General features: G+C 39.6%; 7 protein-coding genes across 13 annotated transcripts; 1 reads left to right on the top strand and 6 right to left on the bottom strand.

Moving 5' to 3' along the window:
* Positions 1 to 11,300: 11,300 nt before the first annotated feature.
* LOC117477598 (lymphocyte antigen 6 complex locus protein G6d-like) lies at positions 11,301 to 13,262 on the bottom strand. Its single transcript, XM_034124308.1, has 3 exons — positions 13,101 to 13,262; positions 12,238 to 12,348; positions 11,301 to 11,642 (listed from the first exon to the last, which is right to left on the bottom strand). The coding sequence occupies exons 1-3, from the start codon at positions 13,150 to 13,152 to the stop codon at positions 11,422 to 11,424; spliced, it is 384 nt and encodes a 127-aa protein (XP_033980199.1). The 5' UTR covers positions 13,153 to 13,262; the 3' UTR covers positions 11,301 to 11,421.
* A 14,761-nt stretch (positions 13,263 to 28,023) lies between these two features.
* Positions 28,024 to 30,085, bottom strand: LOC117477600 (sperm acrosome membrane-associated protein 4-like). The gene is made up of 3 exons (XM_034124310.1): positions 29,880 to 30,085; positions 29,026 to 29,136; positions 28,024 to 28,427 (listed from the first exon to the last, which is right to left on the bottom strand). Exons 1-3 carry the CDS (start codon positions 29,929 to 29,931, stop codon positions 28,210 to 28,212), a joined length of 381 nt encoding a protein of 126 aa, XP_033980201.1. The 5' UTR covers positions 29,932 to 30,085; the 3' UTR covers positions 28,024 to 28,209.
* Positions 30,086 to 41,210: 11,125 nt separating this feature from the next.
* spaca4l (sperm acrosome associated 4 like) lies at positions 41,211 to 51,372 on the bottom strand. Its single transcript, XM_034124307.1, has 3 exons — positions 51,234 to 51,372; positions 43,448 to 43,558; positions 41,211 to 42,461 (listed from the first exon to the last, which is right to left on the bottom strand). Exons 1-3 carry the CDS (start codon positions 51,283 to 51,285, stop codon positions 42,226 to 42,228), a joined length of 399 nt encoding a protein of 132 aa, XP_033980198.1. The 5' UTR covers positions 51,286 to 51,372; the 3' UTR covers positions 41,211 to 42,225.
* Positions 51,373 to 56,490: 5,118 nt separating this feature from the next.
* On the bottom strand, positions 56,491 to 69,364 carry csnk2b (casein kinase 2, beta polypeptide). Its single transcript, XM_034124305.1, has 7 exons — positions 69,222 to 69,364; positions 68,586 to 68,667; positions 66,688 to 66,790; positions 61,238 to 61,353; positions 60,614 to 60,689; positions 60,243 to 60,432; positions 56,491 to 58,876 (listed from the first exon to the last, which is right to left on the bottom strand). Exons 2-7 carry the CDS (start codon positions 68,655 to 68,657, stop codon positions 58,786 to 58,788), a joined length of 648 nt encoding a protein of 215 aa, XP_033980196.1. The 5' UTR covers positions 68,658 to 68,667; positions 69,222 to 69,364; the 3' UTR covers positions 56,491 to 58,785.
* A 1,750-nt stretch (positions 69,365 to 71,114) lies between these two features.
* prrc2a (proline-rich coiled-coil 2A) lies at positions 71,115 to 88,138 on the bottom strand. Of its 5 annotated transcripts, none has more exons than XM_034124302.1 (17): positions 88,021 to 88,132; positions 84,908 to 84,964; positions 83,702 to 83,853; positions 82,407 to 82,587; positions 82,181 to 82,277; positions 81,987 to 82,068; positions 81,747 to 81,890; positions 81,212 to 81,453; positions 80,912 to 81,000; positions 80,638 to 80,771; positions 80,224 to 80,326; positions 79,911 to 80,100; positions 78,442 to 78,970; positions 78,042 to 78,298; positions 77,466 to 77,862; positions 77,074 to 77,296; positions 71,115 to 76,955 (listed from the first exon to the last, which is right to left on the bottom strand). In XM_034124302.1, the coding sequence occupies exons 3-17, from the start codon at positions 83,814 to 83,816 to the stop codon at positions 73,811 to 73,813; spliced, it is 5,928 nt and encodes a 1,975-aa protein (XP_033980193.1). In that variant the 5' UTR covers positions 83,817 to 83,853; positions 84,908 to 84,964; positions 88,021 to 88,132; the 3' UTR covers positions 71,115 to 73,810. The 5 variants fall into 5 exon arrangements, with proteins under 5 accessions (XP_033980193.1, XP_033980195.1, XP_033980194.1 ...); XM_034124304.1 differs by having other exon boundaries at positions 84,908 to 84,959; XM_034124303.1 differs by lacking the exon at positions 88,021 to 88,132 and adding an exon at positions 87,819 to 87,988 and having other exon boundaries at positions 84,908 to 84,959.
* A 1,203-nt stretch (positions 88,139 to 89,341) lies between these two features.
* neu1 (neuraminidase 1) lies at positions 89,342 to 94,908 on the bottom strand. Of its 2 annotated transcripts, none has more exons than XM_034125116.1 (7): positions 94,648 to 94,908; positions 93,431 to 93,620; positions 92,810 to 93,072; positions 91,936 to 92,118; positions 91,044 to 91,263; positions 90,537 to 90,781; positions 89,342 to 90,452 (listed from the first exon to the last, which is right to left on the bottom strand). In XM_034125116.1, exons 1-6 carry the CDS (start codon positions 94,735 to 94,737, stop codon positions 90,561 to 90,563), a joined length of 1,167 nt encoding a protein of 388 aa, XP_033981007.1. In that variant the 5' UTR covers positions 94,738 to 94,908; the 3' UTR covers positions 89,342 to 90,452; positions 90,537 to 90,560. The 2 variants fall into 2 exon arrangements, with proteins under 2 accessions (XP_033981007.1, XP_033981006.1); XM_034125115.1 differs by having other exon boundaries at positions 90,545 to 90,781; positions 94,648 to 94,907.
* Positions 94,909 to 96,317: 1,409 nt separating this feature from the next.
* On the top strand, positions 96,318 to 105,416 carry LOC117478366 (transmembrane protein 268). 2 transcript variants are annotated; one of them, XM_034125379.1, is made up of 9 exons: positions 96,318 to 96,563; positions 100,900 to 101,028; positions 101,559 to 101,653; positions 101,771 to 101,878; positions 102,270 to 102,422; positions 102,657 to 102,767; positions 103,297 to 103,386; positions 103,635 to 103,841; positions 104,495 to 105,416. In XM_034125379.1, exons 2-9 carry the CDS (start codon positions 100,908 to 100,910, stop codon positions 104,660 to 104,662), a joined length of 1,053 nt encoding a protein of 350 aa, XP_033981270.1. In that variant the 5' UTR covers positions 96,318 to 96,563; positions 100,900 to 100,907; the 3' UTR covers positions 104,663 to 105,416. The 2 variants fall into 2 exon arrangements, with proteins under 2 accessions (XP_033981270.1, XP_033981269.1); XM_034125378.1 differs by having other exon boundaries at positions 96,321 to 96,563; positions 103,623 to 103,841.
* The last annotated feature ends 472 nt before the right edge of the window (positions 105,417 to 105,888 follow it).

The raw sequence follows: 105,888 nt of genomic DNA, 5'->3' as shown, positions 1-105,888 counted from the left end.
CATAATGTGTGAGGCATTAAACACATCTAACAAGTAACATGTAATGTAATGTGATGAAGTACACAATGATCATATAGAATTATAGATGTACTTACCTCCATATTTCACAAGTGCCCTCTGGTGGCTCTGCAAATGAGCCATCAGACCAGGGTATGACCCGGTCCTTTCACAAAATGTACACTGGAAGGTGTCCGGGTCCAATTTGTTGAGCTCTGGGCGTGCTCCATCATGGAGTGTTGTGTTGTTTGTCTATAGGTGAATAAAATAGAATACAATTTCAGTGACTTTAATATTGGAAATAGTTAACTCCTTAAACAAGCAGCAATGGACTGGCCTGTATAATCCTATGGGACAAAGCTGGTCATACTTCCTCACTTTCAGAAGGTAACCCTTTAACTGCCAGCGCCACCATTTGGTAGAGCACATTTTGTGTCTTGATATCTTGTTGAAAAAAAAAAAAGTTTAACTCCATCTGATTCAGCCAGCTCTACCCTTTTGGTTGACATGTTATGCACAAAACAACCTCTAGATGTCACTGTGGTTCGAACAGAAAGCCCTTCAGCTAGTTTAAATCTTTATATATACAGTCTATGGTTTAAATGTCAGGCCTACAGCATGGCCACAAACCCCATCTAAAAACAGAGGCCTGATTGCATCCACCTGGGTTACTTGGCTCTACCCAATAACTATATATCATTTAACTTTAAACCACACTTAAAATAATAATATAATTATACATATGTGCATGTCAGTATAGCAGCTAATACATATATGCTAACTGAACGTCGAGCATGTCAAGCTAAGAGCTAAGAGCTAAGATATATATATATATATATATATATGTATTCCATTCCTTTACATTTAATATTTAAAATACAAATTAGCAAAATAAACACAATTACACTGCGCTAAACAGCCACATCGACAAACAAACGAGAACCTAAATAAATAGTATGTAATTATATCTAAAACCACAATACGTTAATTACCTGTACTCGGTGCGCCATATTGTTTGTCTGTTCTCTGTAAACCTCATGGGTGTTTCTCAATCGCGAGTAAAGCTGCTTCAGAGCCACTATTTCAAGCATACTACGTCATTGAGTGCCGCCGAAGTACTGTTCCAATCTCCAGCATACTTGGAAATCTACCGAGCCCGGCGTACTCCATTTGGAGAAATATCGAGGCTGCACATGAGTAGACTCCGTGGTCTTAAAATCCCCACAATGCTTTGCGCACGGACCAATTTCCAAAATCTGTGGCGGAAAATGTAAGGCGGGGCCTCTCATATGACGCACACCTGCACACTTGCTAGCGTGTTCCACACTTCGTTTTCCGAATGTCAGGAAGTATTCTTGACTCGCTTCTGAAGCAAGATGCTCGGCAGACATGTGCTACCAAGCAAGCGTACTCGCGATTGAGAAACACCCCATGTCTCCTTAAATATCCTTGCGTCAGCGTCAGTGTCGTCAATTCGCTTTTAATCTGCCATGTACGGTAATGTCTCTCAGCCACCGTAGTGTCGTGTCAGGTGGGCGTGTCGTGTAGGGGGCGTATCGTGTAGTGTCATGTACTGGCCGCGGCCGCAGCTAGACCCTTCTCGTAGGAAGTGCTGTACGCACTTCCCTCGCCGGTACGCAATGTTTTGTGAATCGGAAAATGTCGGAACATTTCTGCACCTATTTTTTTGCTTTGTACTACGTAAGCAACCTTCCCACGTGAATCCTACGCAAGGCGTTATAAATGAGGCCCCTGGCATCTTAAATAGAGCGACAGGTTTAGGAGAATGTGTGTACAATGCTTTTGTCACGTTTTCCCCTTCAATTCTGAGAAACAAGTCGTTTTCTATGAGTTTTGGATGGGCCGAAGACATGACATTACCCACAATCCTCTGTAGCAACCATAGACTGTATAAAACAATTAAATAATACATTATTCCGAGTGTGCTTGCTTTTCTCTTTGAAAGTCATCACATAACGGCATTGTAATACACGTTTCGGCTGCATTAGATATGACATATCTGCCGTAGTTAACTCTATTTATAGAGCCCTGATGACAAGACTTCTAGACAAACAGGAACTGCAGCCAAAATTGAAAACTTGATGTGGATCTTAAATATATAAGCAATTAAACAACATCTTACATTTCTTTTCACACAATACGTGTCCTTGCAGTATCAACACTAATTCGGCTGACTTTTATATTTGATCCAATTGGTAGATATGCTGTATTTACGCCATAACGGTGCACAGCTGATAGAAAGGGACACCTACTAGTTAAAGCACGTTATTGCATTTTATAATTTTATTATTAGATATTAATAGGATCCCTATAAAGTATATTCTTTACTCGTCGTTATTCTCTACTAATAGTTAATTAAAGACTGTATATAATGACTATTTTGCACATCCCATTCAAGATTTCAAGATTTTCTAAGGTTTATTGACATATCATATTATACACAACTACGGTGTAGTTATGCAATGAATGAAAAACTTGGGTCGCAGGTTCCTCAACAGTGCATTACAAGACATCTATCAATATGTGTGTACCTTCACCATTACATTGTCATATTCTGCACATTTCTTATACTATCTACATACATCTTATAAGAGTATAATACATATGTATAATATCAGTTAAAATAAGTGCTTAAACATAGTTAACATGGCAGGAAAGCAATATATTAGACGTTAAATACTTTGTCAGGCTTAATATTTATCTGTAGATACAAATTTCACTGTGTGTGCTGTGTGCTCTGCATGTGTGACCATCAGAGGGTTTCATCCCTCCATATTCATCTTCTATACCCCCAAAGCTTTTTTCTTATTCAAAAGAAGACCTTAATCTAAAGTATTCTTTAATGTTTAAATAAAGCCTTATTAGTTTGTCTGTTTTGCACATCCTCCTATTAATATCTAATAATACAATTATAAAATGCAATAACGTGCTTTAACCAGTAGGTGTCCCTTTCTATCAGCTGTGCACCGTTATGGCTAAATACAGCCTATCTACCAATTGGATCAAATATAAAAGTCAGCCGAATTAGTGTTGATACTGCAAGGAGACGTATTGTGTGAAAAGAAATGTAAGATGTTGTTTAATTGCTTATATATTTAAGATCCACGTCAAGTTTTCAGTTTTGGCGGCAGTTCCTGTTTGTCTAGAAGTCTTGTCATCAGGGCAGAGTTAACTACGGCAGATATGTCATATTTAATGCAGCCGAAACGTGTATTACAATGCCGTTATGTGATGACTTTCAAAAAGAAAAGCAAGCACACTCGGAATAATGTATTATTTAATTTTTTTATACAGTCTATGGTTGCTACAGAGGATTGTGGGTAATGTAATGTCTTCGGCCATCCAAAACTCATAGAAAACGACTTCTTTCTCAGAATTGAAGGGGAAAACGTGACAAAAGCATTGTACATACACTAAAACCTATCAATGTCGTTTAATTAACAAGGATAATATGGTGTTTTTGAGTTGATGAGTAGTGGAGATATCACTGTCAAATCAATCGACAGTAAGGGGAATACTTACTTCCGGGTGTACAATTCTCCGTTATCCAATGGGAATGGACGCTCACATTGCCTTTAACAGCCTCCGACACAAACGAATGCCGTGCTTCCCTAAGCGTCAAATACCGACGCCGATGGGAATACATTGCAATCAGTTGAAAGCTCTTTGCGTCCGTTTATGAAGCTGAAGGAGCCTCGGCGCGTCACAACTGGACGCCACGGGACCCTGACCAAGCGTCGCTTCTGGACGCTTAGGGAGTGAGAGTGTGTTGGTTTGGTTGGTTAGTAAAGGCCGCTACACACCCACCTGACACCAAAGAACGCGTGCCGAAGGCGTCCCGACTTTTCCCGACTTTTACGTCAGCTACGTCGCCTGCGTCGGCTACCCCGCCCGCCTACGAACACACCGCAAATACTTCAGTCGATGAGTGGCAATAACTGTCCTTACCAGCAGGCAGCGGTAGTGTGAACAGCCAATCAGAGTGATTGCTTGTCCCGACTTTCTCTGACCTCCCACGGCCGATTCAACATTCAAGGCGTCGGAAGGTGTGAAAAGGTGCCGTAAAGAGACGACGGTGCGGGACACACAAACCTGAGTAGGGCGCCGCGAATGCCCGACTGCCTCTGACGGCCTCTGACGGCCTCTGACTCCCAAAATCGGGCTGGTGTGTCCGGGCCTTAAGAGGGACGAGTTGCGTCCGTGTAAATGTATCATTGTTTGTTGACTGCCAGAACTAGCTCGCAGGCTTCGCCCCACATAATCAGGTTGTGGTGTATTGGTATTTAGTCAGTGCACTTGACGGTGTCCTTGCCTTTGAAAGACTTGAAAGTCAAGTGGTTGAACAGGAGTAACTAGATCACATGTAGACTGTAGCTGGTCTGTGTTCACAACATTTCCCAGATACGCCATACAAATAAGCCAATAGTGCAAGCAAACCTAGTGTTTCTGTAACCTTAATTAATGAAGTATTTTCTATTGTGCATCTATTAGTTGCATACAATTAAAATAAACTACTCTGGGATCAAAATAACTGTAGCTTGTTAAATTCCCCAAGGTTGGTTAAATCAGCAAACCTGCCCTAAACATTTTTTTACCATATATTAAAAAAAACAGGATTGGCCCTCTATCATTTTTGAACTACAACCAAGCAAATTATCTCTTTATATTTGGGGCGCTCTGAAGTCTGTGCAAAGATAGAAAAGGTTTAACCTTCAAAAAAATGTGACTGCTGCACAAACATCTTGTTGCCAGAAGGGGGGGATATTACTCTGACTAGAAATTGGCATGTGGAGGTCTTCAGGCCGGGACTACTTCATAAAGTAATAAAAGTATTAACCAAATTTTAAGTTGAGCAGATAAAATCTGAACCTCAAATGTGAAAAAACGATGTAAAATAAGAAATAGCTGACTTTCTATTGGTTTAACAATATCAAAAATGTCCCAAATTGGGATCAATAAAGTACCATCTTATCTTATCCTATTTCAAATATAGTTTTTTTGTGTCTTCATGCGTTAAGCCATTTTGCCACGCACATGTGAAGACCCAATATTTATGTCATTTTTACACCATGTCATTGCATTGAATGTTTTGCAAAGTTTATCTCTGTTATGAAGCAACTTTAGGCCCTAAAATGTGATTCACTGGAGAAAAAATAATTCCTATAGTTTGGAAATGTTCCGCCTATTGTCCTGCTCAAACCAAACATTTTTTTATAAAGAGTAAAACTCTAAAATTACCAAATTATACTTTTGTGACATGGTGAATTCAAACTTTCGAATAGAAGAGTCTCTTTCCCACTTGGGCTTTTCAATAAAGATAGTCTTTATTTTTTTTTTTTGACAAATATTTTTATTGGTATTTCGTTTTTTCAGCATAAGACATTGCACAAGTATATATCCCACAAAGAAAAATCAAAAACATAATAATACAAGAAAATACAAGAAAGAAAGAAAAAAAAAGAAAAAAAAGATATACACATATATACGCGTAAGTGGACATGTGGTAAATATTGTAATTTAAACATTGCAAGTTACAAAGCCGGCAGACAAGTAGCCACATCACATCCAACCATTATAGAGGACATGGTCAATTAGGAGGTACATTTATTTCCAAAAACTCCAAGAATTCCCCCCATATTTGATGGAACGCTTCAGGCTTTCCCTTTATGGCAAATGTCAATTTTTCTAAGGCTAAACAAAGATTGATCGAGGGGTTTTCTGGGTTTTTCCAAAAGACAGCTATCGTGTGTTTAGCTTGGAGAAGAGAAAAAACTACTAGTCTTTTCTTAGTGATATTAAGTCTGGGAGTTAGAGGGAAAACCCCAAGAATACAGAGTTTTGGGCATTCTGGTAATGTGGCGGAAATTATTTTTGACAATGTGCCCAGAACATCTTTCCAAAATGATTTAATATTTGGGCAGTCCCATAAGCAGTGGAACAATGTTCCCTTATCATTATCACACTTTACACATTGATCTGGAATATTTGCATCAAAATGGTGTAGTAGGGATGGAGTTATATAGGTACGCATAATCCATTTGTACTGTAGGAGTCTAAACCGCGTGTTAATAGTTTGAACCTGGGCTTTGTGGCATATCTGCCCCCATTCCTCAATTGTTACCTCTGCATTCAAATCAGTAGACCAAGCAAGTCTTTTATTCTCTGAGGACTCTTCTGATTCAGTTTTGCAAAGGTCATAGATCAAAGACACCTGTCCATGACCAGAGGAGTGATGTACTATAATTGTTTCCAGCTTTGACAGAGGTGGACATAATAGTGAGTGATTTTGTGCCTTAGATATATAACTCCTTAGCTGCAGATACTTAAAGAAATGTGTTGAGGGAATATGATATTTATTTCTTAGCATCTCAAAGGTCATCAGTTTGTTGTCATCATATAGATCACTGATCTTATTGATGCCTCTGTTGGCCCACATTTTAAACCCTGAGTCATATGTTCCTGGTATAAATCTTCTGTTACCCCATACAGGAGTAAAAGAGGATATCTGTGACTTTAAACCTAAGTGGCTTTGTACTTTGAACCAGACATCAACTGTGTTCCTGACAAAAGGGTTTTTTGTATTCTTTTTAAGCTGTTTTGGAGAGTCAGAGAACAAATACAAATTCAGTGGTAGTGGAGTTGTTGTATAACGTTCAATTTCAACCCATGGTATGGGGGTTCCGTCCAAGAACCAACACATTGCTGCTCTTATTTGGGCTGCCCAGTAATACCAGGACAGATTGGGTACCTGGAGTCCTCCTCTCTCATAAGGTAGATATAAAAGGGATAGCCGTAACCTTGGTCTCTGATTGTTCCAGATAAAATTTGTAAAGATTTTCTTCATTTTGGGAAAGAATGAGGATGGTGGGTGCAATGGCAGGGATTGAAATAGATACAAAAATGTAGGTAGGACATTCATCTTGATAATATAGATTCGTCCGATTAGGGATAGAGGGAGTGATGTCCACCTGTCAATAGAATCTGTCACAGAAGCTATTATGGGGTCATAGTTTGTTGGAACAAGGTCTTCTATTTCAGGTGTAATCTGTATTCCTAAATATTTAAAGCCTTCCAGGGAATTTTGGAAATCTGTTTGAAGAGGTGGATTAAGTCTTTCAGATTCTTTAAGTAGAAGAATGTTAGATTTCGAACTATTCACCTTATACCCTGAGAACGTAACAAAATCCTTTATCAGTTTATTGAGCGCTGGCAATGACACTGATAAATTTTTTATAAATATAACAATATCATCAGCGTAAAGGGCCAGGCGATTTTCAATGCCCCCAACTGTTATTCCTGTGATATGAGAATGAGTTCTAACCGCGATAGCCAGGGGCTCAATTGCCAGTACAAATAGTAATGGAGATAGAGGGCACCCCTGACGTGTACCTCTCGATAGTGCAAATGGTGCAGACACTATGCTATTGGTTAATACTTCTGCATTTGGGGTGCTATACAAAATTTGTATCCATCTACAAAAACCCTCCCCGAACCCAAATCTGGATAATATTTCGAATAGATACGGCCATTCCACCCTGTCAAAAGCCTTTTCAGCATCCAGGGACAGAATGGCCGTATCTGGAGCCCCCCTCTCTGTATGTAAAATATTGATCAGCCTCCTAATATTATGGAAGGCCTGTCTGCCCTTGACAAAGCCATTCTGATCCAGGCCCACCAGTGTAGGCAGGTGATTTTGAAGTCTTAAAGCCAGTGCTTTAGCGATCAATTTTGTATCTGAGTTAAGCAATGATATAGGCCTATAAGAGCCACATCTGGAGGGGTCTTTACCTGGTTTTAGGATAACTGTTATTAATGCACCCTGTAAGGTTGGGGGAAGACAACCCTTTTCGAATATCTCCTCGACCATATTCAGGAGCGGTGGCAGCAGTTTGTTTTTAAAGGCTTTATAGATGTCTATGGGGATCCCATCAGGGCCAGCTGCCTTTCCACCCTTCATGTTAGTCATCGCCTCAGACAATTCTAATAGTTGTATTGGTTTATCTAAATTAGCTTTTCGTTCCTCAGACAAACATGGAAAGTGTATCCCGTCCAAAAAAACTGACTGAGTCTTTGGGTCGCCAGGGGGCTCAGACTTGTATAGGTGATTATAAAATGTTTAAATGATTCGTTAATTTCTTTAGGATCCGATGTAATATTTCCAGCATTGTTTTGAATTTCGTTTATGGCTCTTTCGCCATGTAATGTCTTAATTCGCCAGGCTAGTAATTTGCCTGCTTTCTCCCCTTGGTCGTAAAATGACTGTTTGAGTCTGTTGATACTTGCCAAGGCTTTATTGGACGATAGTTCATTGTAGTGGGCTCTTTGTAATGTCAATTTGCTTTGTAGATCAGGTGTGTCGTTAAGGGCTATGTCCCTTTCTAGTTGTTTTATTTCTCTTTCTAAATCAGACATTTGACGACGGAATTTGTTCGATTTAGAGCTTGTGTAGCTAATTATCTGACCTCTAATGTACGCCTTAAATGCCTCCCACCTGACAGAGGGAGAGGTCTGTGTAGTGTTTATTTGGAAGTACATATCTATGTGAGAATCCAGGAAGCTTACAAAACTTGGGTCATGCAGCCACTTTGTATCAAAACGCCATCTCGGTGGACCCTTAAATGGCTTTACTGCAATGTAGTCCAAGGTTAATGGGGCATGATCCGAGATTACTATGCTGCCGTAGGTACAATTCTTAACATTTGGCATTAGGTTTTTGGAGATTAAGAAATAATCAAGGCGTGAGTAAGTATGGTACGTGGAAGAGTAGCATGAAAATTCCTTCTTGTCAGGGTTTAGGACTCTCCATATGTCACATAGACTCATATCCGTCATGAACTGTGAGATCACCCTCCTTGTCTGTATGTGGGAGGCATCTATGCCTGAAGATCGGTCTACAAGAGGGTTGAGGGTGCAATTAAAATCTCCACCCATTATAATGTTGCCTCTAAGTGAAGAGATATTTAGAAAAAGATTATTGTAAAAAAGTTGGTCGTCAATATTTGGCCCATAAACATTTATTAAATGAAGTTGTTCACCCAATAAGGTACCTTGTATTATTATATATCTACCCCCTATGTCCGCATTGATGTCCGTCACTTGAAAAGGGACCGATTTATGAATGAGTATTGCCACTCCCCTTGAGTGTGACGAAAATGACGCAGTTATGACCTGACCCTGCCATCGTCTTCTTAAACGCAAAATCTCAGTGGATGTTAGGTGGGTCTCTTGCAGGTATACTACCTTGGATTGCAACATTTTAATTCTAGTCATTACTTGTTTTATCTTAGATAATCCCCCTAGCCCTCTAACATTCCATGATGATATTTTAAAAAGATTATCAAGTGTCATTAAACCATCTCTCCAAAATGATCAAAAGGGACCTCATTGTAAATATTGAAACAGCAACTACTCGTCTGCCAGACCACATTGTCACATCAAGGATCACATATAAACAAACGTAAAAATACAAAAATACACCATAAGAAAGCATGAACCCTCCGTCTCCCCAAACGAGACGTGAAACACTCTCACCAACGGCCTTAACGAAACGCGCCGTCCTCCTCACCTCTTCCATGTAAGAGCTCCTAGGCTATTTAACCGATCCTTTAAGAGGAGCAGTTAAACCAATAACTAACCACTGCAAGAACCCCTCATCTTCGACCAATATATATTCGAGGGATGAGAGAGACCAAAAGCAACAACAAATCCGAAATATTGCAAAACATTAAGACAAATTAAACATCCATTCAGTATTTTTAACACACCCTAAACATGAAATGTGGTGCATTCAACACTGTTTTAAATCACTACCACATATCGAGATAACGGAGATAAGCTTAAAATGTAGTTGGGCGTTACAATGCATGAATGAGCGGTAGTAAGCCTGAACAGAGATATGAATGCAGATTAACCTTCAAACGACGTAATGTGGATCGTATCATTTCCAAGTGAAAATTAGCGTCCAATAGTATTAGCTTTTTATCTTAATTCCAGCAGAGCATCCGGACAAACTAGGGACATAGCGGAGTGTCAAACCTAGTGAAATTACAGTGCGTTCTTCGTCAGTAACGCCAGGATATATCCATAGGCTTGAAGCGTTGAAGTCGGTACAAGGCATAGTTCAAGTTGTACAGTCAGTATAGGAACAAAAAAAAAAAAAAAAAAATGCTCCGCTGGATGATCCAAATATGTAAACTTACCACAGCCGTTGTCTGTATCCTTTCCATCTCGAAGAAAATGACTCAACCTCTTCAGGGGTATTGAACACACGTCTTTTCCCGTTGTGCAGCGTGTACATCCTCGCGGGGAAAATGAGGCCGAATTGTATTCCCCGGGTACGGAGCTGTTGCTTCACTTCGCCATACTTCATACGCCGCTTCGTCACCTCCGCTGAGAAGTCGGGGAAAAACATGATATGGCGAGTCCCGTATATCACCTTTCCCTTGGCTCGTGCCGCCTGCATCACCCTTACTTTATCCCTAAAGTTTAAAAACTTTAAGATGAGAGGTCTCGGGATAAGAGGGGAGTTGGGCTTCGGTCTGCCACCCGGGATTCTGTGAGCTCGCTCGATTACCAACGGTGTTGGGAAGTTTTCGGGACCGAGTACTTCTGGTATCCATTTCTCCAAAAACGATTCCACATCTCTACCTTCAGCGTTTTCTGGGAGACCAATAACACGTAGATTTGACCTCCTATCGCGATTCTCAAGATCGTCTACTTTCTCGGTGAGTGCTGTAATCACCTTCTCCATCCCGTTCACTGTGTTATCAAGCACTGTCACGTTATCCTCTGTCTCACCAATGCGATCCTCGGCCTGTGTTAATCTTCCCGAGTAGGAGTTGAGATCCGTTTTAATTTCCGAGATTGCAGCCAGAATCTCATCATTACGGGTGGTAACGTCTGCTCTTAGGGAGTGGATTGCTTCTAATATTTTGCCGTTAGATTCAGCTTGGGCTGAGCTAGCTATGAGGCTCGCGCTGGCTCCATCGGCATTGGCATTAGCCGTGTCCATCTTTAGCTTAGCTTGCCTGGTTGTTGGAGTCCTTCGTGTTCTGGAACAATTTGGCTTCAGCTTTGGTGTTTTTTTTGGCATATCAGATTGCCATTGTTTTATGTCTCAAACTGTGGGTTTTTATGAATATTTAACTGGTCAGTATAGGTAAAAGGATGGAATTGATCGGAGAGTCGGGGCTCGTCACCTGTTCAGCCGTCCGCCATTACCGGAACTCAAGATAGTCTTTATTTAATTATGAGGACACCAGTAAAAAGAAAATGGCATGATGATGCTTTTTTAATGAAGTTTAATGGGTTTGAAAATTATCTTTGAATATATAGTACAAAGGAGTGGATACATTAATGTTAATAATAGGATAATAAGAAGAAACAGGTCATGTAAAACTACAACTACCACAAGCCCCACAGAGAGGACAGCACGGCGGCACAGAGGGCTGCAGTCACAGACAGCTGGACAGACGCAGCTCCGTTACACAGGTTAGTTGCGCAACACGCCAAGCTGCTGGTGTATGCTGCTCCCAGGATGCTGCCGGACACCGTCTTCCCACACAGATCCAAGTCCACACAGCCGCGGAAGTGTAGGGTCAACAGTCTTCCTGTGGCATTGAACTCTGGGAGAAATGGAAACCAGAAGACGATGACAGCAATCAAATCTACTTGTTAAAGGGGCAAAATACACGTTTTGTGCTCTCTTATGAAGTAAAGGTTGATTGCACACTGTAATAATGTCACTATTTGCGTTCAAGCCTCACTTTCACAAAAAATATGGCTTAATTTGCGCTGCATTATGTGGTGTACAAAATGTGATCGTGTCCAGCTCTTTTGAACTGAAAGTAGCAAGCACTCTATCCAAAAGTCCCATTCATTCTTGGAGCAGACACAAATCAATGCATGGATACATGATGAAAACTTCTTGGCAGAGGGGTTATAGCTTTTAATATTGTTCATGCTATTCATTTTTGGAAATGTTTACATTAACTCTACATTACTTCTGTTGTCCTTGAGCTATTGTTGTAAGCATCTAAAGTTCCATGGCAAATCCAAAAATTAAGAAAATGTGATAAAATCCAAAAGCCTTTTAAACTATTTTGTCATGTAGCAGTCAATATTTTGATGCTAAGTTATTATGTTTAGTTTTATTATTACATGTTATAGTTACATTCCAACCCTTGTTAATTCACAGTATATTCAGAGTGTTTTCCTTACGTGCTTCCCCACGAAAGCAGCCCTCAGTCCCATTATTGCATACAGTGTCGCTTCCAAACAGACATGTCCCAAAAATACCAACAGGGCACTGACGGCAGGTCAGGCATTGTGCTGTTCAATGAAAAGAAGAAGACGGCATGTGAAATCAGATACAGTAACTCGCTCAACAACATATCCTCAACATTTCTTATCTACACAGAGGTCAACTGTTCATGTGCTAGATTATAGTTCCTCAACCAGCACTGCATTGAACAAAGCTAGTTTGTTTAATATGTATAAAATCAAAAGTGTAAAAATACAATCCGTACTGCAGGAGTCTTCAAAGGTGCATGCTAGCTGTTTTGGTCATACGATTAAGTACCAACAGACCTGAAATGTGTTGATCCTTTTGGTATTCAAAATACAAATAACTGTGTGAGGATTCTGGTGTCAGTAATAATATGCTTTAAAACTGCTTTTAATTTCTATGCTGTGTTTGAGGGGGAACAAATAAAGCTTTATGTATCCTTGTTTATTGCCACAACATCTTGAACAGGGACTCTTATAAAACATAATCAGGAGTACTCTGCTAGATCTGTGGCAATTAGTGCTGGACCAGACACTTATACCCGACTGACTGAATATAATTGAGCTGCAGTGCAGTGAAATCCCCTGAGACCTAATCATAAAAAGGCCTTACAAGCAACAGTTAAAGCTATTTATTTAGACTATAGTTATCATTCAATTACAATGTACGGTTAACAAAGACAAGAAAATCACACTTAGTTGGTACAGTCAGTCAACGTTCAGTTTAAAATACATTTTTCAACTAGATAAAGGAATAAAGGCAGCAGTCATAACACCTGTAGTTATTCTCAACTAACCTGCGGCGATGATGGCACTCAGCACAATCCCTGCTGTCCAAACGCTCTTCATACTTGAGGTTGAAAAGAAGAACAAATTCCTTTTTAAAGAATGAAGCTAACGATCTTAACACCTGTGTTAGTCAAGTGAGTTACATAAAGGTAATGAGAAGATTTCGTTAAGACTCACTGAAGAGATTATGTGCAAGAATGTGGTTTATCTTGTTTTGTGTTCCTGCTGCGTGATAAGGAAGTTATTTTCATTACAAAAAAATTATTTCCTGTCAGGGAATAATTCTGTATACATGTTTACCTTTTGCCCTCTGACGCAGATGCCCAACCTTGGGCAGCCGCTATGTCCCTTAAGGAGGGGCTGCCCAAGCATTTTGTTGTTGTTGCCAGTTTATGATCGGGCAACTCTCTGTCAGAGATAGTTATTGTTGTGGGACACCTGGAACACATCCTTCTCGGGGTGCAGATGACCCCGAGCCATAAGCGACAACAAATGTGATTCAGTGTCCTCAGCTGTTTAGTCCATCTATTGAAGAATGTTGATTATTACACTCGGAACTAGTTAAAACCTGGAACAACAGGAGGGTTCATCAGAATTGATTGTGGCATCTCAACCATGTGGTCAACTCGTGGCCCGTGACATGTCTTGTGAATTCTCCGGCCAAAGCTCCAAATAAACCGTCAGTGTTTGCCATCAAAGCTCCAGCCCCCCCGTGTCTCTCTGAGTCCTGACTCCAATTGCTTCAGAAGTTTCCCCCACACTTCCGACATCGAATGCACAACATTTTTATTAAATTACAACTTTGAACCATAGAGACGACAACAATGGTAGCATCACAAAAAGAGTGTGTCCAAAGTTAATCAAGTTTGTCGATTATAGCTATTAGTTCATGAGTGCATACAGAGAAAACACCCAGTCATGAATAGGATCTCTTTTGTTTCCTAAAGGTTCTTTGTACCCCAAACGGTAATTAGGTCGCCCGAAGCAGCAGTGAGAGGGAGTAGGATTGATGTGGCTCCTGGTGATGGTGTATCCTGCAGTCAGGAAGGATTGGAGGGAGGACACGTAGATCAGAGGGTGATAGACTAGTGACATTTCTGAAGATAGGCTCTTCAGAGAGTCTGAGGAGCATTTTTGGACAAAAGATCTCAACTACAGTATATTATGTATTAGCACTGTAAGCAGGCAAGCAAACAAGACACATGAAGTGTATTAACCTACGTTTTGAAGGTCTAGATTTGATTGATATCTAAATGTTGTCCAGGTCACATCGGCCCAAAAATAATTTACACTGCAAATATGCAGAATCGAAAATGTGATTGTCGGCAAAAGGCTTTAAGCCTTTTAAAATGAACTCTGTTGATTTTTGGAAAATGTGTTTACATCAACTCTACAATGATTTATTTTGTTTTGAACTATTGATTGTATTAAAAGAGTCTATCAGACTTTGCACAATCGCTGTTAAAAACTGTAGTTGTTTAACCTTTTTATGTGATTTCAATCCAATCTCTGTGAAAATGTTGTAAACATCAACAGTTCCATGGCAAGTGGAAAAATTAAGAAAATGTGATAACCAATTGAAAAAATGAGCCGTGTTGCAGTTATGATTTTGCTGCTTTATGATGTTTTATTTTATGACGTGCTGTAGTTACATTTGAACCTTGTGTATTCAAAGTATATTAAGAGTGTTTTCCATAGGTTTTTGCATTTGCACCACATTGGAGGTCCTTTCCAGAGAGACAGGTCCCAGATATGCCAACAGGGCACTGACGGCAGGTCAGGCATTGTGCTGTTCAATGAAAAGAAGAAGATGACATGTGCTAATCAAATACACAGAACAGTAACTCGCTCAACAACATAGTTTTATGTTTCTTTCCTTTACAGATAAGAGAACAGTTCCTGCACCAGCACTGCATTGAACAAAGCTGGTTTGTTTAATTTGTGAGAAAAACAAAGTGTTAAATTACAGTCTGTGCTGCAGGCACTTCCTGGATTCTTTAGAGTTGATGGTAGTTGGATTACATTTCAAGATTCAAAGGTGTTATTGTCATATGCACAAAGCTACAGTGTATAAATGGCAATGACATTCTTCTGACCTTAGCTCCTCCAACAATGCAACATATCTAATAAAATACAAAATAAAAAGTTTTGCAAAAAGTCTATATACATGTCAATAGAATATAGGATTTATAAAAGAACAGAATAGGAAATTAAATAATGTGAATAAAGACAAAATTAAATACGGTTTATTGCGGTTTATGGTTCTTAAGTTTGAGTTTTTTCAGGTCTGAATATTAATGATCTAATTGAAAAGATTAATCATTCTTTGACTATTCTGGGGCCAGTTTTAAAATGCTAAATTTGACATCCAAAGTTCTTGACAGATCCATAATTGACCAATTATTTAATTTCTGCTTTTAATTACTAGCTAAGGCTTGCATTGTTGAATTTTAGACAAGTAAATAAACAAACATTGATTTATTCTTCTTTAGATGTTTCTGCTCCTAATTCTTATAAAACAAAAGCAGGAATACTCTGCTAGATCTGTGGTAATTAGTGCTGGACCAGACACTTGTACCACACTGAATCTAATTAAGTTGCAATCAAGTGAAACCACCTGGGACTTAGTCAGGAAGGGCCATTAAAAAAAGTGTTTTTCTTAGTTTGTCTCAAGTAATGAGAAACAGTACAAGCTATTTATTTATACTATAGTTATCATTTAATTACTATCTTAGATTCCATGCTTTCCAAACGCTCTTCATACCTTGAGGTTTAAAAGAAGAACAAATTCCTTTTTAAAGAATGAACCTAATGGTCTTAATACCTGTGTTAGTCAAGTGAGTTTAGATAAAGGTAATGAAAATATTTCATTAAGACTTACTGAAGAGGATATGTGCAAGAATGTTGTTCATCTTATTTTGTGTTCCTGCTGCGTGACAAATAAGTTATTTTTCAAAAAAACTCATACAATCACAGCTTGGAGGAAACATTTTATTACAGTACAACGTTGAACCATGAATGGATATGGCTCCGTATTAGCGGTTTTTGCAGGCCCTGGTGATGGTGTATCCCACAGTCAGGAGGGATAGGAGGGGGGGTCAAGTAGATCAGAGGGTGATCGACCAGTGGGATAGGGTATGCTTAGTTGAATGAACCCGGTTCCAAAGATATATCTAGAGTTTTTGTGCATGAAGATATAGAGATATAGCTTTGTCACAACGGTGCGGTAATGCGACTGCAATGCCAGTCCTGCTGCTCAGATATTCTCGACTCGAGATCAAGAACCAGAGATATTTGATACTTTGGGGTAAGGACTCATTCTCTACTCACAGTGGACAGTCCATTGGTTTCCTGCTAGTAACCATGGCCTCATATTTGGAGGTGCTGGCCCTCATCCTAACTGCTTCACACTCGGCTATTAACCGTACGAAGGAGAGATGAAGGTCGCAGACCGATCGCAATCAGAACCACTTAATTTGGAAAAGGCAGCGATGCAATCCTTAGCCCACCAAACCACAGCATTGCTCCCCCACGACTACACCTTGAATTCACAGACAGGATTGGTGACAATAAGCAGTTCTTTATGGAGGCTAACCCTCACCAGAAACGAGTCCTACTTACTTCCTAGGACTCGGACACAGCTCTCACTTTGGGCGTACAAAGATTGGATGGCCTGAGAAGTGACCCCCTCACCCCATACTCCTGCAGCACCTCACACTAGGGACCGGGAACCTGGTCACACGCCTTCTTCAAATCTACGAAACACATTTAGACCGGAGGAGCATACTCCCTGGCCCCCTTCAGGATCCTTGCAAGAGTGAAAAGCTGCTCCATGGTTCCACGACCAGGCCGTATTGTTCCTCATCAATCTGAGGTTCAACTATCGACCGGACCCTCCTTCCCGGCACCTAAGAGTAAACCTTCCCAGGGAGGCTGATTAGTGCGATGCCTCCCTCATTGGCACACACCCTCTGACCTCCTTTCTGAACAGGGGAACAACTTTGGTGCCGACCGAAAGTCTCTCTTTCAAGGCTTCTCTGAACTCCACCCACATCCGCTGCTTTCACTCTGCAACGTACCTGAAACTGACTCCGAGGTAGTTATTTTCGACATTTATATTAACGAACTGAAATTATGAAAGAAAATGACAAGGTAGTACAACATATTTGTACCTTTAACATTCATTCAATAAAAACACTGACGGGTAATTCTGTTTTTTATTTCCTAATTTTCAAAATAATATATGTTTACAGGTTGCTGCTGAAGCTTTTGTTTAGTCAGAAAACTCACATGTTTGGCGCTCGGGCCTCATCACTCCACAGATTTACATAGAACATTGAGTGATGATTAAATAACTTTTCCCAGAGCCTACAGGTGGATGCTGGGATGGAGGCTCAGGTGGTGGTGGGGCAGCAACGTGGAAGCAAGCAGCAGCAGCAACATTGGTGATACAGCAGCAGGCAGATCTGGCAGCTTAAATAGAGCTCCAGGTTTAGGAGAGTTTGGTTGGTTGTAAGATGGACTGGGCGTGTCACATGTAAATGTATCATTGGTCCTTGAGTTGACTGATTGAACTAGCTCGCAGGCTTCGCCCCATTATAGTCAGACAACTCACATGTTTATTTGATATGTTTATTAGAAACAGCATTTCATTTGAGTTTGGCGTCTAGGCTCGGGCCTCATCACTCCACAGATTTACATAGAACATTGAGTGATGATTAAATAACTAGTAGAGGGCCTGGCAAAGCTGCCACGTGGCTATTCCCCCTAAGCACCGCAGCTTTGAAGGGAATATACTACCTAGTGACTGAGACTGCTTAGACTGTTTTAGGTCGATATATAATCTAATGCAATGTGTACATTTTGATCTTCCAAAGTTAAAGGGGACCTATCATGCAAAATGCACTTTTGTACGTCTTTTATACATGAATATGTGTCCCCGGTGTTCCAGGGAACTCACCAAGTGTCAGAAAACACAACCCTCTCTATTTTCCTCCATACCCAAATCTCTAAAAAAGGGGCTGCAACGGATCTGATAAAAACTGATCCAGATTTGAACACTGTCCTGACGTCAGGACGGTGGCACTACGGCTATTGGGCCAACTCCACCAATCAGGAGGAGACAGCCACGGACATTGCCGTTCGAAAGCACTGGAGACGCTGTAGTACATATGCCAGGCCTGTAGGTGGTGCTGTTCTCACTGAATCTGCCCTTGCCAAAACAGAGCTAAAAAATGTCAAATTGAGCAAAATGAGGCATGGCTAAAATGCATGATCTGTTTGGTATTTTGAAAGAAAAAAAGTATAAATATGCCTTATATAGGTATGGTCCTACACTATATTATTCAAATATAGCATGATAGGTCCACTTTAAGTCAGTAAAGGTGAGATCATGATGAGGATTAAAGGAGAGAGTTCTTGTTGTATATTCAAAACCAGAGAAACCCATAGAAGGCTGTACCAAAACTGTGTCCGACATTTGTCAATGTATAATGAAAAACACCCTTGCCTTAACTTAGACACCAACTGTACTGATGAAATAGTAAGAGGCTGTCTTTACATTACATGTCACTTGTTAGACGCTTTTATCCAAAGCGACTTACATACTCAATACTGTGGGCAATCCCCACAGGAGCAATTTGGGGTGAAGTGTCTTGCCAAGGGACACAACGACATGCTGACTGCAGTGGGGTTTGAACCTGTTCCGAACACCAACGCACAATCCACTGCACCACACGCCTCCACTTTACCCTTGCCTGGAGGACGTGCCTTCCAAGGCCTAAGGAGCAGTTGAATTCCTGCATTGCTTTATACTTTGCACTTGAAGATTGCGGGAAAGTGGAAGTAGCAGCAGCAGCATTAGCGAGGCAGAGGAAGGCAGATCTGGGGCCTCATTTATAAAGGGATATACGCTAAAAAAATGGCGTACGCCAGTTTCTACGCAATGTTTGCGATTTATAAAATACTAACTTGATGGGAAAATGTGCGGTCCTCCACGCAAACTCTAACCCATGCGTAGGCTACGCACTAAGCACAACAACGGGAGAGACGAGAAACTGCGACACCGTTGGCAGAAGGAAGAATGGAGAGAAATATGTGGAAATAATGCCATAAATAAAATGTTACCTCTCATTTATCAAATATGAAGAATTCATTTTCAAACATTGATTAAAGCCAATCTTAAAATGATTAAACAAACGCCTGTTTGCGACTCCTCAGTGCACAAAAAAACATAACTTGGAGAAATAAATAAATACGGATATGTTATTTAAAACCACCTCGAATATGTTGTGTTAATGTTATGAAATGTTTTCTCATAAATGATGCGGTAAGCAGGAGGACAGAATTACGTCTAAACTGACGCCGTTTTGCATTCATATAGGTTGTAGATACGAGCATGGTTTTATATCCTATCACGTTTAATCGTGTTTTATGCCGTTTGCCAAGACTTGATAAGTCGCTCGTAAAACACAGGAGGTATGGAAACTAAGAACACCATTATGTGGTAAATTGTACAGCTAATATAACACAACACATTAGTTGTATTTCCTTTAACTGGTGGATTATGGATATATAGTTGCTGATCGAAAGCTGGAACACAAACCACCAAATACAAAAAAATAATTCAGATCCAGTCGTCATGACTCCACTCCGGAGGGATTCCCCGATCATTTCTTAGAGTTTCTCATCAAGGGGGTGTCTCCTGTCCCCGGTACAAACACACTGCCTGAGGAAGGTTATATGTATTTTTTTTGTCATTAACCTTTTTCGGACCACTTATTTATCTATTTTGGTGACGATCCGACCTCCATGCTGCTACTCTGGTTCAAACTGCATCCACCAGACATTATGATTTATCTCGACCTTCCCAAAATAACCCAAATCTGACACGGTGTGAGATGTCTTTTTTAGCTGTTCTGTCGTCATTTCCTGCGATCTTCTTCATGCAGTCAGTCAAAATGAATGAATGAATGGGCGTTTCTTTGACTATTTATAGGCAAATATGGGCGTTACGTGAAGCCCGCAAAAGCTGCGCCGCATTTCGAGTCGATTGTGATTTATAAAGGGAAACAGGCGTAGGAAGCAATATGGTCTAGCTGCGGCCGCGGCCAGTACACGACACTACACGACACGCCCACTACACGACACGCCCACCTGACACGACACTACGGTGGCTGAGAGACATTACCGTACATGGCAGATTAAAAGCGAATTGACGACACTTATTATTATTATTGAGATCGTACATGGCAGATTAAAAACGAATTGCAAATGTTATTGTAGCATTTTAAGCAACTATTAGGCAAATAAATTAATAACCTAGTCTATCCGTTTGAGACACAACAGTATAACTTTCAACCCAAATCATTTTGTCAACAAACGGTGGTTTAGTAAACTTTTTTTTAATATATAAAATAGGTATTAATGAGATAATCTATTGATTATGTTTGTCTAACTGCTACACATGTATTTTATACATAAATGTAGATATTTGTGAACATCTAAATATAGTTGTTAAAGGTTTTAAGATATACATAATCACATCATGGGGTCATTAAGGAACAAATTAGGAGGGCCAGTCAGGCCACTAATGAGCTCAATCATTCACATGTATTATTACTTTATAAATTAAAAGTACTAGGGGTCTATTACAAAACCTTTGAAGGAATCGCATCAATTAAAATAAATGTATGATGAGTATGAGTATGATCAAATTAACATAATGTCAAGATATAGCCAATAGACAATCAACATGCTTTGAATATAAAGGAAGAAGAACAATAAACAGATGAACATTTAGGTTTTATGTGTAAATTGTGAACAAACCATCTTAATACATCTGGCAGTCTAAGACAGCAAACTAAGCTTCTTTAACTGCTGCTAGAACACAGTTTTACCATGGGGTATTTCTAACAAGACCAAAAAGATATACAAGGCTTCCAAAACAGAAGAAACCAACTCAATACAGTATTTTAATTTCCTTCAAAACGACAAAAGCACTAATAAAAACCAAATAACAATAACATAAAGGAAAAGTAATTGAAGTGGTTGCCTGTTGTAAATACCTTGGTATCTGGCTTGATGATTGTCTCTTCTCTTGCGTTCGGTCATACCCCCCTTCCCATACTATTATCGGTCAAAATTGGCCGGTGTGTTTTGCAGTGATATTTCTGGAACCCCTTATCCCATTTTGATGGTTGACATCTCATTTGAACAGTCAAAGCCAGAATGACAGCAGGGGTGAATTTCATTTTATAATTTTGCAATAAGTCAAAGATATGTTTACTGTATATTATAAAAATGCTTGTCATGTAGGCATACTGGAGATGGGAAGGCTTTAGTCAGTGTTGTAGCTGAGATTCTTACCGTTCCAATGATGTATTAATAATAACTTGGATTTATATAGCGCCTTTCATGAGACCCAAGGTCGCTTTAAAAAGAACAGGAGTAGAAACAAACATAACAAAAGGCAGTCAGACGAACAGTTAGACAGACAAAACAAATAGATTTGGGGCCAAAGACCTTGGCAGACTTGAGGGCCCTTTTGAAGGCGTCAAGCGTGGGGATGTTGCAGATCTCCGCAGGGAGAGCGTTCCAGAGAGTGGGGGCTGCCATACTGAAGGCTCTGTCCCCGAAGGATCGCAGGTTGGTGCGGGGGGCCAGAGTCTGAAGACCGCAGGTTCCGGGGTAGGGCATGTGGGAATTGTATTGATTTGATACAAGCAAGCCAGTGTTTCATTGTGTACTTTCAACTACAGTATATGGTCCGGCAAGTTCAGCATTCACTGCATTCACTGTGATGAATATACAATAAGACACTGATACCGTTTTCCTCAATGAACATTTATTGAACAGAACATCATGTGAAAAATGTTCCTTTTTAGTTGTAGGCTACAAAAACAACATGTTGTGGTTTTGCGCTTTGACATCAAAATGTTGGGGGCTGTGGAAATATTGTGCCATGTTGCTGCAGCAGCCGGAGCCATCACTGGAGCGGCCGTCTGGGCCATCACTGGAGCGGTCGTCGGGGCCATCACTGGAGGAGTCGTTGTGGTTGCTGGGGCCGCCGCCAACGTAGTTGGATGTTCAGTGCAGCAGTTTTTAAAGTGACTAATAAACATCTCCTTTCTCCCAATGATTCTTGGGCAAAAGCCACAGTGATAATGGCTGCTGGCCACACATTTGAGATGGCATTTATAAACATTATAACCTAAAAAGAGACAGAAAGTGTTTAGAGGATTCTAGAAACAAACCAACATGAATTTCTTGTAAATATGCAATTTGAAACAAGGTGTTTGTGCGAGAGCAATAAATAATCATGTCACCAACAATAATATTTTTGCCTATAAACTGAATTTTTGCAGATTGAATGTGTGATTATGCTTATATTGTGCCTACCCCAAATAAGGATACTTTTCCAGCATTATTAACACTTCATAACCTGACTATAAATCTAATTTTTAATGTTCAATATATAATTCAAAATGAATTTACACCAAGGATGTCCTGGGGCACAGAAATAACACATGTATCCATAATGTGTGAGGCATTAAACACATCTAACAAGTAACATGTAATGTAATGTGATGAAGTATACAATGATCATATAGAATTATAGATGTACTTACCTCCATATTTCACAAGTGCCCTCTGGTGGCTCTGCAAATGAGCCATCAGACCAGGGTATGACCCGGTCCTTTCACAAAATGTACACTGGAAGGTGTCCGGGTCCAATTTGTTGAGCTCTGGGCGTGCTCCATCATGGAGTGTTGTGTTGTTTGTCTATAGGTGAATAAAATAGAATACAATTTCAGTGACTTTAATATTGGAAATAGTTAACTCCTTAAACAAGCAGCAATGGACTGGCCTGTATAATCCTATGGGACAAAGCTGGTCATACTTCCTCACTTTCAGAAGGTAACCCTTTAACTGCCAGCGCCACCATTTGGTAGAGCACATTTTGTGTCTTGATATCTTGTTGAAAAAAAAAAAAGTTTAACTCCATCTGATTCAGCCAGCTCTACCCTTTTGGTTGACATGTTATGCACAAAACAACCTCTAGATGTCACTGTGGTTCGAACAGAAAGCCCTTCAGCTAGTTTAAATCTTTATATATACAGTCTATGGTTTAAATGTCAGGCCTACAGCATGGCCACAAACCCCATCTAAAAACAGAGGCCTGATTGCATCCACCTGGGTTACTTGGCTCTACCCAATAACTATATATCATTTAACTTTAAACCACACTTAAAATAATAATATAATTATACATATGTGCATGTCAGTATAGCAGCTAATACATATATGCTAACTGAACGTCGAGCATGTCAAGCTAAGAGCTAAGAGCTAAGATATATATATATATATATATGTATTCCATTCCTTTACATTTAATATTTAAAATACAAATTAGCAAAATAAACACAATTACACTGCGCTAAACAGCCACATCGACAAACAAACGAGAACCTAAATAAATAGTATGTAATTATATCTAAAACCACAATACGTTAATTACCTGTACTCGGTGCGCCATATTGTTTGTCTGTTCTCTGTAAACCTCATGGATGTTTCTCAATCGCGAGTAAAGCTGCTTCAGAGCCACTATTTCAAGCATACTACATCATCGAGTGCCGCCGAAGTACTGTTCCAATCTCCAGCATACTTGGAAATCTACCGAGCCCGGCGTACTCCGTTTGGAGAAATATCGAGGCTGCACATGAGTAGACTCCGCGGTCTTAAAATCCCCACAATGCTTTGCGCACGGACCAATTTCCAAAATCTGTGGCGGAAAATGTAAGGCGGGGCCTCTCATATGACGCACACCTGCACACTTGCTAGCGTGTTCCACACTTCGTTTTCCGAATGTCAGGAAGTATTCTTGACTCGCTTCTGAAGCAAGATGCTCGGCAGACATGTGCTACCAAGCAAGCGTACTCGCGATTGAGAAACACCCCATGTCTCCTTAAATATCCTTGCGTCAGCGTCAGTGTCGTCAATTCGCTTTTAATCTGCCATGTACGGTAATGTCTCTCAGCCACCGTAGTGTCGTGTCAGGTGGGCGTGTCGTGTAGGGGGCGTATCGTGTAGTGTCGTGTACTGGCTGCGGCCGCAGCTAGACCCTTCTCGTAGGAAGTGCTGTACGCACTTCCCTCGCCGGTACGCAATGTTTTGTGAATCGGAAAATGTCGGAACATTTCTGTACCTATTTTTTTGCTTTGTACTACGTAAGCAACCTTCCCACGTGAATCCTACGCAAGGCGTTATAAATGAGGCCCCTGGCATCTTAAATAGAGCGACAGGTTTAGGAGAATGTGTGTACAATGCTTTTGTCATGTTTTCCCCTTCAATTCTGAGAAACAAGTCGTTTTCTATGAGTTTTGGATGGCCGAAGACATGACATTACCCACAATCCTCTGTAGCAACCATAGACTGTATAAAACAATTAAATAATACATTATTCCGAGTGTGCTTGCTTTTCTCTTTGAAAGTCATCACATAACGGCATTGTAATACACGTTTCGGCTGCATTAGATATGACATATCTGCCGTAGTTAACTCTATTTATAGAGCTCTGATGACAAGACTTCTAGACAAACAGGAACTGCAGCCAAAATTGAAAACTTGATGTGGATCTTAAATATATAAGCAATTAAACAACATCTTACATTTCTTTTCACACAATACGTCTCCTTGCAGTATCAACACTAATTCGGCTGACTTTTATATTTGATCCAATTGGTAGATATGCTGTATTTACGCCATAACGGTGCACAGCTGATAGAAAGGGACACCTACTAGTTAAAGCACGTTATTGCATTTTATAATTTTATTATTAGATATTAATAGGATCCCTATAAAGTATATTCTTTACTCGTCGTTATTCTCTACTAATAGTTAATTAAAGACTGTATATAATGACTATTTTGCACATCCCATTCAAGATTTCAAGATTTTCTAAGGTTTATTGACATTAAAGACTGTATATAATGACTATTTTGCACATCCCTTTCAAGATTTCAAGATTTTCTAAGGTTTATTGACATATCATATTATACACAACTACGGTGTAGTTATGCAATGAATGAAAAACTTGGGTCGCAGGTTCCTCAACAGTGCATTACAAGACATCTATCAATATGTGTGTACCTTCACCATTACATTGTCATATTCTGCACATTTCTTATACTATCTACATACATCTTATAAGAGTATAATACATATGTATAATATCAGTTAAAATAAGTGCTTAAACATAGTTAACATGGCAGGAAAGCAATATATTAGACGTTAAGTACTTTGTCAGGCTTAATATTTATCTGTAGATACAAATTTCACTGTGTGTGCTGTGTGCTCTGCATGTGTGACCATCAGAGGGTTTCATCCCTCCATATTCATCTTCTATACCCCCAAAGCTTTTTTCTTATTCAAAAGAAGACCTTAACCTAAAGTATTCTTTAATGTTTAAATAAAGCCTTATTAGTTTGTCTGTTTTGCACATCCTCCTATTAATATCTAATAATACAATTATAAAATGCAATAACGTGCTTTAACCAGGAGGTGTCCCTTTCTATCAGCTGTGCACCGTTATGGCGTAAATACAGCCTATCTACCAATTGGATCAAATATAAAAGTCAGCCGAATTAGTGTTGATACTGCAAGGAGACGTATTGTGTGAAAAGAAATGTAAGATGTTGTTTAATTGCTTATATATTTAAGATCCACGTCAAGTTTTCAGTTTTGGCGGCAGTTCCTGTTTGTCTAGAAGTCTTGTCATCAGGGCAGAGTTAACTACGGCAGATATGTCATATTTAATGCAGCCGAAACGTGTATTACAATGCCGTTATGTGATGACTTTCAAAGAGAAAAGCAAGCACACTCGGAATAATGTATTATTTAATTTTTGTATACAGTCTATGGTTGCTACAGAGGATTGTGGGTAATGTAATGTCTTCGGCCATCCAAAACTCATAGAAAACGACTTCTTTCTCAGAATTGAAGGGGAAAACGTGACAAAAGCATTGTACATACACTAAAACCTATCAATGTCGTTTAATTAACAAGGATAATATGGTGTTTTTGAGTTGATGAGTAGTGGAGATATCACTGTCAAATCAATCGACAGTAAGGGGAATACTTACTTCCGGGTGTACAATTCTCCGTTATCCAACGGGAATGGACGCTCACATTGCCTTTAATAGCCTCCGACACAAACGAATGCCGTGCTTCCCTAAGCGTCAAATACTGACGCCGATGGGAATACATTGCAATCAGTTGAAAGCTCTTTGCGTCCGTTTATGAAGCTGAAGGAGCCTCGGCGCGTCACAACTGGACGCCACGGGACCCTGACCAAGCGTCGCTTCTGGACGCTTAGGGAGTGAGAGTGTGTTGGTTTGGTTGGTTAGTAAAGGCCGCTACACACCCACCTGACACCAAAGAACGCGTACCGAAGGCGTCCCGACTTTTCCCGACTTTTACGTCAGCTACGTCGCCTGCGTCGGCTACCCCGTCCGCCTACGAACACACCGCAAATACTTCAGTCGATGAGTGGCAATAACTGTCCTTACCAGCAGGCAGCGGTAGTGTGAACAGCCAATCAGAGTGATTGCTTGTCCCGACTTTCTCTGACCTCCCACGGCCGATTCAACATTCAAGGCGTCGGGAGGTGTGAAAAGGTGCCGTAAAGAGACGACGGTGCGGGACACACAAACCTGAGTAGGGCGCCGCGAATGCCCGACTGCCTCTGACGGCCTCTGACGGCCTCTGACTCCCAAAATCGGGCTGGTGTGTCCGGGCCTTAAGAGGGACGAGGTGCGTCTGTGTAAATGTATCATTGTTTGTTGACTGCCAGAACTAGCTCGCAGGCTTTGCCCCACATAATCAGGTTGTGGTGTATTGGTATTTAGTCAGTGCACTTGACGGTGTCCTTGCCTTTGAAAGACTTGAAAGTCAAGTGGTTGAACAGGAGTAACTAGATCACATGTAGACTGTAGCTGGTCTGTGTTCACAACATTTCCCAGATACGCCATACAAATAAGCCAATAGTGCAAGCAAACCTAGTGTTTCTGTAACCTTAATTAATGAAGTATTTTCTATTGTGCATCTATTAGTTGCATACAATTAAAATAAACTACTCTGGGATCAAAATAACTGTAGCTTGTTAAATTCCCCAAGGTTGGTTAAATCAGCAAACCTGCCCTAAACATTTTTTTACCATATATTAAAAAAAACAGGATTGGCCCTCTATCATTTTTGAACTACAACCAAGCAAATTATCTCTTTATATTTGGGGCGCTCTGACGTCTGTGCAAAGATAGAAAAGGTTTAACCTTCAAAAAAATGTGACTGCTGCACAAACATCTTGTTGCCAGAAGGGGGGGATATTACTCTGACTAGAAATTGGCATGTGGAGGTCTTCAGGCCGGGACTACTTCATAAAGTAATAAAAGTATTAACCAAATTTTAAGTTGAGCAGATAAAATCTGAACCTCAAATGTGAAAAAACGATGTAAAATAAGAAATAGCTGACTTTCTATTGGTTTAACAATATCAAAAATGTCCCAAATTGGGATCAATAAAGTACCATCTTATCTTATCTTATCTTGTCCTATTTCAAATATAGTTTTTTTGTGTCTTCATGCGTTAAGCCATTTTGCCACGCACATGTGAAGACCCAATATTTATGTCATTTTTACACCATGTCATTGCATTGAATGTTTTGCAAAGTTTATCTCTGTTATGAAGCAACTTTAGGCCCTAAAATGTGATTCACTGGAGAAAAAATAATTCCTATAGTTGGAAATGTTCCGCCTATTGTCCTGCTCAAACCAAACATTTTTTTATAAAGAGTAAAACTCTAAAATTACCAAATTATACTTTTGTGGCATGGTGAATTCAAACTTTCGAATAGAAGAGTCTCTTTCCCACTTGGGCTTTTCAATAAAGATAATCTTTATTTAATTATGAGGACACCAGTAAAAAAAAAATGGCATGATGATGCTTTTTAATGAAGCTTCATGGGTTTGAAAATTATCTTTGAATATATAGTACAAAGGAGTGGACACATTAATGTTAATAATAAGATAATAAGAAGAAACAGGTCATGTAAAACTACAACTACCACAAGCCCCACAGAGAGGACAGCACGGCGGCACAGAGGGCTGCAGTCACAGACAGCTGGACGGACGCAGCTCCGTTACACAGGTTAGTTGTGCAACACTTGAAGCTGCTGGTGTATGCTGCTCCCAGGATGCTGCCGGACACCGTCTTCCCACACAGATCCAAGTCCACACAGCCGCGGATGTGTAGGGTCAAAGGTCCTGTGGCATTGAACTCTGGGAGAAATGGAAACCAGAAGACGATGACAGCAAATGAAAATCAAATCTACTTGTTAAAGGGGCAAAATACACGTGTTGTGCTCTCTTATGAAGTAAAGGTTGATTGCAATTGTAATAATGTCCCTATTTGCGTTCAAGCCTCACTTGAAAAAAATAGGGCTTAATTTGCGCTGCATTATGTGGTGTACAAAATGTGATCGTGTCCAGCTCTTTTGGACTGAAAGTAGCAAGCACTCTATCCAAAAGTCCCATTCATTCTTGGAGCAGACACAAATCAATGCATAGATATATGATGAAAACTTCTTGGCAGAGGGGTTATAGCTTTTAATATTGTTCATGCTATTCATTTTTGGAAATGTTTACATTAACTCTACATTACTTCTGTTGTCCTTGAGCTATTGTTGTAAGCATCTAAAGTTCAATGGCAAATCCAAAAATTAAGAAAATGTGATAAAATCCAAAGCCTTTTAAACTATTTTGTCATGTAGCAGTCAATATTTTGATGCTAAGTTATTATGTTTAGTTTTATTATTACATGTTATAGTTACATTCCAACCCTTGTTAATTCACAGTATATTCAGAGTGTTTTCCTTACGTGCTTCCCCACGAAAGCAGCCCTCAGTCCCATTATTGCATACAGTGTCGCTTCCAAACAGACATGTCCCAAAAATACCAACAGGGCACTGACGGCAGGTCAGGCATTGTGCTGTTCAATGAAAAGAAGAAGACGGCATGTGAAATCAGATACAGTAACTCGCTCAACAACATATCCTCAACATTTCTTATCTACACAGAAGTGTGCTAGATTATAGTTCCTCAACCAGCACTGCATTGAACAAAGCTAGTTTGTTTAATATGTATAAAATCAAAAGTGTAAAAATACAATCCGTACTGCAGGAGTCTTCAAAGGTGCATGCTAGCTGTTTTGGTCATACGATTAAGTACCAACAGACCTGAAATGTGTTGATCCTTTTGGTATTCAAAATACAAATAACTGTGTGAGGATTCTGGTGTCAGTAATAATATGCTTTAAAACTGCTTTTAATTTCTATGCTGTGTTTGAGGGGGAACAAATAAAGCTTTATGTATCCTTGTTTATTGCCACAACATCTTGAACAGGGACTCTTATAAAACATATTCAGGAGTACTCTGCTAGATCTGTGGCAATTAGTGCTGGACCAGACACTTATACCCGACTGACTGAATATAATTGAGCTGCAGTGCAGTGAAATCCCCTGAGACCTAATCATAAAAAGGCCTTACAAGCAACAGTTAAAGCTATTTATTTTTAGACTATAGTTATCATTCAATTACAATGTACGGTTAACAAAGACAAGAAAATCACACTTAGTTGGTACAGTCAGTCAACGTTCAGTTTAAAAGACATTTTTCAACTAGATAAAGGAATAAAGGCAGCAGTCATAACACCTGTAGTTATTCTCAACTAACCTGCGGCGATGATGGCACTCAGCACAATCCCTGCTGTCCAAACGCTCTTCATACTTGAGGTTGAAAAAAGCAACAATTAGCTCTAAAAAAGTGCTGAATGGTCTAAATACCTGTGTCAGTCAAGTGAGTTTTAGTAGACTTAATGAGAAGACTCTGTTAAGACTGACTGAAGGTAAGGAGCAAGAATGTGGTTCATCTTGTTTGGAGTTCCTGCGTGAAGAGGAAGTCGTTTTAAACAGAAACTCAGCTTGGAGGACAAACTCACAAACAATACATTTGAGCTTGAACAACTTTATTATTAACTTTCAACATGCAGCAAAAGGTTTCAAGCAGATAAAATATTATTTTGAAGTGGCCGAAGTCTGTCGATGTTCATGAGAATGGACAGCAAGAACTTTATTACAGTACAATTTTAAACCATAGAGACTACAACAATGGGTGTATACCAATAAAGGAGTGTATCCAAAGTAGGTCAATCGCATTATTTCATGCGTGCATACAGAGAAAACACCCAGTCATGAATAGGATCTCTTTTGTTTCCTTTAAAGGCTCCATGTGCTCCAAATGGCCATTAGGGCGGTGCCCAAAGCAGCAGTGAGAGGGATGTGGATGGATGTGGCCCCGTTACAGAGGTCTTTGCTGCAGCAGGCCCTGGTGATGGTGTATCCTGCCGTCAGGAGGGTTCCCGATTCAGTTTTGTTGCAGAGAGATAAGGGCATGCAGCCTTGATGGTGCAGGGACAGAAACTGACTGATGTTGAAAGCTGAGGGAGGAAAAGTAGATCAGAGTGTGAGGTTCAAATGAATAACTCAGTGAAGAAGCAACAAGTCAAAGACTGTTACTTGAAGGTCCCCTATTATACTATTGTATTATCTATCAATATATTATAGGTCTCAGATATATACAAAACATGTCTCTGAAGTGTTTGGCTCGAAATACCAAACAGATCATGCATTGTAGCATCCCATAATCCCCTCTGTTTCAGCCCTGTTTCAAAAGTGCTAATTCTGGGTATGTTACTTTAGATGAAAATAAGGAGCCACTCCCCACTCCCCTCTGAGAGATATTTGGTTAAAGTAAACACAATGGTGCTAGCAGGAGATTCAGGTGATAAGGTGGGCGGGGTTACCTTGGTTGGTGATTGGCTAATGGTTACACAAGCCAAACAAACGTTATGACATCGTAAAGGGGCCAAAACCTGATCAGCTCATTTCTTATACATGTAGTAAAGAAGTTATAAATTAAGTGGCAGAAAATGGAAATCCTAAAGTATGAATTAGGTACCCGTAAAATGTACCCAGCTGCTTTCTACCACCATGTCATGTGTATATCTATCTGTACTAGTCCGACCCAAGACAGCGTGTAATTAACGTTTCATCCTGTGGGTGGCATTAGAGGGTTTATAATGTTTGCTTTGGGCATGGCAGGTGCTCAGTTGTGCCATAGAAACATCAACAATGGCTTAAGAGTAAATGTTGTTAGAATACTGACTCACCCAAACATGTTCCTCAAGATAAAGCAGTAAGACTATATTATATGTTCATCTTGCTATCTTCCTCAAAGGGCTTAGGAGTGATTTGTACTGCTGCCCATATGATTGAACCCATTTTAATGCAAATTAAATGCATGTGACATGTAGGGATAATATTTTCCAAAGCATGATGTTAATTTTTAGTCCAACATCTTGTGAAATATCTTCATTCACTTTATTGCTGAGAGTAAGATGACCCTAAATATTAGACAGATCTCCATCACCATGTTTTGCTCTTGTCAATATTGTAACCAAGATTCATTTTTTAAATGGGAACCGTTCCTCTGAAGAAGTGACATTAAACTAAATGGTTGGTGTATTTTTCAAGGAATTATCCTTTTACATGATTAACAGTAAACCAGTCTGTATTCAGATGATCTACATCATAACCTTTATTTGTTTTTTCCAAGTAGCCTTGTAAAATCTACATGTAACTTTTCCTTTTTTTACAAAGATAATCCTCATGGTTGCTACATCCAAGTGCTTGTGAAAAAACGCCATAATCCAAATTAAGAATTGTTTTCTAATTGGTACATAAACTCACCAGCCAAGAAAGGTAAACAAATCAGTTTCCAATAGATTGTTTTGAGGAAGGGCTGCATTAAATGTATAAATGTTAATCGTCTCAATCGTGCAAAACCAAGTCATGCCTCAAGATGGAGCAGAAAGTCATTGTTGATTGTTAAAGTTGAAACCTTTACATGTGTGGGATGTTCGCAGTCACACCTCAATCTGTACAGCCAGAACACGTTTTTCATCTTCTGCAGTGTCTCACAGTGTGTGAATAGTGTTTACTGAGGCAGGATACTCCCATCACATGATCCTTGAGTTGTTGCTCACCTAGATCTGCTGAGAAGCAGCTGGGCTGAGTGTCGGTGCAGTTCTCCGTGGATCTATACAGACATCTCCCTTTGAAGCCCATTCTGCAGGTGTGACAGATCAGTGACTCACCTGGGAGCCACAGAGAAAGAGAGACAGGGATAGAGAAGGGAGTGTTATTATTGTTATTAAGTATAGAATAAGTACACCTATATATACTCTCATTAAAAAACCCTTACACAAACCCCCACTATACTAAAGAGATCATCTTCTCATCAACTCAATATATCACTGAAATATGCTAAGTAGTACAAATAAAATAAACTTTCAGTAATTTAGTAAATGTCTTCGAAGACATTTACTAAATTACTGAAAGTGTATTTTATTTGTATTTTATTTTAACTCTCTTTTTCATTCTGTGAGAGTCACAGGTACTTTTGTTTTTAATCCTTGATTGATTGATGATAGGAAGTATACAGCCGCGCTCAGCAAAGACCCCACAACAACATATTATCCTGATATTTATCCGACAGTGGCTCAGTCAGTAGGGGCTTGGACTGGGAGCCGTAGGGTCGCTGGTTCAAGTCCCCGACCAGACCTAAATATGGAGTGTGGACTTCTACTTGGAGAGGTCCCAGTTCACCTCCTGCCCTGCCGTGGTGCCCTTGAGCAAGGCACCGGACACCCCCCTTCCCCCCCACTCCCATTGCTCCCCGGGCGCTGTACAATAGCTGCCCACTGCTCCTAGTACTAGACTCCTTGTACTAGGATGGGTTAAAAGCAGAGGCCAAATTTCACTGTGTGTGCTGTGTGCTCTGCATGTGTGACCATTAAAGAGGGTTTCATCCCTCCTATTCTTCTTCTTCTTCTATTTAATCACAATACAAGGTAATAGCAATTTTTGACTTTTGGTGAAATTGCTGATAATTGCGTTTGCTAAACTGTGTGATTTCATATAATTTTTCTATTACAAAAGATTCCGTTTAACTCCATTATCCATCCAATGAACCAGATTCAAGCTCCTTGACATAAGTTACCTGTTTATATAATAAGGTTTTGTAAAGATATGAGCAGCAGTCACATTTTCTCCAGCTTGATACAGTTTATGGAATTAAAATGTACTTCCATGTCAGAATAACAAAGTGTCCACAGTGTTAAATATCTTTTGCAACATGAGATGAGAGTTTATTGTCATAAATTAGCTGTTTGCTCGTTCAGGATGTACGAACATTGTCACAGATAGTTTTTTGATTAATGAGACATTGTCAAAAGTATAAGTATAAAGAAATAAAAAGAGGAAAGAGTTTCCCCACACTGTATGAGCATGAGTTTCCAGTTATTTGTGGCTTTCGGCTTTCAGCCTAAGCGAGTAATGCTCTGGGAGGACATACATTGTAAAGCTTTCTATACACTCTTTGGCATTCCTTGTATCCTGGTAGAGATAAACACAACTATTTTATTTGTATCTCTTTACAAATAAAATAGCCTACAAACTTAATTTCAACATATTCAACATATCAGAATATCTCTTAAAAACATATGAGATCAGTCTGAGCTGTGGATGTGAGCTGCTACAAATACAAATCTACGACATATAAAAGATATAACTCAAAAAGTAAATTATTTTATATTATTACATTTTGTGGAAACGTTACTTAGGAAACATATAAATGTAAAGCTAATCTATATATATATTTATGTTTTTATTAACTTTATTTAACTAGGTAAATCCCATTGAAAGTAGCAAAACACTTTTCCAAGGTAGCCCTTGTATCAATTCAAATGAATGTTTTTTGACCCAAGTAGAAAAATAAAGATAACGTTCCACTTTGTAAACACGGAAAATACAAAAGCGTCTCTTGTTTGGTGATCTTACCTGTAACAAACATGGCCATCAGTGCCGCACAGACCCAGATGAACTTTGTCATTTTGCTCTCGAATCAAATTCTTTTTGAAAGAATGAAGTAGATGTCAATGTAACAGAGACAGTAAAATATCCAAAAGCGCAGGTGAGCTGCTGGTCAGGGCGTCAGCTTTTATATCAAGGGTTCGATATCAGGGGCTCAGAGAGACAATAACATGATGTTGACATTGCTTTCAATCGTCAACCACATGTGCATATTTTGATTACCTCTATCTTATCCTCTAAAAACCAGAGGTCTATTAAAGCGCCTAACAAAGAGAGATGAGATGACTCATTCCTGCCTCTGTGTGTGTGTACACATTTTATTTGCACGTGTGTTTGATCAGTTGTGAACTTCTGAGCAACAACACATGCATTTTCTAAAGCTTCAGACAACAAAGCTTCAGACAACAAAGCTTCACTCTAAAAATCTTCAACAAATATTGGGATCTTTTGTAAAAGCAACGAGGGGACACTCCCTTCATGGAGCTAAAGAAGGATGGCATAATGATAGAAGATGCATTGTTCACTTCAGATCATGAGCATGATGAACATTTAATTCAAAAATTAGTTTTATTTTACGCTGCAATGCTTGGTCTTCTGAAGAATAATTCAACATTTTGAAACAGCATTAACTTACATCAAAGAAAGGGAGGAAATTCTTCAAAAATGATCTTTGTTTGAAGTCTTAAAGTTTACTTTCTTGCAGGTAGTCAATTGTGTGAAAAACTTGTATTTCCGAATGGACTTTAAATGTAGGTGGTGGATGGGATAGGTGGGAGATGTTGGAGCAATACTTGTTAAGAAGAAAATGGAGGAAAAAGCTTGCTTCAGTTGTAACATTGTAAGTCTTGTATCTCTTTTTCAATTAAAAAAAAGCAAAAATGTAGAATTATACCTCTTTGTTTGTTCAACATCTGCTTTTACTACCTTGTCTCATAGAAAGTGTGCTAGTATTATATGAGTAATTTGGGAGGCTTTGCTCCAAATAAACACAGATAAACAGAAATAAAAAAAACTTTATTGTTGCAATCACCAGTGGTGAGATACGGTTGCTTTAAGCACTAAATAAATCAAACACAATCCAGCCAATACAAAGGTCTCATGCATGTCTGATTATTTGAAATCAAATGAAGTATATGCAAATTAAGGAAACGGCCTATTCAGTCCTGCCATGGAGCTACATGCTGTGAAGAAATATGCAGCCACTAACCCTCCATCAGGGGATAATGATCGGGACACATCATTAAAGCACTTAGAAGAAATGAAAGGACTAAAACATCTATATGTGCAGCAACATGTTTTCTTCCTGCTACAGTGGTCTTTAAAGGCCCCACTGACTCCACACTGCCACCAGAGCAGCAGCCAGAGCGGCAGTGAGGGGCAGCGGGGGGGCGGCCGCTGCGTTGCACAGGTTGTCCTTGCAGCAGATCTCCGTGATGGTGTATTTCACGTTCAGGATGGACCCACTACTGTTGCTGCATTTTGAACGTTCTATGCAGCCACGCTCATGGATATCCAACAGGTCGGCACTAAATTGTGGAGGAAGCAAAGAGGAGAAACGTTGATGTTTTTTAAACACCTAAAGAAGAGTTTCTACGGGAATTTTAACACATATTGTGACAATTGTTTAGTTTTTTAGCATATATTTTATTGGACCCATAGCAAAAAATAGATATAATACAAATCTGCCCTTTATTTAAGTTATTCAGATATGATACACAATAATTCACATTTAAAATCCACATAATTATTTCTAATGACTCTTGCTGATAATCTCTCCCTTTATATATTTGATCAATATCAGTTTTTCTCCCATTTAATTAATACATATTTTGTCGAATCACGTTGTTTTTCCTTAAGTAACCCAATTACTATGTATTTAATTGTATTTGTTAATACAAATACGGCTATATGAGAATTAATTAATTATGTCAGGTAGTTCTATGATTCTTTTTTGCAGCTTTTAACAAGGCAGGCCTGGTCAGTCAATGCTTCAGGTGAGATTCTTAATCATTTAACAGCAGAGAACAAATCAAATTTCAGTGCTAATCTAATGTTGTGGTTATGAGGCAAACACTGTGTGCGTTATTGGAAAAAAAATGTCATTGTAGAAAGATGATTAATGAGTCATTAGCTGTTCATCTTACTGGCAACTGCAACGAAGCATCCGTCCTGAGCTTTGGTGCAATTTACAGTTTTCTCGATCAAACAGGAGCCCAGGATGTTCACATTACAGGTGTAACAGGAGAGCGCCTCAACTGTGGAAACAAAAAGCGAACAGGAAATAGGAAAAAGGAACGTTTTTAGATCTCAGAGTGTGAACCCTTTGTTATGTACTGAAGGAAAACAAGTTTAACCAAAGCCACTTATATCTGACTCCATTCAGGCGCACCTTTATCAAACAAGCACTGGCTGTAATCACAAAGTACATATCGAGAGTCACTTTCATGACCTTACAAGGTGACTAAATCCAATCCAGGATACATGTGTATGACATTGACGTAGATTTTAACATTTGAGCCAATCCACAAGGTTAAAGATTTTACATCTGCAAAATACAGTGAAAACTCTTACCTGTAACAAAGAGAGTGAATAATGCTGCACAGCTCCACAGTAGTTTGCTCATGGTGATGTTTTTAGATGATTCGACAGGTAAAAATGCCACAAGTTGGTCAGCCTCTTACCCTTCAGCGCTTACTTTCAGAAGCAGTCACGGTCATGGTCAACATCTTTATACATGAGTTATCAGTAATACTGTACGCATTCAACAGTACTGATAAGAACCTTTGTGAGGGTTGAATGTAACAGGAATGAAGATAACAGCATCCTTTATTAGTAATGTATTACAATGGGGACATTTGCAGTTAAAAAAGGGTGCAACAACAAGAGGAAGTACAAAAGTATATTATTAAGTAAACAGTAGAGTGAAACAAAGTCAAAAAATACAGTAGACAGGCTGAACCCCATCCAAATTATTGCATACATAATTGCTGGTTGTGCAGTCTGACAGCAGCAAGAATGAAAGCCTTGCCATCATCCTCCTTTCTCCAATTACCTCCACTCAATGAAGTGCCTATCCGGGGACATAAAGCTGGCCTTATTTATCAATTCAATTTCTTTCAGCAGCCGAAATGTGACTTACGTAGCACATGTTATTAAAGATGGCTAATACTGCAGTTTCTTTATTGAGAAGTCTATTTTGTTCTGTAGCTTCCATGTCATGTGTCCGTGAATGAATGCAGCATTGTATTACTGCGCTAGAAAAGAAAGACCCACATATTTTGTTCTATTGAGTGGATGGTAATATTCAAACAATCACTAGCCATTAATCTGGTGGACAGAAAGGTACATTTTTATACGTTACTCCATAATGAATCATTCATTGTGATGTTTTTTGTCCCTTTGCTACGTACACATCCTGTATCGCTTCCATGAATTGGATCCATCTATTCATTGCTTTAAACAAACTATATTGGAAGGTTAATTATTTTAAGCTGATGTTGCTTTTAATATTATTGTTACTTTTCAACCATTCAAGTGGTATTTTTTGGGAATCAGTGAAGTAGAATATTGGAAGTAAAATAATATTGTGTACTCTATGTTAAGTGTGAGTTTGAACGTGAATGGCCAGGTGTAATCTGCCTCTGTCTGACATTAAATGGATGCATGTTCAAATAAGAACAATAGCAGAGACAACAGATTTTCTTCAACAATTTTCTTTATTTTCACATCTTACTTGTCCAGTAAGACACAGATTAGTTAAAAGGATAAATAAAAAATGATTTGAAGAAAAAAAAAGCAAAATAACAGCCTAGAAGATTTACAATCTCAATGTTCCCTTGAAACATCCCATTGATCAACTTCCATGATGTGGACACCTTAGTTTGAGATTTTATATAACTTGTCATCAAAACTAAACTCCCTGACATGACAAGACCTGAGTTATGAAAAATAAAGAGTGTCTAGGCATATGAGCATAAAGATAATCAATCAGTCATATCCAAAGATATTGCTTTGGGTCATGTGAAAACCCAGAATGGTGTAATTTTGTACTAAAACATCTATATCAAATGCATTTTAAGAGCAGCTGTTTTTGTGATTTTTAAAAATCATGTTACAGGATGCTTCCCAGCATGGAGGCCATGGCGGCGACACCAATGACAGCGGTGAAGGTCATCTTGGTGGATGGGGCACCGCTGGTCTTGATGGGGTTGCACTTGTCTGTTGAGCAACAGTCGACTGTGGCTGAGTAGCTGACACCGGCCAAGGTACCAGTGATGGTCATGTTGCAGCCGGTTGGCTCTCGACACCCCTGGGTGTTGAAGCCCACAGTGGTCAGTGCAGTGAAGGCTGAGGAGAAACGGTTGAGTGGTATTAATAAGAGTTACAGAGGTGGAAATGAACCTCGTATTTGATCAGACAATGTTTTCAGGTACAGGTAATAATTTGAGTGTTTATATGTTTAACTGCAATTTCTTTACTAGTATATCCATTGGAGAATGGGAACATTTATATATGTTGTATTACATTTACATTGACAGTTTTTAGTCGTAGCTGTAGCTTTATTTAACCATGTGAAGTAATTGGTAGTTTGTAAAGTAATGCCTTCCCCCACACTGCTTTTTTGTTGTACACTGTCTCATCCCTTCACTTGTTCATTTCTTTTCATCCCACAAACTGGAAATACAAGTTTCTTTGTTTCAAGACAATAAAAGTACTTCACTACTTTCAGCAACTTCCAAACTAGCATGCAGGTTTTGTAGGATAAGTAAAATAACATTGTTGACATAATGGAATTAAAACCCTATATTCACCCCCAAAAATTGATTACGGAATCATTACTTTGAATAAGTTTCAAGGTAAAACATGTGTATATAGTAACACTTGGGTGTGCCTGTTGATCTATGTGTCACAGTATTTGGGAGTGGTTTTAATTTAGTCATGTGTTTTTGTTGCAAAATGTTTGAATGTAAAGGGTGTGCACATTAGGCAATTAGGAGTTGACTTACAGGCTTTTCCGGTGTAGCAGACTTCAGTGGTGTTTTCGCAAGTTTTTGTGCTGCTGCTGAGGCAGTAGCCCAACAGACCATAACTGCATTTGTTACATTCCAGGGATTCAGCTGAAACACAAAATAATATCATTTAAAGTTATTTCAGAACAGTTTGATTAAACAACTACCTGTGTCTCAAACTGAAACAAATAATCAACAAAACACTGAACTTTCTTTTAACTGATTGAATGAAAACATATTAATTGGGGAGTGTATGTTTATCGGTTAGGTTTAAGTACAGGTTGGCTAACATTGTTTTGTTAGCCAACCTAACAGCGCAGGGGTGACACACCGCACCCTGCGCTGTGTCACAATTGAACACGATTGAAGTATGAGGAAACATCATGCCGATTTCATCAAGACTGGTTTGGATATTCAATATCACGGAAAATATCAGGTATGAAAGGATGCAACTCAGTGGTTCACACTTTCAGCAGGTTGTCAGGTTATTTGGAGAATTTAAATAGTCAATGGGCTGTGATTTTTTAACTCATAAAGAAAACAAATTGTTTGCATTTGAGGTTACTATTCCTCGAAAATATTTGCCATCAATGCAATTTAATTGAGGCTAATGGGATGCTTAATGGATCTTCTCTCCTTCAAATAAATACTCCCTTTAAATATGTCATTTCAGTTTGATTTGTCCCAAGTTATTTTGTGGTCGGAAACATAACTGGTGAGATTTTTCCAAACTGTTGTTTTGAGCAAATTTGGATGAATTGACCCCTTTAAAAAGTATTTCTCAGGAAACTTTGAAATGTGCTAATTTTCACCGAAACACACCACCCAAACATCAGTTTGGGCTAAAGAAATTATTCCTAAATGTGCAAAACAAGCTGAATTCACCTGTGATATTTGTCTTGCTATAATTAACAATTGAGTGATAAAACAATAAATGAACCAATAGGAAGAAAATGTGCCAAAATTCAGTAAAAGCTTATGAAAAAGGAGAGAAAAGTGGGAAATAGTTTTCCCGCCTTTTTAGTCTATCAAGTCTACCAACATGTTTTCAAGATTTATTTTACCATACTTTGTTTGACATATCTCTATTTCCAGTAATATATTTTGTGGTCAAATATTAATAGTTGTTAAAGCTTACCCAGCATGAAAAGTGCAACAACTGCAATGATTCCAATAACAATCTTTGCCATCTTGTTGTGTTGGTTTGTTCTTGGTTGCTGCTCGAAGAGAAAAAGAAGATCCTTCCTGTGATGCTGTGTGGTGTGAAGACTGAAGACCCTGATCGAATAGGCCAGATATTTATACAGTTCAGACACAGGTAGGGAGGGGACAAGAAGGGTTTTTTCAGATCCTTTGTCCTCACCTTTGGGGAAGAGCCACCGGAGGAATGTGACAGATTGATGCAGCCATTGTAATTAGCCATGAGCTGTAGAAACTGCCTAAGACAGTCATTCAACTTAAATAATAGCGCATTGAATCACGAGATTGTATTTTCACAATGAGTGCTTTTTTGATGCCATTGTCAGTAAAGAGTAAAGAATATATTCATATTGTTTTGTTAGAACAGAAGTGGAAAACCTAGAAACACCCAGTTTAAGATTACACCTTTCCACTCTGTGCAGCCAAAACCTGAGAATATCTGTTTGAGTTTATACATAATTTCTAATTTATTATCAATTCACTAATTCAAAAAATATGTGGAACAAGTTTTTATAAAAAAGATGTTGGTTTATGAAATATTTGTTATGAGTATGTTAACTTTGACTTTATTAAAGCACCCAGATGCTAAATGTCAGACTGCATTTAAAAAAAAGAACATTGGGTAATAAAATGATGATGTACGGCTTAAAGCTCTTTGTTTGCATCATTGCTTTAGATGTTCTCATGCAGCAAAAATGAATGTTGTGTGTCAACACCTGGAATTAGGAGCGATGACGATCTTCATTCCAGTCTCCGGTGTTCGGCGCTGAAACCTGAAGAACCAGTCGGTCCTGCAGGGTGGCAACGAGCCGGTGATATTTAGAAAGAAGAAACCAAATCACACCACTGACACCACACAAGAGTTTTGTGTTTTTTCCCCAATTTGGATATTTATTGACATCTTCAATGTTTATCTATATTAGCAATTTCGCCAAAATGTTCAGACGCTTTCGTGGAGAATAATGCCAAAAGTGTTGGTTAATTACATTTGATAACGATTTGTGTAAAATAGAGTATAACTAGAAATCAGCTGTGACATCATTTGGAATGCTGCAATCTCGAATACATTTCAAAACCTGCACAATCAGATTTAATCACATTCTTCTCATATATACATTTTAAACCAGGAAAGATAACCGTTTACAAGTAAGAGTGTATTTTAAACAAATATTTTAAAATGAAAAAAAAAACTGAAATCTTTTCAAAGACTCTACCAGACATAAGCCAAAAGATTTACATGATGTTAGAAACACAGTTATAAACCAAAGGCCATCAATGAAGTGAATAGAAAAATAAATGTTCATAGAAGCTTTGAAATCCATATGTTTGCGATATTATGCATCTAAAATGATAATACAGTGGGTTAAAAGCAATAAAGTGAGGGAATTGTCCAACATTTTGTTTAATGCGATAATTCCTCTACTTGCATTGAGTCCGATGAGAAGAACAACTTTAAATTTGTGTACTGTAGTAATACTGATCTTTTAAATCCAACTAATTTCACACAAACAAAACCCAAAATGTTGGACTATTCCTTTAAACTTAAAACAACTCTGTCACAGAGTGAAATGCCTAACCTGTGATTTGTTAACTAAACTTTACACAAAGCCAAATGAACTGCAGGTTAAGCAGATGGGGGAATTCATATTTCATATTTCATGTCTTGTGCTAATCTTTAAATAGTCTATGAACTAACATTTTAATATCTCTTGAATTGAAATGAGGATAGCTAACTAATTAATCTAAAATCCAAGACATGATCGATGCGGAGGAAAAAAAATCACGTGTAAGCAGATAAGTGAAACCTTTTAGTGCTGGTGTGTGTACAATATGTAGTGTGTGTGTATTATGGGTGTACGTGTCGTCTGCGTTTTTCTGTCAAGCCAGGATGTTGGCCATGAACAGAGCAGTGACGGTGGCGAGGGTCAGGCTCACCCCGGAGGCCCCGGGCAGGCCAGGAGCGGCGTTGCACAGGTCGGTGTTGCAGCATGTCTTGGTCATTTTGTACACGGTGGTGTTGGAAGAGGAAATGGAATAGGGCAAGTCTGTGTTTTCGGTCTTGTTGCACTTAGCCAACACTAGACAGCCCTTCTTCTTAATGTCCACAAATCCAACTGTAGAGTGACAGCAAACACACACAATCAGTGTCTATTGTTAAAAGTGTTGTGCAGTGCGAGGCACCCAATGTTCTAGTTGGCTGACCTTGACACACATTTCCAGGAAATTACATAATTAATCCAGGGTAAAAATCCATATGGAACAAAAAACGTAAAACTATTTCATAAAAAAAATGAAATAGTAATAGTAAATATCAAGGTCTGGATCTAAATACGTGTTTTAACTACTTTTCCAGGCAGCCATTGGTCTTATTCATTTCGTTATGATTTTAAAATCAATCAATTAGCAGCTGAAGCTTGTTAAGGAATATAAAGTTACTAAATCATTGACATAAAGTTGACGCAGGATTTTTGTTCACTACGATGTATTTCACAAGGTCCAATCTTTCAATCATATAAATGGAACATAAATAAGGCACAAAGGCGAGTTTGTCTAGAGCAACTGATGACATTTTAATTCATGTGGTTTTAAAGTTGAATATTTACTTTGATCCTTGCAAACTTTATACTTTAGTGCATAGGGTTGGGTAGATTGTGTGGGCACATGAATACCAGCTTTTCAGTCAAGTCAAGTCATGTAACATCAACCTATTTTGGATGGATATAAGTTCAACCCATATCATTTTTCCTCCAGTACTATGCTAACCATTTAAACTGTTTATTCGTGACTTTTATCCTAAAGTGTAAACGGCTAATGTTGAATGTGTTAAAACTGACTGGTGAATAGTTGAGCTTCTTGAAAATCTTTCCTTGTACCTCCGGGCCACTGTAAAAAGTACCACATGAGGTAATGGGACCCCTGATTAGGAATCCATGTTTTAAACTTACTACAATGTTCTGTTGATCAACCAATTATAAAATCATGCAATTGTCCTGGTAAAATAATAATCCTCAACCTTGAAATTAATTTTACAGGTGTCAAGAATGCATACGATGTGGAGTCGATAGGAGAATGTCGTCTGGTGAGATTGTTAGCTTCTTACCTGCTTCCCCACTACCACTGAAGCATCGTTCTCCACTTTCACATGTTGTTTTAGTGGTTAAGCAGAAGTCGCCAAAGCCGATTGTGCATTTGTAGCACTGCAGGGCTTGACCTGCGAGTTGGAGGGACACAGGACAGTAGGAGGAAGATGGAGGAAAGAAGGGGAGAGGAAGAAGAATAGCAGAATTAGCATAAATAGGTTTTCCACAGACAAAGAGATGTGACAAACGTAGCTAATAAAACATTCTCTCGTGTGTCTGAAACAAAGGCTTTCAAGGATTTAAGTGTTCAGTTTCACAGTTGTGATCAGTTTACAGACACAAAATTACAGCAGACTACATATAATAGTTCCCTTTTAAGAACATATACATTCAAACCATTAGTTTGGAAGGTGGGTTTATAGTCGAGGTTTGTTGATAAAAGCCTGCCTTACAGATAACGGGTCTAAAAAGGTCATAGGGGATCAACCCGGGATGTTCATTTGCTCAGGTTATTACTAATCCAACTCACTGAGATGAGCTCACATGACAGAAGCAAGTTTTTGACAACCACCATACATTTTGGACAAATCCAGAGCTGCATGTAGTGATGAATGTGAGGGACGTCAGGAAATAGATTCACAGAAATGTCAAATGTTAATACACCATCTAACAGATTTACATCTAAAAGACAAGCTAACTCTTATGGAGAGCAAAAGAGCCTGGAGAATCTTTTTGAATTCACGAAGATCAGGGTTAACCTTGCTAATTTTGACATGAAACGACTATATAAAATCTCATATCATAGTCTGGAATTTATTTAGAAGTTTCATAACAAGAAATCAATGTACTTTTTTTACCAGCACCTTCAAGAAGTGCTACAAGTAACGTGTATTCTTCCCATTCATTGTCAGTTTTTGTAACTTTGGATGTGTATGAAGTAACTTTATTATAATTAAAGATCTTTGTTTTGTGTAAAAAAACAAACAGGTGATATAACACAAGCAGACAGGTCAATCAATCCGCTATTTTGGAATGAGGCCTTGAGGTAAGTTAAAGAGAAGGAGAAATGTTTTCCTTCTATAACGCTATCACCATCAGCCACACCTTGTTTGGTGTTGTTGGATCAAGAGCACAACCACACCCAGAAAGAATAATCAAATATAACCCCAGTACAGTCTCGTTCCCATTACTACTTCAACTGCATCACCTTCATTTCCCTGTAGTCAAAATGTTTCTGATGAAGGATGCTTTATTTGTTTATGCAAGTTATTATTTGCAATTTATGCTGCATCACTGGTTGCTGGCCTCTTTTCTAAATAAGGTTGTATTGTGTATGATTTGGGCTGAAAATATGTGTTATTGTTGATCAAAATCTAAGCATTATTTTGAGAGTAATTAAGGTAAAAACAACCAGAAGTGTCACTTTGTTAGTACCGTGAGATTGATCCTTCTACAAATGGAAGTCACTCCATCCACTGAGCTGTACTAAAGATTGTAAAATTGAAAAAAACATAAACTGTTATAATACTGAATGAACAAAGTGTAAATAAACCCAATCCAATGTAATAACGGCCTGGTCAATTCAACCCTTTATGAAGTCACATGAGGCAAAGGATCATTACAACCATTGAATTCTTTCAGAAACCAGAGGAGTGCCTTACATGCACCTGTACACTTGATTTGTGACTGATCAAATAACAAAGCTTTTATTGTTAAGTGCACTGAAAATGTTGCTGGAATTTTACAATAAATCTGCTCAGTGCTGCCTGAAGCAAGTTTTACAGACGTTACTGTTATTAAAGGTCAATTAAAAAAAAAAAACTCGACTGGGAGTGATGCTATGTAAATAGATGGAAAAAATGTTTCATTGTAAAGACAACCAACTTAAACTGCGTCTTAGTTTCACAATGGCCGCCCGTCAATGCTTGATTCCTATGTGACTCAGAGCTGGGAGGGGAGATACTGCATCATGAGTGACCTCCGGTGAAGCCATTGTTGTCAGGATCCTGCCGCTCCAGTTTCCATGTAAACACCATGACATCCGTGGAAAGTAAACACTGAAGTCATCATACAAAAAAAGTGTGTCTGGAAAGTTCCCTTTCCTTTTTTTGTGTAAGTTAATAAAGCCACTTTTCATGTTTGTTGTACTGTGTGTACATGTTTAACACAGGGATTTTCCTCTGAGTAAGTTTATACTCTGTGATTATAAAAGGTCCTGACAGTCTGATAAGTGTAAGATTACAATGTTTTTTTTTTTAGTATTAAACTGTATAATTGTACCTTGTGGTACCCAATCAGCGATCAGGACCCAGATCATAAAACTAATTTGAGGGGACAAAAGACGATTTCCAATCAAGGAAATCCTCCTCTGACTTTAATTTTCCTCTTGTTTTTTTAGGACGCTAAAAATTACATCTGATTAAATCAGAAAATGCCACTTCCATTGGAGAAATGCACATTGACAAGGACATGAGCAAATCAAGTTGGTAACCATTTGTTTAACCTTCAGGTGTGTAAAAGTAATACATTCAATAATATAAAAGCAATCTTAGAAATCACCCAGATTTAATATTTATATTAAGATCATTGACATTTAAATCTTCAATACTACAAAATAAACTACTTCAAAGCAGATTTGGTATCGTTTATATAATTGAACAAATTAACAATAATAAATAGACCTGAAAAACCTTTCAGTAATGTCAGCTAGTAATATCTTATCTAGTGTTTGCCAAGATAAGCCCCCAATAAGTTATTCCAGACAAAGTAAGTTAAAGTCAATGGTGCACTTTATTCTGTGTTGTTGAAGGGAGAACTAATGTGATATTTCTTCTTTTAAGAATGTATCGTCTCACTTTAAATGAATGATGAATATTGAAGGGCTGTAAGTAACACAGATTTACTTAGTCAGCACTTTCTTTTCATAATTAGTAAATAGTAGAGAAACAACAAAGACTTCACCAAAAGTGGGAGAGTTTTATTTGAAAAGGTAGAATGTGTAGGAGATATTTTCAAGTGACAAAATACATTTTGTATGATCCCTTTGGTCTGCCTGATGTCAATTATAATGTCACGAGATATCGCACTTCTTTACCTCAGAGATGCAAAAGAAGGCCACACCTTAGTACAGAAACAGCACCACACCTTTTTTTCCGGTTTCGGTTAGACCTGAGTTTAAGTAGAGCTTACATCTCAGAAAGAGCTGACTATCCTCTGTACTTCTATTTGGCTCCTTCTCACATAAATCATTAAAATAATAAAATGTTGTGACATGAAAAAGATTTCTTGATCTGGAAGACATTCAACCTTCACATTTTTTTCCAACAAGCAACATATATCTGACTGACTTGTTTTAAAACCAAGCTAAACCGCAATAAAGTAAAAAGTCAGCAAATAATGAATCTTATAAATAATTACTAATTGAAGTGACATAAAATGGCCTTGTTGCAGCCACACCTAGTAATACTTCAGCGCTCTGCAATGCACAACACAAACATGTTGCAATCTGAAATCTAGTCTGAACTGATCCTCCATATAATAAAGTCTTCCAAACACGACACACAGTACCTTGAAAAAGAGATCGATGATCTCAATGGGACCACCTGGTTAAATAAAGGTTTAATAAATAATAAAAACACACATTTACACAGTGTTCTTTGTGGAGGTGAGGAGAGTCTGAGGCAGTCCGGAGAGGAGGTCACATGGGATCACTAAAGTGTAATGATGTTCAATTACAGTGGGCATTTTGTTCACTGTAGCAGAAGGGGCTCAACATGTAATGTGTTGCATCCTCACCTCTCGTGATCGCGACAACGCCAGTGTGTTTACTCAAAGCGCAGGCTAAGGATCAAGAAGCGAAGTATGTGTCTAATGAAAACAAGACGCAATAGGCAGGGGGGAATTGACAGGCATCCCTACATATTTCCGAGATTAAAGAGTCACGATGCATATGACTTCTTGACTTCAAGAACACTTTGGCATAGAGAGACATGTTTTTTTCTTAATCCTCGAAGCCAGTGTGCCATTGTGCAGACAATTACGAGAAAATCCACACCTTTGAAGGGCCATTCAATGAGGAGTCCCAGTCAAGTAACTGACAGGAATGTAATGGCGTTAAAAAACAAATTGTAACATTGAAATTCAATTGCTATATGTATCTATATGTATCTATTAATAAATGGACAGTTTTGGTAGTTTGAAGTAGGGTTGTATGAGGTATCCATCGTAAGTGTGTTACCTCCATAGACACTGACTGAATAAGTAGGCCACCTTATACAACCCCACTATCACACTCACAAACTAAACCATTCATGTTTTGGACAGTTCAATCTATTATTATGTATAAGATGATCAAACATTTTGCACATGAAGTCTTCTTCTTCAAATGATTAGGCAACTACGGCTGTAAAAGAAATTCAACTAGGTCAAAGATTACAATATCCTTCACTGACATAGGTCAAGTAGAAGTAGGTAAGTAGAAGTGAGTAGGGATAAGTAGAAAATGTATTATGTTATTTAATACAAAAGGGATTTACAGCCCAAGGTATTCACAAAACTACTTTTAAGCTAAATTAAGAGCTAGTGCAGATCAATAATTCAACAAATAATGCTGGTTGTTCGGTGACCAGCAACTATTCTTTAGTAAAGTAGCCTTTTCAAATTGAACCAAACTCTCTACCTCTTTCAAGCAGTTTGATAACAAACCCAGTTTGATCTCTGAGGTGTGGCACCCTCAAAGTGCAGTGTCAGACATATACTGCCCTCTGCTGCTCTGTCACTAAAACTACACATCATAAACATCAGCTCTGCCGTTTCTACCACAGGAACACGAGGAGGAACCCAAAACACAGAGGGACAGAGAACAAATACCAATAAAAAGTGGCTGTGTTTAAGAGACGAAAATCCAGTACAAATCTAAAATAACAAGGAGCTAGAAATAATAAAAGTGATTATAGCTCTGATGTGGTTGATCGTGTCTTTGATGTTGCTTTTACAGCAATCAGCGCTCTGCCAGAAATTATGCTCACATTTAGAGCAATGTGCTAAAATACCGTCCCACTGCGCATGGAAAGTTAAGAGACGTTATATCGTAAAAACTATATGCAAACAAGTTTACTAAAAGTATGGGGAGGGTAAATATGTACAGACTGACTGCATGTACCAGGACTATAATCCTTACACCTACAACAGGTTAGGATGAATACACTTAGGTGTGTCTTGTGCACACACACACACACACACACACACACACACACACACACACACACACACACACACACACACACACACACACACACACACACACACACACACACACACACACACACACACACACACACACACACACACACACACACACACACACACACACACACACACACACACACCACACACACACACACACACACACACACACACACACACACACACACACACACACACACACACACACACACACACACACACACACACACACCACACACACACACACCACACACACACACCTACACACACACACACACACACACAGCACACACACACACACACACACACACACACACACACACACACACACACACACACACACACACACACACACACACTACACACACCACACACACACACACACACACACACACCCACACACCCACACACACCACTTATACAGAAGGTCGCAGTACCCAGATTTTTGAAGGCTGATTAGCCAGACTGATGGGAGGAGTTTTCACATTAACGGTTTGTTGCACACAGTGCTTTTTGTCCACCTCTGAATTACTTTGAATTAAATCTGCATTTTTACTTAAAAAAAAAAGTAAAGTAAAGTTGGTCAGCAGTAAATGTTACTCTCAATTTTACAACTTCACTGACATCTGGGTTCAAAAGTATCCAAGTATTTTTGTCTATATTCTGACGGCTGGTGCTTGGGTAAACCTCAGTAGCCTGTAACATGTTTACTTCAAAAATCAACCAGACTGCCATCTGGAATACTCTGCTTCTCCCTAAGGAACAAACACACCCACACACCCATATCTCTTCATCCCTCCTGGTCACCTCGGTATATAATTACCTGCATTTGTGAATCACCTTTTGTCACAAACAAGAACTTTAGTAAAGGGTTTGTAGGTTAAAAAGATAAAGGTTCTCACGTGTCAAGTATAATAAAGCAGCCAAGATGGGAATATAGTTCCTCAAAGTTAGGGTGTGGTTTGAAACGGGAGACTTTAACAACAGAGAATAGGGTACCCAAAGGATTACAAAAGACTCAAAATACAATAGTTGAAGAATATGTCCATTATAACGGGCCCAGTCTATAGACCCTCTGTCGGAGTGGAATTTGAGACTTGGGCAAAGCGTCAACTGTTACAAGGTGAGGAATTTCTCATGCAATGGCTGGCAGGTTGGGGCATGATTCAGTCTTTTAATAAGGTCTGGAAGAAACCCCAAAATAACTCCCTCGTACTACAAACAGGCTGCCTCACCCTAACCTGTAATAACAGCATTAAAGTAAAGCCTGGGATGTGCACAGAGGATACAAACAGGAAAACTGTCCGTTGAATAGGAGTCCACTAGTCCTTGGCAACCAAACTGTTTGCGTTTAACCGCTTCTCTTTTGAATAACAGCAAATAGTCATAATTGAAATACTTGAATCACAACCATTTTTACTTTTTTTTTTTTTTAAACTTAGAATTCGTAATCAATCAGCTTACTATTTCAAGTGTTGATGCAATACTTTGAGCTAATTGTTTGTCTGCCACTTAAGCTAACAGCTTCAACTAGCCTGTTTGCCCATCCCGCCCATCTCTGTGTTACTTTGAGCCAACTACCCCACTGTTTACCCATAGTTGCACATTACTTTAAGCCCACTTAGTAAACCTTTAACCTAACCTTTTCCACTGTTCATTTATAACCTTAAGCTCAATTTGATCACACTGTCTGCACACTACTTTAAGCTACTTGTTGCAACAGTATAACCCATTATTTTACTAGCCAATTTCAAACATGTGCTTTTTAGCTATTTTTTTTTTATCTGGCTTTTTTTTTTTTTTTTTTAAATTGAACTTGAAAACAAAAAGTATATGGATAGAACAAATGCACAGATGAAAATAGCTGAGTCTTATCTGCAACTGTCAAATTAGTTCTCCATTCAACTAAAAACTAACGCTACAAAACCAGAAAAATTGTATATCATGTTCCCACACCTTGCTTTAGGCCCCCTGCCCCTAAATGGATGTGATACACCACTTGTAGTGAACACACCCTGTCAACGTCTGCCTCGAGGTTCAGCATTCAACTGAGCCCTACTAAGAACACAATAATTCACATTTCTGAGACACATTTCCAAAATAACCACAAATAAAGCCATTTATTAGTTTTTCACCCCTGGAAAACTTATTTGGTAGGAGCATTTTCGTCTAGCAAATCTTTATTTAATTTTTTAAATCACGGAAAAAAATTAAAGATCAATCTAGAAGGACAACTTAGAAATGTAACGTAACCTAATCATCTAGCCTACAACTTGCAAAATATAAATAAGTAGGCCTAAATGATGAACACAGCGATACGCTGCAGACCCAACCGATATTGTTCAGGGTACCCAAGCAAATTAAAACACAGCCTCACTAAATGTTGTGTAGCAAAAACGTTATTTTTTCCCAGCGGAAATAGTTAAACGATGTCTATGGAATTAAAGTCCGTTCGGTTTTAATCACTGTTTGATAAGTGAGTTTGACACGCTGTAGAATTACGCAAAACGTGGCATTTTAAAATGAAAAGGCTTAATCAGAATTGATGTCGTTTTTACTCACCGACTGCAAAGCAGAATCCGACAGCCAAAAGCTGGAGAATAATTCTGTTCATCTTGGAGAAAAGGAGGGTAAAGTTATACACTTTCAGAGACTATGTGGCTGTGAGGACTCAGACCGTTATAATATTTGATCACACAACAAACTTGTTCAGCCATTTATAATTTTCCACCTCCCATCCGAACGTCACCGTTATCCAATCAGAGGAGGTCTTCTGGGAAATCCACCCAGTTTCTCAGCTCTCCCACCTGACTGACTCACAGGTAAAGGGATATTACATTCCTGCAAGGAGTGTGGGAAAGCTGGGAAAACAGGAAATTACATTTTTTGAATGCTGATTTCTTTGTATTGAACTCCATGTCGATCCTGTGTGGATTTATATTGTTTTGATGGAGCTGAAAGGTGAATGTTGTTTTATTACCTTTGTAGCCACTCTGTACATTTATCACTGTCTGGTGCTATTTACCTTTACTTCATTTCAGCAGCAAATATTGTACTCTTTACTCCACTATCTCAATTTCACAGCTAGTTTAGATTAAGATTGCATTAACAATACACATGATACGCTTATTAATAAATGTAATTGTTAATGATTAAACCAATGCTTTCAGTTTTGTTTTTTTCAGTCTATAGGAAAAGAAACAGTAGTGGGGGAATTTGGATGAAATATGAGTTGCAAATTAGAGGCTCTTAACTCTTCCACTTCTAATTGTAATCTATAGTGTCAATTATTAAATCAAACAAACTTTATAGCATCTTTCATGCAGGTTAATCAGTTCAAAGTGCTTCACAGATAAGATGGAACAAGTAAGCAGTAAAAAAAGACAAAATCAATTCAACAGTTTGCTGCATGCATGACTGCATGTGTGACGATGAAAACGATAAAAATGTCATGAAGACATTTAAAGGCTTTAATAACAGCAATAGCAGTACCACAGCTTAACAAATAGAATAACAATGTACATCTTAATAACATTGAAGTAGGTGAAGTCATAATATATAGAACATATCATTTCAAAAGCCTAAATGGTATGTTTTTTAGTTTACATTTAACAACTTCAAGACACCATCTCTAAGATAAAAGTACACAAAGGAGCATCTATATTAACATAACTGAGCAAATTGAGATAATTACTATCTGTCCACCAAAAACAGTATCCTAATCTGTCATGGCATCGAAAACCTCCTGGCTGGTGTGTTTCAGTGTGTGTTTGTTTATGTCTATGTCTATGTGTGTGTGTGTGTGTGTGTGTGTGTGTGTGTGTGTGTGTGTGTGTGTGTGTGTGGTGTGTGTGTGTGCGTGCGTGCGTGCGTGTGTGTGTGTGTGTGTGTGTGTGTGTGTGTGTGTGCGTGTGTGGTGTGTGTGTGCGTGTGTGTGCGTGTGTGTGTCATGTCAGTTCAAATTGAAACCAGTAATTTCTAAAGAAAATTAGCTTATAATGATAATGTTTGAAATTGTACATTTCTATTGAATGTAATTTATTTTAGTTTAGCTGTTGGCCGTAGAAAAGGGGATACGTTTTGTGTTTTTATTGTTAAATCAGGTTATAATCAGGTAAGGAATTATTTAATTGTGTTAGCATTTTTGTTTATTTGTCAGTAAAAACCAGTTGTCTCAGTTTGCTTTGAAACATAGGATTGAGGCATGAATAAACTCGAATGTATAGTAAGAATTCTTTTTAATCAAATGTGTTTTTGGCTCTAAATAATAAGAAAAGAGTACACAGACATGTTTACCTCGAGAAATTACTGATATTTTGTTACTGATGCAAATTCTGTACGTATGTCTGCTGGATAACCAGCATTTTGTTTTAGAGAAACAACTTTTACAGTTTGTTTCCTGAAGAAACAATCATCCAAGTTTAAAATATATTTTGTGTTTTATATCAAGACCAAACTAGAATAGGGAAGTTTCTGCAGGTCCTCCCCCACGTTCTGATCTAGATGAATGAGACGCAGTGATAAAACGGCCTCACCTAGATTCATTTCAGGACTTTGGATGAGTTGAATTAATCGCAGCAAGTCTGGCCTCGCCCAGAGTTTGTCACAGAACATTCTCTGTCTCTGTTTGTTTCTGAGTGTATGCAAACAGGGAGAGATGACAAAGCATTTGGTAAATTAGTGATGGGTTGAGTCACGGGTGAAGCAATTACTAACATTTTCACAGTTTGTTTGTCCACATCAGTCAAAAGCACTGGTGTTTGTAAGTGGTAGGCTTGTTTGTTTTTGTCTAATGATTATCTCGGCATGTGACTTCAAAAAGGGGCATGATGTGGTTTGCTGCTGGCAGGGGAGACAGTTATGAAATGAAATCTTTAGAGTCATCGTTTTGAAATACTTTGCTGAGCGGGAGGCTGTTTGGGCCCGGTGAAATGTTTTGCCCACAGATCCTCAGAGTTTCTCAACTCCCTTCACTTGGAAAGAGGGCGTGTGGGAGAAGCCTGCCAAACTAATCCTGAATACATCAGTCACAGCTGATATCAACATGAATATAATAACTTTGGAGGAACAAAAGCAGAAAGGTTTAAATATTAACATTTGGCCTATAAGCGTGAATTCTCAAGTTGTGTGTTTTGCAATATTGGATAAACTCATCGACAAAGAACTATAAAAGCACAAGGTGTAATTTTCTGCCTCCTTGGGTGGCGTTGTGATGTAGCATGGGACCATGGGAGTTAGTCATTGCAGTCGACTTTTCCCTGTTCTTTGATTGTTCAATGTTCAGGAGGATTTACAGGTAGCCACATTTTCCGCAGAGGTCTCCAAAGCAGAGGGACAAGATGATTAAAACCAACGCTGCTAAACTTCCGCTGTTTGCTCATCTTGCTTGTCTGATCATGATAACTTCTGGTTGAATTAAATAATTAAGAACTACCTACATCTAAAGCGTGCATTGTATTGACCAATTGTAATGTACCTTGAATAAAATGTTGGATTTCTCCTGGTTGTTTTTTTTTTTTTAATATTTGGTATAAAATATATTTGATAATGTAATATGCCAGCAACATGTGTAACATATGACTGACTGTTTTTAGACTGGATACAAGGACAGTCAGACTGGTGTTTTATGGGAGAGAGGCAAAGATCAAAAACTCTCTTTAGACAAGTTAGGAGTTGAAGACAAAAGTCGATTTGTATCAGTGGTGCAACAACCAGCCCTCCCATCCCTGGGGCCACGCTTATATAGCTCAAAGGTCACATCACCAAAAAGTAGCATCCCCAGAATGAAGTATAGTGGTGGCAGCATGCAGTGGGGGTGATTCTCTGCGACAGGCCTTGGAAGACGTGTGTGTGTAAAGGCAAGCTGATAGAAAACATGATGCCGTCTGCAAGAAACCTGCAGCTTGAGAAAACTGTTGTGTTCCAGCAAGAGTTTGAGCACAAAGCCTATAGACAGAAACAGCAAAAATGTTAAAGTCCTGGAGTGGCCGGGGTCAGATATCAACCCATTTTAAGAATTACATTTTTTATTTAGTATATTCATTATAAGTATAAACAAATGGCACACAACACCGCATTTATAGCTTAAGCTAAATTGCAATGAGGCTCCCTAGACAGGCCATTATAATACTTAAAACTCAACAACAAACACACAAAAGACATCACAAAACACACAAACAGGATTTTCTTTCAATTTGTAGCTCAGGATCTCCATTCAACCTGCAATCGATAGAGCTGCACCCATTGGGGAAAGATTGCTAAATCGAGATAAATCTGACAGAGACTAAATTCTTTAACTGCTACCAAAGGTGCATCTCCTAAATAGTGACCTGGAGGGAGTGAATCATTTTACAAACAGGTATTTTACATTTGTCATTCATCTAGATCAATGTTTCTGTGCCTGACTTTTGACATGAAATTGTCTTTTACGTTGATCAATGTCAAAACAAAAGCTGCTTCTTTGCTTCAAAGTTGTAAGACAAACAAATACTTACACCTACATGTAACAAGAGGGGGTGAATTATTTTTGCAGGAGAGGCAAAGTTACCAGACAGGCTTTTATTTTTCAGCGTCAACATGTTTGGTCAAGTAAGAGCTTTGATAAATCTCTGCCAGAATGTGTAGGACTCTTGCCAGCATGCTCAGCAAAGAATGAAGAGTTGCATGGGGACAGCAAAGCCACTACAAATGCACATTTCCTATCAACAATACATGTTGATGGAGTTTGTTATTGCGTGTGGTCTCAGCCTCTGTGGCTGCCATGTTGCTTTATCTGTCGTAGAAGCATCCCAAAGAAATAAAAAAAAAATTCAGTGTGAGGAAAATGAAGTAACATGGCCTCTGGGTGTGGCAGCACATAGCTGAACATTTTATCATGACTGCAATAAGTGCAGCCCAACTGACAGGATCATAAGTCTGCAAACTCTTTTAGACCTGCTCTCTTGCCACATTTGGAGTTTTATTTCCAGCTCAAAAACATATTTTATCATTCAGCAGCTTATTAAAAGAAGATGATCTGCTCTCATACAAAGTCAGGTGACGAGCTACACAAATGGGAGATTCCTCATCACAAGGTTAAAGAGTTGCACTAAGAGAAGGAAGAGAAGGGCAGGCCCAGAGCTGTGGTTTGAGGTTATCCTGAGTCATGGAGGAACTCCTCCTCTTCTCCCTCTGGAAAAACCAACAGGGCTCGGCCACATCAAGACACCTCAGCCCTGCCAGTCATTTTTCCCAAAGACAGCCGCGGCACAGAGGGGAAAAACAGTTTCTGAGTCACATGTAACCGTGTTTTTTTTTGCTTAAACTGAAAATAGGGGCAGGGTTTTCAAATTATGTATTCAGTTTTCTGTTATTTACAATCCCACTGTTTTCATATGTCAAAAGTCTGAATGACATGCAAAAGCTAATTAATAGATTATCACGAAAGCCTGACTGAGATCTTGTGATAATGTTTGTTTGCTATGTTGTGCGTGTCCATGTTTTCCAACTATTCCTGTTACTCAGAGTCATGTGAAATGTCACTGCAATAACCACACCCAAAATACAGAAAACCATCTTTCCCTGCGTCACCACAGGAACTCTTCCGACAAGCTCAAACACACACAAACACTAGGAATGCAGGTACGGCTGTGTGTTTTAGAATCCCTGTGTTGCATAATATGGTCGTATTAATGTAATGTAAATCCAAATGCTACTAATTCAGCCTCAGAAGTATTTTATAAATGATATCATTATAAATGTAGTTATTAAAGTACTAAGTGCTCTACTGACACTATGTGGCAAGAAAACAGAACTGCAAAGAAAGTGATGTACAACAGAGTATGAAAAGAAAATAGAAGTTTATTGAGAATTCTGAATCCTGCTCACCCTTCCACAGTAGCAGAAAGACAACACGGACAAACATCAGTTAAAATCTGGACACATAAATACCGTTTCTCTTGTACTATGAAATCCAAAAACAATCTATTGCAGTCACACCAAGTAAAGAGGGGAGGGATTGAAGTAAGGGCGACTAAGTGTCTGCCCCACTGCTCCAGAAACAAAAACAAAAAAAAGCGGCTGGTGGTCGGTCTGTCTCTGAACCTGAACATAAATAATGAGACTGTGCTGTGGAGAGACACCAGGGATCAGTGCAGTGGTGGAGTGAGCCCAAGGATTCAGATAGTCTAAATTCCTCTTTCTCTGTGTCTCCCACTGGATCATCACAGGGATAGTTTGACATTTTGGGAAAATATTCATTTCAGGCAGAGAGTAAAAGGACAGACACCATTGTACTTTAAATGTGAACAACAACCAGAGGCCGGTTAGCCTGATTTAGCATAAAAAGCTAGCTCCGTGTCCAATGTCGGTTAAATTAGCCTATCAACACCTCTTAAGCTCAATAATAAACACATTGCAGTAGCTTCCTGCCAGTCGAAGAAAAACAAGTTGAACCTTGTTGAAAATAAAGTTCTTTTAAGTCGTTGACAAACTAACAAAAATAATGACTTTCTATCCCAAAACTGAAATGTCATGGGACATTTATTTCATTAAATTATTGATATTTATGAGATACTAAGTCATTATCTTGAGAAAGTTTCTTATTAAAATGACCTTTTCCCCCCCAATCACATGGTCACAAAAGCCGCCTGTTATACTGCAACGAAAACTTTTAGAAATAGTTTTTTGTACTTAATAACAAACAATATCCTACTTGTAAACTAGTAAGCTTTAGATGAGCTGTTAGGTGGACTTACCTAAAAGGAATAGTGCTAGCCGTTTTACCATTAGCATTTTTTAAGCTAATGCTACTAGCGATAGCTTCACACGGGATCATCCCTATATAAGTCCATTTAATTTCAATTATATTCACAGTACAAAATGCAGAAGAATCATTGAAAACTGATGTTTAAACGCAGTTTGAACGGTTAAAAATCTAAAGTCAAGAAAATTCCTCCACATTTGAGGGCGTATAAGAGGGTATTGAGCTGGGGTATGAATACATTATATAAATATAATATTCATCCTGTTTCAATTATAGATATGCTCCCCTTTAAATGATTGGTAAAAGTCTTCCAAATCTACTCTCTGCCATAAGAAATATGTGTATTTCCCACAATGTTAAACTCTTCTTTAAGGGAGATGAAGCTATGAGGGAAGAGGGATGACGATACAAACGCAGCTGCTGCAGGAGGGGACAAGTCTCAGATTGTAGCACAGGTTATATTTTTCACTTCGGTAGCGATACAGACAGTTGTTTGACACACGCACAGACAGCTGGAGAATCGACACATGCTAATTACAATTGTCTGAACGATTTGGAAATTCATGTTAATTTAATGAGTTTCTACTTCACCTCCTCTAACAGCAGAAAGAAGAAAAAGGTTGCCTGTGCCTCTTGGAAGAAAAACTAAAAACTACAGAAACATCTGGGTGTTTTCTCTGAATCTTAAGGCAAATTTAACAGAAATGTTTGTGCAACAATATCACAAAACATCAGACAAACCAAATTCTTACAAACGAGTGATACAGAAAAACACCCACCGTCCAAACTGTCTATGCGAGTGCCAGCCTGAGTGTACATGCAATCGGGGGCTAATAGGGAGGGGAGGGTTTACCACCACCCGTTACCAAACTGTGCCAAATGCAGAGCCAGAGGTGAACACTGACTCAGCTGTTGCTCTTTTCTTCATGTTTCTGTAACAGTCCTTGTCTATGGGGAAATCTTCCCTGCAGTGCCACACACTGATTATAGAAGCCCCTTCCTTTATGATCAGCCTCCACTTACCCCACCCTCCTGTTTTTGGCACTGATGAGTTTGGTAAGGTACGTGTATGGAATCCCAAGTGTGTGGATGCACTTATGTAATATGTATGAATGTGTGTGTGTGTGTGTGTGTGTTGTTTGTGATTACGATCATGGCTGTGCGTTTTATTCCTCGCTCACACTTGAAAATCTTTACACTTTTTCATTTGCCCTAACCTAAACCAAAAATAATACAGTCTTCAGGGTGGGGAGGGGGCACCTGCAACGCTTTGTTTAATGCAGGCGACCCCTCCCCTTCTGATAATTCTTTCCTGTCTCTCCCTCTCTACAAATCTTCCTCCTCCTCTCTCTCCATCTTTGTCCAGGCTGTCTAGCGGATGGCCTTGACGGGGCTCTTGAAGCTGGAGGCGGCTTGCAGCTGCAGCTGGTAGGCCATGGGGTGGATCTTGAACCCGTACAGCCTGGAGAAAGAAGAAACAAACAAACATGTGTGAGCATTTCTTCTGACCAGTGTTAAGGTTGGTCAAGGGGAACTTCTGTATTTGCTCAACCTTGACCCTACTTTTAAATATGTTTGTGTTTAGGGGCTACAATGTACTATAAGGCTGTTCCGCACCATAAAAGTGCGGCCACTAAAGATGCTTGTTTTGGAACTTTTTCAGTGCCGGCAACGTTTAGGACATAAAAAACAATTTCTTCCAAGGAAGTGTCTGCAGGGAATTGGTTTGGTTTGTTGATTTGACCAGTTGCCATAAGACACATTTGAAACATGAGGGACAGTGTTGCTGGTTTCTGTACTGTTTTGTTGGAGCACAGAAAGCGTAGCTTAGCGTTATCTAAAATATGTTTTCAAGTCAATGCTAAATATTTAGCGAATAACGCAAATGTGGTTGTGACGCAAGATTTAGTTGGACACAATACTTTTGCGCTTTGCCTGTTTGGTAAATAAAAGAAAAGGGAATTTCTTTGTATGAACCTTTTTCGCACTATTGTCAGACTTTTATAATACAATTACAAGTGGGCAAAAACTAGCCCTTTTGGTGGACAAACATTAATGGTGCAGCCTGATATGATCAGAGGTTGAATGATACCGACGTTACCCATTACCAAAGATAATTCATAAAGTCTTGAGTTGCACAAAAGCTACAAATATTGTTTTATGTACTTCAAATAAAACCGATATGATGCAAAACAAACATAGGCATTGAAATGGACATGGCAGTGTACAATGATGGATCAGAGACGTATTTGCTTTTAGGGAGAGAGCGCTGACATATGATCTTCTATTAACTCTCAATGTTTACCATCACTCTTTCCAGACAATCCCTTATGCAACATTTTCTGTAAACAGACGTCACAACAGAATAAAATAGGATGTAGGAAAAGGAGGCGGACATGAGACGAAAGAGACTAGAGTTTCCTAACGTGATCAGAACATCTGCTGAATAAAAACACATCTGATCAAATTCATTTGAAGTAACATCTTCTATGAGCTGAAACCATTAGTAGATGGTATTGATATATTGGTTCTGGTATTTTTTTTATATTTTCTAGACAAAACATTAAAACAAGTCAAAGAGAATCCATCTAAGCCACAGCCTCTTTCAGCAAACTAACCCATAAGCAAAAAGAACGTTTTGAGAAGGTTAATAATATATTGGCTCATTATGACACTGTGACGCGCCTACCCAGATCAAGATGAATGGTAAACATTGGACTAGTAATGGGAAATGCCAACCATAAGAGTAAGGGAAAACGTAGCATGACATGTTAAGAGTCCATTTGACAAAAAGGGGCACAACTTCATGTTGGACCTGCAGTACTAACCTGGGGACAAACTGGTTGGCGGGCCTCTTGGGCCTGTACTCAGGGTGAACCATGAAGAGCATGTGGGGGAACCCAGTGCCAAAATATGCTCCATCTGTGTGGTGGTGCCTGGAGGACTTTGGTGTGTAGACGTCCATACATTTGGGACAGTACAGCTTCACCATGGCCTCTCCAGGGATATCTGACAGACCTGTGGGGGAGGACAGGGAAAGAGAGTAAATCTACTAGATCAAAAATAGTACAGCACTGGTACAATGCTAGTACAGTACAAATACTTCCTTCTTCATTTTTTCATACACAACGTGTAGGAAATAAAACGCCCTCTTTCCACAAGAAAAAAAAGACTGTTTGTTATGAATCTTGTTACTCACCGATAGGAAGCATAGGCTGATTCTCACAATAGACACGTGGGCAGTAGCCAAAATCTCCCTGCTGATACTTCTCCAGCTGTAAGGTATTAAAGAGCATATTAATATAAAGTAATATGAATAAATACAAACGTCAACAACAGCAAACATTTGTCATTTTAATGTTTTTTATAAAAAGGTCTAAACACCAACAAAGATTGAACCAGAATAGTTTGTCACATAAAAAAAAATGTTGTGACATTTGGAAGTTACTACATGTATCGTTTTTCAATAAATGCGGCAGGTCTCCCTTGTAAAAGAGATCGTTGATCTCAATGGGATTTTTACCTGATTAAATAAAGGCTACAAACATACAAACAAACAATAACTTAAAAACTGTATGTTTGATTGTTTACAAAAGGTTTGGCTGAAATTATTAGTACAAATAGCATAATACTGATAATATAAAGGTAGCCTGATGTGCCACTATGCAGAAAAAAAACATGTTTAAACACAATAAATAGACATGCAGAAAAAGAATTGAAAGTTTCACATGATGTAACCAGCCCATCAAAACAAAGCCATGAAAAAAAACAGGTTCCCTAATGCAGATATGGGTTGTGGACTTTGCTGACGCAGCTGGCCTACCATCTGTGCGATGCCTCGGTTGGTGAGGATGTAGCGTGCGTGGATGAGGCCGTACAGCATCTCAGCCGCCTGCTCGATCAGATCGCTCTGGTTGGGATTGTCCTCCAGCTCCTCATCTGGAAAAGAAGGGGACGGAGAACACTGTCAATGTCGCAATTCTTTTTACGATTCACAGGGAGGCAAAACAGAGCAGAGAAAGGTTTTCAGTGTTTCTTACAGCTTTTCAATAGAATAAAAGCATGTTTGGAGCACTTTCATAGTACCTTAATCTCAATAATCCAGACTCTTGTCCACTTTATCAAAACATTTGAAGTTGTTAAATGCAAATCCAAAAATAAAAGTTCCTTAAACCATCAGCAATGAATTAATAATGTGACTTTGTTTATATTAACAGCTGTTCATATCAACCCTGATTGTACGCTTTGATAACTATTATGGTGGTTTTAATCATGATTATTTAGTGCTAGGCTAGCTCGGGTCAGCTCCTTGTCTTGTGTGAGAAAAGAAACCACGCTGCTGCTTTCGCCTGTCCTTTGCTGCTGTGCTGATTTGCTCCAGGAACATCGCGGATACTGTGTGCTGGTCTGGGAAAATGGCCCATATCGGGATTCTGCTGTGCCTGTTAACTGTTTTGGACTATGAGAAGATCTCTAGTCATCCTGAGAAGTCTACTGGATTCAGGTCTGTTCTGCCACCCGCAGTGGGCATCCCCTGCAAAGGGTCAGATGTGTTACACAAACAATTACCGGTTGCCTTGTCACAGACAATCTGCTCGACAAAATATGTTTGTCTTTTTTGTTTTCCTGCGATGATGGTTCTTCAGGACTGCTTCTTAAACTCAAATCACACTCTCGCAGACTTTTCCGGTGATTCTAAAGTAGATGACAATGTATGTGTGTCGATTAAGAGGAAAAGATGCCTGTTTTTGTTGTTGTTATTACTGTCAGGAAATGTTCAACCTAACCCTGGTCCGCCCAGTAGTAGTAGTAGTCAGATCGCTACTCCTGCTGATTTTAAAGCTAGGTCTGGGTTGGGTTTCATCCACTTGAATGTGCGCAGTCTGTTAGGTAAACTAGATTTTGTCCGCATTTGGGCAAGCTCGACTGACGCTGACGTCATTGTGTTATCAGAAACATGGCTAAATAAATCTATTTTGGCCTCTGACATTGCCTTAAAAGGTTATAATGTGTATCGCTCCGACCGGCCTAATAAAGGTGGTGGCGTTGCCATTTATGTTAAGAATAAGTTCAGTGTAACCACATTAGCTTCCAAATCTATCAGTAAGCAATTCGAATGTTTAGCCTTAAATATAGAAGTGGCAAAGGGGCAACAGGTCATGGTGGTGTGGCGTTACAGACCCCCCTCAGCTGTCAAGGACTCCTTGTCTTCACTAGCAAATCTTTTATTGCAACTTGACTACAAGGAAATCGTGCTACTTGGAGATTTTAACTGGGACTGGTTAACTGCAGTATCAGAGGATTTTAAAAACCTTTGTATCTCTTTAAATGTTACTCAGATTGTTGACAGTCCTACTCGCCCTAACATTAAGTCCCCTAATAAATCCTCCCTAATTGATCTCATTTTAACTAATGTTCCCCATAAATACTCATCTGTGGGAGTATTTGCGAATGATGCGAGTGACCACTGTGCTGTAGCCACAATTAGGGACACTAAGGTCCAAAAGGTTAAACCTCGTATTATTATTAAGAGACATAAAACATTTTGTGGAGCAGGGTTTTGTTCATGATCTGTTTGATTTTGATTGGGGAAAAATCGATCTGTGTGCTGATGTAGAAACTGCATGGTCTTATTTTTATCTTGGTTTTATGGAGATCATTGATAGACATGCACCCCTGCGTAAATTTAGAGTGAAGGGACGAGACAATCCTTGGTTTTCTGCTGAACTGTCTAGTCTCTTGCATGAGAGAAACAAGGCCTGGGCAAAGGCTAGGAAATCAGGCTCAGAGGTAGAATGGCTGCGTTTTAGGCAGCTAAGAAATAGCTTCACTTCACATGTCAAAAGTGCTAAGTCGAAGTACTATTTGTCAGTTACCACAGAAAACCTAAATAATCCTAGGACATTTTGGAAAGCCATAAAATTGATATCCACCGGTGAGATCCGTAATGAGCTACCTCCGTGCCTTACCACAGCATCTGGCTCTATATCGGACCGGGCCACTATGTTAAATTGCTTTAATAAGCATTTTGTGTCCTGTGGCTCTCCGTTTGATTCTGTGACTAACTCTGCTTCTGTGAACACCACAGTCTGTGACTCTTTCAGTTTGACTCCTTTTACTGTTAATGTTGTTCATGAAGCATTATCTAAGTTAGATCCTAAGAAACCGGCCGGCCCGGACAACGTAGAACCTTTCTTTTTAAAGATAGCTGCAGATTTTATTGCCCCACCTCTTACTTCTCTTTTTAACCTCTCCCTCAGCACTAATGCAATTCCAAAAGTATGGAAGTCAGCGTATGTCCTGCCTTTACTAAAAGGAGGGGAGGCAACTGTTTTAAATAACGATAGGCCAATCTCTAAATTGTCAGTTCTGGCTAAGGTTCTTGAACGCCTCGTGAGTGAACAGGTAAAGGTGTTTTTATGTACAAATGATATCCTGTCTAAACATCAGTCAGGCTTCAGAAAGCAACATAGCACCATCACTGCAACAATGAAAGTGGTGAATGACATTACGAGTATTTTAGATAAAAAGCAGAGTTGTGCAGCTCTATTTATTGATCTTTCTAAAGCGTTTGATACCGTCGATCATCGCATCTTATAGCAGAGGCTACTCAGTATTGGCATATCCAGCCATGCAGTAGGGTGGTTTGTGAACTACCTCTCTGAAAGGTCCCAATGTGTTCACTTTGATGGGCTGTCTTCTGAGTGGTTAAACATTGCTAATGGTGTTCCTCAAGGTTCTGTTTTAGGTCCACTTTTATTCTCCATCTACATCAATAGTTTAGGTGAAAATGTGGATGAAGCTACTTTACATTTTTATGCGGATGATACCGTGATGTACTGTGCAGGTCCCTCCATTAAGGAGGCTGGCGTTAAATTACAGGCTGTTTTTAACATTATTCAGACTCAGCTCTCTGAACTAAAGCTTCTTTTAAATGTTTAGAAAACCAAGGTAATGCTCTTTTCTAAAGCTAAAAAGACACCAGAGCCTGTTTTAGATATTGTTACTATGCAAGGACAAGTACTAGAAGTGGTCTGTTATAAATACCTAGGTATCTGGCTTGATGATTGTCTTACTTGTAAACTTCATGTCAATAACCTGCTTGAAAAGCTGAGGGTTAGACTAGGTTTCTTTTTCAGAAACAAGTCCCGTTTCTCTTTTGAAGCCAGGAAAAGGCTAGTCACTGTGACCTTCTTACCTGTGCTGGACTATGGTGATCTGATCTATATGAATGCACCTGCCCATTGCCTGAACAAGTTAGATGCTGCCTATCACAGCGCACTGAGATTTGTCACAAATTGTAAAGCACTTACACATCACTGTACCCTGTATGCCAAGGCAGGTTTGCCATCACTTACTGTACGGAGGCTCAGTCATTGGTACACGTTTATTTATAAAGCCATGTTGGGTAAACTCCCGTATTATATCTGCTCTCTGATAACACAGAGTTGCAAGCAGCTATTGTCTGAGATCGCATGATGTAGTATTGTTAGATGTGCCAAGAGCAAGGACTGTCTTAGGTAAGACAGCTTTTATGTGCGCAGCTCCACTTGCTTGGAACAATCTTCAGCACGAATTGAAACTGAGCAATCTCATTCCTCTGCATGTTTTTAAAGCTAGGCTAAATGAAATGCTCGTTGATACTATGGGTACTTGTAAATGTCTATAACTATGTAAATGTACCTGTAAATATAATGTATGATGTCCTTTATTGTTTTATGTTTCATGTGGAACCTCTATGCTGCAGGTCTCCCTTGAAAAAGAGATCGATGATCTCAATGGGACCAATCTGGTTAAATAAAGGTTTGAAACCAATGTGACGATATACTCCTAACTTTGGTAACATTTGCTTGACTAAATTTAAGAAAATGTAACAAGTACTATACTTGGGTACAATTTTGAGATACTTGTACTTTATTTAAGTATTTCAATGTTTTGCTACTTTGTTCTTCTTCTCCTCTACAGTTCAGAGGTAAATGGTGTACTTTTACTCCACTACATGTATTTAATACCTTTAGTTACTTTACAGATGTGGATTAATGATGTGAAATATAATCAAGTGTTAAATCAGACTTTAGTTCCACCTGGAGTAAATTCACAAGCTACCCTGCAGTATACAAAGTCATTCAAACTAGCTGCACCTTTACCAGCTTTGAGAACACTTTCATGATCAATCATTATAAAACATATCATATATATTATTCTGAAATGGACCAATCTGCACAATGACTACTTTTACTGTCGCTACTTTAACTATATTTTGATGAGAATACTTTTCTACTTTTACTTGAGGAACATTTTGAATGCAGGACTTTTACTGTAACAGAGTATTCCTACACTCTGGTACTTCTACTTTTACTCAAGTACAAGACCTGAGTACTTCTACTCAAGTACAAGATCTGAGTACTTCTACTCAAGTACAAGATCTGAGTACTTCTACTTTTACTCTAGTACAAGATCTGAGTGCTTCTACTTTTACTCAAGTACAAGACCTGAGTGCTTCTACTTTTACTCAAGTACAAGACCTGAGTGCTTCTACTTTTACTCAAGTACAAGACCTGAGTACTTCTACTTTTACTCAAGTACAAGACCTGAGTACTTCTACTTTTACTCAAGTACAAGATCTGAGTACTTCTACTTTTACTCTAGTACAAGATCTGAGTGCTTCTACTTTTACTCAAGTACAAGATATATACTTATACCACCTCCGTTTATAGCCTATGAAAAAAACTATTTGAAAACGAAGGCTAAAGCTAACGTTAGCAGATAGTGACAATGTATGCTAGTTAGCTAGCTCAACGATTCCTTAAATAATATTGCGACAGAAAAACTTTTCAGTGCACATCACGCTCTGCCGCTCCGACAGGGAGCTCTGCTCTGAACACCTGAACGGCCCGTTCTAACAGCTGTTCACCAGCGGTCCAGTCTACAAACCGTAGGTAATGTAGCTGCTGAAGCTAGACCCTCATCCCGGAGCAGCAGAGCCTTATTATACATCCATGAGCAGAGCCGACAGGCAGGAAGACTCGAGCACGCAGGAAGACTCGAGCACACAGCTCGCGCTTCATTATAATATATAAAAAAAGAACACCATGCGTGTCATGATGGCACATAACAGCTCGCGGCCACAGATTACTCCGGGTCCCAGACCCCCCCCATACCCCAAAAATATTTTTATTGCGGATCTACATGAATCACACAAACGACCTATTTTGGATTCAAAAGGGCGAATTTCGCCGAAAGGTGACAAGTTTGCATCCCTGAAATACAGACCTGGTTCAAGGTCCAGGATCATGTCTAGGGCCTGGCGGTAGTGGGGAACCTGCTCATTGAGCCCCGTCAGGTTGAATTTGTCCTGGATGTAGTCTTCATCCACCTTTAGATGGAGAAATCAGATAAGAAAACGGATTATCTCTGAGTGTGGCACATAACAGACAGGATATACATTTCTTGAATCATGCCAGAAAGTACATTTGGGTCTCTTATGGCGCGTTTCCACTACACGGCCTCGCTCGGCATGGCTGGGCCTCGTTAGGACTGGCTCACTTTATGGCGCATTTCCATTACAGTTTAGGAACTGGGGCAGTATCTATAGTAGCGCAGTGTAGGCGGAGCCGTGACGTGATCTTCAGAGGACCCCAGAAAAACAACACAGCCGTTAGCTGTTAGCACTCAGATCTCACAGCTCCTCATATATGTTCAGAAACTAGACAAAAGTTAAACAAGTACAAACCACAGACTGCCTGTGTCATGGTGAATACAGTCGCTGCTTTATTTATGTCTGTATAGGCCGTTGTTGTGAGTGTGGACGGTCGGAGCATATACTGCGTTAGCTTAGCCAATCTCCATTTAGAAAACAAGCATTTTAAAAGGTTTTTCCCCTGCCGTCTGTCTGCAGACTTGACAAAGCATTAATTCATGGTTTTTACTAACCGGTATCAGTATGTTGTTACTTCGGCATCATTTTGAAACGTGTATTACAATTAAATCACGGTCAAATATGTCCATCTTGTTGTAGTTGTAGCCCCCTTGCCAGCGACGCTCTCTCTAGTTTAGCATACTCAGCCCGACTCAGCCTCGTTGTCTCTGGCCCTGGACCCACGATTTTATGAGGCCAGAAAAACTGTGAATTAGGACCCGCCGGCCGGTACTAGGCCAAGTGGAAACGCAACCAAAGACGGGCCGCTGACGTCACAGCCCTCTTAAACCGGGCTGCGCGCTGTAGTGGAAACGCGCCATTAGTCTCTGGAATCAACCTGTACATACGGGTGCTGAAGAAATCCCTTTGTAAATGTGATACCATGGGCTGAGGCTCAAAATACCCATTCATAAACTGTAATTGAATTACATTGGGATCTCTTCAGGGCCAGTATGAGCAGGAATGCTCACAGCTTCAAATAACTTTTACAGTACATATGAATAAAGGAATCGTGAACCTATTTATTAAGGACCATGGGGTGTAAATGTGTGAAAATACAAACTTGCTTTACCGAAAAAACAATGTTTACTTTAGCATCTTAAAGGCTTGGAAAAACAATGTCAAGCAAGTGTAAACTGACCAAAATGAACATGAATTACTCACAGTTTCTTCTATTTACTTTTATGTTAGAAACCATGCTCTATGACATCTTTTTTTTGTTACTCTTTCGTTGCTTGACACAATTTTTCCAAAAACACTAAATAAAAAAAACAACTTACAACTCCACTTGGACTTTAACACCAATGACTGAGAAGACTTCACTTGGACTTGAGACTTTTGACATGAAAATACTTGAAAACTTCCTCCAAGCCTAAAGATTAAAGAGTGGGTGATTTAAAAAGTGTGCCACTAATCAATAAGTCTCCTGAACCAATGTATGTTAATATTTCATTCCCAGTAAGTTTAAATTGAATTCCCACAGGATATTTTACAGTTTTAAAATGTTGGTGTCAGTGGTTAACAATGTTTCACTAGAAGTGATGTAAACGTTACATTCATTAAAATACTTAACCCTGCGTGTGGGTGGTGGAAGTTAAACTAGGAGAGAAATGTTAATATGGAGTATAATACACTATACTTGAATCATTAGTTCTGGTTAACAATAATCCAAACCATGGGATATTTTGACTCAGGCTACATGGGTGTTTGGGTGGCAACAATGACTGTGCTCAGACAGACTAGAGAGACTCACCTCACAGAAAAACTCGTTTCCCCTTAGTCCACAGAACCAGGAGATCCATGACACTTCCTCTGAACTGCTCATCTCTGAAGACCTTTTGAAGAGAGGGGGGATACTCCATTATAATCCAGAAATAAACCAACTAGCAACACTGAATTCACACTTTGAAACATAAGTATAATAATTTACAGTGTCAAATTCATATTTTCAACTGGTCAAGTGAATTCTCCGTATGTTCAGAATGTGAGTTTTCTTGTGCAGAAACTATGTAATACTCTGTCATAAGAGTAACTTGACGCTTGCTGTTGCCCAAACCTGATTAGAGCTAAGCTAACAGGCTAGCGGTACCTATTGAACAGTTATCTTTATAAAGTAGTCACTTTAGTATCGTTTTTTGGTCTTAAATCCGTCATCAACGTGTGTTATTAAAGATCAAACAAGTCTTATATATATATACGTGGTGGATATATGCTACGATACAGGGCTAAATTAATGTAGCCGTGGTTAGCTCGCTAAGCTAAACTCAATACAACATGGCGCATCGCTGGGACACAGGCCTCATGACAAACAGCAGCTCTTTACGGAGCTCACTCCGGCTCTGAGTTTAAACCTCTCAGTGTGGTTGTGTGGGTGATTCTGCCAACTTACCGGGCTTTCAACTTTTATACTCCTTAAAAAATCCGACAGATCAAAAATTGAGCAATCTCACCGGTGTAAATAAGATGGACACCAGCTCCCAGTTCACCCTCCAGGTTCTTCCTCGACCTCCCGAGACTCGCAGGCAGCTCACCACGCCGCCGGGGCGCTGCTGCCGCCCCGTGGCCACTCTGAGTACTGCTCTGCTTTATTCTGTAACCCGTTTGTGTCCGAAACTAAACATTTGGGTTTTTACTTTTTATTATAATTATTTACAGTGCATAAGAACCGTATTTACAAAACCAAAACATATACTTATAAAAAATAAAAAATATATTAAGACAACAAGGAAAAAAGGGAAAGGAAAAAAGACAGTATGGTGCTATTTTATTACTAATAAGTAAATGCTAGTTGATCCTGTGGGAAGTGTCTGGCCAAACTGGCGTGAGCATGTGTGATCTGTTATAAGATTGAGCCAGTGGTTCAATCTTATAAAATAAAGAAATAGGTTATTTCGTTCTGTTTAGTAATAGTAGGACTACTTTTCTTTGCAGTTATTGCTATCAGAATGCACATTTGGAGATGTTGTCGGATAGTGATGGAGGAGAACTCGCCTTCGAGACAATGGAGCAGTGAGGGGGATGATGTTGAGGATCTCTGAACTTTTGTGTGTTCCCCTGGGGAAGAGTTTTCCGGGCTTGCCTAAACCAACGTTGTTCTATAAATACAAGTGTTAAAAATGTATCAATTTGCAGGAACCATTTTTTGGCTGAAAAATTAGGGCTAGTACCTAGTAAGCACTCATTAATATTCAACATTCTTATAATAATAATCATAGCACATTAAGCATTTTATATGAATGACAAGGTGAGGTTTCATAATACTTTTATTTTAGTTTTGATTTATTTTTGAGTATTCACTTTACCTAAAGCAAACAATGACCACTTGTAGTAACTTATCACCAGCTTGTAATGTATTCTGTCTGCCTTTACCTCAGGAATGCAATATATTATGGTAGTTATAATACCCTATGAACCCTACAAAAACAAAAAAATGTGTGTGACATCTGGTGCTGCTACCTTGCGTTTTGTTGGTGGGGATAAGTGTGTTTTAGTCTATGGATAATGTACATTATGGTGCCTCTTTTTCAATAACATGCTGTAACTTTGTCTTTAGTCTGAGGATTAAATGTCCCTTCCCTCAAATATTCTCACTTTTCCTATCAGGAGCCTTACACACACCAAGAAAAGTAACATTAGATTGAAAAATGTTGTGAAATGTTATTGCTGCAATAAAGAAGAAAAAGTATGGCTTTTAAAGATACCCTATCCGCATTTGATGTGTTCAAATACCTCTAGGAATTTTCAACATCAGGCAGTCAAACATTAATTCGATACTAAATTCACATAATTTGAAAAGCCTCCATGTTCCCTAATAGGTTGTCTCTCAGTCTAATTTTCGGACAAAAATAACTTATGCTATAAGATGCATTTTTTTAATGTATTTGTTAACTATAAACATTTTTTAAAAACATCTTAAAATGTCATCCACGTTTGGGAAAGTTAGGTTAGCAGATTTGCAACATGTTGTACATTATTTCCAAGTTTGTAATATTTATAATGTGGTACTTTATAAATAACTAATAGCTTAACATTAGTTCTACAGAAATGGATTATAAAATAAATAACAAATCAACTTTCATGAAGGACATTTTGTGAAAAACAGGTTTAACTATCAACATAGTTGCAGCCATTAACTAATGGCTGCTTTGAGTGATTCACTGACACACCTACATTGAATCAAACCATTCTACCTACTACAAGTTTTTCTTGCTATGACCTGTCAAAACATGTGAAGTGGAAGTTTTCTGTTTCAAATATTAAAAAAAGAATGAGACATGCCATATCATTTTCCATTAAATCAAAAGTAGTTTATTTAACTTTGCCTTCTCTGTATAACTTTATTATAATAAGACACTTCTCTGCTTGTACATTGCTCCCTTGAACTAAAAATGGCAACATTTGTTGGTGGGAATGTAAGTTGGGGTAGACAAAACTTAGATACATACCAATATACATACATGTGTGTATATTACGGTTCCATTAATAAAACCATAAATGCTAAAAAACAGTTTGAACCACTCCAGGTACCTTGGTAATGCTGGAAACATAGTACAATCTTTGAGTAATTTCTTTCTGGAATACACTAATTTAGTTTTCTTTTAACATGGGTACATAAAATAATGCGCACATCAACATTAAGAGTAAAGGAGGGATGAAGGACTCTTTGAGCCAGTGTTTAAGTGTACAGCTATCAATGTATAAACAGGCAAGGCAAGCTGCACCCATGGGTGTGAGTTCATGCTTAGAAGTGAGAAAAATAAAATATGTCCAACTTCACTTGCCTGCAGAAGAATGTATGATTAAATTACACACACAAAAAAAAGGGTGAAGTTCTCCACTGCGTGTTCTTCATTTGGATGTTGAACATGTAAACACAGCTGAACGTATACATGTGGATGTATTTAAGAAACAGTAGAATTGTCTTAATAATGTTGGTTAAATCACATGTGGGCAAACAAGGCAGAAAAGTGCTTGCCATTCATGTTAAACCCCTCTGGTCCCCCACCCCTTCCCCCGAGTTATTATGCAAACACCGGAAAACGCACACATGCCACACACACACACACACCAGCACGCACACACGACGTACACAAATCATCAAATGCCCTACTCACAACATCCCATCAACTGTTGTCAGTAAACAAACACACCCCAACTTACAGCAGTGACAGAATTGATGCAGATGTATAAATCGATTTTAGTTGGATTCCGTCTGTGTGCCATTTTATGTATTTTAAGTATGATACAAACTATGTTTACATGTGTAATTCTACATCAATCCAAATATTTTCACAACACTCCAGGTCTGCATTATTTGTTGCGAGTGAAATCTTGGAAACTGTGTTGCAGCATTGTCCTGAAATCTATTAGTTTGGGCTTCTGGTTGTCCTGGAACAGCCATCCCATTAACACACACTTTGAAAAGTACTTTGTCAGACTCAGAGCTCTTGGTATTAGTCCTTTCTCAGTGTGAGGAGTCTCCACAAGAGTACACAGAGGGGGTGTTTTAGTACAATATTCATCCTTATCTCTGTACTCTGGGCCCAGACAGAGTACCTGTCCTGATGCATGACATGTAACTTGCCCAAAAAAAACAAAGAAGAAAAAAAACTAAAAAAAACTGCAAAAATGGGATTGTTGTTATACTACAAGGAGTGCTTATTAGAACATATATTTAATTACCTATTGAAGCATAAACAACTTTTATGAAAGTCAAACTTTTTTTTTTCTTAATTCTAACATGACCTACATTTTCACTTAACTCGTTTTCCCCCCTCACAAGATCGATAGGTATTTTATCTTCAGAGAAAAAAAAAAGTGTTTCCATACAAATGGAAGTCACTGAGGAAATAATGGTTGTTAAAATAAAGCCATTAAGCTATTAATACAGTCTTCAAAGGGTAAACAAAACTTACAAATGAGAGAATAAAACTTGGGGAAACTGATGCAGAACTTAAGGAGGATGCTACGATGAGGCTAAAAAGCCATCATTTCCTAAAAAGGACCAACCACTACCAAATGAAATGTCAGAGCAGGTCAACAACTTTTTAGGGGTTGGGACAAAATCACACCATCTATCTGAACAAGCAGCAGAAACATTGATATTAAAGACAAATCAATGTGATCAATGCAAAGTGTAGGTGAGCACTAAGCAGTAGTACTTTGATGGGTCTTATCACAGTAATCATAGACAGTTTGCAAGAGACCAAAAAGTCATCAAAAAGGGGATTTGGGGAATTTATTAAAAAGGTTTTTTAATTACCTGCGTTTTAGAAGAAAATACCCACACCCCTAACATTTGCTGAGAGGTTGAAACTCATCTGACACAAGGCCAAAAAAAAGACACAAAGAGAAAACATCTTATGGTACATTGTTCACGTTAAAAGATGAAGCTGCAGCTTTTTCCCTTTGTGAGGGAAGTAATGCAGCACTGCACTACTGAATACCACCCAAGGCCAAAGTGTGGTAGAAATATACACAGGTACATAAATATAAAAATTTGCCCAATCCATTTTTGCCAATTTAATCCCCCGTTTTTCATTTTGCACCCACATGACTGCATGTGTTCCGTGTGTTCGTAAAGATGTCTGATTTGTGCTTGTATATGTGAGTGTGTGTGGATCTCTGTGTGAATGTCTGTCAAAACGTCGTGCACCTCCCATTTGCAGAACCACATGCTTGTTAAAATCCAACTGGGGTGAGGTTCTTGAGGGAAGATAAGGGAGGCAGGGGGCGGGAGGGGGCACAACTGAACGGAGAGCAAGACGGAACAAACGGAAAAATGTACAATAACGGACGGTAGATAGTGGGTTGATGCTAAGGGGAAGAAGTGAAGGTAAATACCATCTCCATGAACTGTTCAATGCACTAATATGTTTAGGGATGCCAACAGATAAGCCATGAAGTAATTATCAAAAAGGGATTAGGATGTAAGAGGGTGTTTTTAATGTGGGTGGGGTTCATCTGAAATGTTTTTCATCACTTCCTATTTTTCGGGGAGGGCCAGTTTCCACGCCTCTCCCCGCGGTTGCCTCCTCCATTTCCGGGACCACCGGAGCCGCCACCGGGCGGCCCTCGTGGGCCTCTTCCTCCTCCCCCTCCTCCTCCACCACCACCACCACCTCCACCACCTCCTCCTCCTCCTCCATGGTTGACCCTTCGGTTCTGTCGCTCCATGCCTGGACGCTGGCTTGAGAAGCTTCTTTTATTAGCCAAGGGCTCTTTCCCCGACATGTCGCGGTCGACCGCGCCACCACCTCCCCCTCCACCCCTTCCCACGTGGTGGGGATGGTGAGAAGAATAGGTCTTCCCCCCTCCTCCTCCCTCCCTGTCTCTGAACTCTGTGAAGTCGCTGCTCTCGGAGGCAGTCTCCCATTCCTCGTTGGCCTGGTCCGAGTTCTGGTTGGTGAAGTCGGGGGACTTTGCTCCGTGGCTGTGGTGGTGCTGGGGGTGCGTCGGTCCGGCGTTGCCCTGGTTGTAGTGGTGATGATGGTGATTATTTGCATTGCCGAGATGCCCGCCACCACTGTTATTGTTGGTTGTTAGTGTGGTGTGGTTAGTATTTTGGGCATTGCCCGTGACAGGGGCTGAGGCGGGTGCTCCGTTACTGTCCTGAACTGAATTCAGGGAAGGGGAGGAGGGCCTTCCTCCACCGATGACCCCCACTCCTCCGTTGATGCGTGCTGCATTTTCTCGCTCCTTCAGTCTACGGAAGCGGGGGGGCTTGTCCTGCTGGTGCTGGGACCGCCCATGACGACGACGTCTGGGTGGGCGCTCAAACCCGCTGGGAGGGAACCCACGGTTAGTGGGAAGAGGAGCGTTTGGCCCTCCGGAGTTTGGCGTAGGATTGGTCGAAGCTTGCTGCGTCACAACTCCTCCATTTTCAGTGGAACATAAGCTGGCAGGAGGTGCAGCGGGGAGAGGCGGCTGAGGGGGATTGGACCCCTGACTTTGAGTTTGACTAGCATCAGCTATTTTGTCTTTCTTCTCTCCTCCATTTCCTCCCCTGCCCGAGTCTTTGGGTCCAGATGTATGAGGCGGGCCTTGTTGCTTTCGGGCTGAGCCTGATGACTTGGAGGACCCACCCTGAGAGGCGGGGCCGGGTCCGCCCCTGTGTCCCCCTGGTGGGCCTCCAACATTGCCACCACTTCTGTACATATTTCCTCCTCCACTTCCTCCACTTCCTCCACCCCTGCCCCTCCTTGAGGGCACACCTCTTGGTGTAAACACCCGGGCCTGGGATCCTCTGGGTGGTGCAGATGACATGTTACCGCTGCCGGTGGCATTGGCGTTGTCAGAGCCATTCTTGCTGGGTTTCGGGTGTTCGTCCTTGTCAGAGGGGCCGAGGTCACTTGCACCGCTCTCACTCCCGGTCTCTGAGCCTCTCTCCCTCCTTCTCTTGGGAATTTCCTCGTACTCTGAGCCCTCGCTTCGGGTTTCACTGCGGTTCCTGGCTCTGGCCGGGTTATGCTGGGACCGATCCTGACCGTGACGACCCCCGGCTCCCTCGCCCTTTGACTCGTGGTTGTGGCCACCGCCGACAGATGAACGGTAGTCTCTGCCGCTCCTGCCACCCATTCTGCCCCGACCGCCGGGAGTGGGCCCAGCAGCAGCGGCGGCGGTGTAAGCGCCACGGAAACCACGGCCACGGCCGTAGAACTCTCCCCCTCGTCCGCGACTGACTCTGCTGCCTTTGGCAGGGACCCCATGGTGGTGGGGGGGGCCTCCTCCTCTCTCAAAGGAGCGGTCCCTGTCCCTCCTGGAGGAGGAACCTGAAAATCCTAAAGAAGTGGCATCTCCATCTTTGGGCCCTCTACCAGACCCAGACCCGCCCCCGCCCCCGCCCCCGCCCCCTCCTCCTCCTCCTCCTCCTCGTTCTCGTTCTTTTCCTCCATTCCTGGGTTTGGCTGTCTGAGCTGGCTCATCTTTAGATGGAGCTGATGTGTTCTGGGAAGTGGAGGAGCCTTCCTGCTTCACCGAGGTGGTTTGGCTACTATCCTTCTCTTTATCCTTACTAAAGATATTCTTTTCTCCTCCATCAGCTTCCCCTCCGTCTCTCTTCATCTCTTTCAGCACCGGCTTCTTAATTGGGCCGGCCCTCCTGTTGGCATTGCTGCCTCCTGTCTGGTTGGAGGGTTTGTGGTCCGATGGATTGTTAGAGTCCTCCCCTCCACGGGAGTGGTTCCCACCTCCAGCATTGTTGGCCCTCCTACCATGAGAGGACCCCCCACCAGTATTGCTGCTTCCAGGTCGTGGGCCCCACTGGGTCTCCGTTTTGTGTTCCCGCCCCCCTCTTTGGTTTGGTTTAGCATGAGGGTGGTGCTGCTGCTGCTGCTGCTGCTGCTGCTGCTGCTGCTGCTGCTGCTGCTGAGGCTGAGGCTGAGGCTGAGGCTGAGTTTGAGTGCCATGTTGAGTGGGGGTTGGGCTAGGGGTCATGGAGGAATGGGGAGTGTATGCTGGGCCGGTTTTCTCCTGTTTCATATGGTTGTTACTGCCACTGTTGCCTCTTTCTGCCTGACTGTGCCCTTCACTCTCTCTCTGATTCGGGTGATGGTGCAGGACAGCTTTGACATTCCCATCTTCTCTGACAGATGAGGAGGAGGAAGAGCAAGAGGATGAGAGGGAAGGTTGGTTGACTGGGGGAGAAGAGTCGGTCTTCTTAGCAGGCGCCTCAACAACCCTGTCTCTGTTGTTCTCTGGCTTATGGCCATGGAGAGGGAAGTGAGGCTGCTGAGGGTGGTGGCTGTGATGGTGGTGGAGATGAGAGTTGCTCTCAATTGGGGGATGTTCAGTACGGCCGTTGCGATCATAGTGAGGGTGAGGGGTTCCCCATATCTGTCCCTGCTGAGACCCTCGTGGAGGTCCTTCTTCCTGGTGGGTGTAGGCGTGCTGCTGATTTCCCCTCTCCGCCCTCTGTTGTTGGTGGGGATGCATCCTCCCACCCTGGTCAGGGAAGTTGCTGTAGTTGCCCCGCCCACTCATGTAGTGATGAGGGTGGTGGCCCTGGGTCCCAACTTGATTGCCAACTAGCGGCGGTGTCTGATTGGATGTCCCAGAGGTGGAGCTGGGCTGCTGAATGGGTCCCAATCTACCCTCTTGAATGCGATGAGGAGGAGTGTCGCTCCTTGGAGAAAGATTGAAAGAATACTCAATTAATACATTTTAAAAAGGCTCAGTTCAACTGTATTACAAAATAACTTTTATCCTCGACACTTTGAGCATAAAAACAGGTGTATCCTTACCTGGGCCCTTTGGCCACATCGTCATCCTCCAATGCCTGCTTCTGTCTGAGTGGGGAGGTTAGTCCACGGCCCTCTACTCCACCAGGGAATACCTCCTGCCCCCAGGCCATCTTAGGATCCATAGGGGGGGTCCCACGGTGTGGATGCCCAGGATGCTGTTGCTGCCTATCAAAGGGGTCTGAACCAGACCCCCCTGAATCAGACCGTTCACGCCCAATAAGCCCTGTAGAAGTAAATAATTATTTTTCAAGAAAATATCTAAACGGATAATGTAAAAAAAACAAGACATATTGTTGACTTTACTTCACTTTCTGTATTATGATAGTATTATTTAATCTAATTACTTTACCAGCATTACACCGGAGTTATTTATCTTCAAAGCATCAACTCACCAGACGGGTGCATGCCTGCTGAATAGTAGTCCATAGGTGGAGGGCGGCCCTGCATCATGCGGGGGTCCATGTAGGGCATCATCATCCAGCGAGGGTCGAAATTCATTGGCAGGGGCGGGGGTCGAACCATGTTGCCGGGTTGATACATGGGGCCACCCTGCTTAGGTCCAGGGCCTGGCTGGGGTGTTGAACCCGGTGAAGGACCCTGCTGAGGCTGGGGCTGGGGGGACAGCTGGCTTTGTGAAGCCTGGCTGTGCTGCTGCTGCTGCTGCTGCTGTTGCTGCTGCTGCTGTTGCTGCTGTTGTTGCTGTTGTTGTTGTTGCTGCTGTTGCTGTTGCTGTTGTTGCTGCTGCTGCTGCTGCTGCTGCCACTGCTGCTGCTGCTTCAGGAGCTGCTCCTAGATGGAAACAGAACGCAAAACATAGCATCAATATTTAACAGGAATATCAGAAATACCTACTAAAAGGCATGGCTGCATTTGTAGCAATAGACATAGCTTTTATGGTTATCATATGTTGGTATTAATAAGATGTACAATGAGCGAAACTCATTTGCGACATAAGTACGGATCCTAACCTGCTGCTGCCTCTGAAACCGAGGTGGAAGAGACTTCTGGTACTTCGAGTAACCCTGGCCTGGAGGACCTCCAGCTTGACGACTTGCTCCCCCTCCGATATTCTCCATCTTCACCGGGTCGACTCCTCTTTCACCTCCACTACTAGCACGAATGTGTGTGGCGCTAACGGTCTCTTCCTTGGTTTCCTCTGGTAAAGGCACGTCCAGTGCGGGCTGCAGGGGCTGTGACACAACCGGCTGGGGACACTGCGGCGCTTCTGAACCAAGACAGAAGGTTGAAAGGTTGAAAGGGGGCATTAACCAATAGGTGGAGGCTTTATATAAAAACTGCTATATTTTTAAAAGATAAGAAAGACGTATCACATGTAAGTGATCCTAATAATAGAACAAAGAAACTGACCTGCACTGGAGTCATAGCTGCTGTTGCTGCTGGCTCGCTGACGTTCGATGATTCCAGGACTGGACCCCGGCTGGACAAGCAGCACTGGAGGCTCCTCGGGGTCAACACAGGGGGATGGGGGCTGGCTGATGTTAGGGGAGGATGCAGAGGCTGAAATAGATGGACAAGGGCTGCCTCCAGTGGCAGCAGTAGAGTTTCCATCCAGACTGGGGCTTTTACATTCGCTACCACCGTCTGTGTTGCTGCCCAGCTGCTGTTGCTGCTTCTCGTCCAGCCTCTTCAGCTTCTCTGCACAGGCTGCACGTCTCTCTTCCTCCATCCTACGTTCTTCCTCCTCGCGGCGGCGACGGGCTCGCTCTACAGCAGCAGAGATCTCAGTGGAGGACTGCTTCCTGCGCTGGCGCCAAGTCTCATCCTCATCGTTGTCCTGAGGCTGGGCATTTGGAGAGGGGCCTCCTGGTGCTGGCTGGTGCTGGGCGGGCAGAGGCTTCCCCGGGCCTTGAGAGGTACCCTGGTTTTGGGCCCGGTCCTGAACAGTTGGAAAATTGATTGCTTTATTATGCTGTTTTCTAACTTTCTAGATCAGTGGTTTTCAGAGACTGTGGGCCTACCTTCAGAAAATGCTGGGATAAAAGCACCTCCACAGCCCCCACCTTAGTTGACTTAGTATTCCCAATTCGTGGATACAAATGGGATCATATTTGTGTTTTTGATCCCACAGATACCGAACAATTTTGCAAAAATATTTGTTATGTCTTGTAAATTGCACTGTTGAGGAAACCTGCTGTCTAAGTCTTCCATATATTACATAATGACACCTTAGTTGTGTATATGTTATGACAATAAACCTGTGAATCTTGAACTATCTCTCGAACTAAACCCACATTTTCGCTATTCTATGTGATCCTCCTTAAATAGCGTATTCTTTATAATTTCTATTCACTGAGCCTTCCCTGAAACTGTTTGGATCCCCCCCCCCCTCTCCCGTGTGAAGGCCCATCTAACGTTTTGAAAACCTCTGCTCTAGATGACACCACACCATCTTTTTGAGTAAAATGTTTATGGATGAATACATAAACCAAAAGAAAACTCAAAAAGCCAACTGAAAAACTAAGAATGACTTATTCATAAGACCCGGGACAAGGATGAATTAATGACAGAAATGATATGTCTATGAGGCGCTATCTGGATGGCTACCTGTCGGTAAAAGGAGTAAGGCCCTTGTCCAAGGAGCGGCCCAGGTGGGGGGGAGGGCTGCTCCCGGGGACCACCCAATCCAGGCCTGCACCGCTGTATACAGGCAGACAGTTAGCCATGCTCCACCACAATAATCTACACTGACAAAAACACACACTAACCACCAATAAATCTTTGCTTAACAGAACACCCAAAATGGCCTATGCTGTTAAGTTGGACATCACGTCTTTCACAGCGTGAATAACAGTTTTTGCTTTTGGTCGGCATGCTACCTGGAAGTTTGTTGCTGCTCCTTGGCCTCCCACGCCAGCGCCTCCCTCCTCGGCCCATCCTGGCTTGCTGGAGGGGGGTTGCGGACCATTGTCAGCATTAGAGGGGGGAGTGCGGCGAGATTCACCGCCGCTGTCCGAGGCTCGAGAGCGAGAGGCTGCAGGGGGAGCATCCTGGGACCTCTGCTGCTCACTGAGGACAAGAAACATGTTTGTCAAATTAATTATAGTTGCATAATATAATCCCATTTTTGTCAATAAAACATTATTGACATAATTTGAATTGATCTTATGCTGTCTGTACTTGGTCACATACCGTAATTCATTCTTACTCTCGGATCTCTCCTCTTCCCCCTCTTCTTCACCTTCATCATCACTGAACTTCAACTTGGCAGAGTAATCAATCTCCTCATGAGCGCCTGTTAAAAGCAAAAACATCAAATTAAAAACACATGAAAACATTGAAATCATGTTTGTATCATGCGATCGTAGTGACCTATGATTGAATCAAATGGTCATAACCTCCTTTATTATATAGCGGCAGATGCCGTTTTCTACATTCCACATGACTAAAGATTCCTTTTTCCAGTGCATTTGTTGGGAAACTGTTTATCCTTCTTAGTGTGAAATTATCATTATCCAATCAGGACATTTTTAGTTACAGGTTCCCAATAGCAAAAACTATTTACAGGTTGGTTATACATTTGTAAATAAGCTTTTTTTGTTTTACCGGCCCATCCGTCATCTCCGTCGTGGTCCAGCTCGTCTAGCTCCTTCAGGTCATCCTGCTTTAGGATAGAGGGTCGCTTCGGCCCCTCTCCACCTCCTTCACGTTGGCCGCCCTGAGGAACAGCCTGCCTGAACCTGAGAAAGGGAACAACTTCCTTTTAATTGAACAGTTGATTAACAAAAAGTGTCTCCCCAAAGGGTCAAATATAATGGATTATATTTTTCAAAGAAACTGTCATGAAGTGGCAAAATATTAGCTTTATAATGGCACATACCTTGGCGGGGGCCCTTCCCCGGGTCCCGGGTACCTGTAGGGCCCCTGAGGGCCATAAGGACCCGGAAAGGGCAGGTAGGGAGGATACATCTAAAAACGAAAAAAAAGAGATCAGGTTAAGATTCAAGAGAGTGTTCTTAGGCTATGCTATTGCATTCTATAGACTTTAATGTAAACACCAAGCACATAATAAAATGGACTGCAACACAGTTGTGTAGCGCGAAAAACAAGATATATTAACCAAAAACAAATACTAGAATATTTGCCAGAAATCAACCATGAAAACAATAAGAAAACTTACGAATGGAGGCATGATCCCTCTGTATTGCGGGAACCCAGGTCCCACAGGGGGCTGGGGCAGTGGCAAGGCGGGGCTGCCTGCGGGAGGGTTCCTAGGTGGCCCGTGGGACTGAGAGTTCGGAAGGGGGACCCCAGCTGCCCCATCCATCACCAGAGCCCCACCAAGGCCACCCTCCACTGCCCCCTCCCCAGACAGGGTGGGCGCCATGGGTCGGCCCCCACCGTCCCGCCAACTTGTAACGTCTGAGGACAGAGAACACAAGAGCGGTCAGTATCATTTATTTGTCCAAATGAAATAAGGTAAGAGAAAGATAACACAACTTATTATTTTAAATAACACAAAAGTAATTGTATTTATTTTGTCTCATTCCCTAATTAAATGTAGAGTTAGCAAGCGCATACCATCCAGGCATAAAGTAAACTTTAAAAAAACACTTGTTGTATTCTCTCTTGTAAGAGAAGTTTTCCAATCCCACCTGACTTAATTAAATGACGAGCCATTGATTCATGTTGGGTATTAAGCGGGCATCACTCACTCTGGGGGCGGAGGTTTGGTACGGGCCCATACCACTGATCTGCAGTGCCCGGTTCTTTGCCAACTTTGTCCTGGTCGCCAGCCGCCTGCAGGGTGGGAAATTCCTCGCGAGAGAATGGCGACTGTTGGTTTAATGCCTTTCCACCTGTAGAAAGTTGCTAGGTTAATGTATTTTTCTTAAAGGGGTTACAAAAAGCTTATTCCAACTTCCTTCTTATTAAAGTAAAAAAGTAAGACTCACCATCCCCTTGTGTTCCATGTGTACCACTGGCCTGTGCCCAAGACCTTGCCCCTGCGGCCTGGGTTGAAGCTGGCACCAGAGGCTGTGGGGGAACACACACAAACAATGAGCCCCATATGATACATGTCAACTCTCCACAGACATTATCATGCAAGCCAAGGATTTTGCATTTATGTCACTGGGACAGTCTGTACCTCTGAAACTGGCGGGGTTCTCGGGCGGGTCGGTGCAGGTGTCGGTGAAGCCACAGGCTGCTGCAATTCCGGCTGCGGTGCTGGCGATGCATCGGTACTGAGAGAAAGAAAAAAAGTCACAAACCACAGAATTAGACAGGATAGCCTGGGGAAAATTATACCGTAAAACGTTTTTTTTCCACAACCAATTCTGGTAACTTCGATGTTGCAGGGGGAGTTTAAATACCTCTTTGGGTCCGCTGCTTGTTCCTGTTTGCTTGCCCATCCTGAGCCGTCTTTGGGAACGAGCGAGACGTTTGGATCGTTGCCTTTGTTCTCTGCCTTCAGACTGGGCAGGTTGGCAGGTGGTGGCATACGCCGTGCGGAGGCAACTTTACCAAGAGACTGCAGGCCATGGCGGGGGGGAACTGATATGGGGAGGAGGAGGAGATCATTAGCACAGATGGACCACTGAAACCCGAGACCAATTCTATCTACTGGGTCTAAGGATCGGCTTGATGACAAGGATAGCGTTTGCTGGATACAATATTAGGATGGTGAAAAACCAATAAGGCTAGAAGCTTGGAAGTTTCAGTCTGGTGATTCCGGTGAATATGGATTATAAAAAGGCTTTCTAGATGTTATTAAAAACCTTCAGCAAACCCACTTCAATTACAGTTTGTGAAGAGGTATTAAGATATTGATGCTCACAGAAGCATGAAAAGCCATTAGATTCTGAAAAGTGAAGCTGTGCTGAATATCAATCCATCGTTTGTCTCCTTCCTTCAGGCTCAGAGAAACCAAAGCAGTGCATGGCTTCACTATGTAGGAGGAGGAAGTCTGTAGTCAGACAGCTGCTTAGATCTAGTGGGGTGCTTCTGAATAAAACATCGACTGGGGACTCGGCACAGAAGTCAAACAGCGTCCACAAGTAAGCCTCTGTCTCAGGTCAGGCCCAGTGGCCCCCAGGCTCAGCTGACATGTGAGCCAGTCACCCTCCAGACCCTTCATACTTAATTTGTATACCACTAAAGATAAGAAAAACATTCTCGAAGACAATGTTTTTTCTCTCGCTGAGATTAGTGTTGAGTCCTTAAAATACAAGGGTAGTAAATATCCCTGATCGCTGAATAAAACCGCATCAGCAAAACCAGGTTGGCAGGCAGTTGAGAGATGCAGCACATCATTCACTCTCTGTATTAGAAATCAGCATCAGAGCTATTAGGAAGACAGTGGGATAATGCATCAAAGTTGCGGTTCTTGGTGTCGGGAGACAACAAACCCACTTTTAATCACAGCCAACGGGTGAATACAACTGTGGGCAGCAGATCTGTCTTTTAAGCCCAGATCTGATTCATTACAAAACAAGTCGCACAACTTTAGTGACAAAATGAAATTAAAGTGGCGGAATGTAAAAAGAGCCTGTGAGGAAAGCGATATTGCAAACTAATACCCAGCGTAGAAAGACAGGTTGGCATCCATTACAGTAGATATGTGGTGTGACAATGAAAGCTTGAACATGACCAAGCCAAAGATACTCACCAACAGGCTTTTGTGTTTCAAGGCTCTTTCCTTTGTATGTATCAAACAGGTTGAGAGACGCATACTTGGTTTTGCCTTCCTTCCCCTTTGCAGTTTGCCCAGAGCGCTCTGACATTGCGCTGTCCGCTCATTGAGTATGGTGAGCCCTGAGACTGGGGAGGAGAGAGAGAGGCAACGACATAGAGATTGGAATCCAGGTACTCATAGAAAGTGAAAGTAAAAAAGTGCTGATTATACAAGCATGCATTCATAACATCCAGCAAAACAGAAAATGCATGACAAATCAAAACATCCAGAACATATGTGTTCTGATTTACAGATTGAAATAAGGGATCTGACAGCTGGACGTGGTATTGTCAAGCAGTCAACTTGCAGTAGAACAGTGTAAAGCACAATCCTACAACTCTGTTTAAATATCTTTATCAAGGTGATTCAGTGTTTCCCCTAGGATGGAGTCATAGTAGCGGTGCTAAGGCACTTGGGCCTAGCTAAATGTGATCGCGGAGCGAGTGGATTTTTTTTGTGTTTGTGCGTGCGAAGTGCGCACCGCCAATATGTTTCTATGTGTCTGCCAGCACAAGAAAGGCTCTTGAGGCTCTACAGGTGTATTTTGCTAAATCACCTTTATTGAACATACGGTAACACAAATACTACACATCCACATAACAAACAATCAAAATAAAATGTATGCAATTTAATTATTTTATCCTGCTTTATTTGGGGGTGGACCTCACATCCTCCAGGGGGGTCCGGGGCATGCATCCCCGGGAAGATTTTTTTTTAAATGTTGAAGTTAAATGCATCAATCTGGTGCACTTTGAGCACAAAATGAATGTATGGATACAGCTCTCAACACTCATATGAAAGGGAGCTGTATACTTTTCAATAATCCAAACATCTTTAGAATATGATCACAACCAATAACAAATCATTTAAACTTGTTTATTCTTATCTTATGTTACCTAGTTAGTATTCTTTCTTTTTCTTTATGCATATTTGACTAATCACTCCCCTTTTAAACTGTTTGTACTGTCCTATAGTACACATTGGAATGATTTCTTACTTTATTTTTTACAACTATATTAAATAGATAAAAAGGTGTGCTCTCTCTAGCTCTCTCTCTCGCTCACAGAGGCTGTGTGCTCCTCCGTGGCGATGACGCGAGAGCCACGTATTATTATTTTAATGTATAAAAAATATATATACCTCGCTGGCGCCTCGTAGCAGCGGCGTGCATACATTCAGCAGCGGCGCAGCGCTGTTCTTAAAAAAATACAGTTGTATTTAACGTATTTAAAAAATACAGTTGTATTTAACTTTCCATATCACCCAGTTCTAGTGCCAACTATAAAGACTCAATACCAATCCATACAAACATTTGAGGGTTTTCTGACTTATTGAAGCAAAAATACTGTCAACAATTCAACTAATTACCCATTCACAATGCAATATTTATTAATTGTGGAACCTGTTAATCACATAGGTAGTCAATAAAACCACAGAAATGTCTTGTTGACCAGTATGCACTTTAATGATGTACTTGCAAGTTAAATTGATTCAAAGAAATATACAAAAAACACTTTTTAATGCCAGCATCCTTTATTCATTTTCATCCGATACATTTAGTTTAATAAAGTATTTGATGACATTTTTAAAGGAATGCTTTGGCCTTCTACATTTACCAGTTTGGTAAAGACATTTCTGCATTTCAACACAACTCAGATTTAAATGATGGTATAAGTTTAACCACTTAAACAATATATGGATTCTACTGCACCACATTTGTATCATGTGTGATTGCCAGAAGGTATCAAGGTATATTTTTGAAATCACATAATCTATTTTATGCAGTTATAATGCAGTTTAATGAGAACAGAACTAGAACAGTGCATGACTACACACTTTATTACAAGAAACACTGTACAAAAGAGAGGGAAAAAGCTGAGCCATGGTCTCTATGGCAACACATAATAAATGATATTCTTCTATGCCATCTCTTGGCTCCATGGCAACTGCCAGGCCTTTAGCTTGAACTAATTTTACTGCACATCAATAAAACACACAGTGCTGACATCTGTCCAATTAAGAGTGATTTGGCTGCATCAAGCAGGTTAAACAACTGAACCCACTCCATCCTACTCCCATTAGGAACAATTACTGAGAACAGATGATGCTCATCAGATTATTATTCTACAAATAACATTAGTAATTTTAGTTTGAGTCAGGGAACAGGCTAGAGTTGAAAATAACATTGGAATTCGACAAGTCAATTGAAGTTTGGATTACATTTCTAAAAAGCAAAACGTAACTGGAACAAGTATGTGTATATATATGTATGTCATGTGTGTTTTTTTGTAAATATTTATATATAAAAGTCTATATGTATGGCTGTAGCTATGCATATTTAGCTAACTTTTGTCCTAAATGACAAAAACAGAAACAATGGGTATGAATTTTGAAGTTTGGTTCTTAGTGTGCGGGTATAATCCTTTGACCTGGTTTAATAATAACAAAAACATAATTGTGTTCACTAGCTTTCAATGATTTGATGAAAAGAAGGGAGCTAATCCACATGGTTCCTTACCAGAAGAACAATTGTATAGGTGAACTAAGGCTTTAGCTGCATATATTTTGTGGTGTTGTAAATAACCAATCAACATTTAAATGTATACAAAGAAAAATAGTATGTTGTACCCTAAATCATGATATCAACAGTTAACCAGAACATCAAGTCTCTCTTAAAAGATGGCTGTAACAACGCTCATATCGCTAGCTATATGATGAACAACATTGGTGTGAATATGTTAAGTCAAATAAACAACTTAAATCAGGATATATGAATATGAAACCAGAATGATAAGCAATGCTACAAAACGCGAACGTACAGCCTTTACTGCGCACAGATAATCCTCTAAAACGCACGATGTTTGCAATACTCACACACACATCGATTAGCAACATAATAAACACTAAACAACCAAATGGCTACCGGTAGCAGGACTGCACCGTGCCACAATAGTCAGATGAGATTAGAAAATTAGGTCGTGGGATGGCTAGTCAACTACATGCTGTATGGGGATTAACGGGGGCCAACACTGGTAAAAAGCCATAACTGCAGCAACGTTTACCACAAAGAGTCCCAACGAAGCTAGCGTTAACCACAAACACGAACATAGTAAGGCAAAATCGGCCAGTAGCAAATGCACTTGCCACAACATAGTCAAACATCGAACTGCTGAAGCCCCAGACGTAAAAATACATCTTTATTGCGGTGCTAACTTATGTTAGCGTGCTAACACAGGGCCCTGGTGTTCCCGTTGGGAGGGGGACTGCGTTGGTGTTTCATAATGCTTTCTCAACACCTTGCGGTAACATTAGCTTCTATCTATTCAACTCTGCGAGGTGTTGCGTTTTGAATCACACAGCGACATCACGAATGGGCGTTATCATCGACGTTGATGTTTATTTATCTTTTGAAAGAGGCAAAGGAAAACGCTGAAAAAAAACCCGATTTTATTAAGAGAAGAGAACAAAACAAAATGGCGGTGTAGACGGGCCCGGTGCATATTAACGTTAATATAACCGACTGTGTAGCATAACTTCGCTTTAACAAAGCACACTTTCCATCATACAGCTAATATATATACAGACACTGGATAAGGGGAACCTTTAGGATTATCGTTTTGAAATATATAAATGAAAATAAACATGAAATAACGCCAATGTATCGCAGACTGACAGTGTTTTAGTAAGCATCCTGCGCTAACGTGTATCCGCTAACATTAGCTACGCAGTGGATCGTTAGCAAAACATACATTTTAAATTATTTCAACAAAGAGCTAACTTTTAAACCAGGTTCACCAGAAATGTGATATACATATGGAGATTAAAACAACTATTAAACTCAATCCTTTGCTATGACAAACGTTAAACACTTAGCCAAGCTAGGCTAACAAGCAACAACAACCAAGACACACAAAAATAAGACTGCCCCTCCGCAAAACATTCACGGGTTAGAAAAAACCTGTGTCCAAGGCTAATAGTGAGGATGTCTGCCAACTTCAATGTATCTAATCGGTGTTTGCATTAAAACATGCAACATTTTCCGGCCACTGACCTGGTCTTGTCCCGACTTGTCTCGAGGTTGTATCGCAGAATGAGGTTAGCTAATGCTATCGCGTAGCTTTCTAGCAAGTGACCCAGCTAGCTAAGCAACGTTATCCTCCTGCATAGTCAAACACATACGGTCTTTGCAGTAGATCGTACCAATAAAGAAATCAGTTGTACCATACAGACAAATAAGGTGTTCGGCTGCTTACTTGCAATCCTTTTCTCTTTTTTTGGCCCAAAAAATAAAGGAAAAGGGGTAAAAGAAAATTGTAATACTGGACTCGATCCGTCACCTAAAGAGCCGTCAACGGCTACTGGGTAATTTCGTGAGATGGAAGCCGTTTGGGACAGTTAGGAAAAGACGCTTTAGAATAAACGTTTACGTATTAACTTTACTGTGGATGGATTTATTCAAATAAAGGTGCTTTGCTATCATTTTTTAAAATGTAATTTATCAACTTATTTTAACTGTCACAATTAGGGATTTCCATATATGAAGGGTTGCTCAGATTACTTTGAAATTAACTGAGTTACTGAAAAAGGTACAAGGCAATCTTTGTGATTGTTAATACTTTATCTGAATATCCTTGGATTACTCCCAAATCAAACATTGTAAATATTGCACCATACTGTAAAAATCGACTCCATACAGGATCATTTTTTCAATAAAAATAATATAATATGTATATAAAAAAACAAAGTGCACAGTTGGTCAAATTCAGTGGTGTAAAGTAACTAAGTACATTTACTCAAGTAGCCTACTGTACTTACTTGAGTTAAATATTGTACTTTTACTCCATTACGTTTATTTAGTAACTTTAGTTTCTTTGCAGATATAGATGAATGATTAACAATAACATCAACACTTAAAAAATACTTTAGATACACCTCGATTAAATTCACAATTAGCTGACATTGGTTTCAAGTTTACCAGCTTGACAAACACATCAATAATTATAACCAAAACATTTAATATATGATTCTGAAGTAGGCCAATCTTCATAATGTTACTTTTTTAAATTTTACTTTAAGTATATTTAAAGATGCTAATACTTTAGAGTAACATTTTGAATACATGACTTTTACTTGTAACAGTAGGCCTATTCCTATGGTTTTCTTACTTTTACTTAAGTAGAAGATCTGACTACAAAGTGCCACCTTTGATTAAATTATCATTACAAAATCCATACTTGCACGAATTGAAGGTGTATGGTGTCTATTCTATAACATATGGGAAAGGCTTTTAATTGCTTAATTGCATTAGTTATCATAAAAAACAACTTAAAAATAGCCAGATTTTAAGATGTCACCAAAAATGTGTCTTGACAATTTAATTATACACACATTTTACCACATTTTTTATTTACTGTTTATATTGATTTATGTTTTGTAATCTGGATTTGGCCATCTGGATTACATGATCAATTACTAGGTGTAAATGTAGATATGAGTTTATCCTTTAATTGAGCAGGTACAAGTCACATTGAGATTTGAACAGTTATAGGCCTAATGCAAAAATAAAGGTAAATATCAGAATCAGAATACCTTTATTCGTCCCACAGAGAGGACATTTACACATACATACAATTTATAACTGTAAAATGTAAAGCACCAATTACACTATTAAGGCATTTTTGATGGAGAGGTTTTTGTGAATTCAGGTCAGTGTTGCCTTGCTTAATCATGCATGACAACGGAAATCTGCTCAGCGTTGCCAACAAAGAAAATGTTTTTTAAACTGTTAGAAAAACATTTATTACACAGATGCGTGAAATCAATGTATTGTTACCCTGTGTAAAATGATAAATACAAGGAATAGTTTGCATTTTTTTTCAACGAGTTCAGTGCAAAAGAGGACACTTTGGTATCATAATGAGATCATAAACAGATTTGCTCCTTTTCACGCATACATTCAATCACACAGACCTAATTTTTTTTATTATAACTGTTCTTTTTCTCTAAAATACTTCAACAACCCCATAGGAAATACCATACAAGTGCATACGCATGACAAAAGGCTAAACATTATTTTACACATTTTCTGTAGTTATAATGGCAGAACCCATCCTATATTATCTCAGGAAATAGGATTTCTTTTCACACCATCGTCAAACCTGCAGTGAATCTGACAGCTTGTAAAATAAATTAGCGATTGATGCCCTTAGTATTTTTCTTCATGGAAGACTGTGGTGTGATATTTTAATCGTCATAATTTAGTATAATAACGAGATGTTGCTGTTCCCTTCAAGACAGTGTGATTTATGTTGCTTGGAAACTAATCTTGAACATTTAATTGTACCTTGCTTGGTCATGTTTTTGTTTTGTGTAGCAACAGGCAACCCACCAATCATTGTAGCTGTACAGAAAACGTTTTTTGGACAGAAAAATGTACATACAGTCCATTATTCATACAGTCTCATATATAGTGGGAATCTTAGAGAAAAGAAAGATAAAATATGCAGAACATTTCATTTTTACAATATCACAGGCTGAACACAAACATTCTCATTGTTTCATGGGGCTCAGTCGCTCATATTCCCATTTTCAATTTCATAGTGAGTTTAAAAAAGTCTTTATATTTTCCTGAGAAAGTTGTGGAAAAAAAACAGCTTCCTTTTCCCTTTCACTCCTACATTTGAATCTGGGAAACAATCAGAACATGAAATTATAACAAAAGTCAAACTATAGAAATCAGTTTTCATGCCTTTTGATTTTAATTACTTGCCTGCTTACCTTCCAGCAACATGCCCTACCGGCCACCATACAGGTGGATCTTGACGAATGAGACAGTCTCGTCATAGTCCTTATGGCCCTTTTCATAGATGACATAGATGAACTTCTGGTCCTCTGCAGAGCCGCTTTTTAGTGATGTCAGGCAGGAGTATCCGCTTGGACCCGCCCAAATCTGCATAGCTTGTTTTATCCATGAATGGCCATTATTCAGCGACCAACGTAAGGTGAGGTTAATTCCTGAGGGGAAAAGGCAAGGAGTTATTATGATGTACTGAAGATTTCTTTTTACGAAGACGATTTGTCTGATGTAAAGTAAATGAGTGGATTTTTGTTGGCCTATAAGGAAAGCAGCAGCAGTGCAAAATAATTGAGTATATCATTTAACCCACTTTGGAACCTTTGAATCAAGGAATTGTATTTGTAACAGAGTATTTTTACTTTTACATCCAAGTATTAGGGATACATCTGAGGAAAAATAAGATACTCTTGCTGTTCTTACTGTGTTGATCACTGGAGGGGTTGGTGAAGAAGAGCACTCCGTCTTTCTGCAGAGCTCCAGCAGCTACTGCAGGATCCACTAACTCAGTGTCAAAGTACAGACCGTCTATGGGCAGAGTCAACCCACCGTCATAGCTGCGTACCACTATGCGACAGTTACAGTGGTAGCGGTTCTGGTTTCGAACGTTGATGACAATGGTGCCGTCCGTCAACTCAATCGGCTGCAGAGGAGCAGAGAGAATTAGTCTTTCTTTATGATATGAACATTTATTATATAGTGTTAGATTAATTATAAAACCTTGGAAATGATTGCCATGGAGGCATCACATGACGGCTTAGATAACTGCATGTTTTTACTAAACATTCGTTTGACAGCTGCAAATCTTTTCCCCACTAGAGGGCAGAAGAACTCAACAAAATGCTGAGAGATTATTAGCCCTACTAAAAGTTATTATGGCTAAAGCTGCCTTCACATGACCAGCATACAGTAGATTCATCATATAATCTTGTCATATATTTAATACTTATAAATGCCTGCAAACAGCTGCTAGAAACTGGGTTTATAAGAGCACTGAGACTTATAAAGTACATTTGAAGGTCAAAGCTAAAACAGGGTTGCAAAAATGTGTGGCAATTCTCTGTCAGTTTCACATTACATATAAGATATTTGATTAGTTGTTAATATAAAAACACACTTATGAATGGCGATATAATATAATAAAGATTTTTAATGTCAATATGTATATATAGTTGTGTGGAGGTATTTGGAAAATGGTGATATTTTAAATTGAACCATTGTTATCATTTTAATTATACATATATGATAATTTTGTCTCAAAATCTCTTAACCCACAAGTGATTTAGTTTCAGTTGACATGGCTACAGCAATTTACCTGACACTCATCAGGGTTGAAGTCCAGTGCTTTCTTTTTCTGGTTGTAAGGGATGCTTTTCAGCTGGGCGCCATTGTACCAGTTACTTCCGTGGTCATCACTCAGGATGCAAAACACTCCGTCTCCCGCCAATGTCCCATGACCACACACCACCAACCTTCCTTTAGCTGGGTCATGGCGCTTCTGCAGTGCAAAGACACAAAAAATGCAGACTCAGCACACAATAAACAACAGTGTGAAGTTGAATCTTTAAAAAAAAAAAAAGAAAAGGCGTTGATATTAAAATAAGACAAGATTACCATTCCCAAAGGGGAGATTTACGACATAAATAATTATGTGCCTGCTACAAGGGCATGAATATTAAATTAAATAAACCATTCGAATTATTTACAGTGTCTGACCTGTTGCAGTCGGTCTAATCTGAAGGGTTAGTGCCCTAAAAACTGGCAAAATTCTGCAGAAACATAACGGCTCATAATAACTGTATACAGTAGAAGGGATAAACCACTAATTTACACAATTATAAAAACCTTCCATTTAAATAATAAATTGTGTCTCTGCAAACATTTGACATATACTGCTACTTTAACCTTTATATGCTGACCAGTTTTACAAAACAAGATGTGAATCTAGAACAAATATAATTTTCACTTCCTAATTTGATTGAAGTATCTAGTTTATTCAGTTTACAAAAAGCACTTCTCATTTGCCTGAAGTTAAATTAACTTACTAAATGCATTTGAGTCAATCACTAAGTTGGTCGCAAAAAATCGCAATAAAGCAAATGTGACATTTAGCTTGAATTTTAACTAACTTTACAACTACAAAACAGCTCAGCCACAGCTTCTCACATGAAATGGTTTTGTTGTCTTACCTGAATGCCAAAGCCCGGTCCGGGAGCAAAGGCTTTCACTCCCAACTGAACCGACAGGTTTTTGGGCAGACTCCAGCTGAGGCCGTCATCCAGGCTCTGCACCATCATGGTGCTGGAAGGTTTGCAATGGTATCTATGGAAGCAGATTGAGTAGACCAGAATCACGGAGCCCACTTCCTCGTCCACAACCACCGAGCCCAGATTCAGCCCATCTGGCTTCAAACCATCATCGACTATAAAGGCGGTCGGGGACCATGTGGCTCCTGGAGGGCCAAAGGAGGGAAAGGAGAAGATTCCAGCATATATTCTGACTTCATTTACACCAAATGTATTACATTCAAGTTTTGTTTTACTTATACAGATGTGTGTGTGTGTGTGTGTGTGTGTGTGTGTGTGTGTGTGTGTGTGTGTGTGTGTGTGTGTGTGTGTGTGTGTGTGTGTGTGTGTGTGTGTGTGTGTGTGTGTGTGTGTGTGTGTGTGTGTGTGTGTGTGTGTGTGTGTGTGTGTGTGTGTGTGTGTGTGTGTGTGTGTGTGTGTGTGTGTGTGTGTATTGAGTGTGTCTACAGGCTGTGTGCTTTTGATGTGTTTATTGTTTTGTATGACTGTTGTGGTCTTCCCTGCCTTTGTCTGTTGACCGCCGCATTGCAAGAAACTTTGCTCCTATGTCGCCGGCCGACGCCTTCCTGCCCTCACAAAAGGCCAGTAGGCTTCCTTTGGATGTGAAGGTGATCAGCGGGATCCTGAAGGTGTTCACCTCCCCCTGGGACCCGCTCACCCACAGCAGCTGCTCTTCATACATCAGAGGGTCAATCTGGACAGCAAAGAAAGAGTAAGCAGGAAATTAAGAGAGGCTGTCAAAGGGAATGGGTTGAATACAATCTGCTGCCAGTTACCAGTTATAAAAATACCTATCAGGTGTCAGGTGACACAAGCAGGTGATGATCACACTTTAACTTTAGGAAGCCAATTATGTATTTATCCCAAACAACAAGAGCTTCTGTTTTATATAATGTGGTGGAATGTAAAGCTTTTGGCCTCATACACTCAAGCACTGTACTTAAGTGCAATTTGGAGTTACCTTACTTAAGTGTCTTCATTCTGTCCTACTTTATATTTGTGTACTATATACAAGAGAGAAATAGAGTTAACTTAACTTAAGCTTAAAAAAAGTAGTTCCAACTTCTTTGTAAAACAAAAAGATAATATAAAAAGTGATATGCCAGCTAGAAATGTACTCAATTGAGTTTATTTATATTGTGAAAAGGATCCAGCTGTTCAGGTCATAAATTGGGGGGGGGAACCCAAATACAAAATATGTATTTAATATTTTAAGAAAAGGGGGGTCAATTTTAGTAAAGCAATAATACAATAAAGAATATGTATTTCCTTTCATGACACACATTTGATTCACTTCGGAAGTCTACTACTCAGATAATGGCGAATAAATATATATCTACTTGAATTAACCTGCAAATAGGAATGTAGTTGTCATTCAACTAGGCCTACTTGTTTAATCACATGTAACTACTCCCCCAAAATGACTGTTTACATGTTCAATGGTAATGACTCATTGATATAATTATATTTACGCATAATGAAACAACATTTTGCAGATAATACTTTTTGATTTTTACAGTATGGTATCATTACTTCCTTAAGTCAAATAGTTCAATACTAATCCCACCACCACATGTGAAAAAATGCATGCATATGCTGCAAAAATGAAAGAAATATAAAGCCACAACACTTCAATTAAATCAAGCTGAATGAACACATTTGTCAGTTTCATCAACATGTGTTCCTACAGCAGGGGACTCGATGTTTTCAGTCTACTGTACCTGATCAGGGCTGAAGGAACACACACAGGGACTCAACACAACGGAGAGAAGTGTCCACAGAGCAGCGAGCCGGCAGCTTCCTGTCTCCATGTTAGACTCTAAAAGACTCTTCTGTATTCCGACAGAGAAATAACATTAAAGTGCAGATGGTCCGTTTAAAGTGCATCCACAAAAACAAGAAACCGGCTGAGATAACAGGCGGAAATGCTCTGCGAAACTGGTTCATCCACAAAATACTTCCAGCTCAGGTCATGTGACCAAGGTGGAGCTCACATGACTAGCGGCAGCAAGCAGCAAGCTCCAAAATAAAACAGGAAGTGATTTGTTATTTTTCATTCGGTAAATTAGTGCAATGTAGGAAAACAGTCTACAAAAAAAACAATACATATGAACATACACAAGAGATGTATTTAATGAGATATTATATTGAAAAATTGGCATAAATGTATAGCTTAGTTACAACAGGATTATGAATGTGATGCTGCTGAATGCTTAAATCAGTTTTGTTAGATAAAATATAACATTTTAATTTCTTAAAGAATTTCATTATATAAAGGTAAAACTGGGCCAAATAAATTACATAGGCCTATTGTTTAAAGCTGGAGAAATTAGGATTGTTATTCCATTTGATCTTGCTATTTATTAATTGTATTTAGTTTTGTATTGTACTTTTCTGTAATGTTTTTGTATGTTGCATCGTATAAGAATGTATTGTGTTTTTAGACACGTTTGCTATGCATTTAAAATAAAAATGCATTTCTAACCAATAAAGCATTGGCAAAAGACTAGTTGTTCGATGTGATGATCCAATGGATTTACTGTATATTCTGTTTAGACTTTACTATCTTTTTAACTTGTTATTCAACTCGGTTTTGTTACTAGTTTGTTATCACTTTGAAATTCACATCTAATTAAGCACATATTTCATGTCTATGACATTTATTTCTGCTGAGGTAAAAGATCACCTGGGAAAATAGTTCATTATTTGTGTTTAGTATTTAATAGGCATGGATAAATGGTGTCAGCAGAAAAAGAGTAGACTATGTGTTATTCATTTCAGTTCATTTATGCATCTAATTTTCTATCTAGTCAATTTCCAAAAGTACCACACAAAAAGATGTTGGTTTATACACTTACAGCTTGTATCCACATGGAGGCAGAATTTTCCTAAAACAGAATACATGCCACCAACAGTGTTACAGTGTGAAGTCTTGTACTCTATACACAGCTGTATGCAGTTTTCAGTAGTTTAACCTTGCAGTAAGTTAGTGTTGCTGTAGGATAACACTATTGTTATCATTTACATTTCATAAATTCAAAGGTTTCCTTAATTGTACAATGATTTTGATTGAAATCATAAAGAGCAAACAAAGGAAGTCTCACATGTGAACAAAGGAGATTAATGTTTTGTAATTGTAGACTTCAATCCTTCACAATGCGGAAGGGAAACATGCATGACATAATTTGTTTATTTTGCATGACCCCAAATGATCCATAACAATATGTTAATGTGTGGCAGTTTCAGTAAAGCTGCACCGGACACCATGAAACTCTCAATAATTGCAAACAAAAGGCAGACGAATCACAAGCTCCACCTCATGATAAATTGTTAATATGTCATCTTAATACGCCTTTACATATAACAGTTCGCTCTCTTTAGTTTTGACGTTGTTGAGCTGAGAACCGCAAGCCACATTCCTGTAGTCATGAGGCCGAGCTGATCTCAGTCACACGCTGAGAGAGGGAGAAACAGAAAGAGAGAAGTCAGAAAGAAACTCTGCTAGGGCTCATTTCAGTGTGAAAGTACGACACGGTCTGTAAGCAAGACATGGTTACTTTCAAGGGATCTACTACAGAAATGGGCTGAAAAAGGAATACAATTATCACAATGTTGACATGATGGATCTTAAATGCAGGTATGTGTTTCATCATGGGACTTTCTGGTTTCACTTTTGGGTTTGGTTTCAAGACCTCACAGTCTTAAAGGTGAGCTTCTCCAATGAAACATGTCGGGCAGCCACAGAAAAAAATCAAGCTTGTTAAAGGAACCTTTCACCCTAAAATGTGACGTCCTTCACCTATTTTCTATACCTTTAAATTATATGAGAGCATTTGATTGCATGAACATTAAAAACAATGTGGAGTATGGCATCCCAGCAAATATCAGTGTAACAAAAAAATATATTTTCTTTTCTTGTTTGCAAGAATTGCACTATATAGACACATATACACACTTATTTAGTTCAGCAGTATGCATAACAACACATAACCAAACCAAGATGCAATTTTAAGATAAGGGATTGTCAGTTGCGTTTGTACTGATAAGCTCAAGAAATACAGTAAATGCTATTTCCTCTATCGAGAAGTAACACTTATGCCTGTATTTGAACACAGCCCTCTTCTTGCACATGTATGAGAAATATTGTGCTTTCTTTATCTCCTTCTGAACAGGTGTAGTATAAGCAGGCAATGATAAATAGGGCCACAGTCCATATTACTTTATTTACATGTATGGAAGTGGACATTTTAGAATAATAGCAGAGAAAGCGGTTATACTGCAGGGGCGAAAGTCATAAAGTAGAGCATTGAGAGTTCACACCTCAGTGCTAAAATGTGGTGTTGTCACAAGCAGGCAGGGGAGAAGGAGAGCTGGCTATAAATAGAACAACTAACTGTCATGGCTGGTGCCCTACGAGGAAGAAAACGGGTTGTATCCGCATATTTCTCTTGCGTATAGCCCTTTTTGCCACACGAGGCCGTAACTAAACGATAGAAACGGACCCCGCAAACGATAACGGGTCCAAAGGTGGATAGATCTGGGAACGGAGCACTCTGGGGGGTCATACGGCTCCGTGTGATCGCCTCTATACGATCATTTTGTGATAATGATGACGCAATAGCCCTGCCTCCCCCCACCTCTGCTGCTCACCCCCGCAAAAGTAAACTGCACACTGAATTCAGATTATTTATCTTTATCTCAATATGGACATAAACATGAGTGAAGTCTAATCTGACAGGATGGAGACACGCAGCTCCTCCCGCTGCAAAACACACACTTCAAGTCAGATCATCACCCTTAGCTATTTTAATTAGCCTACCTCTCAAACTACCTAAACTAGTTATAAATATGTTTGTTTTGTACTGTCGGCCGGGTCACTCATTACTGGATCAGCTGCTGCATGAGACAGACACTGATGCTGTCAGAAGAGAGGAAAAAGAGAGGACAGGCTCCGTGTATTTTATTATTATATATAGTCGTTATTCATTTGTTTTAAAGCTTAATAAATAACAAAGAAGACCTTTGACCGGCACTTTTATAATTTTGTCCAGAAGATTTAAACTTTTACACACGTTGACCGGCGAAAAACTGCCTAGTTCCCTCTAGTGATGTGTCGGTCGCGAACGAGCCGGCTCAAAGAGCCGGCTCTTTTAAGTGAACGACGGGAGCCGGCTCGCGCCCGCGAACGAGCGTTTTTTTTGTTTTTGTTATTTTTTGTTAAGTAATACAAGACAGAATGATATGATGATCTCCGCGCTACAGCTGCTCCGTGCATGCATGCAGTGGCATGTAATATCCAAGGATTAGAGACTGTTGGATGCTGCTGTTTTGAGCATTGCAATACATTTATTTGCATTATGTTTTTTTATGATTAGAGACGGTTGGATGCTGCTGTACTGAGCATTGCAATATATTTATTTTCACTATGTTATTTATTTATGATTATCCTTGGGCTCAGCAAAGATTTGATGTCAGCTGTTGCTGTCTTTTTTTCTATAGTTAATACTGAAATAGAGCCCTGCTGTTTTGTCAGGGCCTTTTCTTTAAATATCATTTTAAAATGTCGATACAGTAGCCCCTTTTTTTAAATGTCTATGCTTAAGTTTTTATAGGTGTTGCTATCTGCTTTGTGTAGCGTGGTTCTACAAGCAAGTCTGTGCATTCATTGGGTGGTATCAGAGAGATACAAGGGTCTGTAAATGCAATGAAAACAATTGGCCACATGCAGCAAATAATTGATATTAAACATGTAATTTTTACTTTTGAATACTTCAGTACAAAGGATGTATTGAATAATTTAAGTGATATGTGTACACATATAAATCATTAGTCAAAACAGGGCTACATTTGATTGAATTATAAAAGGTATAATATGTGGTAAACTGAAGAGCCGTTTGGGAGCCGAAAGAGCCGGCTCTTCTTGGTGAGCCGAGCCAAATGATCCGGCTCACCAAGAAGAGCCGGAATTCCCATCACTAGTTCCCTCGGCCCCCACCACGGTGAATAAACAGAAGGGCAACCTTGCTTCTTCGCTGCTTTTGTGGAGGAAAACAGCGCCACGTACAGGCTCGGCATATGTACTGCAGCTTTTTCCAGCGGTTGGAGCTAAACGGAGCTGTCTCGTGTGAACAGACACTATCCGGTGTATATTGCGTGTGGACAGAAGTTTTTTTGCGATTGCGATTGCGTTAATCCTATGCGTTTTGCCGTATGCGTTCCCGTGGGGCACCAGCCGAAATGTGCTGTGGAGAGTCATGACCAAACACAGCTCTTATCCTCCATTAACAGGCTGAGCTGCACTGCTATGATAATACATGACATTCTGGACATTTTCTTTAAATGCAGGACAGATATTGACAACTATAAAGGCTTATAAAGTATAAAATGCATATTTACTTAAATCTACTTCTTTAAACTGAATAATTAAATAAATAAACAACAGCCTCCTAATCTACTGCCCCTGTCAGCAGATAACACCATCACCATGTCACTGCAGTAAAGAACACTTGTCCGGAAAGCAGAAGTGATCTGGTTTCCTGCCTTTCTTTAAATAAACTGCAAATGTTTTCAGAGTCGAGAGGCTATGGTTCATCAGATCGGGTTTGCTAGAAAGAGACATTGGTGCATGACTGTTCTGTTTCTTCAAGAGTGACAGTTAACCCATTGGCCTGGTCCCTAATCCACCATTCATGTTTTATTTTTTAAATAAATGGATTACAAACTGAATTCTTTTTAACACTTTAATTTATAAAGTCACAACATATGCTTCATACAATAGAATAATCAGTGTTCAGGACTTACTTACTTGAACAGTTAGGCCTACTTCTTGTAGTGGCAGACACTGGACTTTTTAACCATGTAACCATTTCTTTTAACTAATGCTAACCATTTCAAATGCTAATCTATTACTTTCACCAAACTTCTTTAATAGTTTATCCATTACATTTAGCTCAACGGTTAAACCAATAAATGTAATCCATTGCAACTATTTCAACAGTTTATTCATTATGTCTTTCAAGCTTAACATTTCAACTATAAATAACTTTTAGCTCACCATGAAATGTTTGACCAAGCCTTTGATGCTAATTAACAACTTCAACTAACTAAAGCTAAGTATTTAAGCTGTTTATCTATTATTTCAACTGCTATCCATAACCTTTGCTGATGGCATAATATATAAACTGTATATAACCTTCGATGCTAGCAACTGTTTCTCCATTACCTTTGATGCTAGTTAGCTATTTCAACTGTGTTTTCATGTTGGTAGTTACCTCAACAGGCAATTCATTAGATTTGTATGCCAGTTAAATGTTTAAACTGTTTATACATGACCTTTAATGCTAGCTAAATGCATCCGCTATGTATCAATGACCTTTAATGCTAGCTAAATACATCCGCTATGTATCAATGACCTTTAAGGCTAGATACATTTTTCAACTATTCATGATTGTAGCTAACTATTTCAACTTCTCTGCTAACTTGCTAAAGTTAACTAGTTTTTACTTACTCTCAATTGCAAAACATGTTATTAATATGTTTTACCGCTTACTTGTAAATGCAAGTTATCACATTATTTAGTAATGTAAGAACTTAGTAAAGATGTACTTCCTTCACATTTTTACACAAAAGCATGGAATAATCAATGTGTCCACTTATACTGTGTCAGTCACAGTCACATTGAATGTCATGCTGTTTACATTTGTAACATACGGGATTTAGATTTGTTGCATTGTTTTCTTGATATACTTGACCGCTGTCACATGAAACGTTCTCTTTTTCCCTGATTTGAAACAAAAATCATGGATTTTATTTTAATTTTATTGAAAGGTTTCAGGTCCTGAGAGCTCAATGAAACATTTTAATTACCTCTTTTTGTTCCAAACTTTCAATTTCCAAATGTTATATTATTAATCAGACAGAAGCTTTATAATGTTAATCTCAGATTATCTCTGATATGCTCGTTCCCTCCTTAGGACCTGAAATGATGGAGAGCAAGAACAACGTTTGTTCCGTGATGGAGGACGGTGAGATGGATGTGCAGATCAGAGAAACCAAAGCTCAGTCAGAGCAGTCCAACAACAACAGAACCGACTGGTCAAATGGTAGTAAACTGCTTCTTCATTTTTATTTGGTGAAAAATAAATAATGAATGTAGACAACATCAATTAGCTCGTATTTGTAATTTACTAAAAACAAACAGACTTTCCCGTTCCCCCTAAATAAATCCTTAAATAATTTTGGAAACAAAAGTAAACAAATCTCAGTCACATAAAGTTTGTGTTACTAACTATAGCAGAGCTGTTTTGTTTTACCTCATGACCAACCCTACTATACAAAACCAGTACTTCTACAGCATTGGTGAAGTATTATCACGTGTAGTTACCGTCACTTCATGCTCACATGATTTAACTGCCTGACTATGCCAGTAAACAGACATAAAGGCATGTCATTTTTAGTTTTACTTCCTTACAAACATTATTGAGCATTATGTCATAATCTTTTGTAAAGATATAGCATTGTCAGCGCAAGACTATTGGCCCATCTTTTTACCACTGGCTGATTTTAAAGTGTGTAGTTAAAATAAAAAATATAGGTTTAAAGTCTTCTCTCTCTATCTCTGTCTCTCTCTCAGGTCAGTGTGTTGTGGCGATGCCCAGCTGTTCGATGCTAAACCCAAGCTTTGATCTGTCTCTCTGCCGAGCCAAACTTGAGAATGATGGCTTTCAGGTCAGAAAACACCCAGACACCAACACAAACATATGACCCACTGTGGCACCATAACATTCAGATATCTTTACTTTGATCTCTATTTACTTGAGGTTGTTAATTTTTGTAATGTTTTAGATTCCAGAGGAAGACATGGAGGTTCCTCTGAAGACAGCTCTGGAAGTTCCCTCAGTCAGGAGATACATGGTTTTCAACTCGGCCCTCTTCCATTTCTTAATGGCACCGGTATGATTGTCTGGGTTTCTGTGTAATCTTACCAACTATAGTTACTTACTAAGCTACTTTCTGTAGTACTCTTGCTCTCAATCAATCAATCAACCAATCAACCAATCAATCAATCAATCAATCAATCAATCAATCAATACACCTATCAATTAGTACATATATCAATCAACCTATCAATCTATACATCTATAAATCAATAATTAAATTAACCAATCAATCAATCAATCAATCAACCAATTGATCAACCAATATTAAAGTTCTCTAAGTCTGTATAAATGAAGTTTGCTGTAAGAAACTCAAATACAAATTGTAAACTGCAACGCATATTTTCCAAAATGAGCAGTTTTATACTTCTGGTTAATACTAGCAACCTTTGCTCTTCCTCCACCAGGTGCTGTATCTGGTGGTGTGGTGCGCTGTGTTCTCCACCCTCCACGTCTTTATCACAGTTAGTGACTACTGGGTCCTCTGCCTCTCTGTCAGCCTGGTCTCCATCTTCCTCACCACTGCCATCATATTCATCCTCCACTGCAGTAACAAGGAGGTAAGGGGGGTGTCTGATACCATGTTTACAGTAACATTGACACATTTACAATAACTTACATCTGAGTTTGGATCTGAAGTTATTTCGGTAATGTAATTAATATAGACACAATAGTTGTGTTGGTTTTGACTGCATGTATTGCCCAATGACACAAATACACTTAGATCAAATTAAATACTTATAATTGGAAATAATTCATTTAAAAACATGTTTTTTTGTCTGTTTCTGTGTCAGATTGACATGAATTTAGACGTCCGGTTAATCCAGGTGAATGAGAGGCTGGTTAAACACAAGCTGATGGTGGCCGTGGTTGACTGGGTGCAGTCCTGCGCAGGAAACATGCAGGTTGGTTTTATAAATAAACTCAAACTGCAAGAAAATAAGGTTTCTAAATGTACCAGAATTGTACTAACTTTTGGTCTTTTCTTACTTACTTCTTACTTTCTGACTTGCTCTGCCTGTCAGGGAGAACAAAAGGAATACAAACTCAACATGATTATTTATAACACTGTGAGGGACGGAAGAATGATACAAAAGAAACATGTGGTAAATGACTCAGCAAGATTGCAATTAAGATAACGTCTCAGTAGGCAGAACAGCACAACAATGACAAAGCAAATACAAACCCTTTCCTAATCTAGAAAACTTTGTATACTTCCACATTTCCAGACATTTCCCAACAATGTATTCATATACTTTGTATGGAATATACACTTAAATATAAAATAAAGGCCACACATTACTTTTACTGGATGTTTGTGGTCATTACGTTTTCCTGAATCATGCTAGTGTATCATTACATCAAATTGATGAATATTCTTTTCTTTGGCAGCCTCTGATAAAGTCTTATATGTCTCTCTGTACCTCTCTGCAGCTGTCTTTTGTGTATTGGGACATGTCCCGCTGTCTGAGGGCACTGACTGAAACTTTAGAGGAGTGCAGCTTTGTGGCGAATGACACCCAGGTGAGTACATCTGTCCCTCAGTTTGTTCACCTGCTGCTCTATTGATTTTTTCTTGTACTTCAATGTAAATTCTTCCCCGAAATCAATAGAAACATAATTCCAGCTGCTGTTGAAAGGATACTAATTTCCATATCTTCAGGAAAACAGAAGTTTACTCCTTAAAGGGTGGCTTCAGATTTCATAGCTTCAATTTGGCAGAAGGAAGGAAATTATAAAAAGGATTGGTGTTTCACCAGAACAAACTGAAGAAGAAAATGTCGCATCTGGCCCTTGTGGCGGAGGAAACGGCGGTTGACCTCAATGTTGGAGGGTCAGATGTGGAGCAGGACCCTGATGAACAGAGGCCTCTGCTGAGCCAGGAGAGCACGGGCAGCAGTACTCCATCCAGCCCGCCAGAGGCTGCTAAAGTCACCACCAACTACAGCCTCATCCCTGACCAGTCGCTACCTGCTCAGGTAAAGGAGGCTAACAGATGTATTTGTTCCCACACTGAGGAAATGCATATTAGAGCTCAATCTTTCAGTTTGTGTGGTACAGACAGAGAGATCGAAATGACGTTTCCAACAATCCCGGATACAAAAATTAAATTATACAATATACAGATATGTATACAAATATGTATAAAATATGTATATCCTATACACAATCAACAGACACATTTATACATATGCACACATTAAGATTAAAAAAACACAACAATCAATATATACAAAATAACAGTCACATCAATAGCAATATCTTTGGTGCAACATTGTCCATAGAATGTGCATTTATTGCAGATTGTCCATAGCAACATAAAAAATAAAAAAAAGCAGCTAGGTTTGCGCATACATTTAAAGTTTAAAATGTTTCATCTTCAATTACTTTTAAAATGTTTATTTACTTTTAGATTTCATTTAAGTTTAGTTTGTTTCAGAGTTTCAAAGTGTGTGAGTTAGTTTAAGTCTTAAGTTTTAGTTCACAGTTTAATGTATCAGAAGTGTGAAGCTATATACAGTATAAAATAAAACAAATGGCTGGATAATGGAATTGTAAATAGGAATAGCCATTATGTTTTAATATTTTGAATCAAGAAGGTTACTAAGATTTCTAATACTCTTCTTTGCAGGCCAAAGCCTACCAGCTTCTGATGACCTACAGTGCAGCGTACGTGAAGCTGCTGGTGTCCCAGCGGCTGTCAGGACCGACCCACCACCGCCTCCGTCCCCGGAGGAACCACTGCACCACCGCCCCTCTCTGCCTCTGCCAGTACATAAAAAAGCAGATCCTTCGATAACAGAAACCTGCTTCATGGAGCGTGACTTTTTTAACTTTGCACCTATGCTCTGGAGACAAACTGACTTGTTGGATCATTTCCTTAAATGAAGGACTTGTTTGGAGCTTCACACTCCAGTCTGCAGGCGCCTGTACTGATGTTTTTCTTACGCCAGCTCTGTGTTTGCATCACCTGGATCCTCGTCCATTTGTTCCCAACAATTCCTGCACTGTGCCAAACGCTGTCTGGTCCGGATGCTGTAAAACAATGTTTGCACTCCTGTACACATGACAATCACGGCCTTAGTTACTGATGTTTTGAGTATTTGCACAAATATTATAAAAAATCTTGTGATTTGATTTGCAGTAGATTATTTAGTATGTCTGTTTATGGTTGAGCTGAAGACAGTGGTGGAAAGTAACTCAGTATAGTTTCTCAAGTTCTGTACCTTGGTACAATGTTAAGGTACTTTAGTATTTTCATTTCATGCTACTTAATACTTCTTCTTCAGTACAGTTTATATGGAAGTGTCGTAAGTAGCACTACATTAAAACAGCTGTAATTAAAGTTACTTTTCATAATAAGATACAAATTAAACTAGTGGTTTTCAATCTTTTTATCGTCTGACCTTTTATTGTCAGTTTGTCAGCAGTTTCATTTGTTGCATTTTTATGTTTCAGTTGGAAAAACAAATAACTCTCTAAAATGTAGCGAAGTGAAAGTATGAAGTAAACTGCTTACGTAAAGTATTTTAAAATTCCCCATATAAGTACAATACTTGAGTATACGTATGAACTTACTTTCATTGTTCCACTGGATTTTAATTGCAGAACTATTTTTGATGTTGATTTATTGGTGAAGTTAGAAGAAGTACTCTGGTATTTTACTCAGTTTAACAAATTGAAAATTAATTTCCATTTAGTTTCCAAATAGAACCTTGTAATCTGTGTTTCATAGAAAAGATGTACCCCATGTCCACTGCAGGAAACATATTTTTAAATAAATATTAAAAAAATATTGAGAACAAAATATTTATTGATATTTCTCTGAAATTCAAATTATGCAAAAAATAGATGCTTTAAATATTAAAACCTTTTTTCCGGGTCTCAAGAGGCTAGCAGTGTTGCTATTTTACATTTGTTTTTCAGCAAAAACATTGGTTTGTAGTTGAATCCTATCAGAAAAAAGTGAGGGCCTAAACAATATAACCAATAGAAAGAGGTTTGATGGAGACACTGAAGGTGGGA

Source organism: Trematomus bernacchii, unplaced genomic scaffold, assembly GCF_902827165.1.
Source record: "Trematomus bernacchii unplaced genomic scaffold, fTreBer1.1, whole genome shotgun sequence".
Lineage (NCBI taxonomy): Eukaryota > Metazoa > Chordata > Actinopteri > Perciformes > Nototheniidae > Trematomus > Trematomus bernacchii.
The sequence above is the reverse complement of the archived record's forward strand: the minus strand, read 5'-3'. Positions and strand labels throughout refer to the sequence as shown.

Excerpts from the sequence above, each read along its gene's own strand:
- LOC117477598 (XM_034124308.1), bottom strand. The coding sequence starts at position 13,152 with ATGAAGAGCGTTTGGACAGCAGGGATTGTGCTGAGTGCCATCATCGCC. Across the intron at positions 12,349-13,100 it reads GAGTGCCATCATCGCCGCAG|CACAATGCCTGACCTGCCGT; the intron begins GTTAGTTGAGAA and ends TTCATTGAACAG. Across the intron at positions 11,643-12,237 it reads CTGCTTTCGTGGGGAAGCAC|AGTTCAATGCCACAGGAAGA; the intron begins GTAAGGAAAACA and ends CATTTCTCCCAG.
- LOC117477600 (XM_034124310.1), bottom strand. The coding sequence starts at position 29,931 with ATGAAGAGCGTTTGGACAGCAGGGATTGTGCTGAGTGCCATCATCGCC. Across the intron at positions 29,137-29,879 it reads GAGTGCCATCATCGCCGCAG|CACAATGCCTGACCTGCCGT; the intron begins GTTAGTTGAGAA and ends TTCATTGAACAG. Across the intron at positions 28,428-29,025 it reads CTGCTTTCGTGGGGAAGCAC|AGTTCAATGCCACAGGACCT; the intron begins GTAAGGAAAACA and ends CATTTCTCCCAG.
- spaca4l (XM_034124307.1), bottom strand. The coding sequence starts at position 51,285 with ATGAACAGAATTATTCTCCAGCTTTTGGCTGTCGGATTCTGCTTTGCA. Across the intron at positions 43,559-51,233 it reads CGGATTCTGCTTTGCAGTCG|GTCAAGCCCTGCAGTGCTAC; the intron begins GTGAGTAAAAAC and ends TCCAACTCGCAG. Across the intron at positions 42,462-43,447 it reads CAGTGGTAGTGGGGAAGCAG|TTGGATTTGTGGACATTAAG; the intron begins GTAAGAAGCTAA and ends GTCACTCTACAG.
- csnk2b (XM_034124305.1), bottom strand. The coding sequence starts at position 68,657 with ATGAGCAGTTCAGAGGAAGTGTCATGGATCTCCTGGTTCTGTGGACTA. Across the intron at positions 61,354-66,687 it reads GATCCTGGACCTTGAACCAG|ATGAGGAGCTGGAGGACAAT; the intron begins GTCTGTATTTCA and ends CTTCTTTTCCAG. Across the intron at positions 58,877-60,242 it reads GCCAACCAGTTTGTCCCCAG|GCTGTACGGGTTCAAGATCC; the intron begins GTTAGTACTGCA and ends TTCTTTCTCCAG.
- prrc2a (XM_034124300.1), bottom strand. The coding sequence starts at position 83,816 with ATGTCAGAGCGCTCTGGGCAAACTGCAAAGGGGAAGGAAGGCAAAACC. Across the intron at positions 80,772-80,911 it reads GGGGAAGGGCCCCCGCCAAG|GTTCAGGCAGGCTGTTCCTC; the intron begins GTATGTGCCATT and ends TCCCTTTCTCAG. Across the intron at positions 77,863-78,041 it reads GGTTTCAGAGGCAGCAGCAG|GAGCAGCTCCTGAAGCAGCA; the intron begins GTTAGGATCCGT and ends GTTTCCATCTAG.
- neu1 (XM_034125116.1), bottom strand. The coding sequence starts at position 94,737 with ATGGAGACAGGAAGCTGCCGGCTCGCTGCTCTGTGGACACTTCTCTCC. Across the intron at positions 93,621-94,647 it reads GTTCCTTCAGCCCTGATCAG|ATTGACCCTCTGATGTATGA; the intron begins GTACAGTAGACT and ends TTTGCTGTCCAG. Across the intron at positions 93,073-93,430 it reads GCGGCGGTCAACAGACAAAG|GAGCCACATGGTCCCCGACC; the intron begins GCAGGGAAGACC and ends TTGGCCCTCCAG.
- LOC117478366 (XM_034125378.1), top strand. The coding sequence starts at position 100,908 with ATGATGGAGAGCAAGAACAACGTTTGTTCCGTGATGGAGGACGGTGAG. Across the intron at positions 101,879-102,269 it reads TCCATTTCTTAATGGCACCG|GTGCTGTATCTGGTGGTGTG; the intron begins GTATGATTGTCT and ends TTCCTCCACCAG. Across the intron at positions 102,423-102,656 it reads TCCACTGCAGTAACAAGGAG|ATTGACATGAATTTAGACGT; the intron begins GTAAGGGGGGTG and ends TTTCTGTGTCAG.